The sequence below is a fragment of the Aquarana catesbeiana genome, linkage group LG02 (assembly GCF_042186555.1).
Source record: "Aquarana catesbeiana isolate 2022-GZ linkage group LG02, ASM4218655v1, whole genome shotgun sequence".
Lineage (NCBI taxonomy): Eukaryota > Metazoa > Chordata > Amphibia > Anura > Ranidae > Aquarana > Aquarana catesbeiana.
In genome coordinates this window covers 163,367,267-163,511,445 of record NC_133325.1, presented here as the reverse complement: position 1 = coordinate 163,511,445, position 144,179 = coordinate 163,367,267, and the positions used below count along the sequence as shown (strand labels likewise).

General features: G+C 42.8%; 2 protein-coding genes across 3 annotated transcripts; one reads left to right on the top strand and one right to left on the bottom strand.

Annotated features, from left to right (window-relative positions):
* Positions 1 to 3,890: 3,890 nt before the first annotated feature.
* TSFM (Ts translation elongation factor, mitochondrial) lies at positions 3,891 to 13,997 on the top strand. Its single transcript, XM_073613729.1, has 6 exons — positions 3,891 to 4,004; positions 4,096 to 4,248; positions 8,710 to 8,838; positions 10,381 to 10,503; positions 13,237 to 13,315; positions 13,473 to 13,997. The coding sequence occupies exons 1-6, from the start codon at positions 3,990 to 3,992 to the stop codon at positions 13,892 to 13,894; spliced, it is 921 nt and encodes a 306-aa protein (XP_073469830.1). The 5' UTR covers positions 3,891 to 3,989; the 3' UTR covers positions 13,895 to 13,997.
* Positions 13,998 to 39,992: 25,995 nt separating this feature from the next.
* On the bottom strand, positions 39,993 to 123,974 carry AVIL (advillin). 2 transcript variants are annotated; one of them, XM_073613728.1, is made up of 20 exons: positions 123,827 to 123,974; positions 82,836 to 82,935; positions 80,802 to 80,876; positions 80,239 to 80,435; positions 73,584 to 73,692; positions 70,418 to 70,528; positions 70,105 to 70,310; positions 67,003 to 67,081; positions 66,781 to 66,879; positions 65,891 to 66,044; positions 65,009 to 65,109; positions 60,749 to 60,886; positions 59,469 to 59,627; positions 53,087 to 53,266; positions 50,985 to 51,130; positions 49,056 to 49,200; positions 48,603 to 48,791; positions 48,013 to 48,081; positions 47,058 to 47,189; positions 39,993 to 40,552 (listed from the first exon to the last, which is right to left on the bottom strand). In XM_073613728.1, the coding sequence occupies exons 2-20, from the start codon at positions 82,899 to 82,901 to the stop codon at positions 40,439 to 40,441; spliced, it is 2,469 nt and encodes an 822-aa protein (XP_073469829.1). In that variant the 5' UTR covers positions 82,902 to 82,935; positions 123,827 to 123,974; the 3' UTR covers positions 39,993 to 40,438. The 2 variants fall into 2 exon arrangements, with proteins under 2 accessions (XP_073469829.1, XP_073469828.1); XM_073613727.1 differs by lacking the exon at positions 123,827 to 123,974 and adding an exon at positions 104,718 to 104,856.
* Positions 123,975 to 144,179: the final 20,205 nt, after the last annotated feature.

The window sequence follows — 144,179 nt, the reverse complement described above, 5'->3', positions numbered from 1 at the left end:
CCCATAGACTTTAATAGGGTTCACTCAAACCTTTTGCCTGTTTGCATGTTCTGGTGCGAACCGAAAAGGGGGGGGTGTTCAGCCCATCCCTACCCATTGGCCAGTATTTTTTATTTTTTTAATTGATATATGTCCCCAAGGGTAGTGTCCAGCTCCCAATGTCCTTTGTTTGAATTTGGGGCGTTCCCTATCAAAAAAACTTGGTACACGCGAGAAAAAGAATATCTGTGCAGTATAGCAATAAAATGAAAACAGATTTAGGGTTTGTTCACACCATATGTGCTTAAAAAAAGTTGAGAAAAAACACACAGAATTGATGTGCATTGAATAAGCGGAAAGGCAGTTCTAAAAACACAACAAAGCACATTGGCCTTGTGAAGTATATAAACATTTTTAATTTTTCAGATGAAAACACAAGCATAAAAGATCAAAGTGATTACTAACTTGATCATCAGGCTTCCTGTTTTATCAGATGTTTCCACAGAAAGTTCGGTCAGATCTCCTTCCAGCCCTCTTAGAATACAAAACCACTGCCTGCTTGTCAGTGGAACACTCTGCAGTGAGATGATAGCTGGTTTAAACTTCTATTGTAATGAATGTTTTTTAATGTGATATGAAACAGTATTCTAAAGTAATAAAACCATTCTGGGCAGCTATATTCCATCTAAGTCATTTGATTACAGTTAAAGCGGAGGTTTGCTGAAAAAAAAATATTAAAAGCCAGCAGCTACAAATACTGCAGCTGCTGAATTTTAATATATGGACACTTACCTGTCCAGCGAGCCCTCGGTGTCAGCAGCTGAAGCCGATCCGTCCTTCGGCTCTCGGCTGCTGCCGCCGCCATCCTCGGTAAGGGAATAAGGAAGTGAAGCCATGCGGCTTCACTTCCTGGTTCCCTACTGTGCATGCGCGAGCCGCGCTGCGCGTCCTCACAGGTCCCTGCTGTATTCTGTGTCTCACAGAATACAGCGGGGGAGGATGGGGTAGGCAGCGGAAGTGGCATAGGTCACCGCAATCACCGCGGTGATCTATGCCAGGAAGTGGGAGCAAATACCTGTATTAGACAGGTATCTGCTCCCTCCTCCCCCCTGAAAGGTGCCAAATGTGACACCGATGGGGGGGAGGATTCCAAAAAGTGGAAGTTCCATTTTTGGGTGGAACTCCACTTTAAGATCTGGCCAGAGACCCGGGAGGTTGCTCTTTTATCCCTGATTCCAGGATCAATTACATCTATTAAAAGGGAAATATTTAGATTTTTGCTTATGGCAAGTAGAGCTTTGATCCCTAGATATTGGAAATCTTCAGCAATACGTGAATGGGTAGCAGATGTGTACTACACCATGCGTATGGAAGAGTTGGTAGCTTCAGCCAAGGAAAATGACTAAGTTCAGGTAGGCTTGGACCCCATGGGTGCAGTTTTTTGAATCCCCTATATTTACACCTTTTATGAGTTAAAATGACACTGGCACCCCCACCCCCCCGCTGGGCCACACACCTTGAGCTACTGGACATTAATGTACATACGCATGTGTATGTATATATGGGGTATGAATGTATGGGTAGGTATATAAGCAGGGATGTGTATATATACATGCATGTATATATGTGTACGTCTCTCCTTTTTTTTTTTTTTTTTTTTTTAAGTTAGACTCCTCCCTTAATATGTTGGAAAAGATGGCCCTGACAGTAAACACTGCATTATCTTACAACTGTTTAATGCTTTGTCGATAGCTGTTGCACGATATGATGAATTTTTAACCCTTGGGGGTTAGTTCTTAGTAAATGATAACAAATAGAATTGTTATTGATGTAGTGCCACATTTTTCAACAATAAAAATATTAATTCAAAAATATTTAAAGCGAATTACTCAAGTCCCTAGCAAAGGCCCCAATTACATGTTTTCTCTGTGGTGTTAGCATTTCACAGCACATTACCAGCATTCTGCAGCAGAAACAGATAAGAAGAGCTTGTTTACTTTTTTGTTTACATTTTTCAGTGCTATGATTGGATATTATTGGAAGGCACTGAGCCACGCTGCTTGGCTCTGTACATTTTGTCTGTGACCCGCACTGCCCAATGACAGGCATGCAAAAGGTGCACTGGTTGCTGATGTGTGTTTTCTATAGAACCACATATAAAAGACGCTGCAGACATCTGTTGGTGTCCCTTGTTAATTTTCCATTCTGTTGTTCAAACTGTCATTTGAAGAAAAACACATAGCCAAGTACTATTCTACACATTTTTTTTTTTTTATTGTGCAGAAAAAACCCAACAGAAATTAAATTAGAGATGCTATCTGCCACCCAAATAAAAATAACTTGACAAAAAAGTGCAAATCAATGCTCACCAAACTTCTACTAACATGAAATTAGCAGAAGGGGCCCAAAGGGTGGCGCTTGAGAAATGAATTTCCTCTTTATACTCTCATAGTACGTCACTATGTTTGTGTTTGTCGAATGACAATTTGCGGATAGTTAGTATGCTAGACAAAATCCTGCACATGCGCTTTTGACAAAAATCAGACGCTCGGTCGTACAACAATCGAACTGTGTGTACGAGGCCTAACACTTAACTGAGTTTAAAGGCATTCAAAAAATATGCTGGATCACTGTAAAAATTGCGTTTTTATACCCCTGTGTGCTTGAGGCCTTAGGCTGAGGACACACAGGCGATTCTGTTGCTAGAGCAAATCACCAGCGGCAGCACCACTAAAAAAGCTGCCCCTGTGAGTCCCCATAGAATCGCTTTCTCTGTAGCCATACTCCGAGAGATGCCACTCTGTCGCTGGACCGAATGCGACTGAACCTTGATGGTGATGGTAGCAACATCCCATCGCTTCAGCTATAGAGGGAGAGATTCCCTAGGGACTAAACAATCTTTCCTGTCACTGCTAATTGTTATCACAAGAGATGTTTATATTCTTTCTGATAGCAATAAAAGTAAACAAAATTGAGACAGTGTAAAAATTAAACAAATAATAACAAAACATTTTTTTTAAGTGCTTCATCCCACCATGCTCGCTTACAAATAATAAAGCACACATCAGTCATGCAGGCATATGTAATTGGCAATTGTACCACACATGTGAGGTATCACTGCAAACGTCAGAGCGAAAACAATAATTCTAGCACCAGACCTCCTGTGTAACTCTAAACTTGTAATCTGTTAAGGCTTTGTTTATAGTGCAAAAAATAAAAACCGCAGAGGTGATCAAATACAACCAAAAGAAAGCTCTATTTGTGGGAATAAAAGGACATCAATTTTGTTTGTATACAGCGTCGCACGACCGCGTAAATTTCAGTTAAACTGACGCAGTGCAGTATTGCAAAAAATGCTCTGGTCATTAAGGGGGGTAAATCCTTCCTGGGCTGAAGTGGTTAAATACCACCAAAAGAAAGCTCTATTTGTGTGAAAAAAAAAAAAACTTCATATGGGTGTAGAATGACTGTGCAATTGTCATTCAAAGTGCGACAGCGCTGAAAGCTGAAAATTGGCCTGGGCAGGAAAGGGGTAAAAGTGTGTAGTAGGCAAATGGTTAACCAGTGGTGGTGAGCAGGCATCGTCACTTGTGTTAGTGCAGCAATAATGAGCGCCCACACCGTAGCTAACAATAGTACAATAATACAACACACAGATGTTCCCTAACTCAGTTAACTGCTTGTCCCATTCTCACCGTATCCTTACTGTGGAGGAGTGCGGGGTGTAGCAAGATGGCGGAGACAAAACGTCACTTCCGTTACACATTCTGACGGGTCGCCTAATCTGACGAAACACCTGCACGACTGGAGTCTGATAATGTCTAGAAAATGTCCTTCATTGTATTACACAGCTGCTGGATGACCTACTACAAACACACAGTAAATTCTCCCAGTGGTCTCCGGAAAAATGGCTGCCGAGATGACCCGGAAATGGATGGCCTTCGTTTGATGCCGCTGTACCGCGTCATCAGTATGCGCCGCTGTCATTCATCGTGGGAAAGGTGTCAGGGATGTTGCGCTGTAGGGTGAGTGATGACATTGTGTGTATGGGGGGGATCGCCGTGTCCTGTGTCTCCGGACATTCTGCTGAGTCACTTTTCTCCTCTTCCATGGCAGCTCCTCTCCTGGCACAAGGCCGCCCTCCTCCATACATGTAGCCGGCTGCTGGCCGCAGACAAGGACCTCCTGCTGAAGCTGAGGAAGAAGACCGGCTACTCGTTCACCAACTGCAAGAAGGCCCTGGACAGGTTCAGCAATGACATCAAGCAGGTGATGACTGTTCTCAGGCTGGGGGTCATCTTACTACAGGGGACCTCCCAACCCAACCCAACCCAACTTTCTTCAGCAGTGATTACATGACATCATCATAGGGTCACCACTAAGGATGAACGCAGGCATGTTCGCAACCCGCACGTGCAGAGTCCGCCAGGAAGTCAGCACCTCACAGCGCTAATCGCAGGCAGTGAAACATTTCTTGATCTCTGCAGCCGCGGTTCTGGAAAATGTCTCACTGACTGCGATTAGCGTTGTGCAGTGCCGACTTCCTGGCGGGCTCTGCACGTGCGGGTTGCGAACACGCCTGAGCTCATCCTTAGTCACCACACACTGGTTTTATAATCTGGCCAATCTATTAATTAATTCAAATTAATCAGGCCGTATAGCTACTTTTTTGGATGCATGCTTCATGTGTTTTTTTTTTTTTTTTTTTTTTTACTTATAGAATTCATCAAGGTTACAAAACATAGAAGACATGTACATAGTAACAGCAGTGCAATGAATTTTCTACAATCTCTCATTACACTACTTAGCTTAGATACTGTATGATCTGTCATGTTCGGACAATAAGATCTATAGGAATATTGTTTTAAAACCAGCTTTAACTACTTCAATACCAGGCACTTTCACCCCCTTCCTGCCCAGGCCAATTTTCAACTCTCAGCGCTGTCGCTCTTTGACAATTGCAGGGTCATGCAACACTGTATTTAAATAAAATTTTTATCATTATGTTCATACACCTAGAGCTTTCTTTAGGTGGTATTTAATAGAGGTGCACCTCTTCACTGGTCTCACAATACGATTAGATTCCAATTATACGGTCAGCGATTTGATTCTGCGATGCATCACGCTTACTGCCCATGGTTTTCATCAAAAAAATTAAGCATCATTCAATGCTGCATCCCCTTCCCTCCCCCAAATCCTCGGCTGTGGTGTAGCAGGCCCAGGTTAGGGCAGAAGGAATGCAGGACCTTGTAGTCCCCACAGTTGCAGTGTGTTAGGCCTTGGTTAGAACAGAGGAGAAATGCTGGGCCTTGGGGTCTCCCTAGTTGTAGTATAGCTATAGTAGGCCCTGTTTAAAGACACAAATGGAAAAGCTGAGCCTTGCAATCCCCCCCAGTTGCAGTGTAGTAGGTCCTGATTCCGAAAGGAGGATTACTGGGACCTGTAATCCCCCCAGTTGTAGTGTAGTGGGCCCTAGTAAGAACAGAAAAGGAATGCTGGGCCTTGTCTCCCCCCCCCCCCCCCCACCTCCCCAGTTGCAGTGTAGTAGGCCCTAGTAACGACAGGACAGAAGATAAATACTGGGACCTGTAGTCCTCCCGGTTGCAGTGTAGAAGGCCTTGGTTAGGACAGAGGGAATGCTGGGCCTTGAAGCCGCCGCGCCCCCCCCCCCCCCCCCCGTTTCAGTGTAGTAGTAAAGTAGTAAAGACAGAAGAGGAATGCTGGGACCTGTAGTCTTCCCAGTTGCAGTGTAGAAGGCCTTGGTAAGGGCACAGGGAATGCTGGGACCTGTAGTTCCCCAGTTGCAGTGTAGTAAGCCCTGGTAAGGACATAAAAGGAATGCTGGGCCTTGTAGTCCCCCAGTTGCAGTGTAACAGGCCCTTGTCAGTTGAGGAGGAATGCTGGGACCTGTAGTCCCCCCAGTTGCAGTTTAGCAAGCCCTTGTCAGGAAAGGAGGAATGCTGGGACCTGCAGTACTCCAGTTGTAGTTTGCCAGGACCTGGTGAGGACAGAGAGGGATGCTGGGCCTTGTAATATGGCAGGGCCAGATTAGGATATATTGAAGGCTGAGTGTTGTAGTCCCCCCAGTTATAGGGTAGCAGGCCCTGGTGAGGACATAGAGGGGGAATGCTGGGTCTTGTAGTCCTTGCAAAAAGAAAGGTTTTTTTTTTTTGGTACTTTAAATGAGGCACATTTAACATGTGACTCCATCCCTATTTATATGAGAAAAAAAGGTGAGTTGGGACTTTATATGAGCGCACTAACAATGGATAAATAAATCAATCAATAGTCCCAACATCAGATTATAAGGCATTGTAATAAATCAAGATGATAATTCATATGATAAAAACATATCCATCACAATAAATGAAAGCATGGCACATAAATCTACAGCTGTAAGACTCAGAGCTGATTGCTTAAAAGATCTTGGTGAATATAAAAAATGGTACATGATAGACAATTTTTCATACAAAAGGCTAACATATGAAAGAAATATTGCATCCTATAATTTTCGACGCATTTCGTGGAATTCGCTCCACTTCTTCAGGAGCAGGTGCAATCAAACATATAAAAACAGCTTTGAGTTGTGCATGTGGTGCTAGGGACCAAAGGATGTCTGAGGGTATGCAAACCGGGAACTGAGCGAGTGCTGTCCGTTAGCACAAGTATGTTCAAGGACTGCAGGAACAGTGTTGGTCTCTATTGTAGGAACCATGGTAGTATATTTAGCAGTCCACAAAAAATTCTTAAAACATGTTGTATATCCAGGATCCAGAGTGTTGTGCCAGTGAGCCATAGAAAAGAGTAAAGTGGTCCTTGTAGCCCCCCCAGTTGTAGTGTGGCAGGACCTGATTAGAACATAGGGAAGGCTGAGCCTTGTAATCCCCCCCCCAGTTATAGTGTAGCAGGTCCTGATGAGGATATAGAGGGGGGTATGCTGGGACCCGTAGCCCCCCCCCCCCCCCAGATGTAGTGTAGCAGGCCCTGGTGAGTTGGAATGCTGGGCCTTGTAGTGCCCTGACTTACCAGGAAGCAGAGCTGCAACCAGTTGTGGATGAAGTAGGGCTCAGACTGGTCCCGACTCCCAGATGATGAGCCCCATGATGTTGGGCGTTTGGAGCTCGGACTCATACCAGATGACATGCACGGTGAAGTACGACTGTGGATCCAACTTTGCCCCGCGACTTGAAGTCCAACATCCATCCGACTTCAATGAACTGGACTCCGCCTTTGATCCTGACAATACCAGGCACTTTGTGTCTGGTATGACTCTTGAGGGGAAACTCCACGCTAAATAAAGACATAAAACAAAAAAAAATGTTGTGGGTCCCCCCCCACCAAAATCCATACCAGACTTTTATCCAAGCACGCAGCCCGGCAGGTCAGGAAAGGGTGTGAGGACGAGCGAGCAACCCCCCCCCCCCCCCCGAACCATACCAGGCCACATGCCCTCAACCTGGGGCAGTGGGTGCTTTGGGACAAGGAGGGCCCTGCGCCCCCCACCCCAAAGTACCTTGTCTCCATGTTGATGAGGACAAAGACCTCTTCTCAACAACCCTGGCTGGTGGTTGTCGGGCTCTGCAGGGGGCTTATCAGAATCTGGAATCCCCCTTTAACAAGGGTGTCCCCAGATCCCAGCCCCCCACCCTATGTGAATGAGTAGGGGTACATTATGCCCCTACCCATTCACCTAAAAAAAAAAAAAAGTGTCAAAAATAAAAACAGTACACAGGTTTTTGACAAAATAATTTATTAAATCGGCTCTGGCGTCTCTTTCTATTTCTTCTCCCCTCTCTGGCGATTCTCCGTCTTCTGGCCATGTCTTCTTCCTCTGCCGGTTCTCCTCTGCTAATGTCTTCTAACCCTCTCCGGTTCTTCTCTGTCCGCTGTCTTCTGCCTCTTCGAGCAGGAGAGAGCGTTGAGTCAACATCGGAGTAAGAATGGAGGGAGAGGAGACCTGGCAGAAGACATCGTACAGAGAAGAACCGTAGAGGGCTAGAAGACATCAGCGGAGAGTGCAGGAGAACCAGCAGAGGAAGAATACGGAGAAGAGCTGGAGAGGGGAGAAGAAATCAGAAGAGACCCTTGTCCTCATCAACACGGGGACAAGGTGCTTTGGGGTGGGGTAAGGTGGGGGCGCTCACTTGTCCCCACCAACTTTCCTGACCTGCCGGGCTGCGTGCTCGGATAAGGGTCTGGTATGGATTTTGGGGGGGGGGGGGGGACCCCACACCATATTATTATTATTTATTTTTTTTTTTTTTTGGCGTGGGGGTTCCCATTAAAATACATACAAGACCGAAGGGCCTGGTATGCTCTTGGAGGGGGAACCCCATGCAGTTTTTTATTTTTTATTGGGCGTGGAGTTTCCCTTCAAGATCCTCCAGAGCACAAGTCGCATGCCAATGTCGGATCAGTTAAAACGATGATCCGACTTTGATCCTACTTCAGCCCATTGAATATCATTGAAGTTGGACCAAAATTGGACCAAAGTAGTGCAGGAACCTTTTTCAAAGTCGGACCGACTTGCGTCACACCAGTTAAGATGGCTCTCGTAGGGAAATATTGATTTCCTACGTCATACGACATGAGCTCCCAATGTCGGAGCGTTTGTTGTACAAGTGTAAACCCGGCCTTAAGGTCAAATTACAATTTATGAAAAATAATTTTGTTACCATTCTGTGTTCAACATTTTGAATGCCTTTTTAATCATTCCCTCGTCTTTCAAAGGCAGAAGCTTGGCTACATGAACAGGCCCAAAAAGAAGGATGGAGTAAAGCCTCGAAATTGCAAGGAAGAAAGACTGCAGAGGGTCTTATAGGACTGTTGCATAAAGGCAACTCTGCAGTGTTAGTGGAAGTGAGTATACACCCTGCTTTATACATGGAGACTAGGAAAGTGGAATGTGGATGTGCTGTATTGGTACCGCTATTTCTAGTGCTGATAAAAATATAAAACCCCAATCTAATTTCAGTGTTGAATTACTTTATGAAAACAGCAGTCCGCTTGATTGCATTTTTTTTGTTCTGAAAACTAAGAGCATAAAAACTGCACAGCTTGTTCTATTTGTATATTAACTAGTTGCTGGCAAATGACACACGATTCACACAACTTTAACCTAGGATTTACACACTTTTCCAATTTGATGAAAACTTTGTTAATAGTGTGCAAAGTAAACTATATATAGTGCATATATTGCCTCCCCTTGTTACCTCCTCCACCCTAATCATCTCTGTTTAAAAAAAACAAAAACATTCTGCTTCTTATCTTTTTGAGTGTTAACAGATGAAAGGACACATCCCCGGGGTCCCTTTAGATGTGCCTGCTTCTCCTTGCTGGCCACTGGATGGTGCAGACTTTAGCTGTGCAGTCTGCTGATTGATTGATTGTTTTTGATCATGCACATCCAAAGAGATGGCCAGGTATGTGTTCTTCCACATAAAGCTCCAGGACAAATCAAGATGGTGGGTGGGGGGGGGGGGGACAAGTATGGATCAGAAAGAAGTGATTGATGAATGACTGATGTCATTCAAACAGAAGGGGTTTAAAGGCTATATGGTGAAAATAAAATTTTGCAGGGAATTGAGAGTAGTTGAGCAGGGAATAGAGAGGAGTGTGGGTGTAAACAGAAGGTTGGAGTTCAGATTATTCCATCTTTATTGTGGAATAAACAAAGAATTTAGGGATTAAAAGTGGAATATCCATAATGGCATAGTGGGAGAAGTGGGGACACAAATTGACACTGTAATCTCCAAGAAACTGGTGAGATTTTAAAGCAGAGTTCCAGCCTCTAAATAAAAAAAATAAAAGTCAGCAGCTACAAGTAATGTAGCTGCTGACTTTTAAAATTAGGACACTTACCTGTCCAGGGATCCAGCAATGTTGGCCCCCTGAAGCCGATACGTCTATCAGCTCGGGTGCAGGTGCCAGCATTGCAACTAAGGGAAACCGGTAGTGAAGCCTTCAGGCTTCAAAGCCGGTTTCCTACTGCGCATGCGCAAGTCAGAGGGTAGGAGAAGGGGCCATTGAAAATGCAGAGATGTGACGTACCTCGCAGCGGCAAGGTAGTACGAAAAGTCCAGCTGGAAAACAGCAAGAAAAGGTACAAAACTGCAAAAAAAAAAAAAAAGAAAAGATATCCAAAAATGAGGAGGGGGCGCTCAATTTTTCTAGAGCTACTTTTGTTTTAGCCTGGAACTCCGCTTTAATTTATCACTGACCATTAAAAAGAGTTGATCTTAAACAGTGTAAAGGAGTTGCCTTTGATAAATATAAGAATATAATTTAATGCGCTTTCTTGATTTGATTGGAAATCATGCAGTCAGGAGAACCATGCTGTTACCAACTTGAAATACCTTTACCAATTAGGAGGGCTACAGGAATCACTATTGATTTTTCCAGGTGAACTGTGAAACAGACTTTGTTGCCAGGAATGTGAAGTTTCAGCAGCTGGTCCAGCAGGTGGCAGTCTCAACACTAAAGCATTGCCATAGTACAGAGAGAAACCAGACCTCCTACCTGAAGGTGAGATATTAGAGACCACACATTAAGATTTCTAGATTAATAGGTAATTTCTTCTAGGTACAGATATGTGGAAACTCTAATTTGCCATCTTATGTTTGATGTAAGCCACTGACCCAGAACAAGTATGACTCTGCAAAGAAAATACTTAACTATCTTCTTCAACTCTGGCAACTGTTTACCTCTTATGGAGCAGAGCAATCTTCACAGTTCAGCAATTTGCCATTACTTTTGTTTATAAGATACTGTAGTGTGTGTGTAATATATATTAAATGTTCTTTGTGTATCTGTTATTACAACACCAAATATATGTAGATGTATTTTTATTATAGTTGGTGACATGGAAATTTATAGATGGGCAACGCCTATCCTCATATTGATTAGTGGTTCCAAGTTAATAATAACTACTGCAGTAGGGAACAGACGCAAAAGATACACTCTGCATATTTCCAAATAACTGTTCTGCTTTATTATGACGCAGTTGAAGGTTTTTATACACATGATTACGTAGGTATCACATTAATATTACAATTTGTATATTTATGGTAACAAGGGGCGTAACATAGGCAGACCAATTTTAATCAGGACTCAAAAGAATCCATAAATGTAATGAAAACATTGTTAGTGCCGTGTGCACAGTGAGGGCAGTGTGCAATACATACAAAATAGAATACAATTATATACAGAACTTACAAATTTCCTTTACAGTTGGCTAAAATATAAAGGTGACCGCAGAGGCCCAGATAATGGATGTTTCACATGTACACTCTAGACCTTTCTATTAAAAATAATTGGATCCTAACTTCTTTCTATTATTCAGACCCCATGGTTCTGTATGTTTCATAAAGGAGATTATAAATCTGGAACTTCTGTCTCTCAGTAAGCACTGGCTTGTTCTTTTTTAGCTGTAAGGGGACCGTCTTCCACTGATCAACAGTGTATGGGGGTTCTTTTCCCACTGATTGTTCATATAAGGGGGTATTTCTCCCACTGGCCACCACTGTAAGGAGAAACTTCTCCACTAATGTAAGGGGGCACTACAATTTTCAGAGATTATTTTGTCTTATAGAAGAGAGGGGTACCGCATACTCTAGGAACACCACATCCTTTATTCTTTTATTTACCATTATACAGATTAAAATCAATAACTTGCAGATTAAAGTATAACATAAAGGCAAAACTTGTTTTAAGTTTTGGATAGAGTGGGGAGGGATTAGAACACCTGTCAGGTTTTTATTGCTGTCTATGCCCCTGTTAGGGAGATTCACACTCTATATTTGTCCTGTTTATCATTGAAAGTGAAAGTAACTTTTGGGTTGTCCCCAGAAAAGTAATAGAGGGGAAATCTTCCAATGGGGACACTGGTTCCGGTGACCTGGGGGTACCCAAGGGATTCCCTTTATTTGCAGGGATTTCTTCTCACTTCCTGTTTAGCTATGGGACAGGTAATGAAGGGAAATCTCAAAAATCCAACATGGGTTATAACCCTTCCATGCCCTATCCAAAACTGGGGGGAAAAAAAAGGTTTTGCCTATAATTCCGCTTTAGGCTAATGTACCATACATTGTAGATGTAATCATTTGTTTCCTGAGACATAAACATTTTTTTTTATGGGTTGCTTTTTAGTTTAAAACAATGAGAGGATACTAGTAAATGCTCCCATCTTCCTTTTTTTTTTTTTTTTTTTTTTTTTTATTATTATTATTATTATTATAGGGGTCTTGCCAATATAGAAAAATCCACTATTTTTCTTGGGGGCCAGTTAGAAATGTATGTTGTAATCTATGCAGAATGTTACATTTGCAGTTATGTTTTGGTTAACTTCTCCTCTGCAAAGATAGATTATAAAAGTGAATGTAGCATGTTCTTTTCTTTTAATTATTGGTTGTATATACAGTATTTTAAGGTTGTATATACAGTATTTTCCTTAAATTTTTGAAGTCTACCTTTTTTGCAATATAATACTTTTTTCTTAAGCGCTGAAGTTTAGTCTGTTTTTTTATTTTGTTGCACTGGTTCCTTCCTCTCACCTCCTTCCGTTTTTTTTTCTATTTTCTTTTCATTCCGTATTTTAGACACCCTGTGACATCATCACCGAGACTCTTTACTTTCTAATGCAGGCAAAACCATGGCTGGTAGGGGTGGTCAGCAGGGTGCTTTACATAGCTTCCTAAAGATATCACACCACCCTGCCTTAGTACTCCTCCCAAAAGCCCTCAGCCATGTTGAAAAGCAGTGGGTTGGCACTTGGGAGGCGTTATGCACATATCAAAATGCATTAATGAGGGGGGGTGTCAGTCTGGAGGAGTTGGCGTTCGTAGGCAGAACATCTGCGTGAAGCTCATAGTATGCATTGAAATCGGAGTAAGCCATTTCAGTACATTTCCTAACAGATTATGAGGGCTGCAATTGCAGACCTCCTAAAAATGCTATTTGCATTGCTGATCCATTGCTTTTACCATTTTCATTAACCTGTGAAAAATATTCAGATTTGGAAAGTCATAAATCTCTGCATACTTGTTCTAGGTTAATGACTCAAACTGTTGAATCAAGAGAGTTGTCATGTCAAGTGATTTCAGAATGAGAAGTCACATCCATGTTTTTCTCCCAATAAAAGCATAAAATCCAACAAAGCACAACACAAAAATGTATTAGAAATAAATGTATATGAGCCTTTTTTCTTAATCCGCTTTATCATGCACACAGTAGTTTTACATTAACTTTTCATTACTATAGGGTTTCCTTGCTGAAGAAGAGTTTTTACAAATGAAGACAGAAGAGTCCCTATTGAAAGATCTTCTTGCAATGACAATTGGTAAAAAAAAAAAAAAAATTATTTTCCTTTATGTGTGTTTGAGTAGTGACATGTGGTCTGATGTTCCACTTCTGAAAGAAAATGGTATGAGTTTGTGCTGCCTTGTCATTTTATTTGTATTTTTTTAACTTTCTTTTATCTGCTTTGTGTTTTGAAGGAAAACTGGGCGAGAACATGACCATGAAGAGAGCTGCTTGGGTCACTGTCCCTTCTAGTATGTTTATTGGTTCATACATGCATAGCACCCTACCTGCAGATACGCCTTCCTTGGCTAACATGGCATTTGGGAAGTATGGAGCCTTGGTTGTTTGCAAGCCAAATGATCACTGCAAAAGCAACATTACTGAACTGGGGCGTAGACTGGGCCAACATGTGGTGGGCATGAGCCCATCGACCCTGGGTTCTCTAGAAGATGAGTCTACTGGGGAGACAGAAACCCGGATGCTGGCCCAGCCTTTCCTACTGGAGCCCAACCTAACTGTAGGACAGTATCTTCAGCCACATGATGTTGAAGTGCTGGATTTTGTACGCTTTGAGTGTGGGGAGGAAACACAGACCACACAGTCCAACCAATCCTAGTGCGTCATAACATTCTCCTTCTGGGAAATATGAACAATGAAACGTGTATATATATATTTTTTTTTTTCCCCTAGTGAAAAATAAATTATACCTTTCACTATTATGTGCCCTTCTAATTTTGTCAAGTTAAAGCAGTAAGTAGTTATAAATTATACATAGGATTTAAAAAAACAACCGCTATTGATAAGATTATTCAATTTGAATCTCTTTACATGTCTAGACAGGTATAGCTTGCCTGCAATTTGCAATTCTGATGCCTCTTCACAACCACAGCTTCCCTGGTGTGCGCACCTTATCCAGAAAACAGCAGTAGCACAGTCTGCTCCATTGAATGCTCAAAGTTTATGCATGCAAAATGAAAAAAATAAACACTTGGGTGTTTAACCACTTTAGCCCCGGACCATTATGCTGCCTGAGGACTTTTTCCAATTTGGCACTGCGTCGCTTTAACTGCTAATTGCGCGGTTATGCAATGCTGTACCCAAACGAAATTTGCGTCCTTTTCTTCCCACAAATAGAGCTTTCTTTTGATGGTATTTGATCACCTCTGCCGTTTTTATTTTTTGTGCTATAAACGGAAAAAGACCGAAAATTTTGAAAAAAATGATATTTTCTACTTTTTGTTATAAAAAAAATCCAATAAACTCAATTTTAGTCATACATTTAGGCCAAAATGTATTCGGCCACATGTCTTTGGTATAAAAAATGTCAATAAGCGTATATTTATTGGTTTGCGCAAAAGTTATAGCGTCTACAAACTAGGGTACATTTTCTGGAATTTACACAGCTTTTAGTTTATGACTGCCTATGTCATTTCTTGAGGTGCTATAATGGCAGGGTAGTACAACCCCCCCCCCCCCCCCCCCCCCCCCCCGAAATGACCCCATTTTGGAAAGTAGACACCCCATGGAAATTGCTGAGAGGCATGTTGAACCCATTGAATATTTTTTTTTTTTGTCCCAAGTGATTGAATAATGACAAAAAAAAAAAAAACTTACAAAAAGTTGTCACTAAATGATATATTGCTCACACAGGCCATGGGCATATGTGGAATTGCACCCCAAAATACATTCAGCTGCTTCTCCTGAGTACGGGGATACCACATGTGTGGGACTTTTTGGGAGCCTAGCCGCATACAGGGTCCCGAAAACCAAGCACTTTCATGATTTCTAAGGGCGTAAATTTTTTATTTCACTCCTCACTACCTATCACAGTTTTGAAGGCCATAAAATGCCAAGATGGCACAAAACCCCCCAAATGACCCCATTTTGGAAAGTAGACACCCCAAGCTATTTGCTGAGAGGCATGTTGAGTTCATGGAATATTTTATATTTTGACACAAGTTGCAGGAAAGTGACAATTTTTTTTTTTTTTTTTTATGCACAAAGTTGTCACTAAATGATATATTGCTCAAACATGCCATGGGCATATGTGGAATTACACCCCAAAATATATTCTGCTGCTTCTCCTGAGTACGGGGATACCACATGTGTGGGACTTTTTGGGAGCCTAGCTTCATACGGGGCCCCGAAATCCAATCACCGCCTTCAGGATTTCTAAGGGCGTAAATTTTTGATTTCACTCCTCACTACCTATCACAGTTTCGAAGGCCATAAAATGCCAAGATAGCACAAAACTCCCCAAAATGACCCCATTTTGGAAAGTAGACACCCCAAGCTATTTGCTGAGAGGCATGGTGAGTATTTTGCAGCTCTCATTTTGTTTTTGAAAATGAAGAAAGACAAGAAAAATGTATTTTTTTTTTTTTCTTTTTTCAATTTTCAAAAGTTTGTGACAAAAAGTGAGGTCTGCAAAATACTCACTATACCTCTCAGCAAATAGCTTGGGGTGTCTATTTTCCAAAATAGGGTCATTTGGGGGGGGGGGGGGTTGTGCCATCTGGGCTTTCCATGGCCTCCGAAACTGTGATAGGCAGTGAAGAGTGAAATCAAAAATTTACGCCCTTAGAAAGCCTGAAGGCAGTGCTTGGTTTTCGGGGTCCCGTACGCGGCTAGGCTCCCAAAAAGTCTCACATGTGGTATCCCCGCACTCAGGAGAAGCAACAGAATTTATTTTGGGGTGTAATTTCACATATCCCCATGGCATGTTTGAGCAATATATCAATTAGTGACAACTTTGTGCATAAAAAAAAAAAAAAAAAATTTTGTCTTTTTCCCACAACTTGTGTCACAATATAAAATATTCCATGGACTCGACATGCCACTCAGCAAATAGCTTGGGGTGTCTACTTTCCAAAATGGGGTCATTTGGGGGGGGGGTTTGAACTGTCCTGGCATTTTATGCACAACATTTAGAAGATAATGTCACACATCACCCACTCTTCTAACCACTTGAAGACAAAGCCCTTTCTGACACTTTTTGTTTACATGAAAAAATAATTTTTTTTTGCAAGAAAATTACTTTGAACCCCCAAACATTATATATTTTTTTAACGCAAATGCCCTACAGATTAAAATGGTGGGTGTTTCATTTTTTTTTTTCACACAGTAATTGCGCAGCGATTTTTCAAACGCATTTTTTGGGGAAAAACACACTTTTTAAAATTTTAATGCACTAAAACACACTATATTACCCAAATGTTTGATGAAATAAAAAAGATGATCTTAGGCCGAGTACATGGATACCAAACATGACATGCTTTAACCGGTTCAATACCGGGCATTTTCACCCCCTTCCTTCCCAGACCAATTTTTAGTTTTCAGCGCTGTCGCACTTTAAACGACAATTGCGCGGTCGTGCGACATTGTACCCAAACAAAATTGACGTCCTTTTTTCCCCCACAAATAGAGCTTTCTTTTGGTGGTATTTGATCACCTCTGCGGTTTTTATTTTTTGCGCTATAAACAAAAGAAGAGCGACAATTTTGAAAAAAACACAATATTTTTTACTTTTTGCTATAACGAATATCCCAATTTTTTTTTTTTTTTTTAAAAACATAATTTTTTCCTCAGTTTCGGCCGATACGTATTCTTCTACATATTTTTGGTAAAAAGAAAATCGCAATAAGCGTATATTGATTGGTTTGCGCAAAAGTTATAGCGTCTATAAAATACGGGATAGATTTATGGCATTTTTTAAAAAAAATAATTTTTTTTTTTTTACTAGTAATAGCGGCGATCGCAATTTTTTTTTCGTGACTGCCACATTATGGCGGACACATCGGACACTTTTGACACATTTTTGGGACCATTCACATTTATACAGCGATCAATGCTATAAAATTGCATTGATTACTGTGTAAATGTGACAGGCAGTGAAGGGGTTAACCGCTAGGGGGCGGGGAGGGGTTAAATGTGTTTCCTAGGGAATGCTTCTAACTGTAGGGGGAGGGGACGCACAAGGGGAGGAGACCGATCAGTGTTCCTCCGTTCTGGGAACACAGATCGCTCTCCTCTGAGCTGACAGGAAGTGGATCTCTGTGTTTACACACAGAGATACACGGTCCGGCCCGGTTAACGGGCAATCGCGGGTGCCCGGCGGACATCGTGGCCGCCGGGCACACGCACCGGGTCACGAGCAATGCGGCGGGCGCGCGCGTGCGCCCCCTAGGCGGCCGGGAACCCGAGGCCGTCATATGACGTCCACCCAGGATGGGAGATCTCATCTGTGGACGTCATATTACTATGGCTGGGTAGGGAAGTGGTTAAAATTGCGCACAAACGTGCAGTGGCGACAAACTAAATACATTTTTAAAAGCCTTTACAGGTTACCACTTTAGATTTACAGAGGAGGTCTACTGCTAAAATTACTGCCCTCGCTCTGACCTTCGCGGTGATACCTCACATGCATGGTGCAATTGCTGTTTACATTTGACGCCAGACGCTTGCGTTCGCCTTTGCGCGAGAGCAGGGAGGGACAGGGGTGCTTTTTTTTTTTTTTTTTTTTTTTTTTTATCTTATTTTTAAACTGTTCCTTTCATTTTTATGTTTTTTAATCATTTTTATTGTTATCTCAGGGAATGTAAATATCCCCTATGATAGCAATAGGTAGTGACAGGTACTCTTTTTAAAAAAAATTGGGGTCTATTAGACCCTAGATCTCTCCTCTGCCCTCAAAGCATCTGACCACACCAAGATCGGTGTGATAAAATGCTTTCCCAATTTCCCAATGGCGCCGTTTACATCTGGCTAAATCTAAGTCATGAAATGCTTGTAGCTTCTGGTTTCTTAGGCCATAGAGCTGTTTGGAGCCATTCTGGTCTCTGATCAGCTCTATGGTCAGCTGTCTGAATCACCGGCTACATTTTCAGGTTTTGTGTTGGGACAGGAGAGCCAGAGAAAACCATGGAAGATGGTGGGGGGGGGGGGGCATTCCCTCCCACTGCTTGTAAAAGCAGTCTAGAGGCTAATTAGCCGCTAGGATTGCTTTTACATGAAAGCCGACCGCTGGCTGAAAAGAATGATACCAAGATGATACCTGAACCTGCAGGCATCATTCTGGTATAACCACTCAGAGTCCAGCAACATACCAGTACGTTGCTGGTCCTTGTTGGGCATATATTGTAAACTTTTTTTTCATGCAGCCTGTGGGCTGAACGAAAAAAATATATTGATCGGTGGGTATGCCCACCATTAGAATACCTCCCTTCATCCACCCACTTCTAATGATGGGCATACATGCACCATTTATATATGCCGAAGCATGGGGGCATCCTCCCGCAAAAGGCAGGAGCAAATCGCTCCTCCACCCACTGCTGCCCCCATGCTTCGGCATATATGCTGAAGTATGTAACTGTGGTGGTGAAATCACCTCCGACAGTCACGGCTTTATATATCGTGGGAGCAAACGCTGTTGCTGTCAAGATAAATAAATCCGCGCTGCAACTGAATGGCATACCTGCTAAGCAAATGATGGTTAACAATAAAACAAAGTAACATTACAGTATAACAGTAAGACTTACCATACCTGCAAAGCAAATACAAAAAAAAACATAGTAAAAAATAAAACATTTAACGCAACCTGTGCCTAAAATATATATATGCCGAAGCATGGGGGCATCCTCCCACAAAAGGCAGGAGCAAATCGCTCCTCCACCCACTGCTGCCCCCATGCTTCGGCATATATGCTGAAGTATGTAACTGTGGTGGTGAAATCACCTCCGACAGCGCTGGAGTCACGGCTTTATGTATCGTGGAAGCAAACGCTGTTGCTGTCAAGATAAATAAATCCGCTCTGCAGCTGAATGGCGTACCTGAAAACAATAAAATGGTTACCAACAACACACAGTACACAGTAAAGTATAAAAAAAATTGCATATCTGAAAAGCAAACATGGTAAAACATTGCAGAATAGAATACAGTAAAAAAGAGCAGAACAATAGAGAGAGAGAGAACAATAAAACAACAACTATTTTTGGTTTTTTTATTTTATATTTTTTGTGTTTTTATTTTTTTTATTTTTTTATTTATTTTTTTTTTTACACTTTGTTTAGTAACCTTTAACTTTTGTAACTGGTACCAGGTTTGGGTCTCTCAAACTGCAATGGCATCTTGGGAGACCCTGTGAAAGTGTGTCCTAGTCTGTGCAGCGCTGTACCCTATGCTAATACTCAACTAGTGAATGGTAGCGTTCAAAACATTCACCCATGCAAAGACCAGGATTGCCAGGACAGGAGGGACAATAACACCGGGTGTCATGCCTAAATCCACGCTTGCTGCAGACACGACATCTTTCTTGGGGGGCTTTTTGGGTAGGGGTACTCGGGAGGGCATAAGGAAAATGCCTCTCATGCAGCCGATTTACTGCATTTGGTTGGGGATGGTGAGGTGGAGCACCGTCTGGATACAGAAGGGCTCCGACGATCTCTTCCTGGAATTTAAGGAAGGATCCAGTCTGTCCTGAAGCTCTGTATAGCACATAAGCATTCAGCAAAGCCAATTGAAATAAACAGACACTTTTTTTGTACCAGCGTCTGGCCTTACGGGCAACTAGGTATGGCGCCAACAACTGGTCGTTGAGGTCCACCCCTCCCATATTTTGGTTATATTCATGGACACAGGGGTTTCTCCACAACACCAGTCGCCGTAGTAATTTGGGTCGTCGTGTCTGCATGAAGGAAGGTGAGAACGAAAGCATTCTTCTTACCCCTCCACTTCATAGCGAGCAAGTTATTACACTTCAAGCAGGCTCTCTCCCCCAGCCTAAGACTGGAATCTACAAGCCGCTGGGGAAAGCCCCGGCGATTAGGTCGCACGGTGCCACATGCTCCAATCTGCTGATCAAACAAGTGACTAAAAAGTGGCACGCTCGTGTAATAATTGTCCACGTACAAGTGGTACCCCTTTCCAAATAAGGGTGACACCAAGTCCCACACTATCTTGCCAGCGCTTCCTATGTAGTCAGGGCAGTTTGTCGGCTCTACGTGACTATCTTTGCCCTCGTAAACCATAAAACTACATGTATAGCCTGTGGCCCTGTCACAGAGCTTATACATCTTGACCCCATATCTGGCACGCTTGCTGGGAAGGTACTGTTTGAATGACAAGTGGCCAGAAAATTTAATCAGGAACTCATCAACGCAGACAACTTGATGGGGAGAAAACAAGTCTGCAAAACGTTGGTTGAAGTGGTTTATGAGGGGCCGAATTTTGTAGAGCCGATCGTATCCAGGGTCTCCACGAGGACGACAGAGTTCATTGTCATTGAAGTGCATGAACCGCAAAATCTGCTCGTATCGTGCCCTGGTCATGGAGGCAGAGAACAAGGGCATATGGTAAATTGGGTCAGTGGACCAATATGGCCGCAACTTACTCTTTTTATTCAAGCCCATGTTGAGGGAAAGGCCCAGAAAGATCTTAAATTCGGAGACCGTAATTGGTCTCCAATCTCTGGCAAGGGAGGACTGGGGATTAGCGGCGATGTGTTGACCAGCGTATAAATTGCTTTGGTCCACAATAGATCTATAGAGATCTTCGGTGAAAAACAGTGAATAAAAATCCAGTGGCGTAAAATCAACTGTTTCCACCTGAATTCCGGGTTGGCCAGTGAATGGGGGAAGTACAGGTGCTGCAGAAGTGGTGGGTTCCCAATTCGGATTGGCGAATGCAGCAGGAAGGGCACTATGGGCATGACGGGCCTGTCTTTGTCTTCTTGGTGGCAGCGGGGCACTACTTGTGCTTGCCACCTCGCCAGCTTGAACTGCACTTATGGGACTCGCCACGTCACCAAGTTACTGCAGTGCTGGATGTAAGACCAGGGTGTACTAGGCCGCTGGTGCTTGCCAGTTCACCAGAAGGAATAGCAGCGCTAGTACTTCTCTGCTCCATACGAGAGCCCTGCGGTTCTTGTACTTTAAGGACAGAAGAAGAAGTTCGGGGTCTGGTACGCCTGACCTTAGCAGGGACCACAACTCCGTCGTCAGAGCTATCTGTCATGGAGCCGCTGTCCTCTACAGGATCGTATTCTGAGCCTGAATCTGACAGATGAGTGACTTCCTCTTCACTATCTGTCATGCTCAGAAACATGTAGCCCTCTTCACTAGTGTACCTTCGATTTGCCATTTTGGGCTCTAAATTTAGGGGTACACTAGTGAGACTCACAGGCAAAAAAGCTCCTGACTGTCAGCGACTGTATCAAAACGCTACCAAAAAACTGTTAGCGACCACAGGGATCAGGCCTGACTCTGCGAATGCTGCAGTTATGTGTGCTTAGTGTTTTGTAAGTGTCAGTGATCGATCGATACTGCACTTGGGTGGGCTGGGCAGGGCTGGGCCGAGGGGCAAAACGCAGGTGCTAGCAGGTATCTGGGCTGATCCCGCTAACACTGTGTTTATGGGAACCCTAAACTGCTGGGGACGCTAGTATAGATCTGATTGGATCAGATACTATAGCACTAAGGGAGGTGTATGCTGCATGCGTGGGTGTTAGCGGTACTGGCGCTAACCTGACGCCTGGGGTGACGCAGACCTTATCTGACCCTAAAAACGTAACTTATATCACCGCAGGGCAATTAGGGGGTTAAACCTTTATAAGGTAATAAACGGCGGGTGCCCTAAAACTATAAAAAACAAACTAACTAACCAGCGTCACCCGTAACACTTATACGGTGATCGCTGGTGAAAGGGTTAACTAGGGGGCAATCGGGAGGTTAAAACCTTTATTAGGTAGTATATGGGGGTCCCTGTCGCTATAAAACACTGACAGCGAACCTATATACTTACCTCCCTAACTAGCGTCACCTGTGTCACTAATACAGCGATCAGAAAAACGATCGCTTAGCGACACTGGCAACGGGGGGGTGATCAAGGGGTTAACCTTTATTAAGGGGGGTTAGGGGGGTACCCTGGACCTAAAGGGGGCTAACCTAACTGCCCTAACACTTATAACTGTCACAAACTGACACCAATGCAAAAAAAAAAAAAACTGCTATTGGTGTCAGTGTGACAGGGGGTACAGGGGGGTGATGGGGGGTGAAAAGTGTGCCTGGCGTGTTCTACCGAACGTGTTGTGTTGGTGCACTTACTTGGATGTCTTCTCTCCTCGGCGCCGGATCGAAAAGACCAGCTCGAGGAGGGATGACATCACTTCCTCTCCCTCTGTTTACATTACAGAGGGAAAGGAAGCTTTTCATTTGCCGGGAGCGATCGGGAGGGGGTGGCCACGAATGGATGGCTTCCCCCTCACCTCTCAGCGCCCGGGAAGAAATGGCGACCGCCTCGGGCACCGGGGGGGGGGGGGCTCCGATCGGACCCCCCACCCGCGGAAGGCAGATCACGTATATGTACGTGATTCTGCCTGTCCGTGCCACCTTGCCGACGTATATCGGCGTGAGGCGGTCGTCAAGTGGTTAAGGCCCCTTTCACACTTGTGCGAATTGTCCTGTGACTTGGGACCATAAAGTCGCATGAGAAGTCGTTCCCCATGATTTCCAATAATAACCATTCATATATGTGCGACTTCAAGTTGTGCGGAGTTCAAAGTAGTCCCTGTACTACTTTGGTCTGACTTTTATACGAGTTGAGGTCCATAGACCTCAAGTTTACACAAGCATTCCCTGAAATCGCAGTGAAATCGTGCGATTTTTAAATCGCGGCAGTGTGAAAGGGGCCTAAAACTCCCATCCTTTGTACAAACCTATTGGAGACCAAACTCAGTAGTCACATACACTAAATATGTTAGTATCACAATTGATAAACTATTGCACTTTGTATGCTTTGCTGGTTACAATCGATTTAAATTGATCTCTTGTCTGAAGAGTTGAACAATAGCGACATCTAGTGCTTCAACATGGTAATGATCCTTTGGTTAGGAGCTGGAGTCTTGCCCATTGAAGCTATTAAACAAACATGGTGATAAGATGCTGTCCAGTGAGGAAAGTAATTTACTAATACAGAAATACAACAGCCAACAGATAAAATGTAATCTCTGGTTTGTGGTAATAGGAAAGAGTCTGAATTTTGAAGTATCTGACTCAGGACCAAATGATTTTGTTACTGTATAGTTTTTTTTGTTTTTTTTTTTAATTGCTTTTCAAAAAAGAAACAAAGAAAAAGAGAACATACAGTTAAAACATACATTGGTCTTATGTGTCAATGTGATCCTTGCAAAGATCTCTATTACATTATCAATCATAGATATTAAGCATGAAGTTTACATTATGACAATAGTTACAGTAGCACGGCTTACTGGGTCACAATTTACAATTGTATAGGATGTGGTAACACATTATGGACTCATTGTGCACATTCGGGACCCACTCGGGAGTTATTTTATGATTAGGTTCTGTTTAGGAGGTTTCAGAAGCGGTTGAAGGATCTGCCAGCCATTTAGACCAGACCTTGTCGTATTTGTTGGGGCAACGTCTGTTGGCATATGTGTGTTTATATAGAGGCAAGCTATTGTTGATTAGTTGTTTCCACAAGGAAAGAGGAGGGGGGGTAGAAGATTTGTGCCAACTAAGGGCTATGGCTTTGCGGGCATAGAACAGGAGCAACCCCACCAGCATGCGTCCCGCCACTATAGGTATCAGTTGTTCTATTAGGCCTAGCATGCAGATTGACATTGACGGTTGTAGTGGCACAGAGGTGATTTGCGTGATATAGTCTACTATCTCCTTCCGGTATCCGACAATAGCCAGCAGGTCCAAAAGATGTGGGTGAAGTCCCCAGGAATCCCACCACTTCGCCAACACCCGGGGGGGGGGAGTCGGGGTTCATTTTGTGCAGTCTATGAGGAGTGAAATATGCCCGGTGGACTATCTTGAATTGGATCAGTCGATCTCTCGGAGAGACCAGGGAGCTAAATGGGAAGTCCCATATATCATCCCAGTCATCCTTGTGAAAGTCCGGGATGTCATGGGACCATTTGGATCTTAGCTTCTCCAGAGTCAGAAGGGAAGTGATAATCAAGTGTGAATATAATTGAGAAGTTAGTATTTTTGCACAATCTGACCTAAGGAGGTCCTCTAGCTCTGATTGGATCAGCTGAGGGGGAGAATCAGAGAATTGGCAGCTGAAGGCATGGGAAAGTTGAAGGAAACGAAAGAAGTAGGAATGGTGTACGTTAAAATCAGAATTTGGAAAGCGGGACCAGGGATTGGCTGAAGACAATTTGTGTCACTGTTTTGATGTTAAATTTGGTCCAGGCATAGGGCTCGGGCAATTTATAGATGTGCTCCAGGGTTGGGTTTAGCCAAAAGGGGACATTGGGTGAGATTGCCTGCCGAGGGTATTTTTCTATTTTGAGACCTGACCCCCATGCACGCAGCGTGGTGCGCATGGAGGGTGTCAGTGGATAGGGGGCCTCGAAAGAGCAAGAATTTAAGCACCTCTAGGGATCCCAGCACCGCCGCCTCGACCTGGATAGCTGGGTTGGGGATGTCCGGATTGAGCCACCAAGCAGCCGTAACTAGCTGGGTGGCTAGATAGTACTTAGTACCAGTGTGGTCCAGCTGTGTCTGGGGGATTGAGAGCCCCATATGAAAGAGGCAAGGAGGCGATGTAGACGCATGAAAAAAGAATTTGGGATCCACTGTGGAGAGTGGCGAAATAGGTAGGTGAATTTGGGTAATATTTTCATTTTCAACAAATTTATACGTCCCAACAGTGAAAGAGGCAGTGATTCCCATGCCTTCAGCCATTGCCGAACCTCCCGAACTACTGGAGACAGGTTTAGGGGTAAGTAGTCAGAAGCCTGCCTGGAGACCACCACCCTGAGGTATTTAAAGTTCTTGACCCACTGTAGGGGGATGTCTGTAGGAGCTGTGACACAGGCCGCAGGGTCCACGGGAAACAGAAGAGATTTTGTCCAGTTGACCCTGAGGCTCGCGACAGAGGAAAAGAAGTTAAGGACCTGTAGGGCTCCCTCGAGTGATGGGCCCGCGTCACTGAGGAAAAGTAGGAGGTCGTCCGCGTACAGGGAGACCCTCTCCTCCAGCCAGCCAATTCGCAGCCCCCTAACGTGAGGAGAGGTGCGAAGGGCCTCCACAAGTGGCTCCATCGCGATGGCAAATAAGGCTGGAGAGAGAGGGCAGCCCTGCCGCGTGCCCCTGGAAGGACCGTGACAGGCCCCCTCCCAGCTTAATGGCCGAGGTGGGGTCATGGTAAAGAAACTTTATCCACTTAATGAAAACCAGGGGGGAACCCCATCCTCCGGAGGACCTCCCATAGAAAAGGCCACTTGACCGTGTTGAAGGCCTTTTCAATATCCAGGGAGGCCACCACCCTTGATCCCTCATTGAGATGTTGCGCGTGTATGTTAGTGAACAGGCATCTCATATTTTACAAGTAAAACAAAAAAACCACCGCGCTATCAAAAAAATACCCAAAAAGTAGCTGCAGTTCAACTGTGGATATAGTACAACAAAGAAAAACAAAAAGAAAGAACCGCGCTATACGTGAAATAGCAAAAAAAGACTTCTGTGCAATGAATTAATATGCACAGTAAACCCACAAACTCTATCTAAACCACATTCAATCGTAATAATAGTGATATAAAGTCCATAAGTGCAAGAAAGATGAGAGAAATCCTCTGGTAGTTATCCGTGAGGGTCAGGAAAAAGAGAGGAATGACAAACACACCCTGTGAGATGATCCTCCACCACCAAACATATGTGCTTACCAGATGGAAGGCACAATAAGGCACATCTCTGAATAATACCCAGGTCAGGGGTGCGAATCTTTACTAGATGATGCTACGGATGTAGAGCCTGTAAACATGGATCCTGATAACCAGCATACGATCTCCCTCCGTAAGCGTAGCTCCAATTACACCATACCCCGAATTAGCCACATAAGGGTAGAAGAGAGGCAGCCATAGTGTAAATCCGAAAAGATGTTTTATTTAAAATAAGGTAAAAAAAACTTACAAAGCTGCAGTTAAAAAGAGCATTCGCCAAGCCAACAAGCGAGCGCCCGTTCAGCAATGAGTGCGATGATGTCAGAGCGTCAACCTCCCGACGTACGTTTCGTCCTGTCACTGATGTCGTCTGGGGAACCTAAAAGCCTTCAGTACCTCCTCTGGGGTAATCAGTCTCACTAGGGATTCTCTTTCCTCATCCGACAACCAGCCAAGTGCCAAGGAGTCCAGCCAGGGTGCAAGGTCCCGTGGCTGGAAGTCCAAGGGCAGAACTGAGGTATAGAGGGAGCTATAGTATTGGCAGAAGGCCTCCAGTATATCTGGGAGGGAAAAGACCGATTCCCCCAAAGGGGACACCACACTAGGGATCATCGTCAAGAGTTTGTCATGTTGTGCCAGCATCGCCAGAAGGTGACCGTTGCGGTCTCCCTGTTCAAAGAACCGTTGTTTGTTTCGGTAAAGGTCAAGTCTGGTAACCTCGGTGAGGTGGAGGTGTAGCTCGCGTTTCGCTGCATTGAGGGAGTCAAAGTGTGTGTCAGTGGGGTCTGCAGCATAGATGTCTGATTGTGATTGCGCAGCGGTCTGTAGGGCAGTTGTGGTAGCAGCTTGCTTTCTCCGGATCCCAGCAATAGAGGAGATGTATTGCCCTCTGGTAAAAGCCTTGAAGGCGTCCCAGGTCACCGCTGTGGAGGAGGACCCCGTGTTAAGATCTGAGTATTCCGCTAGGCGTGGTGGGATGATATTTGTCAGGTTGGCATGGGAGAGCCAATGGGTCCCCAGGCGCCAAAGGGCCGAGGAACGAGAGGACAGAGAGCGAATGTTGAGGAGTAGGGGGCAGTGATCTGAGAGTCCAATGGGCAAGTATCAGGCGTCCAATACATCTGTCAGCATGGTCGGGTTGGCAAAGGAGAGATCAATGCGGGAGGAGGTTTTATTGGAAAAACAGGAGTATGCTCTGGTTGTGGGATGCTTCCATCTCCATATCTCAGATACACCCAGTGTCTCTGCCCAGGTGATCAAGTCATTAGAAAATTGGGGGCGGGGGGCTGGGGGGGGTAGGTCTGGGGCCAGAATGGCATTGAAATCGCCCATGAGTAACAGTCTGGCAGGGCAGTATGGAGTGATTTTCTCTATAATGGTGTATAAGGTGGAGGAGGGAAAAGGGGGGGGGGGGGCTGTATACCCCTACCACAATATATCGGACACCTCAGACAGTTGACACTATTAGCGCTTATTTACCTTGGGGTTCAGTGTGAACCTGTTCCATCACACATGGAAAAGATTTACTGATTAAGATTGTGACCCCTCTAGGATACGTGGAATATGAGGCATGGAAGGCTCTCTGGATCCATTGCTTTTTCAGTGCCAGTAGTTTGCTGCCCATAAGATGTGTTTCTTGTAGAATTACCATATGTGGGAAGTGTAATTTGAGGTATTTGAAGAGCACCGCTCTCTTGAATTTAGAATTGAGCCCTCGGACATTCCAGGACAGTACACTGAAAGTGGGGATGGTGCGTCCTGTCATCGTGCGGAAGTTTGATGGGGGAGGAAAGGAGGAGCGTAGCAGGTGTGTGTGCATATCTCAGGAGCAGCAAAGACCCAGGGAGCCTGTACCAGGTGGAAGCATGACCAATGGAAGACCAAATAGACAAACGAACATGAATATATACATAACTAATAAACAATACCTGTGATGATGTCAAGGTGTCAGACCTGCCCTTATCTGCTGGCATTCTTAAAACTTGGGAGCGACCAGATTGGGCCTATACCTAAAACTTAAAAACAGTAAACCCTTAAACTTTAGTTAGCAATAGTTCAGTGCTGTATTCCAACACTTGTGGAAGTTCTTAGGTACGCAGGTTCCAAACAATAGCGTGGTACAAACCTGAACTAAGTACCCGGAGGGTATGGGGGGGGGACGCCCACTAGTCGCAAACAGTACCGCTGGTGTCAGCCAGATGAAAATAAACAGAACAATAAACAAAGTACTTCGCTAAACCAAACAGGAGGCAAAAATGGTGGAGCAGGCATGTTGTATGGTGCACTAGCAGGATCATCGAGTGTCCAGCCAAGCTGATGCAGCCTCTGGGGTATCAAAGAAACCTGTACGGTTGCCGTCTGTAATCCTCATCCTGCTGGGGTAAAGGAGACTGAACCGGATGCCTTTTTCTCACAGCCTCTTGAGAACCTCTGTGAAGGATTTGCGCCGTTGTATTTCTTGGGAGTAATCAGGGAAGAAGAGCAGTTTAGTGTCTTCATACTTGATGTCGGGCTTGGCCCGGGCAGCAGCTAGGATGCGGTCCTGGTCCCTGTAATTCAGGAACCCTACCAAGCAGAAAAGGGCGTGGTGGTGCTCCAGGCCTGGGTGGGGTCGGCGGGACTCTGTGGGCGCGCTCAACAACAAATAAAGGTGGCAGGTCAGTTAGGCTGAAAAAGTCAGTAAACAGCTTTTCGGTAAATTCGGTGGGCCTAGAGCCTTCCGCCCGCTCTGGTAGGCCAAGGATGCGGCTGTTATTCTGCCTTAGGCGGTTCTCGGTGTCTATGTCCCGTTCTTGTAAGGCACATACCTGGAGCTGTAGGGCTTTGAGGTCCCTGGAGTCTGATCTGGCCAAATCTTCCACACTGGAGACCCTGTCCTCCACCTCTGAAATCCGGGCCCTAAACTTGTCCAGATCTTGGCGAATGAAGCCAACATCCGTCGCCACATAATCTATCTTGGCCGTCAGGGATGTTTTGCATTCAGCAATAGCAGCTAGGATGGCTGCCATGGAGGAGTGAGCTGTGTCCCCGGCCTCATCTTGAGGCTGTTTAGTGGCAGACATGGCGCTGGCCAGCGCACGTGCAGCTAAGATGGTCACCGGCTGAGAAGAAGGGAGAGCAACGCATCTTTGCTGTGTAGAGCGGGTCCTCAGTGGTCCTATCCAAGCCAAACCGGAGCAATGGCTGTGATCTCTGGGCTGTCAGAAAGCGAATGGTGGGTATTAGAGCGATCTGATTAACAGGATCGGAGCTCTCTCTAAGCACGTCTGCCCTGGTTCACATGCCGGTCATGCCTACTGTATATTCTTTACTTGTCTAAAAAATGTTGAAAATCCCGAACATTCCTTTTTTAAATGTACATGTCGGGGAGTTGCCGAGGGTTAGGCCCCGTTCACATGATAGGACCACCTGTCCGTTTTTCAGACGGACCCAGTCGGGCCACCCATTGTCCTCTATAGGGAGGCGGACGTCAGCGGATATGTGTCCGCTGACCTCCGATTTGACAAAATCTGCTGAAAACAGACATATGGCGATATTGGCCTTGAGAAAGTCACGTGTCAGTGATGTAACGCGTGGGAGGAGCTTAGGACACAGTCTGCTGAATTCATTGTATCAAGCAGCAGCAGCAGCTTGCGCAGCAAGCCTTGTCCTTACAAGCCAGCTGAGATCTGCTTATCTGCATGCCTAAAACAAGTCAGGCACACGTGAGTTTATCACTGTGCTGTTTTGCCTGTGAACTTTTATTGTAACAATATTGCGCAATGTTTTCTCTCTTTGTTTATTTTACATAAAACCACTTGATACTGAGAAAATTACCATTCATTGTGGCTGTGGAAGAAATAGCTCAGAGGGTGAACAGATAAGTGCTGCAGGAGTCCAGATGTCCCAGATTGCTGGGGATTGAGCTGTCGCCTGTTACTTATCCTATCTCATGAATTTAATCATCTATATTTAATCAGATTCTATTGGCACTATTTATCTATTTATACTCATTGTATATGTATTGCACCTTTATAAGCATATCATTTGTTTATTTTTTATTACGGAGGATTCAACACTTATCACAGGGAATGTATCTAATTTGTTTATTTATTGGCACTAATTTGGATTGATTACTATTTGCAAACGCATTTTTAGTATATCTATACACAATTGTTGCTTAGTTTACTTTGGAGATATCGCACCACTTCCAGTGGATTTGCATAACTGGAGGAACACAGTTTTTAAATATTTGCGATTTTTTCATATATTTGCGATTTTATGTATATGCGATTTTTTTAGCGATTTGGTAGCAATTTTTTTCACATTGGTTTTTTAGCACAAAAAAATATTTTCTCACATTGATTGAACTTTGTATCAGAGCGCATCAATCTATGTTATATGTTTTAATTTTTAGGGGATTTTGACCACTATATAATTGATAGCAGCTTGATATCATTGTCAATCTAACAATTTTTATTTAATTAATTGCACGTGCATTCACATACATTTGATTTACACTTATTTGATTGTATATGTCACGCTAGAACATTATTGCGCTTGGAGTTTTTGTTTATTTACTGTATGCTAATTGGGAACATCCTGACAGGATTTTGTTCCTCTTAAGAGGTGTTCTTTTTTTTATATCCCATGGATGAAAAGTTTGTTAAAAAAGGGAGTATGCCAGCTGTAGATGCAGCAGTCTTTTCCTTAAACAAGAACTTAACTTGTCCAGGTAGATAACGCACAGGGCTTGAAAGACCCTGTTGACAAGAAATTGGAGTCATTAAATAAAGGCTTCTGTTTCTTTGGCCAGTTCAGCTATTCAGCCAGCTGTTGCAGCAATTGGTATCTATCAGTCCGTAAAGGATCGGGTCAAACGGCCTGATAGGCCTAACCAGGAGGATGATCTGCCTGAAAATAAGACCGATATTCCTCGAGCGCTGTGTTTTGCTGCTGACACCTTAAAAGGATTCAATACAGCAGGTTTCTTGTTTGGCTCTCTTGTCGGTACATATGCACAGACTTTTGTGGCTTAAGAACTGGTCAGCCGAGCTTCCTTGTGAAAAGTTATTGGCACGTTTCCCTTTTCATGGGGAACGCTTATTGGTGATCATTTGGACGAATATATCCAAAAAGATTTCCAGAGAGAAGAAGAGTTCTCTACCTTCTGTGAAGAAAAGCACCAGGCATCCCTCGTTTAAAAAAACAGGTACTGCTTCCTCAAATGTCTCAGCCGCCGCCAACAGGGCGCTAGGGCCAGGGGAAAGCCGCAAGGCCAGGGCCAGAAAAAGCCCTGGGTCCGAAATTCTTCTAAACCCAGCACCAAGCCCTCTTTTTGAGGAGACGGCCCCACTCTATTGGGTGGGGGGAAGGCTGCTGCACTTTGCGGACATTTGGAGAACAATAATTCAGGACGAGTAGGTCACCTCAATTATATCCCTCGGTTACAAGATGGAGTTGCAGGGGGTTCCCCCTCAGAGGTTTTTAAGATCCAGCGTTCCCTTGGATCCTCCAAAAAGAGACTTATTGCTTCAGACACTACATCATTTAGTGCATCAAGGAGTTTACAGTTTAAAAACCAAACGGGGTCACAGGGCCCAGTTTTGGACCTAAGATCCCTGAACAAGTATCTACTAATCCAGTCCTTTCAGATGGAGTCTGTTCGCTCAGTTGTAGCCTCGCTCCAGATGGAAGACTTTTTAGCCTCCATCGATATAAAGGACGCGTATTTACACGTACCTATCTTTCAGCCTCATCAGAGGTTCCTGCGTTTTGCAGTAGAGGAACGTAATTTTCTGTTTGTGGCTCTACCCTTCGGACTTGCTACAGCTCCCTGGTTGTTCATAAAGGTCCTAGCACCCAGGGCTGGTGCAAGGATTTTTGACACCCTAGGCGAAACCTCATTTTGCTGCTCCACCCCTGACTCCACCCCATTTTCCCTCCCATGTATACTCCACCTTTTTTAATGAAGCGCCCCTCAAATGCAGCCTCACCAGCGCCCCTCAAATGCAGCCTCACCAGCGCCCATTCAAATGCAGCCTCACCAGCGCCCATCAAATGCAGCCTCACCAGCGCCCATCAAATGCAGCCTCACCAGCGCCCATCAAATGCAGCCTCACCAGTGCCCATCAAATGCAGCCTCACCAGTGCCCATCAAATGCAGCCTCACCAGTGCCCATCAAATGCAGCCTCACCAGCGCCCATCAAATGCAGCCTCACCAGCGCCCATCAAATTCAGCCTCACCAGCGCCCATCAAATGTAGCCTCACCAGCGCCCATCAAATGTAGCCTCACCAGTGTCCATCAATGCAGCCTCACCAGCGCCCATCAAATGCAGCCTACCAGTGTCCTTCAATGAATGTTTGCTTGCTTCCATTCATTTGGGAGTCGGGACACAATCCTCTGCCGTTGCTACGCCTCTGACACTATGTGCAAATGGAGTGGCGGCTGCCTGCTGATGCTGAGACTTAGTTGCTTGCTGAAGAGAGTAGGAACACCAGTGGCTGGGCGCCCTAGGCAGCAGGGCACCCTAGGCAGCTGCCTAGTTTGCCTAGTGGTAGCACCGGCCCTGCTAGCACCAGTACTGGGTCTTTTAAGGGCCCAAAGGATCTTGGTGCTCGGGTATCTGGACGACCTCCTGCTCAGAGATCACTCACTACAGGCTCTAGAACAGAGCATAACCTGCACAGTGCGGTATTTGGAAAGCTTAGGCTGGATCATAAAAACTGAAAAGGCAACCTTGAGACCAACTCAGTCTAAAAGTATTTAGGTCTGATCCTAGATACGGTCCAAGCAAGAGTATTCTTGCCACTGGCAAGGATCTGTGCCCCGTAGGATCAGGTGCGTCAGATAAGGGGCACCAGACAACCCTCCATTCGGCTCTGTATGAGTCTTCTAGGGAGGATGGTATCCTCCTTTGAGGCGGTGCCCTATGCCCAGTTCCATTCCAGGCCTCTACAACAGTTGTCTTGCTGGATTATCCAATGTTCTTATCTCCTCGGGCACGCTTAAGCCTAAACTGTCTCTCAGGCTGGGAAGTGACCCTAGAGGGGCTTACAGCTCAAGGGAAATGGTCAAGGACAGAACAGAACCTGCCCATCAACGTCTTGGAATTACGGGCAGTACGACTGGCCCTATGGTCCTGGACGGTGGAGCTTCAGGACTGCCCTATCAGGGTTTAGTCCGACAATGCCACTACAGTGGCCTATATAAACCACCAAGGCGGTACCAGGAGTCGTTCAGCTCTGAAGGAGGTGAACCACATACTATCCTGGGCAGAAGGACAGGTGCCGATTCTATCAGCAGTCGATATCTCGGGAGTAGAGAACTGGAAGGCAGATTATCAGCCGCCAGCATATCTGCCCGGGGGAATGGTCCCTACACCCAGGATTGTTCCAGGAATTTTGCCAACGTTGGGGATGACCAGAGGTCGACCTACTGGCATCCAGGTTCAAAAACAAGCTACAGCAGTTTGAGTCCTGAACAAGAGATCCTCTGGCAATCGGACCAGATGCTCTGGTTTATGTTTTCCCTCCTATCCCTCTCCTTCCACATTTGTTGCGCAGGATTCTGAGTGAGGGAGTTCCAGACATTCTGGTGGCACCAGCCTGGCTCAGAAGGCCCTGGTTCCCGGAGATTGTGAGACTGACAATAGACGGTCCATGAACGCTTCCACGGCACCCCGATCTACTATCTCGAAGTCCTATATTCCACCCCAAATCTAAATTTGACAACATTGCTATTGAAGCCAGGGTGTTAAAGGACCGTGGCATCTCGGGACCAGTGGTGTCTACCCTAGTGATTGCTAGAAAAGCTGTCACTAGGAAGCTCTATCATAAGGTCTGGAAGACTTCTATTGCTTGGTGTGAAACCAAAAAATGGCATCCTCGGAAATATGTGATTGGGAGAATTCTCTCTTTCCTACAGTCAGCTGTGAAAATCAAATTGGCTTTGAGTACAATCAGAGGTCAAGTTTCGGCCCTATCAGTATTCTTCCAAAGGCCTATAGCCTCCCATTCACTGGTCCAAACCTTTTATGCAGGGGGCAACTCGCTTGCTTCTCCCCTTAGGTCACCTATGTGTCCTTGGGACTTGAACTTGGTGCTGTCTGTGTTACAGAAACAACCATTTGAACCCATCAAGGAAATTACATTAGACTTGCTGTCACGCAAGCTAGCCTTCCTGATGGCTATCACCTCGGCTAGAAGGGTGTCGGAGTTGGCGGCCCTTTCATGCAGGGAACCGTACTTGATCCTTCGCCACCACAGGGTCGTGCTACAAACTGTTCCATCCTTTTTGCCAAAAGTGGTGTCGGCCTTTCATTTAAATCAGGACATTATTTTGCCTTCTTTTTTCTCAGCCTCGCAGAAGAGAGACAACTGCACTCCTTGGACGTTGTCTGGGCAGTCAAGGCTTATTTGTCTAGATCTGCGGAGATCCGAGGTTCAGACTCCTTTTTTGTTTCACCAAAAGGACCCAAGAAAGGGCAGACAGCTTCCATTGCCAATTGGGTTCGTCAATTGGTCATTCAGGCCTACGGTCTGAAACGTAAAGCTCCTCCCTTTAGGGTGAGAGCTCCTTCTTCTAGGGGTGTAGGAACCCCCTGGGCTTTTCGCCATCAGGTATCTGTGGCTCAGATTTGTAAGGCTGCCACCTGGTCTTCAGTGCATACGTTCACAAAATGTTATCAAGTGGATGTTCAAGCAGCCGAGGATTCGGCTTTCGGCCGCAGTGTACTGCGGGCTGCTGTTTAAGTTCTGATGGCCATTGTTTGGCAGGGTGTCTTTCTCCCTTCAAGGCTATTAGTCTGGGACGTCCCAGCAGGTAATGTATATTAGCCTGACTCTGTGTCCCATGATGTATGAAAAAGAAAATAGGATTTTTTCGTCATACTTGCCTGTAAAATCCTTTTCTTTGAGTACGTCATGGGACACAGAGATCCCTCCCCTCTTTTTTGAGGATCCAGTGCTTGCTACAAAACTGAAGTGCTTCCTGCATGGGAAGGGTTATATAGGGGAACACTTCCTGTCTAAAGACCTTTGGGCTACCAGTGTCCATTCACCTGAAGCTGAAGTATACCCAGCAGGTAATGAATATTAGCCTGGCTCTGTGTCACATGATGTACTCAAAGAAAATGATTTTACAGGTAAGTATGAGGAAAAAAAATCATATTTTTTAAAACCGTTAAATTGATGGGTTTAGTTCTGCTTTATGATTTACTGCTGTTCAGGGGCTCTGGGCTTTAGCAAAATGGCAGCCTCTGGCAAGAAGAAACCGGAGAAATGCTGGAGGCAATTTACAGCACACACTCATTTTGGGAGCATAATTATTAATGTGGAATGTATGTTCCTTGCTAAAGAACATTATTTTTTATCACGTTGTTATGGGTAAAGTTACGCTTTAAGCTGGCCATACATTGTATAAAAATTTATTTCGGTTTAGCAGGGACCAGCCAAACTTCAATCCGTTTATGGCCACTGTGGTTTAACAGAAGTCAATCTACCGATCGCATCTACTATTCTTTTTTTTTTTTTTTTTTTTCTTTGCTCAATTAGCGCTATAGGTAATAGACTGCAGTGCTGATCAGTGTATTCAGATGGTGGGGGAGTCTCCCTGCTGTCAAAATACAAAGACACAGTGGGGAGAATTACCCCACCCACACATTCAAGTCAGTTTTTTCAACTTGGTTGCAATAAAAAAACTGACTAATCTATGGCCAGGCACTATTTTTCACTTTCATGGGACCCAGTTGGCTGGAAGTTATTCAGAACTGACACTTGGTCATATAGACATTTAAGGCTGGGTTCACACTAGAACACGCAGCGGCTCACAGCAGGAGTCCGGTGCATCTCCATTCACATTTCAGGTCCGATTTCAGCCCGAATTTTGGACTGAATTTGGAACTGAAACGGACCAAAAGACGCAAAGGAGCTGCTGTAGAGATATGTGAACCGGAGAAACCCGCATCCAATTCACATAGGTGTACACCCAGCCTCATGCTACATTATGAGCAGATTCCTCTTTAGAATGTGCTGTCCCTTAAGTTATATGTAAGGCTGCTTTCACACTGAGGTGCTAAAAATAGCACCTCTCCTCTCACTCTTTGAGGCTCCTACAGCGCCTCTGCCCATTGAAATGCAGAAGCGTTTTGCGGGAGCTTTTAACCCTTGTTCGGCCGTTAGCGGGGGTTAAAAGCACCCCGCTATCGGCTGAAAAGCGCCGCAAAAACTATGGTAAAGCGCCGCTAAAAATAGCGGTGTTTTACTGCCGATGCCCATCCCAGTGTGAAAGTGCTCTAGAGTCAATTGCCACTAATGCCGCGTACACACGAGCGGACTTTACGGCAGACTTTGCCCGGCGGACTGGATTTCGTCAGACAATTCGATCATGTGTGGGCTCCAGCGGACTTTATTTTCTCAAAAGTTGGACTGACTTAGATTTGAAACATGTTTTAAATTAATCAGTCGAAATCGAGTCCGGTCGAAAAGTCCGCTCGTCTGTAGTTCGATGGACAAAAAGCCACGCTAGGGCAGCTATTGGCTACTGGCTATGAACTTCCTTGTTTTAGGCCGGTCGTACGTCATCACGTACGAATTCGACAGACTTTGGTGGACTGTGTGTAGGCAAGTCCGTTCATTCAGAAAGTCAGTCGTAAAGTACGTCAAAGTCCGCCGGGCAAAGTCTGCCGTAAAGTCCGACCGTGTGTACGCGGCATAAGTGAAATTTCAGTTTTCTTGCCCCCCCAGAGCTTGGAAAAAAAAATTGTTAGCTTTTGAGCAGATAATAAGCTTTAGGGGTTACAATATTTTGACTAGGAAAATAGCTCGGGGAGGTTCAGGAGGCGATGGGTTGTTTCCAGGGTGGGAAATCCCCGATGCAGATGGATTCCCAATGGAATTTTACTCTCAATTTGTTGAACTGCTGGCTCCTAAACTTACCTCCCTCATTGCAGAATTCACCTCCCTAGACTAACTCTCTGTGTCTATGGAGCAAGCTATTATTGTGTTGGTTCCCAGGACCAGCTAGAATGTGCCTCCTACAGGCCAATTTCCTTTGTTGAATGTTGGTACCAAAATTTTCACAAAAATTCTAGCCAGTCACCTCTCTATGGTAATTGAGGACTTGATGCATGTGGAGCAAACGGGCTTCATGCCGGGGAAGGGAACCGATCTTAATATAAGACTCCTTTTCCTTAAAGTGGTGTTCCGGCCGAAATGATACTTTTTAAATAAAAATACCCCTTTAATACAGAAGCTTAATGTATTCTAGTAAAGTTAGTCTGTAAACTAAGGTCTGTTTTGTTAGTTTATAGCAGTAGTTTGTTATTTTATAAACTTACAGCAGGCTGTGGCCATCTTAAGTGTGGGCATCTGAAGCCAGACTGTATTTCTTCCTGGATCTCATCCTTGCAGATCTTGCACATGTTCAGTGCAGCACAAGCAGTGTAATAGGTTTCAGGTCAGTTTCCATAGCAACGGCAGTATCAGAGGAAGTTGCTTCCCCTTCCCAGAAGGCACTGCGAACAGGAAATTATGTGATGGGCCGCGGCCAGGGAGGAGGAAGTTAAAAATGAATACAGCAGATATACAGTAAGTGCTGAGAAAAAAAATTAAAAAATATCCAATTTGTTTACAGTGCACAGTTTAGTGAGGGATGCTGAAGAGTTGTAAAAGTGGGTGGAACTCCACTTTAATATAACCCTTGCGCGCTGTAATCCTGGTACTAGGGTGATCGCTTCCTCCTAAATTTAACCACTTGCGTACTAGCCTGGAATACCACTTTATAACCGGGCTATTTATATATTTATTATACTTTGACAACTATACAGTCATTCCACACTGTACCCAAATTACTTTTATATCATTTTTTTAAGACAGATAGAGCTTTCCTTTGGTGGTATTTACTAATACTGGGAAGGAGATGAGGGGATCATTGTGCAGGATAAAAGGAGGTGAAAGTGTTATTATACTGGATGAAAATAAGATGTACAGCTTACACTTAAAGAGGAGTGGGGGTTGAAAGACCTATAAACAAAAGATCCCATACTCAAATGAATTACCCCCCCCCCCCCCCCCACCTTGAATCTGCTGCTGCCTATGATCCCTTGATTGATTTATTGATTAGCTCCTCTTTCCTCTGTTATGAAAGGATAGAGGGGGGCTCTCAAATGTAAACAGTAGTAGTGTTTACCTTTGTGATTGCTGTGATTGTCATTTACAAGGCACAGAATCACTATGGTCTGTGCATTTTGCCTGTGAGCTGTGCCAGCTGACAGTGTGGTCACAGGCAGATGCAATCAGAAGTAATAAACAGAGCGCATTCACCAACCCACCATTTTTAAAACTAATGATGGTAGTCAAGTGGTTAAAGTGTAACTATAGACATTTTTTTTTAGATTTGATGAATGGTTAAAACCAATGTCAGTATTTTTGTTATCGCTGTCTGTTAGGTAGGTTAATTCTCTGATTGTTCTGGTCAGCAGGAATAAATGTGAGGGTAAGAGCCCATTCACACAGGGGCAACTTTGGATCCGACTTCAAGTCACCCCTAGTCGCCTCAAGTCGCGCTACATGAAAAAATCAATGTAAGTGAATGGATCCGTCTTAGGCTCGGTTCACACTGGGGCGACTTGGGATCCGACTTGTACGTCCTCAAGTCGCCCCAAGTCGCTCCAGAAATAGTTTCAATGGGAGTTAACGCTAGCGTCTTAATAGACACTACTGAAGTCGCTCCGACTTCAGAGCGTACTCCCTGTACTACTTTGATCCGACTTTGATCCGACTTCAGCCTATTGACTATCATTGAAGTCGGATCGCCGTCTCGCATGATCCGACTTCGGCATGCGACTTGTGCTCAAATGATCTTGAGGGGAACTCCGCGCCAAATTTTAAATAAAAATCCGGCATGGGTTCCCCCTCCAGGGGCATACCAGGCCCTTGGGTCTGGTATGGACCTTGAGGAGAACCCCCTACGCCGAAAAAACGGCGTGGGGGGTCCCCCCCAATCCATACCAGACCCTTATCCGCAGACCCCGACAACCAACGGCCAGGGTTGTCGGGAAGAGGCCCTTGTCCTCATCAACATGGGGACAAGGTGCTTTGGGGTGGGGGGGCCGCAGCGCGCCCCCCTCCCCCAAGGCACCAACCCCCCCATGTTGAGGGCATGCGGCCTGGTACGGTTCAGGGGGGGGGGGGGGGGCGCTCGCTCGTCCCCACCCCCATTCATGTCCGGCCGGGCTGCGTGCTCGGATAAGGGTCTGGTATGGATTGGGGGGACCCCCCACGCCGTCCTTTCGGCGTAGGGGGGTTCCCCTCAAGATTCATACCGGACCCAAGGGCCTGGTATGCCCCTGGGGGGGGAACCCATACCGGATTTTTATTTAAAATTTGGCGCGGAGTTCCTATTAAAGATTCATACCAAACACAGTGGCGGGGATCCAAGTCGGATCCCCGTTCATTGAAAGTCGGATCCACAAGTCGGGTTGAAGTCGCGTTGCAAAGTCGCGTTGAAGTCGTGTTGCCCCTGTGTGAATCGAGCCTTAGTCCACACATTGTTCAAGGTACCACCAGAACAGGAATACAGGGGAAATTTTGAAATGGGGACATTTGTTTCTTGACAACTTTCTAAGGATTTCCCTCACATTGAAAGAGTCTACAGGACAGGAAGTAAAGACACAAATATCAAAAAGAAATCTTTTCAACCATTCCATACTCTATCCTAAATTATAAATATGTTCATAAAATAAATGTAAATTTAATCTTCACGCGTGATCTAAGGTTTTATAAAGTGTATGGCAGTTAACAAATATGTAAACCCAACATTTCATATTCCTGATATGTGCCTACTGTTCCATGTACTTTTATGAAAATGTATCCTGTTCCTTTTTTCTATTGCTTTCTTTGTGTGAAATCCCTGGTGTTTCTACCAGTCCTTCTGCTTTCCTATTAAAAAAGCTGACCACACTAAGCAAGAGAACACACCGTGGTCAGTAAATACATTGGCAATATTTACAAATTATTATTTCAATTCTTTGGCTCCAACAAAAAGGCATAGCAAGTAAACTTTATTTATCATTGCACCTTAAAATATACCAGGCTATAAAACTAAAACAAAAAAATCCTGTATATTACACAGAGTAAGGCAGGAGAGAATGCCCTTAGTGTGTGCCTAGCTCGCAGGTAGTGCTTGTAGAGCATTGCGAGAACCTTAGAGGGCAAGAGATTTCCCGATTTTGGTCAAGCAGCAGATCAGAGCTGAGACATTGCAGTAAAGGTGAGAATTGTACATGGCGCTTTGTATATGACAAGCAGTATTGCCGCAGCTCATAAGAGGTATGTATTAAGTATAGCATCCTGTCATATATAACTTTATATTGGTGTTTAGGTTCACGCTTAGTTCAGTGCTGCCTGATAGCAGTTTGTGAAATAATAAAATTCTGCTTGTCAATAATGCCCATGGCTTCAAGATTGTATGATGTGCATGGCATTCTTAGAAAAGTCCAATTCCTTTTTTCAAGCTTAGTTGTTTCCATGCAGGTAAAGCTGAAAATTCTCCCCTGGTCATCCCAAATGCATCAACAAAGTCATGGTCAGAAAGGTAGTTCTGGAATGTAAAGACAGATAATTACAAATGAGAGAAATAAAAGTGTCACTAATTTATTTAGGTTTTGTTACTAGCCACAGACAGCATTCAGATCATCTAAACCTTTTCAGCAGCCTTCCAAACATCTCTCTATGGTGATATAAGGATAGGATTCACACACCGACAGCTTTTCTCCACAGAAAAGGCCATGACAGGAACTTACAGTGCCTTGGAAAAGTATTCATATCCCTTGAAATTTTCCACATTTATCATATTATAACCAAAAACGTAAATGTATTTTATTGGGATTTTATGAGATAGGCCAACACAAAGTGGCACATAATTGTTAAGTGGAAGGAAAATGATAAATGGTTTACATTTTTTTTACAAATATCTGAAAAGTGTGTGATGTGCATTTGTATTCAGCCCCCTTTACTCTGATATCCCTAACTAAAATCTAGTGGAACTAATTGTCTTCAGAAGTCACCTAATTTAGTAAATAGAGTCCACCTGTGTGTAATTCAATCTCAGTATAAATTCAGATGTTCTGTGAAGCCCTCAGAGGTTTGTTAAAGAACCTTAGTGAAAAAACAGCATCACGAAGGCCAAGGAACACACCAAAGCTTGGGATATATATATATTTTTTTTATCCCTGAGCTGTCTGAACATCTCACGGAGCACTGTTTAATCCATCATCCAAAAATTGAAAGAGTATGGCACAACTGCAAACCTACCAAGACATGGCCGTCCACCTAAACTGACAGGCCAGGCAAGGAAAGCATTAATCAGAGAAGTATCCAAGAGGCCCATGGTGGAGGAGCTGCAGAGATTCACAACTCAGGTGGGAGACTCTGTCTACAGGAACAACACATATAGTCCAGCGCCCCGGATATTGAAAAGTAAAATGCAACAGGCATATAAAATTAAATGTTTTAATAGACCAGTGGTAAACCAGTCATAAGAATAACCTAGGGTAACAGTAGTAACTACTAGTGAAACCAGGTTAAAAAGCACTGTTGTATAAAAAAAACATAAATGCAAAACCACACAATAACACAGTATTAAAACATAACAATCAAATTCTCACAGTTGTAGAAATAGTGAATATACATATATTGCACTTAACATCAGCATGTGCTAGAATAGGAGGACAGTCAGCTACGAACAGCAGGAGACTAACACTGGAGATCCATCCAATTGTGACCCACAGGAAACACTGGGTAAATGATAAAACACAGGCTCCAAACGGATGACAGTAGGTAAAATGAAGGGGATGAAAAAAAGTTTCACAAACAGAAGGAAGGCTCAAATCTACCTCGTTCCTTGGGGAGGTCAGCGTCATGTGGGGGGGCTCACTTGCATAGTCAGATGGTGGGATGACCGCGGTGTGGAGATGTGCGGCTCCGCCGTGCGGGAAGTGGCTTCGCTTGCTCGTACAGCTGGTAGAAAGACCACGGCATAGAGGTGTGTAACACCGCCATGCGGGGAGCAGCCTGGCCTGAGCTCCGTGTCTGGGACGGATGACGTCAGTGCCATGAAGCCGCTGGTGCGTCAGTGGAAGTAAACATGCCGCTGGTCTGCCGGAAGGTGTCTCCACAGGGCTGAAACCTCTAGAATGAGGTGTGGTGACACTGCGATGGAGTTGTAACTCAATCTGGAGAGCCAGGAAAAGGGAAATTGGTGCTGGCAACGGACTGATGGAGCTCACATCTGCCTGACCAGCCTTTGAAGTGGCCAAAAACCATATGGACAATGGATAATGGGAAAAAAATTATTGAATAAAAATAAGAAAAAATAAATAAAAATTAGTCCAGAAAGCACCAAAACCAAATAAGATGGTGAAGATGATGGGGCTGAGAAAAATAAAAACCAATGCTGGTAAAATGGCGACTTCACAGAAAAGGTGGATGCATGGGTGAAAGCTCACAGTGAAAGGCTCTAGCTGGGGCCTCAGTCCTCTGGTTGCCTTGACGACGCGTTTCGCGCATGAGCGCTTTGTCATAGTCAAGGGTACAGGCAACTCACAGGGTTTAAATAGATAAATGTGGATTAAAGGAGGGGACAGGGTGGGCAGAAGGGAGGGGGAAAAAAAAGGCAAAAATTTTTCTTCCTTCTTTTTTTTTTTTTTTTTTTTTTTTTTTCTTTTTTCCCCTTTTTCTTTTTTTTTTTTCTTTTTCTTTCTTTCTTTTCTTTTTCCTTTTTTAACCCATTGAGGGGATGGGTAGGAAAAAAACGTGGACTCCAATGTTAATCTCCTGTCGTCCACATCCCCAACTATAGATAAACATACCATATTATACATATATATATATATATATATATATATATATATATATATATATATATATATATATATATATATATATAAACATATAAAATACAAGTCCGGGGAACACATAATATGCACTTTAGCGTAAAATTATCAAAAAAATTTTTTTCAAAAATTGTCACTTCACACTTTCAAAAAATATCTAAAACTCTCTTAAAAATCTTATATACAAACCTCTTAAAATTTCTCAAGATACATTTAAGTTAAAAAAATTACCATTGTTTTAGAATCATATCTTCCTTATTATTTAAAAAAATGTGATAAACATAATAACCATAGTTAAAAATCTTCATTATTATTCTAAAGGAAATACCACCTCTCATTAGATTTATACAAAACTGCATGTTTCTAGTTCTTCATTCAACCCCTTAGGGGCAAGCGAGTCAAACATCCAAAAGACCTCACGCTTGCACAACAAAGAGAATCTTTCATTATTTGTTAGCGTACACTTGGGGATCGTTTCAATAACAAAGACCTCCCCAGAAGTCTAATGTCTCTGTCATGGAAACGTAAAAAATGCCAGGGTACACTGTGTTCATCGCACCCCTTGGAGATGAGTCTACGGTGATCACCCACTCTGGCCCGTAAAGCCTGAATGGTCCGGCCAACATAGATCAGCCCACAAGGGCAACGCAAAACATATACAACAAAATCAGTAGAACAGGTGATAAATTGTCTAATCTCATATTGCTTGGCTGTGTTGGTTGTAATAGTCTTGGTGCCGTGGGCAATAAATTGGCACGTAAGACACCCCCTCTTTTTACACTGGAATATGCCCTTTCTATCGTGAAAATAAGATCTAATATCAAGAGGAGATTTCGAAGATTTATTTATTATTTTACTAGGTGCTAGCAGATTTTTTATAGTGCGTGCTTTTCGGAACGTCACCTGTGGGACCTCAGGTAATACCGGAGCGAGACGTTGGTCCAGACAGAGAATACCAAAATGTTTTCTAACTATTTTGGTAATCGATTTATAATTCTCATTGAAAGTCGAGATAAATCTGACTGTCTGGTTCGTTCTCGATTCGTCTAGCGGATACCTGTCTCTTGAAGGGGGGTTTAGGTGAGACAGAAAGGTATCATTAACGAGATCGGATGGATACCCCTTCTCCTGGAATTTCTTTTTCATTACTGTTCCCTGTTCCACATAGTCCTCCAATCTTGTACAGTTGCGTCTGAGTCTGTAAAATTGACCCCCAGGAATGTTGCGTTTCCATAAAGGGTGATGGCAGCTTCCAAAATGGAGGTAGGAATTGCCACTAGTTGGCTTAACATGGTTTCTAGTGAGAATCCTGTGTTGATCATGGAACAGCACCAAATCCAGGAACACAAGTTCCTGAGGGTCTATAACATGGGTAAATGCCAAACCAAGAGCATTGGAATTACAATGGGCTACGAAAGAGGGAAACAACTCGGGGCCCCCGCTCCATATGATCACAATGTCGTCAATGTATCGCCCAAAAAAGACAATGTGCTGTCCTGTGACTCTGTCTACAGGACAACTATTAGTCGTGCACTCCACAAATCTGGCCTTTATGGAAGTGGCAAGAAGAAAGTAATTGTTGAAAGAAGGCCATAAGAAGTCCTATTTGCAAATTGCGAGAAGCCATATGGGGGACACAGAAAACATGTAGAAGAATGGAAGAAGGTGTTCTGGTCAGATAAGACCAAAATTGAACTTTTTGGCCTAAAAGCAAAACGCTATGTGTGGCAGAAAACTAACACTGCACATCACCCTGAACACAGCATCCCCCCTGTGAAACATGGTGGTGGCAGCATCATGTTGTGGGGATGCTTTTCTTCAGCAGGGACAGGGAAGCTGGTCAGAGTTGATGGCAAGATGGATGGAGCCAAATACAGGGCAATCTTAGAAGAAAACCTGTTATGCCGCGTACACACGACCGGTTTTTCCATCGGAATGAACTCTGAAGGTTTTTCTGACGGAGTTCCAACAGAGCTCCGCTGAAACATACTTGCCTACACACGATCACACCAAAGTCCGATCCTTTAGAACGCGATGATGTACGACGGGACTAGAAAAAGGAAGTTCAATAGCCAGTAGCCAATAGCTGCCCTTGCGTCGTTTTTTGGTACGTCGGAATTGCATACAGACGAAGGGTTTTCCCGATAGGAATTGATTCCGTCGGAAAGATTTAAACATGTTCTATTTCTAGGTCCATCAGAATTTTTGAAAGGTAAAGTCCGATGAAGCCCACACACGATCTGAATATCCGATGGAATCATTCCTTCTGACCTTTTCTGCCGGAAAGTCCGGTCGTGTGTACGCGGCATTAGAGTCTGCAAAAATACTTGAGACTGGGGCATAGGTTCACCTTCCAGCAGGACAACATACAGCCAGAGCTACAATAGAATGGTTTAGATCAAAGTATATTCATGTGTTAGAATGGCCCGGTCAAAGTCCAGACCTAAATCCAATTGAGAATATGTGGCAAGGCTTGAAAAATGCTGTTCACAGATGCTCTCCAACCAATCTGACAGAGCTTGAGCTATTTTGCAAACAAGAATGAGAAAAATTTTACTCTAGATGTGCAAATCCGGTAGAGGCATCCCCAAAAAGACTTGGAGCTGTAATTGCAGCGAAAGGTGTTTCTACAAAGTATTATTCAGAAGGGCTGAATACAAATGTACGATACACTTTTCACATATTTATTTGTAAAAAAAAAATTGAAAAGCATTTATCATTTTCCTTTCACTTAACAATTATGTGCCACTTTGTGTTGCTCTATCAAATAAAATACATTTACGTTTTTGGTTGTAACATGACAAAATGTGGAAAATTTCAAGGGGTATGAATACTTTTTCAAGGCACTGTACTTGTACAAAGATGTTTCAATATTCTAACAAGCATTTCTATCGCTCTTAAAGTGATACTAAACACACACAGTTTAATTTACAATGTCCCGTCTATTTCTGTATATGGGAAACATAAGCAGGAGGAGCTTCTAGAATCCTCTGCTGCTAGTCATATGTTCAAAAAAAAAAAACAGCCTTTCGGATACAGAGTAAAAATAAATATTTTATATCGATAAACTGTTTTGAATTGCCATACAAATATATATTAAATTTAAATCTTTATAATTTTTTGCATTAACATGGTATGGGTGGATTTCTGCCCAGTCACAGGCTGTATCATGCCCCCTCCAGCCTGTGTCTTAAGAGGGAGGTGAAGCCTCCATCAATCTACATGTAATATCCCACCCCATTCTGTTTAGCTGGTTAGTTAGTATGGAGGAGGAGGGCTGTCATTTACCACTGTGTAAACGCCCCGATTGTGACTCAGTAGTCACATGGGCTGCTCAGATGTGATAGGGAGGAAATGCTCAGCATAGAAACTCACTAAAAATTGAGCATGTGCAGAGCTGCCAACACTGCTCTGCAAAATCCCTAGCTGAATTTGGGACTTGGACAGAAGATGAAGAGAGAGAGCAGCAGGATCAACCAGGTTTTATGCAGGATACAGAAAACGAATCTCATAGTGGCCGAGTGAGTATGAACAACATGTAATACAGCATTATTAATAGTTTTTTTATGATGTGGGTTTAGTGACACCTTAGGCTTGTTTTATTTTTTCCCTTAACACCCAATTGAACCTACAAGACTTATGTTTGTGCACTGTTACGCAGTAATGTTGGAACAGGAAGGGGTCATCCCCAAACTGTTCCCACAAAGTTGGGAGCATGAAATTATCCAAAATGTCTTTGCTGAAGCCTTAAGAGTTCCCTTCACTGGAACTAAGGGGCCAAGCCCAACCCCTGAAAAAAAACCCCACACCATAATCCCCCCTCCACCAAATGATTTGGACCAGTGCACAAAGCAAGGTCCATAAAGACATGGATGAGCAAGTTTGGGGTGGAGTCCTGACCTCAACCCGATAGAACATCTTTGGGATAAATTAGAGCGGAGACTGTGAGCCAGGCCTTCTTGTCCAACATCAGTGTCTGACTTCACAAATGCGCTTCTGGAAGAATGGTCAAACATTCCCATAGACACTCCTAAACCTTGTGGACAGCCTTCCCAGAAGAGTTGAAGCTGTTACTGTATAGCTGAAAAGTGTAGGACAACTAAATATTGAGATGCCATTAAAGTTCATGTGCGTGTAAAGGCAAGTGTCCCAATACTTTTGACAATATAGTGTATATCACGTTATCACATTTCATTCATCTCCTGACCTCACCTCTTTCTTTGTGGGATCCACACCTTCTGGCAGCTCATGTTTTTGTTTCCCTTTTAAAGCGTCAATGGGAAAACACTGATAGACACTGTTCGGACTTGGGGAGCTGGGGGACAGCACAACTCCATTTGCTTCCTATAAGATACAAAGCATAGTAGTTTTTTACAGTACTGTTCACATTGACTGCCTGTAGTGGATGCAACATTTTCATTTACATTTACCCCTTCCAAACTACACACTGCATATATAGTATACATATTTCATATACATATCAGTATACATATTTAATAATCATTTATTGATATGAGCTATTTTGCTGAACTATAGATTAAGAAGTCACTGCACATGTTCTACCTGATGTGCGCCCTACTTTCAGCAAATTTTTAATGATCTATTGTGGCAAATATGTACTATGTGGTCCTGGTTTACTAGAATGTGAAACGAAGAGAATATCATGTAGAGTAACTGGAGGTTTTAAGTTAACACAATTATCTCCTCTTCACAAAATCTGTGCTGACCTACACAATCTGTCAGTTCTAACCTGGCTGTCATGCAGATTCAGTGGCTTCAAATGAGTCAATGCCCTGGAACAGGTATTCAACAGGCAATGTCATAGTTTGTGATCTACTCATTCTGTTTCAGTATAAAGTACTGAATCAGCACAACAGCCAGGAAAGTAGCATGTTTAGGAGAGCTTAGCAGTGGTGGCTTTTTTCCCCTCTCAGTACAGGTGTTGTTTTAATTAACTTTAATTCACACTTTAGTAAATCAGACCATGTGATTGGGATAACCCGACAAAGGTATTAACCAGGGATGTAGATACATCAGTTTGCCATTTTGGCCAATACAAATCACTGTCACATGGGAAGGCTAGAATACCAGTGCAAATGGCTCTTTGGGTTTTGTTATAGAAGAAGAATTGGAACAGAATTAGAATATGAACATGTTAGAACATTACCCTTGAAATCCTCTCTATGGCTCCAGTATCGCCTAGTTCTTTCTTCAGCTCTTCATAGGATTTTCCACTCTACAGGAAAGAAGGCAATGGCAAAAAGTGTCTTTATTTAAAATATTTAATTTAATATTCTAAAATGTGATGTAAACAGACAATTGGAATGCAATTTTTTAATCTGAGTTAGTTACTGCATGTCCACATTTTACAAACACGGGCCAGTCACGTACCATAACCTAAAATGTCCAAGTACTGCTTGTTCTCCTGCATGTATCCATTCTACCCAATTTTACTGTTACAGTATTGGTTTAAATGCTTGACTTTTTACTCTACTTTTCACTCTACATTAACCAATGCATCATCCATAAGCTCACACGCTTACCTGCACTTCATTACGCTCACAACAAACTCCCCTTCAAGAAAGTTGTTGACCCGTTAGTTCCCTGTTGGCATTATACATTTCTAGTATAGCTATTTTCTCTTATTTTCTTGGTACTTCAGAAATTATGCAAATTTTTTTTATAAAACACTTGTCTCTGCATTGTTTTATAAATTCCATAATGAGGAGAAAATCTTTAGGATGTACTAGATCTTACACTCCATTTGAGTGGATCCCAGGCCAAAAACCACCCTCTGAAGTTGGGTGGCTCAAATCCCTGTTTGATGATTAGAATGGGTGTTTCTGAGTCTCTGCCACTGGGATGAGTGTTCAGATATTCCAGAGCTGTCACTGGTGCCTCCTTCTTCTCAACTTCATTGGCCTCTGAACCAATCCACAGAAATATCTGAAGGGAAACAAGTATACTGTCAAATCACTATCCCATTTTTGACTATGTTTAGTCTTTAGTATGTGAAAAAAGTGGCCAGTCCTTGGATCAATACTGTAAGTTCACATATTCAACATAATTGATTAGGACAGGTAGATAATTACACTTATATAATAAATGAACTCTGTTCTAATTGTAGTATACTCTCAAACTAAATTGACTTTGCATGAACATTGTCTGTTTTGTACCGGCCTTGACAAGTCATTAGCAGTCTTCTCTAACCTGATCCCATGTGTCCAGGAGCATGACATCAGATGGCTCAAGATCATCTTGGTTAAAGTCTGTGATTTCAGTGACAATAAAGCGTCCAGTCTTGTTGGAGCATTCAAAGAGCCGTGGTTGGACATCTTCTTTTACCTGCTGAAGCCTGGTGGAAAAACGTAGACGTTGAATAGAAATACAACATTCTGTTGATGGCATGGTAAAAATCAGTAAAATGTGTTGTTCTTTTGCACCTTAAAAGGCCCAGAATATTTCTAACTTGTATTTGTATCTAAATAATGTTCTGAACTATGATGGGATGTGGTGTTATGACCCATCTATCAGTCTATAGTGTGTTTAAGGAGTTATTTTAAATATTACATCAGACATTGGCCTTATTTGCACAGGCATACAGATCTATACACCCATGCAAAGGGACATCTTCAGCCGTGCAGAATGCAAAGGTCTTCCTTGCAGCCCATTGAAATCAATGATAGGCGGCCAGCTGCATGGACCTGCACAAATCTCCGAGAGCAGGAGTGGCCAGTCCATAAGGGGCGCTGCCCCCCTAGTTTGCATGCGGTTTGCCGGACTTACAGGTTTCTATAAGTTTTTGTTTTTTTTTCAAGCCACATGATTAGAGCCCGGGGCTCTAATTGGCCTGAAAAAGGTTGGGCTCTGGGCACAGTGCTCTGAGCCCCGAACCCACCCACTTGTGACACTAGCGAATCAACATTTGCTATTCTCTTCTGGCTTCTCCTCCCGGCCAATAAGGACAGGAGGCGAATCAGGTTGGCCGGGAGGAGAAGCCGAGGAAGCCGCGGAGGGGCTGAGCGTGGGGGGGACCGTGGAGAGCTGAGTGTGGGGGGGACCATGGAGAGGTGAGTGCTGGGGGGGGGTTTGTTTGCTGCTGCCGCCCCCCTCAAAAAAAAAGTTTAGCACCAGCCGCCACTGTCCCAGAGTGTACTTTCATGCAGGTCCGATGCACTGATCAGAACACAGCCTATCTGCATTCTGGTTTGTGAATCAGACTTGCACTGCTGTACAGTCATGTACATCTTCATGGGTGAAGATAGCCCTTTGAATGGGTGTATGGATCAGTATGCACATGTGAATTCTCTACATTTCCTTGCTCTCAGTCATCACCTTCATTTACTTGGTTCTTGTTCAAAGAAAACACTCACTGGAATTTATAATGATTGGCGGAAGCAGAATTCATGAAAGTGTCTTTAACCACTTGCCGACCAGTGCCGTCATTATACTGCGGTAGGTTGGCAAGATCCATGCCATTGACATTTATATAGTAATCAGTGCATTTTTATAGCACTCGCTGTATAATTATCAATGACCTGGCACTGGTCATTGAGCAGCCAATTCTTCTGGGGCTGAAGTGGTAATGCATTCTAAAAGTGGTGAAAAATGTGCCAAATTCATATACCTGTCTAGAACTTGTACTTAAATTTGGCTCCTGATGTGCCACTTTCAGGATGCACTTGAGACACTTTCACAAAATCCGTCTGAACCAGTTTTTCTCTCTGTACACCAACAGAGAGTTGGTCCTAATTAGCTTGACTTTTACATTTGGCGCATTCAAAGCAAGTGGTGTATCCAATGCTACAGAATTTAAAAGTGGTGCATTTTAGAACTACCTGAATTTGGTGCGCTGTCAGAAGCAAAAGTGTTACAAATGCTTTATGAATTTAGTGTAACGCATTAACAAGAAGGATTAACCCCAGAAAAGTGGGGCAGCAGCTTTATTGAATTCCCCCCAGTGTGTTCCACATTACAAGCACCGCACTAGAATCATGACTAAAGCACATCTGCCTTCTCTCCTAATTTGTATTTTCACAAACTTGTTGAGCTTGAGCAAAACTTTGTGGATGTGGCTATAAGACTGAGGGCAGAAATCTGAGTTTGTTAAATGTGAGCAACCAAAACAAGAATGTGTACCTTTTGTCACTGGCATATGGGGCTTTGCCACCCAGAGTTTCCCAAAACTGTACAGTCTCTTGTCCCTCTGCCAGAGTCTCCTCAGAACCAGCAGATAAAATGGCTGCCAGTTGCTTGGCCATTTCTCTTTCATCTCCACTTGACCCCTGTGAAATAATTCAGAATGCACAGATATGTCATTAACAATATTTAGATGTGCAGACATCCCAACCTGCAAAAACTAATTTCAGGCAGGTGACGCTTTGTGCCGCCCCCCCCCCCCCCCCTCCCAAATGCAGCCTTATCACTGCCGATTAAATGCAGCCTGACCAGTGCCGATTAAATGCAGCTATACCAGTGCCCATGAAATGCAGCCTGATCACACAGCTGCTGGAGCCTGGGGTCTGGCTGCTAGGGCCAAGGGTCTGGCTTTTGGAGCTGGGCTGTTGGTCCTGGGGTCTGGCTGCTGGGGCCAATGGTCTGGTTGCTGGGGCCTAGGGTCTGGTTGCTGGAGCTGGGCTGTTGGTCCTGGGGTCTGGCTGCTGGGGCCAAGGGTCTGGTTGCTGGGGCCAAGGGTCTGGTTGCTGGGGCCAAGGGTCTGGTTGCTGGAGCCAAGGGTCTGGTTGCTGGAGCCAAGGGTCTGGTTGCTGGAGCCAAGGGTCTGGCTGCTGGAGCCAAGGGTCTGGCTGCTGGGGCCAGGGGCCTGCCTGCTTGAGCTGGGCTGCTGGTCCTGGGGTCTGGCTGTTGGTCCTGGGGTCCGGCTGCTGGTGCTGGGGTCCGGAAGCTGGTGCTGGGGTCCGGCTGCTGGTGCTGGGGTCCGGCTGCTGATCCTGGGGTCTGGCTGCTGGGGTCTGGCTGCTGGTCCTGGGGTCTGTATACTGATTCTGGGGTCTGGCTGCTGGTGCTGGGGAGCCATTCCAGTCAGAGAATTCCCCAGCAGGAGGGGAGTGGGCAGAGGCAGAGAGAAAACTGGGCGCCGTGATCTGTAGGCTGTAGCAATTAAAAGAGTCAAGCGGACTCTTTCCCCACTTTCGGGTGCCACTGTGCAGTGATCTCCTGTGCAACAAGTACATGACAGTCCCGGTCTGCCCGGAGGATTGATATAGAAGAGAACTGTCATGTACTTGTCGCACAGAAGATCACTGCGCAACGGCACCCAAAACTTTTAATTGCTACAGCCTGCAGATCACGGGTGGCACACAGTCTTCTCTGTGCCTCCGCCCACCCCCCTCCTACCCTTCCCTGCTGTATTGGCCAGACCGACCCAACCTGAAAAAAAAAGTACCCATGCAGTAGTATGGGCTGTCCCCCCTCTGCCTCGGCTCGCAGCCTAAATCTGCCTGTCACTCAGCCACAGACAGAGCAGCAGTACTCCATTTGGCCACTCGGGCTGCTCTGTCTGTCTGTGGCTGAGTGACAGGTCCAGCCGGGAGATTGCCCTGCACTCGCGGGTGTCCGGAAAACCACAGCCAAATGCTGGAGATTCGAGATGTCTGGATGTGTCTAAGAACTTTGTCACAAACACAACATAGGGACATAGTCAAAATGTTTATTTGTAATGGTTTTCTAAATGTTTTAGAGTAGTCTTAAAGCTAAACTCCAGGCAGATATAAAAACATAATTTAATGCAATGTTATATTCATTTAAGCATAATGAAATGCATATTTAAATGTAACCAATGTAAGTACCTAAACCTGACTTGATATAAGGCCCCAGTGTTACCTTCTATAGCAGCTCTAGTGGCCAATCAGACATGTGGTTTACATATGCACTGACAATGAACATGCGGACAGGAGGATAGAAGAGTGTGACCAGAGGGGTGAACTGCTCTTGTTCTGTCACTGTCCAACTACAAGCTTGGTGCAGAGAAGTGACCTAACGTTACAGTTTTTTTGTACAGTTTGGAATTACTGTGTTTATCTTAGGCTGGAATGGATGGAGAGAAATACAAATCCCTTGGTAGGCAAAAAATCTCCCAAATACGTATTTTTGGTCTGTATTTAGCTGGTTGTCTCCTGATCATCTTTAAATTATTTATTTCGCTACTGTTAAAACCTAAAAAAAAAAAGCTTTGTAAATAGTGCTAGTGGAGTTGTTCTTCGTTCCATTACACTCAAGCTCACCTTTCCATACCACAAGTAGTGATCAGTCTGGGTTTTCAGCAGGAAAACATCATTGGAGTTAAGAGAAGATGCATATGCAGGAACCTCTATAGCTTTGGTATTGGAAGGTTCTGTGCCGTGAATCTGAAACAGTCTGACAGGTGGCTCGGGATCCTCATTTCCCTTGCGTGATGTGCCCCCCTATACAATAAAGGATAACACAAGGGTTAAGAAAAGCAATAGATAAAAGCTTCAAGTTTCATTTGGCCACTGACCAAATTAATTTATTAATGTGTAAGCCCCTCTAGAGTATGTCTCAGGATTTTTTTTTTTGTCTTTTATCTGGTTCCGTAGCCTTTGGGATACGTTCATACTTGCGAACCTACCTGACTACAATTAGATGTGAAAATTCCAGTAGGGGTTCCTGGAAATTAGCTGTAGGAGGCATTCAAAGCAATGGAAGGCTTCTAGCTCCCACAGCTAATTGTAGCTGTTTGCATGTGACACTTATGCAGCAATCGCCCACAAGTAATTTGCCAGACAGCCTGCATTCAGGGCCAATCACTTGCAGGTGATCTCTGCATGAGTAACCACATGTAAGCGACTACAATTAGTTGCAGTAGCTCCCCGCAGCTTATCGCCGGGAACCCCATCTGGGGTTCTTGTATCTTGTATCTAATCGTGTGAATGCCCCCTTATTACTCCCTGTGACATTATCACCAGGTTTGTAAAATTCTTGCGGGGGGGCTACTGAAAGGTAAGATCCAACTGATATAGACGCACCCCAAGAACTACGTGCCCAAGAGCCATTTCCCTAAATACAGCGTGTGGGCAGGCTCTTGGGAGTCAAGGCAGCACCATTGCTTTGCTAAAAAAAGAAAACAATGCTCCTGTTTTATAAATTATATTTCAGAAATGCTAAAATTGCCAAAGGATCGTGGACTTATGCCGCAGAATCATTACATCGGACATTCTGATCGTGTGTGGGCTTCATCTGACTTTTTCTTTCGAAAATTCTGATGGACCTAGAAATAGAACATGTTTCAAATCTTTCCGACAGAATCAGTACCTATCGGGAAAAACGCTCCATTGTATGCTGTTCCGACGGACCAAAAACGACGCATGCTGTAAAGCAGGGATCCTCAAACTACGGCCCTCCAGCAGTTGCAGAACTACACGTCCCAGGAGACATTGGAAAACTCTGACATTCACAGACATGACTAGGCATGATGGGAATTGTAGTTCTTGAACAACTGGAGGGCCGTAGTTTGAAGACCCCTGCTCTAAAGCAAGTACAAGACAGCAACTATTGGCTACTGGCTATTGAACTTCCTTTTTCTAGTCCCGTTATATGTGTTGTACGTCACCGCATTCTAGACGGTCGGACTTTGGTGTGATCATATGTAGGCAAGACAGTTTCAGCAGAACTCCATCAGAACTCCGTCAGAACTCCGTCGGAAAGTCCTTCAGAGTTTATTCTGACAGAAAGACCGGTAGTGTGTACGCGGCATTAGGGGTTCGATTAGGAAAACAGTGGCCAAAGACATGTGTCTGCTTCCTCCACCAGCAAGCAAAATACACTGATTTGCTGAAGCAGCAGTATATAGAGATTGCATACCTGCAATCCAATATAGTGGGTACACAGCAAATAACACTTGACAGTGGTTTTAAGCCTTTAAGGTTTTTCTTTTTTTTAATCCCAACCCTTTTCCCAATCTCCCTAAACATACACAGCCTAGACAGCTACTCCTTCCCCATAAGTGCTTAATTACCTCCACCAGCAATGGTAGCCTCCTCCGGCTAGTAAAAATTTGGTGCCAGACTGCCTGCACCTGTACACTAACATGCATAGACTTGAATGGGACATACCCATACTGCAGGAGCAATGTGCCATCCAAGTATATGGTATGACCAGAAGGCTGGTACTAGATTTTTACCATCAGGCTGCACAAAACTTGGGAAGCTGATGTCGGAACAGGTAAGTAAAAACTTGTGGGGAAAAGGAGGGGGTGTTAATAGTTAGGTTTAATATGTTTAACCACCCGCCGCAGTTATACTACGGCAAGGTGGCTCGGCTGCATGAAACGACGTACTGGATCGTCGTTTCGTGCACTAGCCTGTGTGGGCGTGTGCTGTGCAAGAAGACGGTGTTGTCCCAGTCAGACCGTCCCCCATACAGTTAGTATACACAATTAACCCCTTGATTGTCCCTAATGTTAACCCCTTTCCTGCCAGTGTCATTTATACAGTGATCAGTGCACATTTTTTTTTAGCACTGATCACTGTAATAATGTCACTGGTCCCACAAAAGTGTCCAATCTGTCCGCCGCAATGTCGTAGTCCCGCTAAAAATTGCTGATCACTGCCATTACTAGTAAAAAAATATATAATAATAAAAATGCCATAAATCTATTCTCTATTTTGTACACGCTATAGCTTTTGCGCAAACCAATAAATATACGCTTATTGGGATTTTTTAATGAAAAATATGTAGCAGAATACATATTGGCCTAAACTGATGATGAAATTAGATTTTTTACATTTTTTATTAGGTATGTTTTAGATCAGAAAGTAATAAATAGTTTTGTTTTTGTTTTTTCAAAATTGTCGGTCTTTTTTTGTTTATAGCGCAAAAAAAAAAAGCAGAGTTGATCAAATACCACCAAAAGAAAGCTATTTATGGGGGGAAAAAAGGACATCAATTTTATTTGTATACAGTGTCGCAAGTTCGTGCAATTGTCAGTTAAAGTAATGCAGTGCCGTATCACAAAAAATGGCCTGGTCATTAAGGGGGTAAATCTTTCCGGTCCTTAAAGCGGAGTTCCACTTAAAAAAAAAAATTAAAAGTCAGCAGCTAGAAATACTGCAGCTGCTGACTTTTAATAATCGGACACTTACCTGTCCCAGGGTCCAGCGATGCGGGGGAATGAAGCCCCGCTCAGCGACGCCGGCATTGTAACTGTGGTGCCCGGCTGTGACTTCACAGCCGCGCACCCACTGTGCATGTGCGAACTGCACCGCGCGACGTGACTGGCCGCGCAATCATCTGAGACTTGTCACGTGTCCCAGATGATTGCCAAGAAGGAGGGGGGAGAGCTGATCTCCCTTCCTGCGCTGAGGGAAGTCACGGCGGGAGCCCAGGAACCGAAGGAGGCCGATTACGAGGGACCCCCTAGCAACAGGCATTAAGGAGGTAAGTAAAAAAAAATTTCTCCAAATGTTTTTTTTTTTTTTTTTCATGCACATTAATTATTTTTTTTTTTTTTTTAGGTGGAACTCCACTTTAAGTGGTTAAGGGGCTAGGGAAGGGGGCTGGGAGGTTTTTTAAAAGACATGTAATTTTCCTTTGACAGTTGTTAAACTACACAGGGAACATTTATCATTTTTATCACACAGCACATCAGTGCTATAGCGATGTAGATATAAGACAGATGTATACGCAGCAGGATGAGTACTTGTGCCTGGCAGTACTGGTGTCCCCTGGTTTGAATCCCATTCAGGACACTATCTGCATGGAGTTTCCATGTTCTCCTTGTACTTGTGTGGGTTTTTCTTCAGATACTCCAGTTTTCATCCACGCTCCAAAAACAAGCTAGAAGATTATTTGGCTTCTATCCAAAATTGGCCTTAGTATATGGGTGCATATGTGAGATAGGGAACATAGATTGCAAACTCTTTGAGGGACTGATGTGAATGTACGGTATGTAAAGCTCTGTGTAATTTGACAGCTCTATATAAAAATTAGCTTCTGTAAAGTAGTACTGTGAATGAATAAAACTTGCCCTGACCACTTTATATAACTCTGGTTAGGCCTCATCTGGAGTTTTACGTCCAGTTCTGGTCACCAGTCCTCCGAAGGGATGTGGTGGAACTGGGGAGAGTCCAAAGAAAGGCAACAAAACTAATAAGTGGACTGGATGAATTTCGAGGAACGTTTGCAAACACTAAATTCTTTCTCGCTGGAGATGAGACGCTTGAGAGGAGACATGATAGCGATCTACAAATATGTCAATGGGGTTCCCAGTATAGGAATTAAACTATTCAGTCCTAGGGAGTGTATAAGGACACGGGGGTGCACAATGAGACTGGAGGAGAAGCGATTTAACCTTAAACTGTGTAGGGGGTTCTTCACTGCTAGGGCTATAAGGATGTGGAACTCTCTCCCACAATTGTTGATGACTGCAGGAAGTATGGATACTTTTAAAAGATTCTTAGACATACATCTAAAAAGGACACAACATACAGGGATGTGAGAAATCATTATAGACACTGATACACATGCACCTACACAGGTTGAATTGGATGGACTATTATCTTTTTTTTTCAGCCTTATCAACTATGTAACTATGCAACTTCTTAACTGTCCATCTGTATTTCGTGAAAATCTGTTTCATCTCCAGTGGTAAATATGTCACAGACCTGTGCAAATTTTTAGCAGCTGACTGCCCCTAATTATAAATATAGGGATTCAAGGGGATGTAGGTGTAGCACTTACACCCGAAGGAGCGGCTGATTTTATTTGGGTCTTTGCCTGCATCCCCTTACCTGTATTTCCACCAGACACGGGACTTAGAGTCTGTATTAGGCCATACGCCCACCAATGTATGCACCACTCACTTCATTATGTTTCCAATAATAATAAAGAGGTAGAAAGGGAGTTGCAGGAGGGTTCAGATACCTTATGCAGATCACTGAGGAATTTGAGATCCTGAAGAGAAATACACCTTCAGTCAACAGATCTTTGCCCACCCGGATAGGCCTCTCTCACTGACCTAGCAGCTGGAATGACGCACGGACGAAAAGTCTCTGCCACAGACTTGTGAAGAACAAAATGGTTGTACGATCCTCTGCCACAGGATTTAGTATTTAGATGAACAGCAAAACACAGTACCAGAACCTTTAAGCCGACCCAGCAGTACTGTGCTGTAGGTTGGTTAAGTATAGGTGCATCCTCCAAGTAAGTTACCAGGTCCTCCCGAGAGACCAGCCTTCATCCTGGCTCTCTCCAGCAAGGGTCCTCCCCTGGATCTCCTCAGCTTGGCTCGGCTTCTTCCTAACAGGCAAGACAGCCTAAGGACCACCGCTGCGGTAGTAGGCCCCAGACAGGCTTGGAGGCAGGAGAAAAGTCACCACATACCTTAGGCCAGGAGGGCCAGGAGGTAAGAGAGAAACAAAAATGGCGTCTTCCCCTTAAGTACCCTCTCCCAGAACGCACAGCGGTGGACTACCCCCACTGGGTTACTTCTGAGAAAGAAGAGCACTCAATACACTTCAGCCTGTTGCTCTTCCAACACTGGCCTGTGGTGACAACGACACCTACAGACAACAGTGTGGAACTACATGCAACACAGCCAATCAACGGGAGCAGGGCGCAACATAGGGAAAAATGTCATTTAAGATTGCTCACGGCTGTAATGTATTGCCAGATCTGGGCAATATACATAAAAAAAATCATTTAAAAAAAACAGCGTGGGTTTCCCCTCCCCCAGTCCATACCAGGCCCTTCGGGTCTGGTATGGATATTAAGGTGAACTCCATGCCAGTTTTTTTTTTTTTTAAATATATATATATTAAATATACTGCCTGTACTGACTGAATATATGAAATACACTGCCTGTACTGACTGAATATAGAGTTTACACAGTATATATAGGCTATGCTAAATGCAGTGGGGCATGGACTTAGTTCCCCTGAGCCATGATTGGCCAAAGGCACCCTGCCCGTGGCCAATTATGGCTCTCGCTGAGGAGCATGCTGTGATTGGCCAAAGCATGCAGGTCAGGTGTATGCTTTGGCCAATCATCATACAGTAATGCACTGCAGTCTTGCAGTGCATTATGGGGCGCTTGAATTTGCAGCGAACGTCCCATAAAATTCACTGTTCGGCAAACGGGCAACCACCCGATGTTCGAGACGAACTTACATTCAACTCAAACTCGAAGCTCATCCCTACTCACAGTGCTTCAGCACACTAAGGCCGGGTTCACATATGTGTGGCCGCGGTTCCCAGCACGGGGTTCGGTGCGTCCCTGTTCACTGGTTCAGATGCGATTCAGGTCCGAATTTTTGCCTGAATTCGCACCTGAACCAGACCTAAAAACGCACAGGACTCTTTGAGAATGCAGACAGCGGCCCTGTGTGAACTGGCTCCATTGCAAGCCGGGCACACTCACATGTCATGTGAATTGGATGCAGGGAAACCCACGTCCAATTTGCATATATGTGAACCTGGCCTAAATGTCATCCACATTAGGTTTAGATCTACTATAAGTCAATGGTGGGAAGAAACATGATAGGGAACGTTTTTGTTTTTTTTTTCCTAGGTAATGGCTGCTTTTACGCTGTGTTAAAAAAACAGTACACTTTAAACTTTAAAAATACACTCATACAGTATAAATCCTACCTCAAATATAACCATCTTTCCTTTAAAGATGGCCATGAAGTGTCGAGGCTCCTTTCCCATGCACACTCGCACCTGTACCGGCTCTCCTTTAAAATCTTGATCGACTTGAACAGCCAAGAAGGCAGAAGCCGCTAACTCATCTTGTGATGCATGGCGACCCTACCATGAAGAGAGCAGCATAAGAAATAGGAGAGAAAAACTTTGTGAGCCTTCCCAAACACAATAATTTCAACTAAATAAAATAACTCAAATAGTATCAGGATTCCTAGACAACTCTTATGTCGTTTTTAAAGTACACCTATTAACAAAGGTTAACAAATGTACATTCAGTATAACACAGGAGATAGATGTCCAGTCTAGATGCCAGGAGGTATGTACAGATAGCCGGGAACATGTCCTTCCACTGATGGCAACAGAAAATGCTCAGAATAAGATATTTTTTAGGTACATTGGCTAACTAATTCTAGAATTTGTCCAGCTATTTATGTCACTATTACCAATAACTCAGGTTCTGTTTTTAGTAATAGAAGCCAATGAAGCATGCAGTTGGTAAGAAGAGGAGTATGCTAGCAAGACTGCCATTTGTAATGTTAAACTTTGGACATTTTTAATACATAAGAAAAAAATGTGTCAGTTCTTGCTTGGCATTGGTTTTATAGCTGATTAGTCACTCTGACTAAACATATACTTGACTGATCCTGACAATTGAGGGGTATTTTAATCAACAAATAGGAAATTAAAATTTTGAGAGTATCAGGTTAGAAAGAATTTGTCAAGCCACACCAAAGTGACCATCACCAGTTCAGGATGTTTCTGCCAGAGCTCAACAACAACCATCTCAAGCAGTCAGAAGACACTTATTATCATACATAGGAAGTGAACTCAGTTGTTTGCTCTGCTTTAAGGAAAAGACCTCACAGGTTCTGCTATCACCATTAGGTGAAGATTGATTCAGGTCTCAGCACTATGCAAACAATTCAAGGCTGGGCAGCTGTCTATATGATTTTGACTACAAACAGGTGATATATGTCAATTTGTGGCCAAGATGTTTAGATTACAGAACTCCTGTGTTTCAATCTCATTTTACCAACAGTAGTGTATATAATGACATGATACCATTGGAGTACCATACCATATTTCTCTTGTTATGGCTTCTGCTGGTGGCTAAAACTCCTTTAAAAATACACATACTTGTAGGAAAGGGTTTTCTGACTGACTTACTGTTCTACATGTGCTACCTCAGATCACACTCACTGTAGATGATTTCAGTTTAGGCTTACCTGCCATATGTAGAGAATATAGTGTGGTTTCTTGTTCAACTGGTAAGTGTAGAGCACCAGGTAACAGTCACCTCCATAGAAAAAGCCATACCACTGAGGATCCACTGGAACCATCTCCAAGTTCTCTATTCTCCACACCTAGGAAAAGCATATTTTTAGAGTAATGTGAAAACTCCATGCCACAATAGTGATCAGCTTCCATATTGAATGTACGATCTCTATGCCTGAAGACTTTTATTGTAAACCTACTAATGTAATTGGTTGACTAATGAATGATGTAAGTGAAGCACGTTCCTTGGTTAAAAGGCGAGTACATCAGGAAAATTGTGAATAGGAAGAGGGTATCTGTGCAGTCTCTTGGGCAACTAGAAGAACAGGCCCGTGAACAGGAGCAATTATATGTTAGCGCCCCGAACCCAAATAATTATACCTCCTGGCAACATACCCTTAGGGAACTATCGTTGCTAAAAGTGGACCTTACTAAAAAGTCCATGTTGGCTTGTGCCCAAAGGGTGTTCGAGTACGGTGACAAAAATGGCAGGCTCCTGGCCTGGTTGGCAAAGGGACAGTTTAAAACGACACATGTAGGTAGGTTGCGGGATACGGCAGGTGCACTCCTAACCACCCCCGGAGCGATTAGTAATAGATTCCTACAGTTCTACCAATGACTATACTCCACTAGGACGGACTACACGGCAACCGACCTCTCTGACTATTTAGACCTTATACCATTACCTGCACTGGATTTAGATCAAAGTAAGGCCCTAGAGGAGGACATAACCCTGGAGGAGGTTCAAATAGCCATGAGATGCATGCAGGCGGGAAAAGCCCCTGGCCCAGATGGTATCCCCATAGAGTTTTACTCACAGCAGCAGGAGCTATTGGCCCCTAAACTGACCTCCCTTCTCCTGCAGTTCTATACCCTTGGCTCCCTTCCAGAATCCATGTCTGAGGTGGTGGTGGTACTGGTGCCCAAACCCGGTAAGGACCCTGAGGAATGTGCTTCCTATAGGCCCATATCTCTTATAAATGCAGATGCCAAATTGCTGGCCAAGATTCTGGCTCTTAGATTAGCTACAGTGATTGAAGATCTGATTCATCAAGACCAGACGGGGTTCATGCCGGGGAAGGGCACCGATATCAATATACGCAGACTTTTTCTTAATCTTGATACGGCACATGACAATGTAGGCACTAGAGTCATTGCCTCCCTAGACGCGGAGAAAGCCTTTGACTCCGTGGAATGGGGGTATTTATGGGAGGTATTAAAAAGATTCGGCTTTGGTCCTAAATTTCTTAATTGGATAGGCTTGCTATATAAATCGCCCAAAGCCAGGATTCGCGTAAACGATACCCTCTCTGACTATTTTCTCCTCCAGAGGGGCACGAGGCAGGGTTGCCCGCTATTGCCTAGCCTTTTTGCCTTGGCTCTTGAACCGTTAGCTGTCCTGATACGAGAGGCGGATGCTGTACGGGGATTTAAAATTGGCCCTCTGGAGGAGAAAATCTCATTATATGCAGATGATGCATTACTGTATTTAAACGACGCAGGACCATCGTTAAAAGCAGCATTGGAGATCTTTAATAGGTTCGGAGGTTCTCCAGGATTAAAATAAACTGGTCCTAATCGGTCATTTTCCCAATAGACTCCCGAGCCCGTGTCGAAAAACCATCGACTCTGCTAATGTGGGTGGGGGAATTTAAGTACCTAGGGATCATAGTATCCAAGGACCTTCAGGCCTTCCGTCGTCTTAATATCCAGCCCATTATCACAAGACTAAAGGAGCATTGTTCTAAATGGAGGGAATTACCACTTAACCTATTAGGACGCAGTAATATACTGAAAATGCTATACCTACCCAGACTTAACTATGTATTTCGGAATTGCCTTGTGGGGCTTCCTAGCTCCCTGTTTAAGGACCTGGATGGATGCATTGGTTCCTTTCTATGGAAGGGATCCTCCCCCAGATTGGCTAGATCAACTCTGCAGCTCCCGGTCCACTGTGGGGGTCTTGCACTACCTAACCTTCTACTTTACTACTGGGCAGCAGTACTAGTTACGGTGTGATGGTGGTTTGAACAATCCAGATGAGATGCTGCTACATGCCTGGAGGCTGCTATCATAGGCTCATTTACGGAACTGAGTAACATAGTTTATAGGGGTCCCTCGGCTTACTCCTTGCTCCCAGGACCCACCAAAGCAACCCTTAAAGTATGGGCTATGGCCAGGAAGAGATTCTTGCGCCCTGACCAATACTCCCCCTTCTGTCCACTTTGGGGGAACCCCTCCCTCTCCCACTTCAAAACCATACCGGATCCTCAATTGTGGGCCAGATATGGGATTAAGGTCCTTCAAGACGTTATCCACTCAGGGACATTGCTCTCGTTTCAGGAATTAGTAGAGAAATGTGGGTTTCCCAGTAGCATGATATTCAGATACTATCAGTTGAGGCATGCGGCTAGGGCTCAATTCCCCAACCTTATAAGCCTAAAACCAGACCCCATTGAAGACATGCTGGCTCAGGAAACTCTTAAGAAGACCCTCTCCACTTTGTATCTTACTCTATTGGAAACCGACTCACCCAAGATGCACTCATTATGGGCCAAGTGGCAGGCTGATATTCCCAATTTGGACAGAGAGACTTGGGAAGAATGCTTTGAAGAGGGGGCTAAATTACTTATCTCATCTAGAGACAGGTTGCTGCATACTAAGTTTATGCACCGGGTATATTACACCCCACAGAGACTGCACCAGATCTACCCTAACAGATCACCAAACTGTAATAGATGTCAATCTCCAGACAGCACGTACTTGCATATGTTCTGGACCTGCCCCCCCATAGCGCAGTTCTGGACAGCAATTTTTGAAAGTATTAATATCAGCCTACAATTAACGCTGCCGATATCGCCTGAGATGGCTCTCTTGGGCATCCGTGAGGATGATCAGAGGCCTAGATATACGAAAATATTACTTTCGTTATTACTGTTCTATGCCAAGAAGGAAATTCTTAAGAAGTGGGCGTCTCCGTCCTCCCCTAGGGTGGAGGCGTGGGACTCCACTGTGAATGCCGTGTTGCCCCTGTATAAGATGACCTACACCAATAGGGGCTGTCCGCGGAAGTTTGATCACATATGGCTGCCCTGGACTGAACAATTTTAATACTCCATACTGTACTAAGTGAGATATATGTAGTTATTATGGCTTTAGCATGCGGTGGCATAGTGTCCCCCCCCACCGGGCAGGTAATACCTTGTAACCTGACAAACTAGAACCTAAGCACAAGGAAAGCTATATATGGGTTGAATATACTGACTAACACAGACTTTCCTTCTTTTATCTGAATCCGCACTTTATTTTGTTCATAATGTATACTTTTGTATTTTGGTTTCTTTATTTTTGGATTGTATATGAAAGCTCAGTTGTAGATGTTAACTGTTAAATGATGTCTTCTCCAATAAAGATCAACCTTGTTAAAAGTGAAGCACGTTCCTATATGTGCAATCTTTTTAAATTGAAATGCTATTTGTTGCTGAGCATTGTTGAATTTTGGAAGTATTAATCACCTTGCTTCGGGATTATTCCCTTTACTGTGACCCATGAAGAACAATAGAACAGTAATCTGCAAATAGAGTGACTTTCTGCCACAGATGTTGATGTTTTGTCCTTTCCACAAAAACCAAACCTGGCTCTTTTCTGTAGCATACAACATAGTGCAGAAATACCTTGTACTCTAATGCCCCGTACACACGATCAGGCTTTCCGACAACAAAACCTCGGATTTTTGTTCGAAGGATGTTGGCTCCAACTTGTCTTGCATACACACGGTCACACAAATGTTGGCCAACAATTACGAATGTAGTGACGTACAAGACGTACGTGATGTCTCCATTACGAATGCTAGTTTTACAAGACCGAGCGCTTCTGGCTTCTAGTTGATTCCGAGCATGCGTGAACTTTTGTGCGACGGACTTGTGTACACACGATCGGAAGGTCTGACAACAAAGTTTTGTTGGCAGAAAATTTGAGAACCTGATAGCCAACATTTGTTGGCGGACTTACTTAAGTCCGCCAACAAATTTTCTATGGAGCATACACACGGTCGGACTTTCAGCCAACAAGCTCACATCCAAAATTTGTTGTCGGAAAATCTGATCGTGTGTACGGGGCATTATAGTTATATTAAACAGGTATAGAATCTGGATATAGAAAGTAAATACTAATTATATGGCGATTCTCATGATAAAAATCAACCCTCTTACCTCAACACTTCCACTTCCATCATCTACCATGCGCTCCTGAGCGGCCATTGCTGGCTTTGCATGAAGTAGGGAAGCATCAAACTTCTCTTGGCTGACCTTGGCTGAAATACACATTGATTTATGATTTAATGGTGAGGCCACATAAAAATGTTATGTTGGTGTTTTAATGAAGGATGATGAGCCAAATCATATCTTGACTCTTTTATTTAATCTTGGGGAACCAAGCGACAGTATCTCATCCAGGAGTTACTTATGAGTCAACATTATACCTAGGAGTTTAACATCTTCCTGTTACATTCTGTTTAGTAATAAAAAATAGTTTTCTACTTCTTGCTCACATAATTATTTTGTATTGACATTCTTGAACAAAATGCCATTAACACACTAAAATGTATGTTGTTATCACAATAGTGGCATTCTGAGAGGCAGCATTATTGAATCTATGATGTACATGGTACAGCTATAGGTTACGAGTCTCTAGAAACGTTTGAGGGCCACAGATATCCATATTCAAAAAGTAACCCTTTCTGAAAAGGAAGAATTGAAGCTGAAAGCTGATGTCCCATTATGCAGTTGTTGGCTTTCAAATTAACTATGACATTTATTCCACTGGAAACCACTTATTTGTATTTTCAGCTGTACAGTAAATGAATAATTGAAGTCCCTGAAAGAAATGACACCCTGATATTCTGAGCTCTAAATATAGCTGTTTGCCAATAGAGATTGTATTGTATTCCAATCATTCCAATTCGTTCAGCTTCATGCTTAATGATGGTAAATTATTAAGTATCAAAATGACAGCTGCCTGTTTGGTATAGCAACATATTTTTTTTCCTTTGCTCAAGTTTTTATAATAGTAAGTTTGCTACGGACTCTACTCACCAATCTTACTGCCACTGAAAGTCTTCCCCAAACCCACCGATTGGTCTTTCACTGTCCACTTCTGGAAAAGCTGTTTGAACATAGCAGATTCAGCTCCATCATTAACCATCTCTACGTTGGTACTGTGCGGATATGATTTCATTTTAATGAATTCCTGTTCAGATCAATAAAGGAAAAATTACCACTGAAGGAAAAATTACCACTGTGGTGATCTCAGATCTCATGATCTCAGATATGCAATTACTAATGCTCTATTTCCAGTAATACATTGCCCAGCGTAAGTGTCTGTGGTAGGATTTAGAAGCATTTTATGTTTCAGAAGTAATGTTAAATAGAACATTAAGATTAATCAGATTCATTACTTATTTTCTGGAATTACGATAGGCAGAATCTAGAGAAAAAAGGAAAGGCGCATACTGTTGTGTACAGTCTCTTGAAGGCTCATACGCAAATACCACCACAAAAAAGAGTAGTTTGCTCCCCCCCTCTCCCTTCCCGAAATGACACACTGACCTCAACAAGGACACTAGAGCTGGTGAGCTTTCTAGCTTACCAATTCAGCAGTTCATTACCTTGATCAAAGTGTGATTACAAGTCCTCAAAAGTTAGATGGATTAGCATCAACACATCATCCACATCAAATATTACAGTATGCCTAGAAATGGACATATATGTCTTGCCATGATATGAGAAACTTTAATTACATTAAAATAGGTGGATATTTATGAAGTTAAAACAAGCTTCTCATCTTCAAGTATTTAATGTCATAGGCACTCTAGGAAGACTTGCCCACAATTTATGGTAAATAATTCCTACATATGACCCATCTAAATGAAAATCCTGTTATTTCATAATATAATGCTGAATATGGGTATATTTTATATAGTTACCAAAGCTTTGGACATTGCAGTCTGCTTTTCAGCCTTTGTTGCACCTTTCCCCTTCCAAACATATATTTTGATTCCACCTTGATCTAAGATGTAACAATCCTAGAAGGACAAATGAGATTTCAACGAGGAGAAGTAACAGATATGACTCTAGTTTATCACACAGCTATTATTCATGTACTCCTGCTAATTGATCCTGTAGGTCTTCCCTAGGTCTTCACTTACCTGGTGATTTAACATGTCTTGAACTAATGGTCGTTTTGCTATCTCTGTCACCTCCATTTGCCCACTAGCATCTGAAACACTGATACAAAAGTGCAATTTAATTATAGATTTCCAGAAAACTCTATGGCTATGTTTCAAGTGGTAAAGCTTATATCCTGTGGAAAAGAACAGTTTGGTGTTTATAAAAAAAAAAAAAAAAACTATTCTGTACAGAATGTGCAAATATAATACATGGCAGTTAATGAAAATGATAAAACTACAGAAATTCATGATTGATTATCAGCTCTGAATGTGTTGATTAGAGCTACCCCCATTCAGTCCTAAAGAGTGGACTTAAAGTGTAACTAAACCCAGGACCCTGCATTCATTATATCTGGTCTCCCACAGCACATAGAACATGGAAATTTAGTAAATTTAAACTGCTAAATACCTTTTCTCATTATCAATATATAGCAGTCTTGTGACTTTTATCAGTGTCTGGTTAAAGCTTGTAGGAGGTGTTTTCATTCTCCTCTGACTGTCCTATGAGGCTGCAGGACCTCTGACCTTCTGTCTGGACAGTGCTGATTGGCCCTGTGCTGATCACCCTCCCAAGAAAAAAAACTCTCTAGCAATACACACCAAACTGAGCATGTGCAGAGTGATTCCAAAGTCTCTGTCTTATTAGGAGATTGGATTGGAGACAGTGGAAGAAGGGGGGGGTGATCAGAGAATACAGGATCAAACAGCCTTTTTACACAATGGAGATAATTAACCACTTAGGTTCCACAGTGAGTACACCAAGCATGCTTTACTGCATATACAGGCTGATTTCACTGTTGTGGGTTTAGTAACACTTTAATTAAAGATCAAATGGAGAAAAGTGACATGTAAAGTGTATTATACAGCATTTTTGCTGATACCCCATCCTATCCTCAATAAGACTGGGTGCCATCTTCTCTGACTCTCCTTGTGCTACAGATTTCCCATAGAGTTTTGCAGGGCGGACACTGCAGGTGCTTAGAAATGTAAGTGAACACTTGCCTGCTTTGGCTAATTTAGGTTGGCTTGGACAGTTACCATAATATCTATATGGTATAGTAGATATTAAGCAAGCTAATTTTTTTTCTAGGTGATTTTTATTATCTTTCCTCCAAGATTAAAGCGGGGGTCCACCTATCTATCATTTTTTTTTTTTGAGTTCATTCACAAACTTTTCTTCTCAGCATTACATACTCACATATTGTGTGTAATATGTCCGCCTGTGTCAGATTTTGTCGGAAAGAATAACTTATATTATTCACTGCAGGCGGTTTCCATCTTCATTGTGGGCATTTGAAGCCCACAAGCATTTATTTCCTGGATGCGGTGAATGCTGTGCTCCCAGCATTCACCGCTCGTTCCCGCACATGCTCAGTGGCATCCTGGGAAGCCTGAGACTAGCTCTCAGGAGTCTGGGAGAGGCTAGAAACACGCCTACTCCCATGGGAGGAGAACCAGGAAGTGCAAAGAAGAATAGAAAAATAAAAGGTAATTACGGTGATTTAAATTTTTTTAAACGGCATGTCAGCATCTAGGCAAGGAAGAGAATACATACAGATATTGTTCAAAATTTGGGTGGAACCCCGCTGTAATCACCATTCTTACATACCCAGATTGGCTGGCTGTATCATCTTGAATGACTCTTCATTATTGTTTTTTTAAGAACACCATATCATTTGGCAAGTTGTTCAGTGCTACTAGCATTATATGCTGTACTGCCCATTTGTTTACAGGGCTCCAAAGTACACCATTATCCATAACATGCAAATTTTATATAATTATTAGCAGCCATTGTGCTCTTGTTGGGCTTTTAATGTGCCCCTGTGCCTTTAAGGAAAAATGGGTTGCCTCCAGGCATACCTCCCTTTAATGTATCCATTGTTATACACTGTATATGCGCAATATGGAGACTCTCAAATATGAGTATGGACCACAGTATACAATGGGGCCTTGACAAGATTCTTCAGCTACCACATATATTTGCAAATATGTGCAAATAAAGCCTTTTTTAACGAGAATTTTGCTATTTTGATTTTTTTGCAGGCTTACTGCCTGATGTCCCAAGTGTGCTGGGAAAACTTTTGTTTGTTTGTGGTATATACAATTATTACACTAAAATATGGATGGACTGGTGTTACATAGTTACATTGTTAATCAGGTTGAAAAAACACACAAGGCCATCTAGTTCAACCAAAATAAAAATACAATCCCATATACACAATCCTTCACACACAGTTGATCCAGGGGAAGGCAAAAAACCCCAGCAAAGCATGCTCCAATTTGCTACAGCAGGAGAAAAAAATTCCTTCCTGATCCCTGAGAGGCAATTGGATTTTCCCTGGATCAACTTTATCTATAAATGTCAATACCCAGTTATATTATGTACATTTAGGAAAGAATCCAAACCTTTTTTAAAGCAATCTACTGAGCTGGCCAGAACCACCTCTGGAGGAGTCTATTCCACGTTTTTCACAGCTCTTACTGTGAAGAAACCTTTCCGTATTTGGAGATGAAATCTTTTTTCCTCTAGACATAAAGAGTGCCCCCTTGTCCTGTGTGATGATCATAAAGTGAATAACTCAACACCAAGTTCACTATACAGACCACTTATGTTGATCATATCCCCCCTTAATCTCCTCTTCTCAAGAGGGAATAAATTCAGTTCCTCTAATCTTTCCTCATAGCTGAGCTCCTCCATGCCTCTTATCAGTTTGGTTGCCCTTCTCTGCACTTTCCCCAGTTCCCCGATATCATTTTTGAGAACTGGTGCCCAAAACTGAATGGCATAATCCAGATAAGGTCTTACTAATGATTTGTACAGGGGAAAAATGATATCTCTCTCTCTGGAGTCCATACCTCTCTTAATACAAGAAAGGACTTTGCTCGCTTTGGAATCCAGCAGCCTGACATTGCATGCTATTATTGATCTTATGATCTACCAAAACACCCATATGTATATGGTGTCTTTTTTCAACCTCACCAACTATGTAACTATGTAAAAATATAGCTATATCCTTTGCTAGCCTTTAACTAGGAACACATAACACAACTATAGATCGGATGTACACACTCACTACTTACTGGTATAGCATGATGTTAGCTTTCTGTGTCTGGTCAGCAATTTCATCAGCGGTCCCTGGTCCGATAGTTTGGGTCCTGTCTCCAAGTGAGTTGTATAGAAGTTTTAGTAACTCAGACGATGCTTGCTCATTATCTCCTTCGATCACCCCAATCTCCATCCGGCCTCCTCTTTCCCGATCACGTATGTCCTTAGCCAACAGCATACCCTAGCAAAAAAAAAAAAAAAAAAGCATAAGACTGACCATACCAGGACTCACTGAATTTTTGTTTATAATAGTATGTAAAAGACAATGGTTCTGGAAGCAGCAGCTACCTTCATTCTCTCTGCCTTATTGCTGTCAGGTCCATTCCACTGTACAATCACTCTCCCCAGATCCAGTAAAAACACATCACCAAGGTTAAAACTGTTCCAGTTCAGCTCCACCTGTAAATAATATAGAATGTCATATAAAACAACAACTCAGAAATACATAAATTAGATAAATTATATAATACCATTTAAAACACTATCAAATAATTCTATGGGTGCGCTTCCGTTTGTCTTCCATACAATCAATTTCATAAAAATACACATTAGTGTGCTAAGGAAAAAGCCTACATATTAGGAGCAAATCAGTAGATTGAATCTTTTTTTTTTTTTTAATATTATGTCACTTTCAGGCAACTGCACAGGAGGATGTTTGTACATTGTAGATAAAAGAGTTAAAAATTATGTGGCATGTCTTTTTCTTTGGGGATATTTTCATGTGTTGGCAGCCAATGTTTTGAATGGGCTGCCTTAATACAAGTGCGTTAACATACGTACAGTAAAGTGTAAAAAATTTTTAAATATAAACATGTTATACTCACCTGCTCTGTGCACTGGTTTTGCACAGAGCAGCATGAACCTCCTCTTTTAGGGTCCCCCACTGGCGCTTAGGCTCCTCCTCACTTCTGAGTGCAAGCTGCTTGCTATGGGAGCGCTCATGTGGGCTCAATCCTGAGTCAGGTTGTGTATGTCTATTGGTCTTGGCCCCAGCCCCACTCCCTCCTCACTGGATTTTATTGACAGGCACCCGCTGCAGCTTCCATGTCCAGTGAGGAGAGAGAGAGCAGCACTGAGGAACAGGGCTGGATTGAGTTTAGGCCTCAGGTAAGTATTTAGGGAGGGGCTCTGAGCAATGAAGGTTTTTTTAACTTGAGAATGCATTAAGAGAAAACCAGAGATTGCATTAAGGTACCAAAAACTTTATCCTTTACAACCACTTTAATGTTTTACACAAAAGTAAATGGTTCCTTATTCTTGCCACTATACTGTGCATGATTTATGAAATATACAGCAACATTTTTGATTACTGAGGGCTGTTGCAGTCATATTTTAAATAATATGAATACATGTAAAATACTACAGTGTTGTCTTCAGATCACATACTCACCTGCCCAGTGATTACAGCATGTCCAGCTGCAATCCACTGCTCCCCTGCCACGGGCCAGGTTCCACACTGCCATCTTCATCTGTCATTGGGAGCCCAGCTGTCTCTGCTGGGTTCAGGCAGCCGGTCCCCAATGACACATGCAGCTCCACCCTACAGCCGCTCTGTATTGTAACGTCTAGTGATTGTAATGTGAAGTGATTGTAACAGCTAATTTGTTTTTTTATTAAATATCAAAATGTTATACTAAACTGCTCTGTGCAATAGTTTTGCACAGAGCAGATCCAAATCTCCTCTTCATGGGGTTCCCCGCCAGCTCTTTGAGCTTCACATCAATTCCATCCAAGTTATGAGAAAAAACAATAATGTATAAATAATAAAAAATCAAACATTTTTGTGTCAAGCAAGTTCACAGTGAAATAATTCATTAATATCAAAGTATCGTCAAATATCAAAAAAATCTCAATTTTCAGCAAGTCCAGAGTGAAAAAAGGTATATATTGAAATAATATATATTGAAAAAAAAAATATATATAATAATGTCCCATAAGGTGACTCTTGTGATAATGATCCAGGTAATAAGATCAGTGACTTCACACACGTGCTCCCCCCCGTGTGACTGTGCTCACCTCAAGACATGTGACTGCACAATCAAGTTTGGTCTACAAAAGCAGCTGAACCACCTCTGGGCTCTAAGTATAGCGGGCTTTGCAGGATCCCCCAGGTATAATCCAGAGATGTTGTCCTCAATTTAAAGTAAGAAAAAGGCTGGAGAGTGCATTATCGTTTGAGTATACATGTATTATAGGTAAAAAAACATCAGGGTACTCACATTTCACAGGTGCTTCCAGCGCACCAAACTATAGAAAACATTCAGTATACAAATCCTCTCCAAACGGCCTGCAAACTTGTGTGTATCAGCAGCTTGCTCAGAGAGCATGTTACTGTCTCCTCCACCGTCCTGGCCCCTCCCCTACACGTGATGACACAGGGCTAATCACGTGTCTTCCTCAGGGGGATCTTCTTTTTTCACAGATTATGGGAGTGTGATTAATGCTACGCTGTGGTGTATTGGTTCTTTATCCACATTTATAATTTTTATTTATTTATTTTATTTTTCAATACTACACCTGATGGTAGTTTTGTATGTAATTTAGGCTGGTCGTCTCTAATGGTAGCTTGCAAGATTTCTATTTATCTATATTGGGCTTCACATCCCTGTCACGTGTCCCCTTAGCAAGCTGCTTACTATGGGGGCACTTGTGCATGCTCTTAAGACACACAGAGTGGGGCTCAGCCTCAGTGATGGAGCTCAGAGCCAGTGATGAGGGAGCCACCCCCGGCTTCCTCATCACTGGCTCTGAATGATAGCAGCGAGAGCCAATGGCTCCTGGTGCTGTATCTGAACCAATGAGGAGCAAGAGAGCTGAGAGAGCCTTGGCTCTCGTACACATCGTTGGATCTAGATCGGGGTCATATATTTAGGGGGCTGGGGGTGAGCTGCATGCAGAAGGTTGTTTACCTTACTGCTTAGAATGCATTTACAACCACTTTAAGGAGGCTGTGGGAGCAGGGACACATCAGGGACACATCATTCTCACCAAGACAAGAACATCGTGGGAGGCAAGGCCGGCTGAAAAAAAATGGTATTTTAAACTTGTGGATTGGGGAGGGTTGAATAGAGGAAAGGACACATTTTTCAGAGAAGGTCCAATTTGAGTTAACTGATAGTTGGTACATTTCCATTACTGTCCCAAATTACTTCTCCAAATTGCTTCTCTGCCTGTAAAACTGGAGCACTTCACAAGTGAGGTGCCTACGACAGTTCTGTCAAAGCAGCGGCAGATTCATATACATCTTACTGACATGTACATGAATCTATCACAAATTCTGGCATTCGTCGCACTAATACAAGACAGGTTTCTAACCGGTATCCACAATAGTCTTTATGACTTTCAGAGTCTATGTCCAGTTTTCACAATTTTATGCAAGGCAATCATGCCACAGACATAGCCAAAATGGACAGCTAATGGATTGCTGAATACAGCTGTAGGTGCAGAGAATTACCTCGGTAGCTGTGACATTCCGTTTTCCCTTAACATGAAGAAGCCTCTTCACATCATATGTGTTCGTATCCACGTGTTTCATACCAGATGCCACACCACCTTTCTTGTAACTGAAATAGTAAAGAACAACTCTAGATCCAGAAATTGTCTACGAATGGTCAGATCACAAAGAATCACAGTGTACAGAACATTTTATAATTAAAATCTGCACAGTGTGTTAGAAGCCCTCTTTAATCTAATATCTGATTATTAACAATACTAATATGTATGATTGTGTGGACCTTAGGATCAATTGAATTATTATATTTTTATTTGTTCAATATTAAGGAAAGTAAAACTGACTTTAGAGAAGTCTATGTGAAAATACATACATTTTTGCTTTTCTAATGCCGCATACACACGGGCGGACTTTTCGACCGGACTACTCCGACAGACTTTTCAGCGGACTTTAGACGGACTTTTGACAGACTTCCGATGGACTTTCTAACGAACGGACTTGCCTACACACGATCAGACCAAAGTCCGACGGATTCGTACGTGATGACGTACACCGGACTAAAATAAGGAAATTGATAGCCAATAGCCAATAGCTGCCCTAGCGTCAGTTTTTGTCTGTTGGACTAGCATACAGACGAGCGGATTTCTGGGTCTGGCGGAATTACGACGTAAAGATTTGAAGCCTGTTCCAAATCTAAAGTCCGTCAGATTTGCGTCTGGAAAAGTCCGCTGAAGGTCCAGTGAAGCCCACACATGATCGGATTGTCCGCCGGATTTGGTCCGTCGGCGTCCAGTCGAAAAGTCTGACCGTGTGTACGCCCCATAAGAGCTTTAACCAGGTCTTTTCAGATGTATTCATTGGGCATTCGTTCGTACAACCCCTTCCTATTCAGAATTCAAACTTGAGAAAATTGTTCCCTATGCAATATTCCTGGTAAGATTTAAAGAGTCCATAAAGTATATGTTCTTTCCACTGTAATATTTCTTGGTAAAGATATTAACATAGGATTGAACATTACATTAGGTAAACATATATTGGTATATAAACTTTTTGGAAACCATATACAGTATATAACTATATTTGTTACATTCCCTCTTCCACAAGCTATTGGTCATTAGATTGGAGGAGGGCTCTCTTTACACATACACTTTTTGTAAGTTGCCAGCGAGGCATTATAATGGAAGGGAAGAGGCCAGCAGCCTTTGTTGAAAGTTGAATTTCAACAGCAATACATTCTTTTACCGAGAAGCCAACTGATGCCTCACCATATGGGGAACTATAAGTAACACGTCAGGTCAAGGTGGATGATGGGGGCTTGTAATGTCCTCTGTGAGCTCCTGAACCTCTCCTTTTCCCCATCACTTCCCTTTGTTTGGAATGAGCAAGGCACATTAGTTGCAGTCTTGTGCACTGCTCTATGCACACTAAAAATTGCATAGACCATCTCAGGGGACAGCAGGAGCATGTGGCTACATTACTACATACACTGTCTAACAGGAAACCAGATCACAGCAGCAAAAAAGAAAAAAAAAAGGAATTTGAAAGAGGTTACATAGTTACATAGTAGGCAAGGTTGAAAAAAGACACAAGTCCATCAAGTCCAACCTATGTGTGTGATTATGTGTCAGTATTACATTGTATATCCCTGTATGTTGCGTTCATTTAGGTGCTTATCTAATAGTTTCTTGAAACTATCGATGCTCCCCGCTGAGACCACCGCCTGTGGAAGGGAATTCCACATCCTTGCCGCTCTTACAGTAAAGAACCCTCTACGTAGTTTAAGGTTAAACCTCTTTTCTTCTAATTTTAATGAGTGGCCACGAGTCTTGTTAAACTCTCTTCTGCGAAAAAGTTTTATTTCTATTGTAGGGTCACCAGTACAGTATTTGTATATTGAAATCATATCCCCTCTCAAGCGTCTCTTCTCCAGAGAGAATAAGTTCAGTGCTCGCAACCTTTCCTCATAACTAAGATCCTCCACACCCTTTATTAGCTTTGTTGCCCTTCTTTGTACTCGCTCCATTTCCAGTACATCCTTCATGAGGACTGGTGCCCAGAACTGGACAGCATAGGGGCGGCGGGACCAGAGTCTTGTAGAGTGGGAGAATTATCGTTTTATCTCTGGACTAGATACCCTTTTTAATGCATGCCAATATTCTGTTTGCTTTGTTAGCAGCAGATTGACATTGCATGCCATTGCTGAGCCTATCATCTACTAGGACCCCCAGGTCCTTTTCCATCCTAGATTCCCCCAGAGGTTCTCCCCCCAGTGTATAGATTGCATTCATATTTTTGCCACCCAAATGCATTATTTTACATTTTTCTACATTGAACCTTATCTGCCATGTAGTTGCCCACCCCATTAATTTGTTCAGATCTTTTTGCAAGGTTTCCACATCCTGCGGAGAAGTTATTGCCCTGCTTAGCTTAGTATCGTCTGCAAATACAGAGATTGAACTGTTTATCCCATCCTCCAGGTCGGTTATGAACAAATTAAATAGGATTGGTCCCAGCACAGAACCCTGGGGAACCCCACTACCTACCCCTGACCATTCTGAGTACTCCCCATTTATCACCACCCTCTGAACTCGCGCTTGTAGCCAGTTTTCAATCCATGTACTCACCCTATGGTCCATGCCAACGGACCTTATTTTGTACAGTAAACGTTTATGGGGAACTGTGTCAAATGCTTTTGCAAAATCCAGATACACCACGTCTACGGGCCTTCCTTTATCTAGATGGCAACTCACCTCCTCATAGAAGGTTAGTAGATTGGTTTGGCAAGAACGATTCTTCATGAATCCATGCTGATTACTGCTAATGATACCGTTCTCATTACTAAAATCTTGTATATAGTCCCTTATCATCCCCTCCAAGAGTTTACATACTATTGATGTTAGGCTAACTGGTCTGTAATTCCCAGGGATGTATTTTAGGCCCTTTTTAAATATTGGTGCTACATTGGCTTTTTTCCAATCAGCTGGTACCATTCCAGTCAGTAGACTGTCTGTAAAAATTAGGAACAACGGTCTGGCAATCACTTGACCGAGTTCCCTAAGTACCCTTGGATGCAAGCCATCAGGTCCCGGTGATTTATTAATGTTAAGTTTCTCAAGTCTAATTTTAATTCTGTCCTCTGTTAACCATGGAGGTGCTTCCTGTGTTGTGTCATGAGGATAAACACTGCAGTTTTGGTTACTGAAGCCCCCCCCATTCACTCGTGAAGACTGAGGAGAAGAATAAATTCAATACCTTCGCCATCTCCCCATCCTTTGTAACCAGATGTCCTTCCTCATTCTTTATGGGGCCAATATGGTCAGTTCTCCCTTTTTTACTGTTTACATACTTAAAGAATTTCTTGGGATTTTTTTTGCTCTCCTCCACTATGTGTCTTTCATGTTCTATCTTAGCCGTCCTAATTGCACCCTTACATTTCTTGTTGCATTCTTTATAAAGTCTGAATGCTGAGGATGATCCCTCAACCTTGTATTTTTTGAAGGCCTTCTCCTTTGCTTTTATATGCATTTTTACATTGGAGTTAAGCCATCCAGGACTTTTGTTCGCCCTTTCAAATTTATTACCCAATGGGATACATTGGCTAATGCCCTTATTTAATATACTCTTAAAGCAAACCCATTTCTCCTCCGTATTCTTTGTTCCTAATATTTTATCCCAATTTATGCCTTTTAGCAAGGTTTGTAGTTTAGGGAAGTTGGCTCTTTTGGATTCCACCTCCTCCCTAGCTCCCTCAGTGATGTCATCTCTCACATTCACTTGTACATTATTCTTGATATATAGGCATACCCCTCCCCCTTTTTTGCCCTCTCTATCCTTGCGGTAAAAGGTATACCCTTGAATGTTTGCCAGCCAATCATGAGAGCTGTTGAACCAGGTCTCTGAAATTCCCACAAAATCCAAATCCTCCTCGTACAACAGTATCTCTAGTTCACCCATCTTGTCCGCCATGCTCCTGGCATTGGTGAACATGCCACATAGATTTGACTGGTCGTATATTGTCCTCTTATTGGGTGTTTCGAGATTGCAACTAGGACTTGCTACTATACTTACCTTGTGTTTTTGTGCTTTGGTCAACCTACCACTAATGCCCCCAATACTACCCTCTGGAAGATCTTCCGCACTGACTATCTCTACCTCTGGACCCTCCCCCCCATTGCCTAGTTTAAAAACCCCTCTAACTTTTGGCCATCTTCCTTCCCAGCAGATCTGCACCCTCCTCATTTAGGTGCAGTCCGTCCCTTCTATAGTACCGGTTATCGACTGAGAACCCAAACCCCTCCTTACTACACCAGCTCTTCAGCCACTTGTTTACTTCCCTAATCTCCCTCTGCCTTTCTGGTGTGGCTCGATGTACCGGTAGTATTCCTGAGAATACTACCTTGGAGGTCCTTTTCCTCAATTTAGCTCCTAAGTCCCTAAAATCGTTCTTTAGGACACTCCATCTGCCTCTGACTTTGTCATCGGTGCCAACGTGCACCATGACAGCTGGGTCTTCCCCAGCCCCTCCCTGTAATCTGTCTACAAGATCCGTGATGTGCCGAAAGGTCTGAGAGCAATAGTAGGTACTAATATTGGTACTAAGGTACTGTTTTGATTAACAATACATACCTGAATATAATTATTCTTCAAACCAGAGTTTATTGTCACTTTAATTCAAAACCATAACTGTGTAAATTGTGATATTATCCTATGTTTATTGTGTACACTGGTGGCCGCCATATAAAATTATATACTGTATCTCTCTATGGCTGAGTCTTGTATATAGTTATAACCAGGTCTTTACAGATGGTATTCATTAGGCATTCATTCGTTCGTTTGGCCATAGTTTCCTATGCAATATTCCTAGTGAGATTTAGAGTCCATAAAGTATATATTATCTCTACTGTAATATTTCTTGGTAAAGATATTAACATTATTATCTCTCTATGGCTGAGTCTTGTATATAGCTGAGAGTATGAGGTCTTACACAAACTTATTGTGATTTGTTTTTGGAGACACAGCTAAAACTGTTGATATGCTTACAGTACATGTATATGCTATCTGCAGTTTCTCACGTGTAAACACATGGCATGAATGTATCCCAAAATGCAAAAAAATACATAACTATGCATTCCTGTAAATGTTGAGATCTGACCCACACCATAAGTACACTGCAACCTTCTTATTCTATAGCATCCATCAGCAGCTCTGGTACCCTACAAGCTAATGCATCTGGCAGAAACACAGCAAAATGCACATTTTTTTCTTTGTATGAAAGTGTCATCCCTCTATTAATAGCCTTTATTGCTATTATTATGTCCATTTTTTAATCAAAAATCTTTTTATCTGCACCTCAAATGCTTTCTTTATGCTTTTTTTTTTTTTTTAATAGATACAATCTTAGAGTTAACACAGTCAAAAATTAATAGTATTTTGATAGATCAAAGCCTCTGTGGTAATGTATTCCAAAAATCAAAGCTTTTTCTTCCTTTGTTTTATGACTAAATATAGAATGTCAGCTTAGTTTTTTTTTTGTGTTTTTTCGCTGTTTGTGTCTCATTATGAGAGATTTTTCTTCACGCCTTGTTTGGGGGACACAACAGAGAGAAAGTTTCTCCAAAGTGATAGGAAATCCCCTCCCCCAAAACAGAAAGCTTTATCTTTACCTCCTATTCTGGCGACAACAGTAAAATGTTGGAATTTATATTGCTGTCTCAATGACAATGGTCACCAAGACAAATTGAGATGGTAAATGGGTAAAACACAGTAAGTAAAACCTGTAGAAAAATAACTGCCACTCCAAATGGTGTGTCTTAAATCTCTTTTTGTTTTAGCCCCAAAAGACTTCAATAGAAACTTCTGAAAAGTATGAAAAATGCACACTTTTTTCACCCTTGTAACTAGCATTCCATTGGATAAAAATGCGTTATAAAAAAAAGACTGTGAGAACGAGCAAAGATTCTGAGCTTGAGTGTGAATGCAGCCTAAAATACATTACATGCACATATAGGGCTCATTCAAATGGGCGATTAAACCCCTCCTCTGTAAAGTGCCGCTGGCAGATGCCACCTCAGAGCGCCGGCACAGGCACAGTCGCATGCCAAAGTTTTATATGTGGGCAGGAGTGGGCGCATAGATCTGAACACAGAGGCTCTGCATTAGACCAAGGCAATTTAAAATCCCTGTCAGGTTTTTGTGCTTTTACCTGCAATTTTTTATGTTGGTGACACGGTCTTTATAACACTTCCACATACTATACATAACTATACATTTTTTTGGCTTTAAACAGTTGTCAATGTTATTGATAGTTTTCAAGTTAATTTCACAGTGTAAATGGGTCTGCTGTCAATTTGCCCTTTCAAAAATGTATGCCTTCATCAGCTGTTTATGTATGGCGGAAGAGTTAAAAGGTAACTTCAGTGACAAAAGAATGCGATAGGAGGTAAGTGAAAGTGCGAACTATGCTCATCTAAAGATCCAATCAATTTTCAGACTCTGTTGACTCCCTGATTATGGAATTCCCCCCCACCCCTCCTGATACTCCTTTTTTACCTAGATGTGGAGAAGAAAAGTTGAGCTTGAGCAGAGAGTGCTAAATTCTTTATACTGCACTTAAAAATATTTATTCAGTCCACCAAGGCTGGATGCCGATTGTACTTACATGATGCCCTGTTTGAAGTACCCTTTAAAGGATTCTGATTCATATCCCTGGACCTCCCGATGCTGCACAGGACCTCCTCCCAGGTAGTCATCCAGCTGAATGGTGTATATGGCTGCTGACCCCTGCTCATCTTGGGAAGAGTCATTACCAATCCAGTAGTGGATATCATAAAGCAGGCTGTTGCCAGAATTTTTTGTCTATAAATGCAAGAAATCCAAAATCAATGAATGTTTCCATTTCTTATGTTGAAAGGCAAATTATTCATTTTTAAAATGAAATTGGGAAATATTGCCAGAAAACAAATGGCCTGCAGTTGCTTTAGGACAACATTCAGTTTTAGCCTTGCTCTTTCCCAGGGTTGCGATTGCTGGCTAAGTGCTTTGTTGGCACTTAATAGTATTTGCTTACCTTAAGCCTTGCCTATTGTTTATATTGACTTCCTGTTCATTCGTGTATATAAAGATTATCATGCTTTTACTTTTCATCCTTCTCAGCACACTCCATTAAAAAACAAGCCAAGGACAGTTCTGAATACAATTTGTGCTTAGCCTACAAACACTTACATACAGTAAGAGGTAGCAGTCTCCCTCAAAGAAGTTCCCATGGGCCTTCGGTGGCACCAGCACAAGGTCCATTTTCTAAAAAAATGTGATACAAAGAAAAATGTTTACTTTGTCAGGATCTCTACATGTCTAAGTCTTTAGTGCTACCATGATTTAAAGTGTGTGTTAGGCCAAAACATGTTTTCAGTTTTTAAATAGAATAAGGAAGGTTTAAAAGAGAAGCGTGGGTTTACAAATAGAAAACCCTTATAGTCACCTAGGTGGATGCAGCATTGATTGTGGATCTGTCCCCTGCTGCCTCTGCACTGAGAATTGATCGATTAAACACCACTGATCACTCAGTTCTCCCCTCTTCTCTGAGCAGAGAGCTAGTACCTGTCAGTCACGGCTCTCTGCTCTGTCCCTCCAGCACTCAATGGAGCCCTGGCCTGGGGAGGGAAGGGAGTGTGTAGACCAGTCTATCAGCAGGACAGCTGAGAGGCTGAGCCAGCTGCTGGTCCAGGCATCTGGGTAGATCCAGACTGTAAAGTTGGGATCTTTCCCCAGCCTTGACCGGCTGAGTGACGTCAGCCGATAGCGACTATAAACAGGTCACAGGAGAGCAGAATGAACTTCACTCCTGTGATTCATAGGAGCAGTATAGCCAAAAAAAAGATTTGGTCAAGACTCACCTTTTAAAACCCCCAGAAGGGTTTTTTTTTGCTGTCTGTTTCACAACAGGGTGATTCTCCTTCACTTCCTGTCTTGGAAACACAACAGGAAATGCTGGGCAATCCCTCCAAAGTAAACAAAATTCCAGTCCTAGAGACTATTCACTGGAAATAGTGTACCCAATCGGGGGTTTACTTTATCTCTTCTGGCAACTCAAAGTTTGGATTTAACTTTCTTGGTGACTATGGCCACCATGAGAAATAGAGAGAGTAAATATCCCCAGCAGAATACAGACAGCAATAGAAACCGACAAAGGGTCTAACCCTTTCCTGCTCTACAAAATTTTTAAAAACAGTAAGTTGATGTTAAATACACTTTGATGTTTGACTGATCGGGCTGAGAGAGAATCTAAGGAAGCACGTAAGAGTTCAGGGTTTTGGCACAGGGACATAAAGTAAAGTCATTACAAGTAAGAATACAGTAGCCATGCAGCATGTGGAATACTAGAGAGGGGCTACGGCTTTTTGACGGTTGTTAATTTTAACTTGTTAAAAGGGCTTACTTATGATATCATTCTAATATCAGTTTGCATGCCTTGTATTATTGCAGGGGAATTTATAAGGGATCCCCAAAGAAGGTGTATTCCTCCCAAAGCAACAATATTGTGATGATCACCAGGCTCCTCTGCCCCTCTGGTGCCTAAGGGGTGGTCCTGAGAGGCATGGGGACATATATACACATAACCCATATGCTCACTGGTATGCCAGCCTGCATGCTACCGGGTATTCTGTACTGATATAAATAAAGGGGTTGGAGCATGTCCATTTTATGCACTTCTTTTTAAAATGAAACACTAAATGGAAGCAATAATCTTTGGAGAATCAAACCTGTTTCCAGTTTCAGCACTATGGAGAGCTCCATAGGCACATTTATTGGGCTAAACATTCACCAGTAGTACATTACCTGCACTGAAAAAGCATCAGATAAATGTCAGCAGAAATTAGGAGATTCCAGCAATAGTACCTAAATTTACCAGTAGATTTATAAATGTGTACACAATACCGCATTATATATAAATGTTGCTTTGAAGGACTAAGAAGCAATTCCAACACTGTTTAGCATATACCGTACTATGGGCCCAGTATCAAGTTTATTTGTGCTGGTTTCTCTGGTGTCTCAATACAGACACCCCTTTTCCTCGAGCCCTTCTGCATCCAGCAGCAAAGTCACAAGATTACTGTTGCTAAATTTGCATATGCATGTCCACAATTGTTATTGAAAAGTAATGCAACTGTGTTTAATTGGGAAGTTTTCAAAAAGAAGTCTAAAAGAACAATTTCATTGAATTTTCATAATGTAAACACTTCTACCTCTTCTTCTTACCTCAATTCTCCAAATAATTAGCCCCGGGGCTTTAGTGACTGCCTTAAATGCACCACTGAGTGCCATGATTGTAAGCAATTATTGCATGCAATGATTAGACCTAAAAAAATGTAAAACACAACAAGAATAAGTTATTTGCAATCAGGAAAAAAAATATTAAAATAAACAAGAAATCTAAGTTTGATGGTGTGTAAATAAAGTAGTATTAAATCCTTGGTGTTTTTTTTTTTAATTTAACACATTAGGTACAGCAAAATAAACATTTCATGGTATACTATTTTTTAAAATTCTTAGCAAAGCATTTGCACTTTATAACTTTTAAGTAAAAGAAAAAAGTGCTGCGCTATTTTCTAGTGATAAATATTTGCCTGTGTGTTTTTACACATATATAGACACTCTAGACTATATCTGTAACAAACCACATACATAAATTATTATAGTGGCACCACTAATTAAAAAATGAATGTCACTCTGTGCTCCAATCTAGTGCAGCATGTGAACTGTTAATTAATTAGTCCCTCTGCCTTTCCATGTATACACACTCTAAAATTACCTATAGAAGATCACATACATAAAGTGCTATTAGAGACACAACTTATTGTCAGATAAAGTGACTCTGTGCAACAATATAATGCAATAAGTACAGTAATACTAAAATATCATCATCTGTCATAAAATGAAAATCCAATATATATGTTCTCAAATTATATTCACAAACATGTTCCCATGCACTACATGGGAAAGTGCTATGATGCTTGATTCACAAAATGACATGCATTATATATAAAGTCCATTCACAGTTCAAAATCCAAAGCAGCTGGTGATAGCAAACGTGTACTTGTGTCCACTCAGGTGCTCCCCCCTTCAGTATGTGCGCTCACCTTAGAGCGTGTGACCCTGCAATTAAGCCTGGTCAGAACACGCATATGAACCACCTCTGGGTTCAGTGATTGTGTTGGAATCCTGGGCTGGTTGCAGGTAATGTTTTCCACATGTATATGATAAAAAACTCGAGTGTGATATCATTTCAACAATATTTTTTTATAAAATTTAGACCCTTCTATGGGGTACTCAGATTTCTTGGGTGCTACAGTGCACCACTCTTTACAAGAACAGAGGTAACGTTGAAGTGATGTGTCCTTTCCTTTGCTGAGAGAGCTCCGCTGCTTTGACGGTGCAGGAGGCAGCGGAGCATTCTCAGGGGCAAGGGATGTTGCAGGGGATGCCTGAAATCTGACTTGTATCTTAGGCAGACTTCTGGGAAAATTGGTGATCCAATCACATAAGCAGGAAATAATGTTTCTTGGGAGTGGTCAGTACACACTCTGTGTACAGAAAACTCCAGGTAGCCATATTGCAATGTATTCTCAGAAAATGACTTTGCAGATTGGAAAGGAAAGGTAATTTTTAATAACATTCAATTACAAAATGATTAGTGTCGCAATTATATGCGCTATATTATTTTTTCTTTATTTGCTATTTTTTTCCCCACGAAAGTGGAGTTACACTTTACCTGAACTGAATTAACAGTCTAGACATGGGCATAGTTTTCGTTGATAACAATGAAATATCCATTAACAGTTAAAAGCTTAAATAAGTGAAAGACCGATTTGCAAAATGTTCCCTACAATACGTTGCCACAATAGAATGCCAATGTGGTCATTACTATTTTGTTCTGCCACTTTTAAGCAGCACTAGGTCTTGTGCGAAATATACAATAAGGGATTTTTTCAAACCATAGTTCCAGTGTCTATTCTTGCCCACTCCAGAGAAACTGAAAAGCTTTTATTGAAGTACTGCAAACAGTCTTTGGAAAGAATCTTAAGACTGGAGGAGCATCACTGGGTACAAGTCCTTGATGCTGCTAAATTGAGTTTTCTCTTGTTGGTCTGAAGCAGTAGCAGATAATTGAGTATTAAGATGTTAAGTTATCATCAAATGCCCTTTGGCAGAAATCTAAGGAAGACATATTGTAGAGTAAAAGTATTGATGGGCTTTACTATGATAAAAAGCCACCTGCCAATATTTTCTATATAGTAAAAAAATATGTAATTCAAAGTTATGGGTATAGCCTTATTATTCCATTATCAACCTCCAAATCCTATTAGTAAAAGCTGATCACACAAAAGGGATAGATTTCCATTATTCAGCCAGTACGCATTTGATAGCTCTACAATATAGCATTGCCAACTTATTATTTTATTTGCCTAGTGAAGACATTAGTTTATTGTAGAACTTCTTCTACGGTTTAGGCTTCATACTACAACACAGAGAAAATAATGTCAAAACATAGCATCCAAAATTGGTGTGGTGAAGGCAAAGTCCATCAGCGGTGTTAATGGTCAGCTATGTGACTTTGTCAGTGGTGTCATTTTTCTTAGGCACACGGGGTGGAGTAACTTTATTTTTGTAAGACTTTTCCCTCACTGTAATATTTTGAAAATGGTAGCCATGTGCTGAAAGAAAGTTTCAAACATCTTGAATCAAACAGGTCTGATAAGGTTTTGCCATTTCAGCTTTTAAAGCAATAACTATGTCAAACATCAAATTTTTAGTAAAAGAAGACACAGAAGAGGAATTTATCAAAATTGATGCGGACACAATCAGGAGCAGGTGTGCATGGCAACCCATCAGCTTGATAAGTTAAAGCTGAATTCCAGAAAATCTTAAAATTCTCCTTTGCAGAGGGTCTGTACTTGCACTGCAAGAGTTAACTGTTTTTAAAAGTCTAGGGGGCATGAAAAAGTAGAATTACTTACCTGATCTTCCGCACCTCTGTCTTGCTAGACCAGTCCCTGCAGCCTCTTTTCACCTATGCTCCAGTGGTCTAAGGTCCTGATGTCGTCACTGATGCAGGATCCATAACTTTGTGTAGTTCTTACCCCCACAGGATCTGCTGTTGATGATGGGTTCTCTGTTCTGCCATGACTCTTAAAGCTTCCCAGTCCCCACTAAAACACCTGGTTATAGGTTGAAGGCTATTTACACCTGTTTAACCTAAGAGTTACATAATTACATAGTAGGTGAGGTTGAAAAAAGACACAAGTCCAACAAGTCGATCCTATGTGTGTGATTATATGTCAGTATTACATTGTATATCCCTGTATGTTGTGGTCGTTCAGGTGCTTATTTAATAGCTTTTTTGAAACTATCGATGCTCCCCGCTGAAACCACCACCTGTGGAAGGGAATTCCACATCCTTACTACTCTTATGCTGCGTACACACGAGCGGAATGTCCGACAGAAAAAGTCAGATGGAAGCTTTTTATCGTCTATTCCGATCGTGTGTATGCCTCATCGAACTTTTTTTTTTTTTAAATTCTGAAGAACCTATAAATGCTCTAAATATTTCTGACGGAACCAATTCCGTCGGGAAACCCGCTCGTCTGTATGCTGTTCCGACGGACCAAAAACGACGCATGCTCTGAAGCAAGTACGAGACAGAAGCTATTGGCTACTGGTTATTGCACTTTCTTTTTCTAGTCCCATCGTACGTGTTGTACGTCACCGCGTTCTGGACTGTTGGACTTTGGTGTGACCGCGTGTAGGCAAGAGCGGAGTTCCGTCGGAAACCTTCGGAGTTTATTCCGACGTCAAAACAGGTCGTGTGTACAGGGCATTACAGTAAAGAACCCTCTACGCAGTTTAAGTTTAAACCTCTTTTCTTCTAATTTTAATGAGTGGCCACATGTCTTATTAAACTCCCTTCTGTGGAAAAGTTTTATCCCTATTGTGGGGTCACCAGTATGGTATTTGTAAATTGAAACCATATCCCCTCTCAAGTGTCTCTTCTCCAAGAGAATAAGTTCAGTGCTTGTAACCTTTCTTCAACTTCAACTAATGTCCTCCAGTCCCTTTATTAGTTGTGTTGCCCTTCTCTATACTCACTCCATTTCCAGTACATCCTTCCTGAGGACTAGTGCCCAGAACTGGAGAGCATTATTGCTTTATCTCTTGAGTTAATCCCCTTTATAATGCATGCCAATATTCCGTTTGCTTTGTTAACAGCAGCTTGGCATTGCCTGCCAATGCGGAGCCTATCATCTACTAGGACCCCCAGGTCCCTTTCCATCCTTGATTCCCCCAAAGGTCCTCCCCCCAGTGAGTAGATTGCATTCATATTTTAGCCACGCAAACGCAGTATTTAAAAATTTTCAACAATAAACCTCATTTGCCATGTAGTTGCCCACCCCATTAATTTGTTCAGATCTACTTGCAAGGTTTCCACATCCTGCGGAGAAGTTATTGCCCTACGTAGCTTAGTATCATCCGCAAATACAGAGATTGAACTGTTTACCCCATCCTCCAAGTCGTTTATGAGCAAATTAAATAGAATTGGTCCCAGGACAGAACCTCGGGGGGACCCCACTTTCCACCCCTGACCATTCCGAGTACTCCCCATTTATCACCACCCTCTGAACTCGCCCTTGTAGACAGTTTTCAATCCATGTACTCACCTTACGGTCCATGCCCACGGACCTTACTTTGTACAGTAAACTTTTATGGGGAACTGTGTCAAATGCTTTTGCAAAATCCAGATACATCATGTCTTCCTTTATCTAGATGGCAGCTCACCTTCTCATAGAAGGTTAATAGATTAGTTTGGCAAGAACGATTCTTCATAAATCCATGCCGATTACTGCTAATGATACCGTTTTCATTATTAAAATCTTGTATATACAGAAGTCCCTTATCATCCCCTCCAAGAGCTTGCATACTATTTGTGATAGGCTAACTGGTCTGTAATTCCCAGGGATGTATTTTGGCCCTTTTTTAAATATTGGTGCTACATTGGCTTTTCTCCAATCAGCTGGTACCATTCCAGTCAGTAGACTGTCAGTAAAATTTAGGAACAATGGTTTGGCAATTACTTGACTGAGTTCCCTAAAGACCCTCAGGTGCAAGCCATCTGGTTCTGGTGACTTATTAATGTTGTTTTTCAAGTCTATTTCTAATTCTGCCCTCTGTTAGCCATGAGGGTGCTTCCTGTGATGTTTCATGGGGATAAACTCTGCAATTTTGGTTACTGAAGCACCCTGATTCCCTCGTGAAGACTGAGGAGAAGAATAAATTCAATACCTTCGCCATCTCACCATCCTCTGTAACCAGATTCCCTTCCTCATTCTTTATGGGGCCAATATGGTCTGTTCTCCCTCTTTTACTGTTTCTATACTTAAAGAATTTCTTGGGATTTTTTTTTGCTCTTCTCCACTATGTGTCTTTCGTATTCTATCTTAGCCGCCCTAATTGCACCCTTACATTTCCTGTTGCATTCTTTGTAAAGTTGGAATGCTGATGATGATTCCTCAGCCTTGTATTTTTTGAAGGCCTATACCTTTGCTTTTATAAGCATTTTTACATTGGAGTTAAGCCACCCAGGACTTTTGTTCACTCTTTTAAATTTATTTCCCAATGGGATGCACTGGCTACTGCCCTTATTCAATATGCTCCTAAAGCAAACCCATTTCTCCTCTGTGTTCTTTGTTCCTAATCCCAATTAATATCTTCTAGCAAGTTTTGTCATTTAGGGAAGTTGGCTCTTTTAAAATTCAGTGTCTTTGTATTCCCATTATGTTTCCAATTTGATAATATTCTACCACTCTATGATAGTACACAGAAACCATGAGCAGTTTGAGAATTAATCACCTACAGCCATTAACTTAAGCCACAATAATGCTAAGCCCCATTACATTAGTCCACACAGTATCACACAGTATACAAGAACATATACACGCACAGGGAGTGCCGTCTGCGAAAGGAATGGAGGATCGAGTAAGTTAAATCACTTTTATGTTCCCCTAAACTAAATGAGCACACTTTCAGTCCCTGTCCCTATTACCAAAATACACACACTGCAGACATTCTGCATAATTCCTTTATTGAGGAATTATATTCTTTAGAGAATGAGAAAATATGGTGTAACAGAGATAACAGATAGGTACTTTGTATCCACCACTTTCTGCTTTAGAAAACAACACATATTGTACAGTATTCAATGGACTCGTGTTGATGGGCAAGTGCAGCTTACTTTCAGGTGCATTCAGGATCAGGGCCGTCTTTAATATTGATTGGACCCTGGGCAAACATTTTCTTGAGATCTCCCAAATCCACTTGTCAACTATTTTCAGGCAGTGTAGGCTCAAGGGGCAGCTGCGTTGGGCCCCACAACAATGACTGGGCCAAGGGCAGCTGTCCCTTTTGCCCTGCCTTAACGACGGCCCTGTCTAGGATCATTCTTTTGATCATTCAGAGTTCATTGATGGATGCATTTTACCTGCAGTTTACCTCCTTCTAAGCTGCTTTTGTATAACGTTTTTGACGTGTATAAGGAGACAAAAGCTTTGACACAAACAAAAACCCGTCAACACAAGCCCTTAATAAATCAGCAACTGACATTTCTGACTTTCGTAATGTTTCTTGTCATTCGTCATTATACCAACCGAATATGAAAATGAAACAAGGCAGCACCAGTGACCATATTATTATAGTTAGTATTATACTTGCTTCTGTTTTACTTTTAGTCTTTAGTCTTTAGTCTTTTAGGTTAGCACTTAAAATAAATGCTGCTTAGCCAGAGTCAAACCGTTTTCCACTTTCTTCAGCTAATAAACTTACAGCACAATGACAGATGCATTTCCTGCTCTTGTCTGCTTCTGTAAAGATTGTCTTAATCTGGTATTGCTCTTCATAATCACCTGAATTAGTCTATTACAGTCTTGTTAATGTCTCCGTATGTGATTTAAATGACATTTTATCATGAAGAGATGCATGGTCTCATTTCATGTCTACAAAGCATGTATTTTATATATGTTTCTGCACTTAAGTCAGTTCAAATAAAATTTTAAGCTAAAACTAGTTTAATTAGATTATCTGGATTGCCTAGGATACACTTATGTGCATGAAGCAATAAATCAGATGGATATTTCCTGTATCATATTATAATCAGTTAATGTTGTTAAATGAACTCAAGACAACATAAAAAGATGTAAAGCAGCACTGCAGAAAGTTAGCAACACAGATGCACCACAATTTATAATATAGATGTAGTGGTCTTGCATAGTTGCAAAAAAAATGTGGGACCCTTATTTGGCTGTAGGCGGAGCCGCATAATAATTAGGGGGCTGGGCATGCGTTTGTAGGTGTGGCTTTCGCACGCCGCTGCAAAAATGGGCATGATGTATGCAAAATAGTGGGCATGGCTTAAATGGGCATGGCTCAAAGGGGGTGTGGTTAGAGTCTGAGATGAATAAGGGATGGAGAGGGAAAGGAGGAGAGAGGAATGAACAGCAGCCCCAGATCCTACACAACAATAGAAATATGTGTATTCTAGAAAGTTTAACAATCAGCAGATAAAGATACGCCAAATACCTGGTGTTAGTGCTTCAATCATCCCGGCACCATGACTGTTATGGTGTCAGGGTGATTAAAGCGCATTATTTCTACTATTACTATTGTAATATAAAATGAAATCATTCAACTCACCATAATGCCGAATCAGTGGGATCCCTGAGCGTGTCACTAGCCACATCGCCTGCCACCAGCAGAGTCCTTCCTTGCATCAGGTGCCCCCAGCAGAGTCTGTCCTTGCATCAAGTGTCCCCAGCAGAGTCTGTCCTTGCAACAGGTGTCCTCAGCAGAGTCCGTCCTTGCATCAGGTGCCCCCAGCAGAGTCTGTCCTCGTATCAGGTGCCCCCGGCAGAGTCCCTCCTTGCATCAGGTGCCCCCAGCAGAGTCCGTCCTTGCATCAGGTGCCCCCAGCAGAGTCCCTCCTTGCATCAGGTGCCCCCAGCACAGTCTTTACACCAGTGTTCCCAGCCTCAGTCCTTAAATCAGTGTCCCAGGCAGAGCCATAGTTACCCCCCCTCTACATAGTTACCCCCCCCCCCTGTACATAGTTTCCCCTCTCGCCCTAGTTACCCCCTGTACATAATTACCCCCCTGTGCATAGTTACCCCCCTGTACATAGTATCCCCCCTGTACATAGTATCCCCCCTGTACATAGTAACCCCTTCTGTACATAGTAACCCCCCTCCTGTAAATAGTTAACCCCCTCCTGTAAATAGTTAACCCCCTCCTGTAAATAGTTAACCCCCTCCTGTATATAGTTAACCCTCCCCTCTCCTGTACATAGTTAACCCTCCCCCCTCCTGCATATAGATAACCTCCCTCCTGTATATAGTTAACCCTCCCCCTCCTGTATATAGTTAATCCCACTCCTCCTGTATATAGCTAACCCCCCTCCTCCTGTATATAGCTAACCCCCCTCCTGTATATACGTAACCCCCCCCTCCTGTATATAGTTACCCCCCTGTACATTAAAGTTAAATTGCTGCAGAGACAAGAGCCAGTGGCGTCACTACAGCTGGTGTCACCCGGTGTGGAAAAAATTGGTGTCCCCCCCCTCCACCAACTATGGTCCCCTTCAGTACAGACACCCCTCCCTCAGTAAAGACCCCCCCACTAAGTACAGACCGCCCCTCCAGCAGTATAGATCCTCCTCCCTCAGTACAGACCCCCCCACTAAGTACAGACCCCCTCCATCAGTTTAGACCCCCCTCAGTATAGACCCCCATCATCAGTATAGACCCACTCAGTACAGACCCCTCTCCCTCAATACAGACCCCCTCAGTGCGGTCCCCCATCTATCAGTATAGACCCCCTCATTTCAGACCCCCCTTCATCAGTGCAGACCCCCTCAGTTCAGACCCCCCCTCTATCAGTGCCAGTGCAGACCCTCCCCTCCCATAACGCCCCCCAGCACATGTCCATTAGAGCAGAATGGAGCACTATGTGATAATGCAGCGGGAATGACTGGCAGCACTACGGCCCCTGGGAGGAACTTGTACATTTTCTTTTGTTGCCGTGCTGCAGATACTCGCTCTGCCCGTCCACCTCCATGGCAGCATTTCCTCTCTCTTGACGGGCTGTTCGGGAGCCGTCATTGTGTTTGTGGCTGTGTGCTGTATCTGCCCGCCGGCGCCGTGTATTCAGTGTATTCAGCGCCGATCCGTGCAGCTAAAGAAGCTGATTCATTGGCTGCATGGATGGAGCCCCCTTCCTCTCTCCACTGAACACTAGGGGGAAGATCTAGCGGCGGCCATTTTGCTGGAGCCAGCTGCTCAGAAAATAAAATAAAAAACAAACATTCCCGATTTTCCCGAAAATCCCGATTCGGGACAGCCTCCAATTGGGACGAGGGTCCCAAAATCGAGATTGTCCCGGGAAAATCGGGACTGTTGGCAACTATGGTCTTGTGACTTTTAGATAGGATGTTTATAAAGTCATAGAACATGTAGCACCTAGGGACATTACTTTAGAGGGAAGTCAATAAGTTTGAATGTTTTCCCCAGGAGATAAAAACATCTATTGTATGCCCACTATTTTATGTTATTATTTTAGAATGGCATGGTTCTCAGCAATGTACCTGACTTCAATATGGGGACTGGAAAGTCAGGCACTATAGAGTGCTTGTTTTGGTGAACTCCCATGTATGGTTGCACACTAGATTTAAAGATATAAGAAGTCAAGGAAATATGTTTTTCTGACGTGAATCAAGTTCTAATGGCTTACACAGTGCCAGGAATTACCATAGCATTCTCTGACTACTGGGGAAAATAACAACTCAACATTTTTAACAATACTTTTCATTTTAAACAAACTGAAACAGTTCCAGCTCAGTCTTGCGAAGCATAAATACTACAAGGGAAACAATGCTATATACACATCTAATGGATAATGGGGACTTGGCCAATCAGCACCATGAGCTGTGAAATCGAAGGCCTGCATAATTATTTCTTTAAAGTCTAAGCTACATGGAACACATGTGTACACATTTTTGATGTGTGAAAGCACAAAATAACCATGCTTTCAATCAGTTGCTATCAAGTCCCATTGACCTCTTTTTGTTAGTACCAATAGTCATTCACTATGTTTGATATCAGATGATGGTTACATTGAGCAATCTGAACAAGAAGAGGGTTTGTGAGACTGATTTCCACAGTCTGTGTCCAATAAAGTTGTTTTTTTTTTTTATTTCCTTTTCACAGATCATATAACCAAAAACTGAACAGAACCAGCCCATGTCATTTTGGCTTTATGGCAATCACATATGCAAACTGTAAATAATACCAACTTAATAAAAATAGGTGGTTGGACTATAGCCAGGGGATAATTCAGACAGATCTGCCAATCCCTAGTAAGCATAAAACATAGAAAAGAGAGAGAAGAGGAGAACCTCTTTCTCCAAAACAAACGGGATTTTGCAGGAAAATACTATGTCCATCAGTAGTAGGTAAAGATCAATCAAGTTGATAAAAATATACAAATTTTTATTTAGACATAATTAAAATATATGACAAAAAATGACATTTAAGAAAATATGACCATCCAGTAGTGCATTTCAGAATTCATACGTGACTGTCAGCCAACATGTTTTGCAAAGAACTTTTCGCTTCATCAGGGCTAGACACGATATCACTGATTCATATTAACTGTATAAACAACAATCTATAATTAAATAGTGGTCATATGTGCTATCAAATCATAATGAACCAATTCCAAAGAAAAATATTCATTACAAAAATTGTCACCTACTACTACAAGTCAAAAGAACAGGGCAATCACCACCATTCGCCAGGCGTCATCTCTTGAACCAACTGGTGCAGATTATCCCTGGGTGCCAGATCCCAATAGGACAATACCAATAGGAGGACTGGACCACACAATTAAGGGCAGAAATCTGATAAACCCGTACTGAAGGAAGACAGGAAACCAAAATACCAATAATTATAAGTAATACTTCTAAATAGCAATGATATTAGATCATTCATATCTATTAGTACTGACCGGTCACTCAAGTGGGTCTATTGGGTATGGGATCTGATCCCTGGGTTAGCATAGGGGAGCATATTAATGGCTAAAGGGGCTAGAGTGCTAAGAAAACCCCACTAAGGGGGGGGGGGGGGGGAGGAGAGGGGAGAGATCCTCGCAAATGGCAGATAAGGAATATACAAAATGGGATATATAAATAACCAAACATTAGTACACTTATCCAAATACTGATATCCTAATGGGGTGGTAAGACCCCCAAAGTCCCCTAGGGCAATGTAGCGGCCATACTCACAAGTAGTTAAATACAAGGACACTGTTGCTAAATCTCCCCTAACCACCAAACGACCCCCCCCCCCCCCACAAGTACGTAATAAAAACAAATAGCCAGTGACTTACCCCTAGTGGAAAAGAGGGGGGGGAAGAAGAATAAGCGCAGCTCCTAGCCGGGAGAGTATATTTTTGCCCATCGCGATGGATAGCTGCAGGATGCGTCTGACAGACAGCACCGGCGCTTCCATCTTTTAAATCGTGTGGTCCCACCGGAAGCAAAAAGGTCAGGGATCCCACCTTCAAGGAAGAATGGGAACAGAACCTTAATAGATGCTCCGCAAACCTGATTACAATGCTAAAAACCAAATATAACAAGGAATTAAGTGATCTGGACAAAGAAATTGAGTCACTCAAGATAAATGGGCATCAACTTGCTACAAGCACGGATTTCAAAAGGAGAGAAAATGATCTGTTACAATATTTAGAAAACTATAACAAAAATATTGTTACAAAGAAAGACAGTAAATTCTATAAAGACAAACTTGCCTTCTCGGGAGGTTATGCATACCGATGGCCTAGAGGCCAGAATAGCAAACGAGGGAGATATCCTCGGACAAACAAGAACACAGAAACACCATATAAATCTGATTCCGAGGTTTCTGTGTCATCATCATTTCAGTGACCGGTCAGTACTAATTGATATGAATGATCTAATATCATTGCTATTTAGAAGTATTACTTATAATTATTGGTATGTAGGAACTTATTGGTTTCCTGTCTTCTTTCAGTACGGGTTTATCAGATTTCTGCCCTTAATTGTGTGGTCCAGTCCTCCTATTGGTATTGTCCTATTGGGATCTGGCACCCAGGGATAATCTGCACCAGTTGGTTCAACAGATGACGCCTGGCGAATGGTGGTGATTGCCCTGTTCTTTTGACTTGTAGTAGTAGGTGAGAATTTTTGTAATGAATATTTTTCTTTGGAATTGGTTCATTATGATTTGATAGCACATATGATCACTATTTAATTATAGATTGTCTGTTGTTTATACAGTTAATATGAATCAGTGATATCGTGTCTAGCCCTGATGAAGCGAAAAGTTCTTTGCGAAACATGTTGGCTGACAGTCACGTATGAATTCTGAAATGCACTACTGGATGGTCATATTTTCTTAAATGTCATTTTTTGTCATATATTTTAATTATGTCTAAATAAAAATTTGTATATTTTTATCAACTTGATTGATCTTTACCTACTACTGATGGACATAGTATTTTCCTGCAAAATCCCGTTTGTTTTGGAGAAAGAGGTTCTCCTCCTCTCTCTCTTTTCTATGTAAATAATACCATTATATTTTAGTGCAATACATTGTATATGACCTATAATTCTGATTCCGGATTTTACTTTTAGGAATTTGCTAGTTTCCTGGCTACAATGTTCAACTTGTGACTTCATTGCTTGGTAAGACCCCTTTCACACTGGGGCGTTTTGCAGGCGCTACAGCGCTAAAAATAGCTCCTGCAAAGCGCCCTGAAAGAGCCGATGCTGTGTCTCCAATGTGAAAGCCCCGAGGGGGGCTGGCGGGGAGTAAAATTGCCCCGCTAGCAGCCGAATAGCGCTGCGATATTGGCGGTAAAGTGCCGCTACAAATAGCGGCGTTTTACCGCCGACACACCCACCGCCCCAGTGTAAAAGGGGTCTAAGTTATTGACCCAGTAGTAGGCAAGTTGAGAGGCATCACTACATACTGTATTATATACACTCACCGGCCATTTTATTAGGTACACCTTGCTAGTACTGGGTTGGACCCTCTTTTGCCCTCAGAACTACCTTAATTCTTCATGGCACAGATGGAACAAGGTGTTCCTCAGAGATTTGGTCCATGTTGATATGATAGCATTACGCAGTTGCTGCAGATTTGTTGGCTGCACATCCATGATGCGTATCTCCCATTGCACCATATCCCAAAGGTGCTCTATTGGATTGAGATCTGGTGACTGTGGAGGCCATTGGAGTACAGTGAACTTATTGTCATGTTCAAGAAACCAGTGGTGAGATGATTAAAGCTTTGAGCTTTGTGACATGGTGCATTAAAATTCTGCAAGTAGCCATCAGAAGATGGGTACACTGTAGTCATAAAGGGATGGACATGGTCAACAACAATACTCAGGTAGGCCGTGGCGTTTAAACGATGCTCAATTGAAACTAAGGTGTCCAAAGTGTGCCAAGAAAAAAATCCCCACACCATTACACCACCACCACCAGCCTGAACCGTTGATACAAGGCAGGATGGATCCATGCTTTCATGTTGTTTACCTCAAATTATGGCCATATCATCTGAATGTCACAGCTGAAATTGAGACTCAGACCTGGCAACATTTTTCCAATCTTCTATTGTCCAATTTTGGTGAACCTGTGTGAATAGTAGACTCAGTTTCCCGTTCTTAGCTGACAAGAGTAGCACGCAGTGTGGTCTTCTGCTGCTGTGGCCCATATGCTTCGAGGTTCGATGTGTTGTGCATTCAAGTATGGAATTCTGCATACTTTGGTTTTTATACAACTGCCGCTCACTGGATATTTTCTCTTTTTCTGACCATTCTCTGTAAACCCTAGAGATGGTTGAAAAGCCCTGTAGATAAACAGTTTTTGAAATAGTCAAACCAGCCGCCTGGCACCAACAACCATGCCACATTCAAAGTCACCTAAATCCCATTTCTTCCCCATTCTGATGCTCCGTTTGAACTTCAGCAAGTCATCTTCACCACATCTACATGCCTAAATGCATTGAATTGCTGCCATGTGATTGGCTGATTAGCAATTTGCTATACTAAGCAATTGAACAGGTGTACCTAATAAAGTGGCCAGTGAGTGTATATTATATATGTTATAATAACATAAATATTCAAACAAATATTAAACCTGTCTTTAAGAAACTCTCAAAATCCATATTATTTGAAAAATATGCCCCTCAAATGGAGATAATTATAAAAAGGATTTCTAATATAACTCTAGTACAGATAATCATATAAGTGCATAAATATACAGTATCTACATTTTATTTAATTCTACCCAAAACTACAATGTGTCAACATGAAAACATTCACACTTATAAAATCATCCAAAATCTTTCCCCCGTAGAGCATGCATGTATGACTCCTAACTTTAATATCACCAAATCTTCAGATGACATACTGTATATCTCTGCCCAATCCATAGATGCTCCAATGTAGAATAATACTGTCTTTTAGCACTACCCTATAGCCGTGTTAACAACACATAAACTTAAGGAGCCATACATGCATGCTTTGGAGGTGTAACATTTAGGATGATTTTAAAGTGGTTGTAAAACCGTACATATACCCGTACATATACCCAATGAAATTATCCTCAGGTGATACACAGAGATGAAACAAATCCTCGTACATAAGTTGCACCTGTCTATCTGCAGTTTTCTCTTCTCTACACCTGTTCAAAGTCCAAAATATAAAAGCTTGTCTGAGGGTTCAAAAAAAAGGGGGTGGAGAACTGAAGTTACACTCTGCAGAGATCAGTGAGGAGAGCTCTGAGAGCGGATTGGAGGGAAGGGACACACTCCCTCCACACTGCTCAGAGAAACAGAGCTGAGGCTGTCAATCAGTTGGAGCTTCCTCCACGTCACCATTTTTCTCTTGTCAGGAAATATTGTCAGAAGAGATTCATGCTGATAGCACAGGAAGGAAGCAGCAGACAGAAATGACACATAGTGCTTTTAATTGAGACAAGTACACACTATAGAGGGATATGCTTTATTCATATTTCATGTCCGAGGTTTACAACCACTTTAAATGTGTGTATTTTTTGATGTTGATGCATTAAATCTCGTAGTTGTAGATAAAATGAAATAAATTGTAGGTATACTATAAGTATGCAATGACATGATTATCTACATTAGAGTTGTATCTGAAATTCTGTTCATAATGATCTCCATTTGAGGGGCTTATTTTTCAAATTTTTGTGACAGTATATTAATAATTGCTATATTTTCTTTCACATATTAATTAAAACAAAAACCAGTTAATTTTGAAATCTACAAGATTATCACTTTACTTTCTTTTCTCAATCAGAATGGTTTTCTGTATTTTTTTCCAACAGTGAATGTTTTGAGTGTCAAGATTGGGGTAGCGTAACAGTTATGTTATTAGATTTGTGCCTATGGCACTTCCCATGAATGCTTTTTGCATTACCGGAATAGACGGTTCAAAGCCCAGTGAGACAATGGCATGGATTTATCCAACAACCCGCCAAGAAGATTGGCCATTAAAGAGTTACATTTGAATCCAAGCTATGAAAGTCGCAAGTTCCACCCTCTCACCACACAGCAATAATCATGGGAATAAATATTTCCAGCCTGTCTGAAGAACATTATTGTTATCAGAAATTTCAGCCCACAAACTGCAGAAAGCTTTTAAACGCTTTCCTCACATTCCTTGGCCTAAATGTTGCAATGGATGCTGGGAGCATAGGGTTTTAATAATGCAGCTGTTCAGATTAATGCTAATAGAATGCAGTATAATCTTTGTGACTGCTTCTAGGCCCAGCACTGTATAGGGCTCAGCATATAGAAAAAAAATATGTCACAGAAGACTGGATTCTCTGGTTCTACAATGCTGGGGTGAACTATCACAGGTACAAGCTGTGTATCTGCTTTGGTCTCACAGGGCTACATGGGTGCCAGCTGGAGCACCCCACATATCTGTAAAAGGGAACTAAGCCGGGTACACGCTATTTGTTTTTTTTTTTGTTCAACGATGAGGGTTGAACGAAAAATCCTGCCAGCTCCAGTTGGAGCTGCTGTACTAACCACGAGAGTTCAGCGATTTCCCCTGCTGAGCTGTTGGTTCTGACAGGGGGACGCCCCCCACACCAGGACACTCCGATCAGTGCTCTCTGCCATTGGCTGAGAACGCTGATCGGGAGTTGGTCGGATGCTGGTTTTCCAGCATGCACATCGGACAGACCAACATATACACAAGCCAAATGTTGACTGGTTTTTTTTTTTGAACCGGCCGTTGTCTCCTGACATTCGCCCTGTGTGTACGGGCCCTTAGGGACATGTGCATTTTTCAATGACCTCCTTCCACGTAAACACACTGATTTAGATAAGAAATACTACCAGTGCCAGAGTACACAAAAGGTTATTATATATCTTTTAAATTGTAAGCAGGGTGTTCTATCAGAAAGCTGCTACCCATCAGAAAATGCAACCTTAGTGACATTCCGTTGCGGCCATCTTGGTACACCCGCACTCGTCCGCACTAAGCCTACAGTCAGAAGGCGGTAAGCGGACATCTTTTTACAACTACCGGAGTCTGGCATTTCACACGTATTTTTACCAGTAAACTCAGCTTATATAGTGAAATACAGTATTTAGAAATCCATCCGTTGTGATGTTGAATCTTAAAATCAGCGGTGTTCTGTCAGATGAGCAAACCTGTGAGATTAGCATGCTAATTTGTAGTCCTGTGAGCCTCCAGGTAATTGACCAAATCTGGTCTCCAAAATAGTATATCTTTGCAAATGATCAGCTGCTAACGTTACGCATGTCTCATAACCATGCAAAATAGTTAAACCAAATTGTACACACGCTGCGCTTATCAAAATAAAAAAATAAGACATTTCCACTAAAATATTAATAAAGTGATATTGTGCTTAACATATACAAAATCTATTAATACTATACTATACGTTAATGTGCAATAAATTTCAATAAATGAATAAATAGGTAAAAGTGCTCCAATAAGCCTGTGTATTGCAAATATTCCACAAAGCTTGTGCAATTTTCAAACATGAATAGATAATTCAACACAAACATCCATGCGATTTAGTGTTGCATCCAAGCATATCAGTACTGCATCTATGCAATATGGTGTTAGTGCAATGTTCGAACAATAAAAAGTTAAAAAATACAAAAAAAAAAGCATCCCTGCGATTTGGTGCTACATCCATGTGATTCTATGCAGTTCAGTGCTGTGTTGCTGTGCAATGATCAAATTAACAGTCCGATTTAGTGTTGCATCCATGCATTTCAGTGCTGCATCTATGCAATATGGTGTTAGTGCAATGTTCAAACAATAAAAAGTTAAAAAATAAAAAAAAGCATCCATGCGATTTGGTGTTGCATCCATGTGATTCTATGCAATTCAGTGCTGTGTTGCTGTGCAATGATCAAATTAACAGTCCACAGATCTTCCACAATCCATTCATGTGTTATGGTGAACACAAACTAAAGTGCTATGTGCTCATACAAGTGCTCCCCCCCAGGTGATAGCCCCTCACCTTAGGGCGTGTGACTTGCAATTAAGCTTGGTCAGAATGCGCCTTAGAACCTCTATGGGTTCGATGTTATATGCAGGGTCCTGGATAGATTTGCACTGGTGCCTCTGTTCCTCACAGCAGTCCCGTTTGTACCTCAATATATCAACATAAAAAGGACTTCATGGTGCAGTATGTACTAAATTTATTAAAATCATAAACAAATCCCACAATGGGTACTCACAGTAACAAGGCGCTTAAGGGTGCCACACTAAACAGCAGAGACGAACGGGCAACAGCGGCCGGTATGGGGTGGCGTGCTAATCTGTCCCAACAGGTTGTATGTATAACGTTCCGTCCTGTCCCCTTCCCCTACACGTGTTCGATACAAGGGGTATTTCGTATCTTCATCAGGAGGTGATTTCAAAGGGGAAGGGGACAAGACCCTGCAAGTACAGAGAGATACCTGATGATCTTCCAGAAATGTGCTCATCTCCTAAGTCCTGTTGTGGGCTGACAACACAGCTGTTTTGTAGACTAGAGTGTTGATACTCAGCTTTCTTCTTGTGTTGCTGCTTTATTGGTTGTTGTGGGTTTATGTGAACCCTAACAAGTAACTTATTTGCTTCCCTTGCTCTGGTAATATACAGCACAATCCGCCAATCAGGTGTGTTGCAGTGTGTGACAGACCTAGCCGGGAAAGAGACTTTTGGAGGGGACTGTATGCTAGCCTCTTGCCGATCGATCGGGGGCCCTTGCATTTGGGGGAACGGTGCTCTTTGTGAGCTGTATGTCGGGGGACCCTGGATTTGCCATATTGGAATAGTGGCTGATTCATAATGCTGGGACAGATACTGTTAGGAGATGCTGATCTAAATTCCAACACCTGTCTGTCTATTGTCTGCTAAAATGTGTATTGTAAATAAGTCTACTATGGGATCTAAGAGTCATTAGATCCCCATTGTTATTTGTGTTAATTAACTCTGCTATTGTGTGAAAAAGAGTCTATGTTGATTGTGATAATGTTGATTGGACTTTCTGAACTACAAGAAAGCCAGTCTGGCCTAACAGTCATGTCTGAGTCATCTAGGCTGTCTAAAGGGATTAGTTAATTAGCTCATGTTAATTAGGTTAATTAGGTTACAGCTGTATTGTTAGAGTAATATGAGCAGGAGGTCTGCACCTCCACTTTGAGTGTATAAAAACCTGTATTTTGTCAATAAAGAGAGATTCCTGTTTGAACTTACATACAGCCTGCCTGGTGTTTGTTCTGAGCTATCACAACTGGACTAGAACGGCAAAGATCTGTGGTTCTAGTCCCGGACCATTGGATGACCCAACCATCAGACATTGCAATCTGATTCAATAGCTGCAGAGGAGTGTCGGGAGAGTGGAACCGAGCGAGCAAGGGGCTCGTTACACAGTGCAAGGAGCATTCTGATAGAATGAGAGATAGAATGTGTTCCAGGGGCGGAGTCTGGGACATCCTCAACCTGGATAGGAAGTGATGTCCTACAGCTTGGTATAGTGTAAAGCTGATATCTTGGATTCTTAAAGGGGCAAGTTGTATATATTTTTAGATTTTAGTGCACTATAAAAATGTTAGTGCTTTTATGTTTTTTTTTTAAACTTCTCCTTACTGAAGTATAAAAAGGTGAATAACAAAACAATGCCTATTGGGCATTCCCAGGCCCGAGAAATACAATAGCAAACAAACAAAGACACTAAGACAGGTATATGGTACTAATAGTAATAGACAGTAAAACAACTCCTCACTCGTGGTAATCATGGCAAAAGAGAAGTGTGCTAGAGGCATATTACAAATTCACAGAGGTCCCTGCAAAGCAGGTAAATACCCAGTATAATGCATGGCTCATGCAGATCATAATATAGTGAAGGACTAGACAGAGCCAAGATAAGGATGCACAGTGCAACAGGGTAATACACCAATAAAAAGAGAAATAAAACAACCCTACGGAGAATTATGTCCCAGCAGAAAAGTGGTGTCCTCAGAATTAACCCAGAGATCCCACACATTTTTTCAGTCAACCCCAAGATAGGTATAAAAGGATCACTGAATTAAAGAAAAATCTCCAAAAATATATAAATAGCACCACAGATAATTTCCACTTCAGAATAATGGCCTTCCTTGCATAGAACAAAAGAAGGTTCAATAAGGTTCTGGTTGCTCTTGCATGGGCCAGAGAATCTACAAGACACAATTGGCAGACTTTAGGTTGCAAAGACACAGGGTTGGTGGTAAGGTAAGCAATAATTTGGACTACTGCATTTCAGTATTGGCTCAACTGAAGACAGGCCCAAAGCATATGTATATAATCAGCCGACTCGCTCCCACATCTCCAGCAGGTAGAGGAAATACTAATATTGTATGAAGCCTCAAAGACGTAAAATAGAATCTATGTAAAACCATAAACTGTATTAGTCTGCCACTTGCTGACACTAATTGTAGGAAGGTGTATTTCCCAACCTTTTTCCCAGTCCTCATCATCCAGGTCCAACACCTCCTCCCACCATTTGGATTGTAGGCGCTCCACACCCTTATGCACGGAAGGTTGGAGGGCCTTGGTAGATGTTTGAAAGTAATTTGGGAAGGTTAGGGGCTCTCAGTAGTGTCTCCATTTCAGAGGAAAAAAGGGTCAGTGGAGAAACCCCAAGCTGTGAGAAATAGGCACGGAGGACCAAAGGCACCTGAACAGATAAGAGTTGGGAAGGTTAAACTGTAACTTAAGGTGCTCAAAGGCTTTCAGAGTGGCCCCTTCACTGATGTGCCCTAAAGTTTCAATCCCCTTAACAGTCCAGATAGAGGAATCCAGGGTGGTCAAAGATTAGGGAGTAACAGGGGACCATTGTGCGACACCTGCCACCTGTTTGGGATTAGCTAGAAGCCATGCTCTAACCACCGCCTTCATGGTGTGGGTGAGAGAGTGAGGAGAGGGCCTCTATAAGGAAGATGTTGCAGGGCACCGTAGGAACTAAGGGAAGTCGCTTCCAGTACCATTGACACATTGGAATTGTCCGACGTTGCTTTTATGGTATTTTAAATAAAAGTTGTTGCTTTTGAATGGTAAAGCACTATGATGGCCTTTCTATAATATTTTTGAGCCAAATGTGCATATTGAAGAGCGGAGATCTCAGAGGTGTATTACCTTCTGCGTTGGAGTGCTGGAGGATCTAGAAAATATTAAGCCATGGGATAAGACCCCAGTAAAGTGAAGGCGCATTTTGACCTGTTGATAGGTCCAAGTGTAAAGTGAGAGTGTAAACTGACTGGTGGCAGATCGTGTAGTGTTCTTTGAGTCAGGATTCACTGCGGATATATGCAATATTGGACATTTATGTTGAACTATCTATTCATTATATTTGTCTTGATTACAGCATCACGTTGGCAACGTTTTTGAGCCAAGGGGTTCCCACCATTATTGCACTATAATTTTTTTTGTATAATTTTTTTATTGTGTAAGTTTTGCGTTTGAGAGGTCCCCGCCACTATTGTCACTGTATCACTGATTTATACATATCAAGGTTTTGAGTATTATTTTGCACACTGTATTGGTTTAATATTTATTGTAATGCTGACTATATGAAGCACTACTATTTGTTTTTCAACTATTGTAACTTTGAACTTATTACACACTGAGGGGTTCCACCACTATTTATGAATCATTATTTTGAGAGGTAGCGTCGCACTTTTTTGTTTTTGTTTCTGTTTAGTGTGGGAACACACAGCAGTGCGTAGCTGCAAGCCTTCACCCATCCACTTAGATATTTTAATTTACCAGTATTCCCTGCTATATAGATAGTAGCGCGGTGTGATAATCTTTATTAAATGCCTTAGGATAGTCCTTAACAGCATGATCCTCAACTGAGAGCCTGACTGGGAGTAAAATCAATCTGTTTAATCTTTCAGTTTAACAAAAGATGCATGAAATAAACTTTATTCTATTTATGAACCTGCTATGCCATCTTATACGAGCTGGCCATAGTTACTGAATGGAGGTCAGACACACCACCATAATTAATCAATAGGCAATCTTGTTTGAGTTTATTTGCGAACAAACTTGAGTTGCACATGCAGGCATGCACAAAGTGCCAGTCCTACCCTGTTAGGACAGTAACTACCAACCAGAATAAAATACATTTTTTCTAGAGATTGAGAAGACGGGTCCATACTGAGGTCTCAAGGTGTTCATAGACATCAAAATCATTATCCAATCCTATCAAAATCATTGGGGTTGATTGATAATCATCAAATCTATTGCTACCAAATGAATGATTCCATTGAGATTCCATTGACAATGCATTACAATACAACCACCACTTCAATCCTTACATCCCAGACTAAAGCTAATGATAGAAATCTAGCTCTGTATGTAATATGCTTGCAATACTATAAAATAGACACACACATTTATAAGAAATGCAATTGATACAATAGTTATTGAACATGTAGAAGTGAGGTTCATACTTACTGGAAGAGGCTGAGCAGAGACAAATAAGCAGCAGCTTTCCCTGTTAGAATCCAGTCTGATATCTATTGTACATCACAATCTTAACAATGCCAGCAGAGGCGTGGAGCTGGCACCATGCTCTGCCCATTATGGGTCACACCCTAAGCCACGTGGAAAACGTTAAGTAGAAAGACTTCAGTGATGGAATATAGTGATGTACCATATACTACAGCGTCTAGTATCTCCACCTTGCATCTTTGTATCAAAGCAAACACAAGCCATATGACTGCTATCGCTGTATTCACCAACCAATCCCCATAGAATATTGTGTAGATAAATATACATTTTAAAACCCATTAACAAGAAAACCTATTGATTTATTTAAGTGAATCTGTGAAGATAGAAGGACTCTGGAAGCTGCCATTGCTGACTTATTTTTAAAGTTGAGGCCCTGGGACTGTCATTCTGATCCTAGCTTTGATTAAATAGTAAGTTACTGAACTAAGGATGCCTACCTGACAGCTTCCTTGAAAATATCAAAACGATATTTTCACTAAAAATACATGAGAATCATTATTAGTGGACACCAACATAACATCACTTACAAAATTCCTGTTAAATCTAAAAGATAAAACTGCATTGATTTAAGAAATAAAGTTATGTGTGCAAAAATGAGGTCTTGCGGCTCATTCACATAGGTGTTGTGGCCTGTACAGTGTGAATCAGTGTTTTTTTTTTTAAATGTGGTTACTGCTGCATGCAGGCAGCCCATGTTATGCTATGAGGGCGTAGCAGCTGTGGGAACAAAGCCACAGGTCCTAATCTGACAGGTGTGGATGCATGTGTACAGCCCTGAACACAGTGTGCATTTGGGGCCACTCACCCGTACCTGTACGCTTATCAAATTAGGATGTGCAGCTGTGTTCATATAAAATAACAGGCGGTTACAGCTGCACAAACAAATCGCTTATTCACACTTTATTTGCCAGAGAAAATAAGTCCTTAATTTAAAAAAAAAATTAAAAAATTTAATTTTAGAATTTATTTTTTACATTTTCTAAATTGTTCGTTACTATATATTTTTTTACAACGCTGTTTTGGGGTGGGGGTGAAATACCAGGGGTCTAAACCTCTGAAATCTCTCCTTTGAGACAGAGAAAGGTCCTGCTGCACCGATTCCCCTGCTGTCCGAGCCCCATGTGCCTGGGCCCCCTACAGGAGGCCCAAGGGTACCCCCCTGTTGGTGGCCCTGCACTGAACTGAAACAAGCATGCAACCAGTGTTGTCTGTTAACCATAATTTATTCCAGGTCAGCGATACACTGGACCAGGATGACAGCTTCAGAGCCTGAACCTTGAAAAATAGGTCAATAATGGCAATTCCCTGTACGTTTGTTCTCATGGGTTCCATTTCATGGCTGGTCATACATAAATAGTTTGTTTCTCAACAATCAGATCACTGGAAGATCCTTTGGATTTCACTGTTATGTTCTGCCTGTCCAGGATTTGTCAGTCTCATGGAGATTACATAAAGGCACTGGATGATTTCTGCACTAGCACCATAGAAGACCCGGAATCTGCCAAATATTTCCAATTCATTTGCTTTAGCTGACATACTGTACATAAAACTATAGAATTGTTTCCAGATGATCATAAGCTCTATAGATGCTATAATCACCTACCATGCATATCCACTATATAGTAGGCGAGGTTGAAAAAGAAAACACAAGTCCCTCAAGTCCACTATATAGCACAGGAAAGCATTACTCCTTTAAAGTGGAGTTAAAAAAAATGAAGAAAACAAAAATGTAACGCAGTATGGACATTAAAGGGGAACTGCGGTCTGCTCACATAATTTGTAATAAAACATTTTTGCCATTCTGAAGCTTCTCTCCAACCACTTTGCATATTATTTTATATATACTGTGATTCTGTACTTGTCAAATATGTTGCAGAAATCTCCCTCTACCAAGTCTGCTTGCATCCATTTTAACTGTGGGCAGCTGAAGCTGCTGCCTGTTCACTTCCTGGATTTATACAGATACACAGAGGCACACCTCCAGCTCTGCAGCTCTTATTGGCCCTCTTATGGCTCATCCCCCCTCCCTTCCTGGAGAGAGAGCTGTGCAATGTCATGAGCCTAGGTTAATGACCAGACAAGAAACAGTAAGTGGGCTATATAAGGTATTTACTGGCATAAAAAAAAATGTTTTACTATGCAAAGTTAAAACAAAAGGGCAGAAGATTTAATAGATGGAAAGATGAAAAAATTACTGAAGGTCCGCTTTAAGGCCCATTGGTACTTGAGCACCTGCTCTTTACACCTGCTTCCTCTAGTGCCCCTAGCCCAGGGTCAGCCTTAGAGGTGCCCTTAATGTAAAGAGGTGCAAGGTGTGATGTGCTGAGTGTAAATGAGTGCATACTACAGTGTCCTAAATGTAAAGGGGTGCAAGGTTTGATGTGCTCAGTGTAAAGGGGTGCATACTGCAGTATCCTGAATGTAAAGGGGTGCAAAGTGTGATGTACAGAGTGTAAAGGGGAACATATTGCAGTATCCTGAATGTAAAGTGTGATGCACAGAGTGTAAAGGGGAGCATACTGCAGTGTCTAGAATTTAAAGGGGTGCAAAGTGTGATGCACTGTGTATTTAAGGTGGTTGGCAGGGAGCGTTAAGTGATGGGGAGCAGTAATCGATAGTATTGTATGCTGATTGTATTTACGGTGCCTTCTGCAAAGCGCTACATGTAAAGAGGGTCACTCTGTGGTACATTGGTGGTGGTAGTGGTGGTGGGAGGGAGGAGTGCAAGCTCTGTTGTGATGTTGCTTACCGAGTACCCAATAGTAAACTCTTTCTCTTTTTCATGTATTCGTTTGTATTATTGCATTTTTTTGTTTTTTGATCACTTGTATCTGAAGAATTCTATGGACAGCTCCATGTCAGCCACCTCCGGGAAATAACTAGATACAAGGGTGGGATGCTGTTATATCAGTTTAATTATGGCCGCCGGCCACAGAAATGATAGTTTTGCCAAACTCCACTGTAGTCAACATTGACGGGTAAACACGGTAGTGAGAGACAAACGTGTGCATGGACGACCAGGTTGCCGCCTTGCATATGATTTCTGCGATATCCCACATGCGGCTGCACATGATGTTGAAATGCTCCCCGTGGAGTGAGCTGTTGTTCTCTCTGGAGGTGCCAACCCCTTATCCTTGTATGTGATGGCAATTGTCTTTACCAGCTAGGTGGCGATAATTCTGCAGGAGGCTTTGTATCCCTTGCATACTCCGTCGGAAATTTTGAACAGGAAGTCCGAGACCCTGACGCCAGAGGTTACCTCCATGTACCTTTTTAGTGTTCTTCCCATGTCCAGTGGGCTGACTTCTTGTCTGTCTTCCTGGAAACAGGTCGGCAGCACTATATCCTGACTTAGATGGAACTTGGTGGCCACTTTAGGGATGAAGTCTGGCATCAGCCTTAGAATGACCCTCTCCGCCCCAAAGGATGTGTGGGTCTCTTTAACCCCCAGAGCCGCCAATTCTGAGACTCTCCTGGCCAAAGTAATTGTGACCAGGAAAGATGTTTTCAGCATCAAGTCCCTTAGCAATGGCCCTTGGCCAAACCTGGGGAGGCCAGAAAGTTCAAAACTAGCAGCAGGTCCCACTTGGAGAGTATCCAGTGGGCTGACTTCTTGTCTGTCTTCCTGGAAACAGGTCGGCAGCACTATATCCTGACTTAGATGGAACTTGGTGGCCACTTTAGGGATGAAGTCTGGCATCAGCCTTAGAATGACCCTCTCCGCCCCAAAGGATGTGTGGGTCTCTTTAACCCCCAGAGCCGCCAATTCTGAGACTCTCCTGGCCAAAGTAATTGTGACCAGGAAAGATGTTTTCAGCATCAAGTCCCTTAGCAATGGCCCTTGGCCAAACCTGGGGAGGCCAGAAAGTTCAAAACTAGCAGCAGGTCCCACTTGGAGAGTATCCAGTGGGCTGACTTCTTGTCTGTCTTCCTGGAAACAGGTCGGCAGCACTATATCCTGACTTAGATGGAACTTGGTGGCCACTTTAGGGATGAAGTCTGGCATCAGCCTTAGAATGACCCTCTCCGCCCCAAAGGATGTGTGGGTCTCTTTAACCCCCAGAGCCGCCAATTCTGAGACTCTCCTGGCCAAAGTAATTGTGACCAGGAAAGATGTTTTCAGCATCAAGTCCCTTAGCAATGGCCCTTGGCCAAACCTGGGGAGGCCAGAAAGTTCAAAACTAGCGGCAGGTCCCACTTGGAGAGTACGGGCACTCTGGGGGGCCTTCGTTTCACTACGGCCTTGAAGAACTGGATCATCACGTCATTAGAAGCCCACTTAATCCCCATGAACGTGGAGATGGCAGAGACTTGGCCCTTGAGTGTAGTTGCGCTTAATCCCATTTCCAGGCCCTTCTGCAGGTATCCAAGAATGTGACAGGCTTTGAGTTCTTCCAACTTGAGTCCTACCGATGCTGCGCACTCCTGGAACTTTTGCCAGCTTCTGTTGTAGACACTGTTTGTGATCCTCTTGCAAGCTCTTATAAGGGTCTGCACAACTTCCGCGGAGCACCCCTGATTTATGATCCTCCGTCTTTCAATATCCAGGCTGCTAAGCTGAGTCTCCTGGTGCTGGGTGCAACACTTGGCCCTGGCCCAGGAGATCTGGCCTCGCCGGTAACATATGAGGCGCCCTGGCACTCAAGTGTAGGAGCAGGGGATAACACGGACGTTTGGGCCAGTCTGGAATTACTGCCAGCACCGCGACATCTTCCCTCCTCAGTCTGTTCAGAAAAGGCAGTATCAGGGGTACAGGGGGGCAAAGGCATAGGCTGTCCGAAATTCCCACTTCGTGGTCAGTATATTCACAAGGGTTGCCCGAGGGTGAACCCTTTTCGTGCAAAATCTGGGGAGCTTTTCATTGACCTTAGATGTGAAGAGGTCCACTTCGGGGAGAAAGGACCCGCCTACCAGTTCCCTGAACACTGGTGTCAGCAGGGACCACTCGTCGTTGTCCATTGCGGTCCTGGACAAGTAGTCCGCCTGGAGGTTGACATGCCCAGATAAGTATACCGCCATGAGGTGAAGCAGATTTTCCTGGGCCCAGTTCATTATGGGTTCTACCTCCTCCAGGAGGGACTGACTCTGTGTCCCTCCCTGCTTCTTGACATAGGCTACAGCTGTTACATTGTCCGTATTCAGGAGGACTGAACCACCACGGATTATCTGGGCAAAGGCCAGTGAAGCTTGATATGCTGCCTTTAATTCCAACCTGTTGGAAACAATGTTCTCCGGAGGGTGAGGCCATCTGCCTTGAGCCCACTGGTCTCCGCAAACAGCACCCCATCCTGCCTTGCTGGCATCCGAGGTGATCACTATCCAGGATGTTGGGAGAAGGGAGTAGCACTGCAGCAGATTCCTCTTCTCTTCCCACTAGGCCAGATAGGGCTGTGTCAGTGATATGTTCTGATGAAGATTCTGGGAGTCCCATTGCTGGAGGAATCATTAATGGAATGGATGAGAGTGCCACTGGGCCCATTTTACCATGGGCGTCACCGATGTCATCGTGCCCAGCAACTGGAGACAGGTCTTGGCGGGGAGCCAGTTGGCCTACCTTGCGGCCTTTGCGCGCTCTAGGATAAGGGGAATCTTCCTTTCTGGCAGGGATACCGTGTTTCTTTGCGTGTTCAGCTCTGTGCCCAGGTAGACCAGCAACTGACATGAGTTTAACTGGCTCTTTCCCCAGTTTATGAGCCATCCGAGCTGTTGAAGGGTTGAGATGACTTTGTCGCGGTGAGTCAGCAACTGATTCCTGTCTTGATCTAGCAACAGGATGTCATCTAGGTAGAGATAAATGCGAATTCTGCATTTTTTCAACTGTGCCACTACTGCCAGCAGAATCTTGGTAAAGACCCTGGGTGAGGTCATCAACCAGAAGGGCAGGCGGACCTGATAGTAAAGACCGACTGTAAACCTTAGGAACCTCTGGCAGCACTGGGCGACCGGCACGTTAAAATAGGCGTCCTTCAGGTCCACCGAGAGGAGCGAATCACCTTCAGGATGGTTTGTAATGATTCCATTTTGAAGTATTTCTTCTTCACGTGATTGTTTAACTATCTGAGGTCGATCACTGGCCTCCAGTCTCCCGACTTTTTTTGTACCAAAAATATTGGTGAGTAGACTCCTAAGAAGCGCTCCCTCTGGGGCACTGGCTCTATTGCTTCCTGAGTGCGTTTACGTACTGCAAAAGAATCTCCCTTTTCAGGGGGCATGAGGGGAAAGTGGTCGGTACAAATTTTTCCCTCAGTTTTCTGAGAAATTCCCAGGAGTACCCCATCTTTATGGTGGAGAGCAACCAACAATCTTGAACGTTCTCTATCCATACTCGCCAGAAACTGCGTAGCCTGGCTCCCACCGGACGAGCATGGATGGGTATACCGTCAAAACGACTTCCGGGGCTCTGGGCCCACAGGGGTGACTGCCTTCTTCTGTTTTGGCCCCATGGGAGTATTCCAAGGCCTGCGAAACTCTCTCCCTGGCCTATAGGATCTCTCTTCTCTCCCTCTAGTTCTAGCTTGCTAACCAAAGACCGGATTCTTCTGGTGGAGTAGTCTCCTGTTCTGGGGAATAAAGCAAGACTTTTCCCATGTCGCCCTGGCGACTGCAGTATTGAGCTTGTCCCCAAATAGCGACCCTCCCTCGAAGGGGGATCTTGCACCAGCCTTGTTTAGAGGAGGGCTCGGCCACCCGAGGTCTGAGCCACAAGGCGCATCTTGCTGTGACTGCGTAATGCATCAGGCATGCCAGGGCTTTGATTATATCAATAGCGCCTTTTGCCATGAACCCTGCTGTCAGCCTTAGGTTGTGGAGCGAGAACATGATCTCGGTCTTATCCCGATCATAGGTAATGGCTGCTTCCGAGTTGTCTATCCAGACTTCCATGGCCCTGAAAATCGCTGCTAGGGGTAGCGATGGCTTGCAAGCCCCTCCTGCGACTGTGTAGGCCGTTTTCAGGTCTAATTCTACTCTCCTGTCAAGGATGTCCCTGAAGGAGACTGCGTCATCTAGTGGCAGCGTAACATGTCTGGCTAAACGCATCAGGACTACGTCGAATACAGGTGGGTCTCCCAGATGTTTAACATCCTTCTTTTTGAAGGGATGCAATTTGGCCAGGCGACTCCAAAAAAACGTGTTTTTCTCTGGTTGCCTCCACTAGTCCTCTATTATACTCTTATTTTCATCCATGAAGGGAAAGGTGAGACTCTCTCTTCCTGTTTTTAAAGGAGCAGCACTGTTTTTTCAGCGGCTCCTTCATTGCACCCTCCCATTGTAAGGCTTCCCTGACATCCTTAAAGAAGGGCTGCACCAGGTTGAAGTCGAACCCTTTGTAACTCGTGTCCACTTCTTCCCCAGAAGAGTCTTCGGACGCTGACCCAGGTAGCGCATGGGCCCCTTCAACCCCAGTCCCTAGCTCAGGTGTAGTCACGTGGGACACCGAAGGGGCTTGCTGATGTGCTGGCTGTAGCTGCTCAGCAAATGACTTAAGAGTGTCTTTGAATGCTTCCTTCTTAAGGGACACCATTTCCTCTTTCCCTGCCTCTATATCTTTGCCTGCATCCTTAAGGCAGGTTTCGCAAACCGTTTTACCAGGAAGAGCCTCCTTTGGGCAGGCCCAGAACATCTGGGGCTCGGTCTGAGGTTGGTGGGAGGGGCTTCGGGTCCTCACAGGGGAGCTACGACATCTGGATCTTGATCAAGTGTGTCCCTTGATCCCTTAAACTTTCACTGTGCTGGCTACCCCTGGATCTAGAACGGTACTCTTGTGAGCGGGGAAATGAACAGTGTCTTGATGAACTGGCAAGGAGAGGATTTAACAGTAAGTGTCAAACCGGGAACCATAAAAATCCCATGTGGCGGTGGGGGACCCTCCTACGGTCTTGGCATACGCTGGTCTTTTGGGGTTGGCATTGTCTCATATGCAGCAATGGCAAATACAGATAAGGTTATATTTATTTTAGTCATGTGGCAATCATTTTAAAATATAATTGGACTCAGCTATAAATAGCAGCAACCTTCAACAAAATAAGAATCGTTATTCTGGTGTGCTATATTTTCCTAACCTGTTAGGTATCTCCCTACCTGAATTGAGGAACTCTACAATCAAAGCTAAAGCTCGGCTGAGCAAGAGAACTCCAAAGATTCCCTCATTTATGAATGTAGCACCCTGCCCTAGGATGGATAGATTTCATTTTTGGCTCGGCTGTGCCCAGTTGAGCAGCAGTTACTTTTTTGGGTCTTTTTTAGGTCTATCCCTAAACCTAGGGGGAGTTGATTGCTCCTGCCTGCCTCTGGAGGAAGCTTCCAGAAATTGAGTAGAAGGATCAATCTCTGGGCTATGAATATTTTTCTGAGCTCAGCCAGTCCCTGGTAGGTGTGGCTGGGGAGAAGATAATGTTTGGGAGGGCCTGTACAGAGCTCTCTCTCTTCTGGGCTTCTGCCCCTTAGAGGCAGCCTGTGTTACTGAAGAGCTGTTGTTAATAGAAGGTTTGCCTAGAGCAGTGGTTCTCAACCTGGGGGTCGGGACCCCCTTAGGGGTCGAATGGTGATTTGCCAGGGGTCACCGAATCCTGGGTTGTTCCTGAAGCCCGCACCACTCTCCCAGTCTTTTTGCGGCCACCCAGCAGGGCTGTCCCTGAAGCCTGTGGCCACCTAGCTGGGCTGATCCTTGAGCTCGCGGCTGCCCACTTAGCCTCTTCACAGCCGCCCAATCAGTTCAAGGCATGGCTGGGGGGGGCAGAGACTAGAGGTCAGCTGACTGGTGAGGAATGTTAAGTGGGAGGGGCTGGAGGAGACTCTATCTCTTGATTTTGGCGTAGGTGTCACTGCTACGAGACATCACAAAGTCGGAGCCACAGTGAATCCGGAGACACAGTGAGTAACACTACCTGTGATTATAAATCAGGTAGTAAAAGTCCCCACTACAGTTCTCATATCAGCAGATGACCTTGATCAAGAGCAACTAAGCTGGCTGATCCTAACTCCCCGCAGCATTGCCACTCATCCCATTCCCCCCACCCCCACCAAGGAGTAAGAGAAGGACAAAAAATAGAGAATACACGGAAGGGAGAGGAAAAGAGCATGAGGAACAAAGAAAAAGGGAGAGAAAGAACAAGAAAAAACGGCTAGAGAGAGGGATGGGGGGAAAAAAACAAAAAACAAGAAATTTAGGATAGAAACAGATAAAAGGGAAAGAAAGGAGAACAAAGAGAGAGAGTGGCACATCCTAAAATGTACCATAAGGGGGTTTTAATACTGTACGAGTGGAAGGTACTCAGGGAGCGCTAAATGTCCATGGGTGAGGGGTACAAATTACATGTCTTGCCTTGGGTGCTGACAACCCAGGCTACGAAAATAATTTACTGTTAGGGGTCCCTACAACTTGGGAAATTTTATCAAGGGGTCACAGCACTAGAAAGGTTGAGAACCACTGGCCTAGAGCTTGGCAGCCTCCGACCAAGAGAGACCTATCTATTTCCAGCACCCCCCTCTGAGGGTTAGCGCTGCACATTAAACCACTTCCAGACCAGCCTTTTCTGGCACTTTTTGTTTACACCTAACAATCAGTATTTTTTGCTAGAAAATTACTTAGAACCCCAAAACATTATATATATTTTTTAAAACAGAGGACCTATATAAATTGTTGGGTGTTGTAATTTTTTATGTCACATGGTATTTGTGCAATGGGTTTTCAAATTCAATTTTTGGGGAAAAATATACTTTTTGGGATTTTAATGCAAAAAAAAACACAATATATAGCCCAACTTTTTTGTAAAATATAAAAGATGATGTTATGCTGAGTAAATAGAGACCAAACATGTCACACTTTAAAATTGTGCAAGCCCGTGCAGCTGTGACAAACGACATAAATTTTTTTATCCATAGGCGACGCTTTAAAAGCCTATAATAAAATATATTTAATAAAAAATAATATAATAAATAAAATAATAAAAAATATATAAACCACTATAAGTTTACAGAGGAAGTCTGATGCTAGAATTACTGCCTATGATCTGACATGCGTGGTAATAGCTCACATATGTGGGATGATCGCTATTTGCACTGTTATTTATTTTTTTACACTGTTGCTTTAAAAAAAAAAATGATTTGATCACTTTGATAAATGTCACAAGGAATGCAAACATCATTGTGACAGCAATAGGCATGTGACAGGTACTCTTTATGGAGAGATCTGGGGTCTAGAAGACCCCAAAATTCCTCCTCTGCCCTTAAAAGATCAGTGTTTTCAGATTCCTTTTGATTCTTTAAAGATGGCACCGTTGACATCCGGGTAAACCAGAAGTGATGTCATGTCATCACTTCCAGGTTACTATAGCGAACAGCCAATCAAAGCCAATCCTGGCTTGGGTCTCTCGGTGGGACAGGAGAGCCTGAGCAAGCGAGGGGGGAGGGATCAGGCATCATCCCAGTATAACCACCGAAAGTCCAGCGACATACAGGTACGTTGTTGATAAGAAAGTGGTTACACAATGTAGATGGACAAATTTTCCCTGCCAGCTATTGTAATTTGACAGCTGGTTCCCGTGGCTTTTAGAATATTGGAACAGTGACTGCAGCTGATTACCTGCAGTCACTGTTCGGCCAACTTTTTTCTGACAAGCATTTTCGATTTCTCAATTGGAATTTGTCAAGCCGAGTAGGCGTCAGCAGGACCAGCTTTAAGTACACAGAAAGCCCTTATACCCCATATGCCCAACTACATGGCCTGCAGTAATTTGTGTTCAACCTTATAAAATGTTAACACAGTGCCTTAACCTTTCAATGGACTAAAATATACTGTGCAAAATGTAAATGTCAGAAATATATAAACATTTTATAGATTAATGAAAGTACGTTATAAACTTGTGCAGTACATCTCTCCAATAAATGCACATTTCCTCATTTTTTTTTTTACAAGTAATGACCCTACAAGTACAAACAAATGCCTGTTGATCTGCCAGAAATGCACTCAGCTCCTAAGCCCTGTTGCATGCTAACAACACACAGCATTTTTGTGGACCGAGTGGTATCAGCCTTGCCTAATGTTCTTTAGCTACTTCAATACTGGGCACGTTCACCCCCTTCCTGCCCAGGCCAATTTTCAGCTTTCAGCGCTGTCGTTCTTTGAATGACAATTGCGCGGTCATGCAAGGCTGTATCCAAGTGAAATTTTTATCATTTTTTTGAGACAGATAGAGCTTTCTTTTGGTGGTATTTAATTACCACTGGGTTTTCTTATTTTTAGCTAAAAAACAAAAACAGACCGAAAATTTGGAAAAAAAAAAGTTTTTCTTTGTTTCTGTTAGAAAATTTTGTAAATAAGTGATTTTTCTCCTTCACTGATGTACACTGATGATGCGGCACTAATGGGCACTGATGAGGCGGCACTAATGGGCACTGATGTGGTAGCACTGATGAGGAGGCACGAATATGCATCACTGATAAGCGACACTGATATGCAGCACTGATGAGCACTGATAAGTAGCACTGATAAGTGGCATTAATGGGCACCGATAGGTGGCACTGATGGGCACTAATAGGTGGCACTGATGGACATTGATAGCTGGCAGTTATGGGCACTAATAGGCGGCACTTATGGGCACTGATAGGCAGCACTGTTGGGCACTGATTGGCGGCATCGATGGGCACTGATGGGCAGCACTGATGAGCAGGCACTGAAAGGCAGCACTGACAGGCATCACTGATGGGCACTCATTGGCATCACTGCTGGGAACTGTTTGGGCTGCACTGATCATCAAGGCACTGATGATCAGTGCTCTGATTATCTATGCAGATCTCCCCTGTAAAGGTAATCACGCTGATTGGCTCTCCTCACTCCTCAGTGTGAGGAGAGAAAAGCCGATAAGGGCGTTTCCTTGTTTACATATGATAGGCTGTGATTGGACACAGCTGATCACATGGGTAAGAGCCTCGTCATCGGCTCTTTACCAAGATCAAGGATGCGCCCTGTCCCAGGGACACAGCGCACTGCAGATTGCCGCGCTGCACGCCTTCGAGGGCGCTGCGAGACTGGGACGACGTCATGTGAGGTCGTCCCAGAACAAGAGAACCACCTTGCTGCCGCCATTACACAATACGGCAGGCAGGAGGTAGTTAAACCACTTAACCACTCCTTAACCAGACCTCCACTAGATAAAGGCTAATTATCCTGTAGTCCAAGATAAGAACTATGATTGCCCATTGAATTTCGGACAATATCAACAGGTTTCTTTTTTTGCACTTAAGAGATATAATACAATGCTTTTAATGGTATATTTAACAGACCAAAGTGGAGCAAAAAAGCTAAGTTCATTGTTAGGGGTTAAATACACTTTCAATAAGAACCCGAGAACTCCAAGTGCTTTGCTTTTCCCTGGCTGAGCGTAATTGGTCTGTATTTGCAGCAACTCACTTTGGATTATTGCTGAATCAGAAGGCTGGGAGCTATTTGTCAGGGTTGTATTAAAATAATATGCAGATACACTCCACAGTTTAAAGTGATTGTAAAGGATCGTTTTTTATTTTTTTTAAATAACAACATATCATACTTACCTCCACTGTGCAGCTCGTTTTGCACACAGTGGCCCCAAACATCCTCTTCTGGGGTCCCCCAGCGGCTCTCGTAGCTCCCCCCAGCAGCAGATAACCCCCTAGGAAAAATGCTCTCCTGAGGGGGTTACCTTGCAGGTGCGCTCCGGAGCCCAGCATTTGCATCCACAGACACGAATGCCGGACTCAGCACACGTCATTGGATTTGATTGACAGCAGCGGGAGCCAATGGCTGCGCTGCTATCAATCTATCCAATCAAGAGCCAGGACCTTGTGGAGAGAGGGACAGCGCTTCTCCACCGAGGAGATGAAGGGGCTCAGGTAAGTAAAACGGGGGGCTGGGAGGGCGGTGACTGCCAGGTGTTTTTTCACCTTTCATGCATATGATGCATGAAAGGTGAAAAAACACGAGGGTTTACAACCCCTTTAAGGAGCGCATGATGGATGAGCTTAAAAACCTATTCTTTTTTCTTTATTGTTCTGTAAAGCATAGGGGGGCATTCTTGGTGACAGGTGGTTCTGAGCACATGGAGCAAAGAACGCTAAGTTCACCTTTTCCAGAAATTTGCCTATGCAGTCAAATTGCCCCCAGTAGGTATTAATCTGTGAAGCTTTGTAAAATGTAAAATGTTCTTCTATTTCATTGTCATACCTGTAGGCCATTTACCTAACAACAAGGCAGGACGTGGGAGTTGCTAACTGGGAGTTATTAATCCAGGCTTCTGGGGGGGGGGGGCATAATTGCCTATAGGTATGACAATAAAACTATTGAACATTTTACAAAGCTGCACATACTGAGGCCCCTTGACTGCATGGTCTATTTTTTGGTAAAGGTTAATTTAGCCTGAAATTTGTAACTTAAAGCAATAACATTTGGTGATATGCTGTAACTATATGTATTTTTCCCCTTTCAGTTTCAACCAGTGTACAGGACACCCAACTCTGAAGGGGGGATAGTGCACACCAGAAAAATGATGTGACAAGGGGAAGAATACTAATGGACATACAACTTATGAATCTTCTCTTCTTGGAAAACAATCTTAAATAGGCTCCATACACTGTACCATTGGAAAGAATTTTTGACACACTGGAGGTGACTGGCAATCTCACCTGCTAAGCTTAGGATAAGATAGGTTCTCTCCAGTCCATCTGGCCTTGTGGAGCAGTGACTGCCATAGACTATATCATAAATAGTAGTGGTATGCTTTCTCTACTGTTCTAGTAATGTTCTAGTAAAGTGCCTTATGTTTAGCCTTCACAAGGGGTAGCTAACCTCTTGTTTTTTGCACTACTTGCGAATACTATGCAAAACCAGTATACTGAAAATGACAGAAGACCACCTTATGGTATTTGCAGTCACCAGCCAAAGCTTCCTCATTACCTGATGCTCAGGATAAGATATCCACCCCAATCACCCACCAAACATGTTCTAGTAAATGCACCCATCACCATTACAATTCTATAGCCTTCACACCAAGTAATGTAGAAACAAAACAATAAAGATTAACGGAATAATAGCAATAGTTTAAGCAGGCCCTGCAGCGGCTATGGGGGCCCACAAGCATGAGCAGATGGATTCTGCAAATTAAAGCATAATAAAATAAAAATAAAATATAAAACAACCAGCAATTAAAAGAATATTAAATAACCAGTCACGTTACATTCATTTAGGCATCTTGTTAGGTAAAGACATTGGGCCCTTCGTCAGGTCAACATACAACATATTTGGAGTACCAAAATAAAGGCAAAGCTCACCTGCTGAAAACCTACCTCTTAAAATTTTATTTCACCATATAACAGAGCTCATGCACATGGCCATTAAATAAAATGTGGGATAACTGCAAGAACAGTTATATGGTACTGTCACTGACACATTAAATAACAAACACATTTTTGGTCACCCAGTAAAATTGTAGTTTAGAGAAAGTAGATGTGCTATTTGTGTGTTTATTGAATGTGATTAATTGTGTAAAGCCATGACCGGCAGAGTATGAAGTTTAAAAGTTTCCAAACCAGTCCCTGCACAACACCTTCATATGCTCTACTGATGAACTCAAAGAATAACTCAAGGTAAAACTTTTTATTTTCAATTTGGATAGAGTAAGGGGGGTTAACCCATGTCATTTATTTATTTATTTTTTGCCAACTATGCCACATTGGTGAAATCTTCTTACACTTTCTGTGCCAGGAGAGGAGAGGAAATCCCTCCAAAGCGAGATAATCTCTCAGGATAGGTAGTCACCAGGATCACCAGAACTAGCGTCCCTGTTGGAAGATTGCCCCTCTATTCCTATTCTCGTGACAAGCCAAATTTTGGGGTTTTCTTTCACTATCACTTTCAGGGATAATGGTAAACAGGATGAAAAATAGGGTTAATCACCTTAATGGAGGCACAGACAGCAATAAAAACCTGACAGGTGTTCTAGTCCCTCTCCACTCTGTCCAAAACTAACAAAAATTTGCCTGTCTGTTATACTTTAAAAGGCTTGAAGTGACCGGCTCTTGGTCATGATTTTTTTTTTAAAAGATAAAAAAAGATATAAAAAAAAAAAAAAAAAAGGCTTGGAGTGACTAGACCAAGTTGCCATTCCAGAATGTCTTAACGTGGCCATTTACTACACAATCTGATTGTACACTCTCTGTACAATTTCCTTTAGATTTATCAAAACAATATAATAGAAGGACACACCTAATCTAGCCAATCAAGCTTTATTCATACAGGCAGGCCCTTGCACTACATAGTTGATGGTAGAGCTAAAGGAGATTGTACATTCAGATTATATAGTGTATGGTGAGCTTAAAACAAAAGGTGATTTTTATTTTATACTAAATAAATACCCATTTACTTTATACTCAGTCTTACTGATTTTATTCTACTGTATTTTAACTTATGTATTCTGCTGTATATTCTGTGTAAGGTAAAGTCTACAGGCTTGGAAATATCAGTTTGTAAATGGATAGAAAACTGGCTAAAAGACAGAATTCAGAGAGTAGTGGTTAATGATTCTTACTCTGAATGGTCTAAGGTTATCAGTGGTGTACCCCAAGGTTCAGTGCTGGGACCCTTACTTTTTAATATCTTTATAAATGATATAGGGACTGGGATCAAAAGTAACATTTCTGTATTTGCAGATGACACCAAGCTATGCAGTGGAATAACGTCCTTACAGGATGTCTCCAATTTACAAGCCGACCTCTGATTGGGTGACTATGTGGCAGATGAGGTTTAATGTTGATAAATGTAAAGTTATGCACTTGGGGGCTAAGAATATGCATGCATCATACATACTAGGGGGAGTACAACTGGGGGAATCCATGGTGGAGAAGGATCTGGGGGTTTTGGTAGATCATAAGCTCAATAATAGCATGCAATGCCAAGCTGCGGTTTCCAAAGCGAGCAAAGTCCTTTCTTGTATTAAGAGAGGTATGGACTCTAGAGAGAGAGATATAATTTTGCCCCTCTACAAATCATTAGTAAGACCTCATCTGGAATATGCAGTTCAGTTTTGGGCACCAGTTTTTAAAGAGGATATAGGGGAACTGGAGAAAGTGCAGAGAAGGGCAACCAAACTGATAAGAGGCATGGAGGAGCTCAGCTATGAGGAAAGATTAGAGGAACTGAATTTATTCACTCTTGAGAAGAGGAGAATAAGGGGGGATATGATCAACATGTTCAAGTATATAAGGGGTCCATATAGTGATCTTGGTGTTGAGTTATTCTCTTTACGGTCAACCCAGAGGACACGGGGGCACTCTTTACGTCTAGAGGAAAAGAGATTTCATCTCCAATTACGCAAAGTTTCTTCACAGTAAGAGCTGTGAAAATGTGGAATAGACTCCCGACAGAGGTGGTTCTGGCCAGCTCAGTAGATTGCTTTAAGAAAGGCCTGGATACTTTCCTAAATGTACAGAATATAACTGGGTACTAACATTTATAAGTAAAGTTGATCCAGGGAAATTCCGATTGCCTCTTGGGGGATCAGGAAGGAATTTTTTCCCCTGCTGTAGCAAATTGGAGCATGCTCTGCTGGGGTTTTTTGCCTTCCTCTGGATCAACTGTGGGTATACAATTGGGTATATTGGATTGTACGATATTTTTTATTTTATTTATTGTTTTTAAGGTTGAACTGGATGGACTGGTGTCTTTTTTTTCAACCTGACTAACTATGTAACTATGTATAAGGCCGGCCACACACAGTTTGAATAGTTCAAACTGTTAATGGGCAGGCTGAATGTACCAAGTTGATCGATCGATCAACTTGGGTACAACCAGCCTGCCAGATCCTCTTACAATTATCACTGTCTTCTGGTGGGGACAGCTTCCCCTGCCGGGAGAAGACAATTGCCGATTCCTCTGTCCTGCATCCCGTAGTTTTAGGAAAGATTTGCACCGTCTTTGGCCAGCCTAACTCTAGATTGTCAGGCAATGATCCTCAATAAATATTTCACTGACAAAAAAAAAAAACAAAAGGTGATAACTAATCTAACTGAACATTTCCTGAAAACTTCAGTGAGAAGTTTCTGAATGTTAGTGTTTGTTTAAAATGTTATGTGTGCAATAAAACAATCCCTGTGTCCTCAGGAAATGTTTGTGATCTTGGCTTGCTAAGGAAGATGTTAAGTTCAGTTTTGCAAAACATACTGTACCTAGTGTACAATTTACAGTGAAATAATATTTAGTGAGGAAAGGAAGGTTCGTCACCAGCTTACAGCAACACACATATTTACATTCTTTCAGCAGTAATAGTAGAAATTACACTAAATTAAACAAAAAAATATTGGACAGCACTGTATAATTACAGTTATGAAAACTGTTAGCACTCTTGCTTACAGCTCTGGGTCATGGTTCACAAATCCCAACAAAGATGCCAGCTGCATGGAGTTTGCATTTCCTTATCTCTGGATTACCCTGTTCTCTCCACAATCCAGTAGTATATTGGTTGGTAAAATAGCCCTATATATAGCATCTATGTATGTGGTAGGTAAATTAGGTTGCCATTGTCTTTGGGGGGCAGAGACTGGCTTGATAAACTGTAAAAATCGCATATGTTATATACAACATAATATATATACATAACATAATATATATGTTAGCAATATAAAAATACTGGACATTATTACATGTCTATAAACAACATTTACTGTCTTACACCAGTCAATTGTTTAATTATACATTCATTTAATTTAAAATTAAAAATGAAGTGATAAAGGCTCTGATGATGTAACATTAGGTAAAATATTATGACTTAAACTGTATCTAAACCCAAAACCAATAATATTCATTACTAGTCCTTCATGTGGTGGCCGCGTTTGTTTTATTTTTTAATTTAGTTTTGCTTTGTATTCACTTAGTAATTCTGCAAATAAACTAGTTCCTGCTGCATTGTTCCTCCACTGCATCTTTGGAGGGAGCCATGGTTGTCCTGGCTACATTGTTCCCCCACTGCATCGTTGTAGAGAGCTATGGTTGTCCTGTTCTACATTGTTCCCCCACTGCGTCATTGTAGAGAGCTATGGTTGTCCTGGCTACATTGTTCCCCCACTACATCGTTGTAGAGAGCTATGGTTGTCCTGGCTACATTGTTCCCCCACTGCATCGTTGTAGAGAGCTATGGTTGTCCTGGCTACATTGTTCCCCCACTGCACCTTTGGAGGGAGCTATGGTTGTCCTGGCTACATTGTTCCCCCACTGCATCGTTGTAGAGAGCGAGGGTTGTCCTGGCTACATTGTTCCCCCACTACATCGTTGTAGAGAGCTATGGTTGTCCTGGCTACATTGTTCCCCCACTGCATCGTTGTAGAGAGCTATGGTTGTCCTGGCTACATTGCTCCTCCACTGCACCTTTGGAGGGAGCTATGGTTGCCCTGGCTACATTGTTCCCCCACTGCATCGTTGTAAAGAGCTATGGTTGTCTTGGCTAAATTGTTCCCCCACTGCATCGTTGTAGAGAGCTATGGTTGTCTTGGCTACATTGTTCCCCCACTGCATCGTTGTAGAGAGGTATGGCTGTCCTGGCTACATTGTTCCCCCACTGCATCATTGTAGAGAGCTATGGTTGTCCTGGCTACATTGCTCCTCCACTGCATCTTTGGAGGGAGCCTTGGTTCTCACCCTTAGCTGCTCTCCTGATATGGATTACAAACATGTCCCATATCTCTTCATCTTCATTACATGGGGGCAGGGCTATTAGTAATTTACAGAAGATAGCTATGAAGGAAGATATTCTTCATTGCTGCTCACAGGAATGGGCACGGACACTGCTTTTCTGGCAAGCTCAATATGTATTTGTACTTGCTGAAAATGTTCTTAGCTTGAAAAAAATAGAAATACAATGCAGCCATCACATCTAAGGACTGTAAGCTGCAATAATATTGCAGTTTTGCTCTTGGCTTTGGTTATCCTTTAAGGTTAGGTTTGACCAGTTGGTATAGGTATTGCATGACTACTATATGTTGTAACAGATCTTTGCAGCATACTATTAAATTAACCTAGTAGCACTTCTCACCTTTGAAGCTGAACGTCAAGGGTGCAGAGAGAGCGATTCCTCTGTTCACCGCACAAATACGAATCTCTTCATCAGGGAGTTAAAGAGGGAAGTACCGGGTGCCTCTGTCAACAAGAAAGTGTTTCGATCTGCTAGCACAGGAGATTTGCTTATGTTTGCATTGTCATATCTCTTTCAAAATCTCTAGCCAATCATAGTTCAGCAGGTCACCTGCTTAAGATACTCAAATTGGATGAAAATCATCTATTTGTCCATATTCAAACCAGCAGCACAGAGAGTTGCAGTGTCCTCTCACGTTTCTTTGCCGCCAATAGGCAGCCCAACATCCCACTGAGATTGATTTTTCAGAAAGTGCCCATTTTAAACAATCAATAATTCATAATGTTAAATAATAGCGGAAGTCACTGCAAGGCTGTCTAGAGAAGAGCTGAAGCATATTTATGTCTATGATATCTTAGAAGTAAACAGATTAGGATCACAAGAATACAGAGTTTTATCTTGATGTTTTCTGGAAGACTGGTAAAGTAAAGAGAGCACCAGAAATCTAGCAGTAAATATCATTCAGGGTAGGGAATGTACAAGGCCATATCAGTGTTCACTGTACTGTAGGGGTAATGGTTACTATTGGGATTGTGACCCCTGGGAGTCCAGCTCGGAATATAATTCAAGTATGTTTGTCAAGAATGTTTCCTCTCATTGGTTTTATAAAAGCATCACCATGATGAATTTATTAGCTACAAACTCATCATGCCATCAAGGTTGTTATCTTGTGGGGCATTTGTCTGGGTGACATAATTAAAGGAAAACTATATACATTTTAATATATTTTATTTTAATTGTTTAGGCTGAAATGTTCTATCTTCAGTTCTGTTATATTTGTATATTGCCTATTATACAAATGTCATTAATACAGAGTGCTCCCATGCTTCAAAATGAGCAGTGCATGCATGGGTTAGGTTACTTGGTTCGTCTAATGGGAAAGCCAAGCATTTTGCTCCTGCAGGCTGAAGACAGGATAAGATACAGTGGCGGCTGGTGCTCCATCAGTTGGGGGGGCGGCAGACAGACCTGACCACAGACCCCCCCATTGGTCCAGCCCACTGCCCCCACACTAACCTCCCCCTCGTTGCTCGAGCCCGCCATCGCACACCATTGACAACACCGCCGGTTGCCCTCTTGCTTGCCAGGCCCCCGTCAGCCCTGTGCAGGTCACGACTGCGGCTTCCCCCCTCCGTCTCCTCTTTGTCCCAGCCGTCGCTTCTCCTCCTGGCTAATCAGGTCTTCGGACTCCTGGCCAATGGGGTCTCAGGACCCACTTCCTGATTGGCCGGGAGGAGAAACAGGAAGACATTATCAAATATTAATTTGCTAATGTCACACAACAGGGTGGACTTAGGGCACAGTGCTCTGTGCCCTGAGCCCACTCTTTTTGAAGCCAATTAGAGCCTCAGGATCTAATTATGTGCTTCTAAAAAAAAATCCATAGAAATCTATACGTCCAGTGCCCTGCATGTAGATTAGGGGACCGGGCACATGGATGGGGGGAGGCGCCAGTGTGCCCCTAATGAGCGCCCGCCACTGATAAGATAACTTAACCCAAGACAAAAATGTAATATATTGCAGCATATCTGCCCTTAGATGTGGTGGCTGTATTAGTTCTCTTTTTTTAAGGCTAACAATATTTTCAGTAAGTACAGAAAATACCCATTGATTTTTACAGTAATGCAGTGCCCTTGTAACTGAGCTAAACAGAAAGAAAAAACTATGTTCGCTTCCTTCTGTAAACCTCTAAATCTAATACCCACCATGTAATGGAGATGAACAAAGGTGGACATGTTTAACCACTTCAGCCCCGGAAGGATTTACCCCCTTCCTGACCAGAGCGTTTTTTGCGATTCGGCACTGCGTCGCTTTAATAGACAGTTGCGCGGTCGTGCGATGTGGCTCCAAAACAAAATTGACATCCTTTTTTCCCACAAATAGAGCTTTCTTTTGGTGGTATTTGATCATCTCTGCAATTTTTATTTTTTGCGCCATAAACAAAATAAGAGCGAAATTTTGAAAAAAACGCATTATTTTTTACATTTTGCTATAATAATTATCCCCAAAAAATATATAAAAAACATTTTTTTTCCTCAGCTTAGGCTGATACATATTCTTCTACATATTTTTGGTAAAAAAAAATCGCAATAAGCGTTTATTGATTTGTTTGCGCAAAAGTTATAGCGTTTACAAAATAGTAATAGTTTTATGGCATTTTTATTAATAAATTTTCTTTTACTAGTAATGGTGGCGATCAGCGATTTTTATTGTGACTGCGATGTTATGGCGGACATGTCGGACATTTTTTACACATTTTTGGGACCATTGTCATTTATACAGCAATCAGTGCTATAAAAATGCATTGATTCCTGTATAAATGACACTGGCAGTGAAGGGGTTAACCACTAGGTGGCAGTGTAGGGGTTAAGTGTGTCCTAGGGGAGTGATTTCTAACTGTCGGGGGGATGGGCTGTGTGTGTGACGTCACTGATCTCTGCTCCGATGACAGGGAGCAGAGATCGAGTGACACTTGTCACTAGGCAGAACGGGGAGATGCTGTTTACAACGGCATCTCCCCGTTCGTCCTCTCCGTGAGGCGATCGCGGGTATGCCCGCGGCGATCGAGTCCGCGGGACCCACGACCCGACTCACGGAGATCGCGGCAGGCGCACACGGCGGCAAATTCAAAGTAACGTACGTTACTTTGCGCAGCCGTGCCATTCTGCCGACGTAAAAGTACAGGAGTCGGTCGGGAACCGGTTAAAGTCCAATCAGGATTTCCTCCATATATACATTGGAGGAGTGAGCATAGCCACCCTAGAACAGGAAATGTGTATATTGTTAGGATTACCAGGTAAAAATAAGACAGGTAAACTGCATTTCATTCATTTTTTCATATTTCTTGTGGGTTTAGATGTGCTTTAGAGAGTGATTCCAGGTAACATTTTTATTCTCCCACAAAGAGGAATCCACCCGGTGCTTTTTTTTAACCCCATCTTACTTTTTTGCAAGGTTATTGTCAGGTCACCTGGGACCAGGTGACAGATGCACTCTGTAGTAGTCGGAAGTGCACCGCTAAGGTAGTGGACCCTAGGACAGACTGCTGTGGATTGAACCCTGGAAGGTTCAGGAAGCAGGTCTACAGAATAGCTAACATGGATCCCAGTGGGAGCTAGAGCATAGATTCCCCAGGGCGTGGAGTCTAAGAGCCAGCGGGTGTTCACCAGAGCCTCTAGTGGTGAGGATGGACTGCGCTGCAGTCTGGCTCCAGGTCGCTGCCCCCAGGGTCTCACAGCTCACGCTCACCGTAGACTACAGGAGAAGAAGAAGGAGGCAGCAGGCTGGAACGACATGGAAGTAAGGGGTAAGCCAAAGGTCAGGGCGACTAGCAGACAAGGATAAACATAACACGCCAAAGGTCAGGGTAACAAGCAGACAGGGAGAGTTGAGAACAGGCCAAAGTCGGTAACAGGAATCAGACGTAGGAAACACAGCAAGTACACACGGAGGCTAACACACAATGGTTGATCAGCACTGCTGGCTTGCAGTGCACAGGTTAATATAGGGTTCCCTGATAGGGCCTGGGGTGGGGCCATGCTTAGAGGAGAGGTTATAAAACCAGTCAGGCGAGAGGCAGCTGGTCTTTAGAGATGAACACATGGAGACAGTTAAGCTGACAGAGAAACTCTATTGCATAACCATGACAGTTATACTCAACAAGAATACTCATGGGCCGAGCACATCCACTACTCCGCTGCCGCATGCCGGATCTTGTACTACCACCTTCCTTTTTTTACGTCATCAAGGGATACTTGTCTTTCTTGGGTTCTTGCTCCTTGAAGAGGTGGGCCAGGTCTTCCTCCAGCTACTGTGTGACCTGCTCCTGCAGCCTTCTGGGATATGTGATGTGCATACCCCAGGAGAATGCAGGAACAGGGTACTTGTCATTCTCATCAGGCAAGAATGGAGACAATGGACGGGCCAGACTAAAACATAAATAAATAAATAAACATACCAAAACTGTGATATATCAGTCAACTGAAAATAATGGTGGAAATCTTCTCAGCCCTCTTCCATGAAAGCATACCATTTCACAAAGCTGCAAGTGCACTGAATATATACATTAAAGCTGGCCATACACTTATAAAATGCACTTTTTTTATCACAAAATGTACATAAAGAGATATCAACATTAAGTGCACAAGAGAATATAAATAAAATTTGGGTGGAATGTAAACCATTTTACAATCATCTGGAATATCAATAGTAATATAGTAGATAGTAATATACTAGATATACTAGATATATATTATACTAGAACAAATCTCTGGATTGATAGTAAATTGTAGTATGAAACCACCTCCTTGGTGGGTGCACCATAATGTTCGTTCGATTTTCTAATCGTTAGTGGGGTCGAATTGATGCTCATTTTCAACTGCAGTGACGAGAAAATTCTAAGGAGCAGGATGGAATTTTTTTTTCGCATGAATACATTTCTAACAGTGTACATGGTTTTCATTTGGAAAAGTATATTCATTACAAAATCGAATGTTAAAAGCAAAAGATACTTACTTTTGGTGGTATTTGATCACCTCTGCGGTTTTTATTTTTTGCGCTATAAACAAAAAAAGACTGACAATTTGGAAAAAAAAAAACACAATATTTTTTACTTTTTGCTATAATAAATATCCCAAATTAAAAAAAAAACAAAAAAAAAAACTATTTTTTTCCTCAGTTTAGGCCGATCTGTATTCTTCTACATACAATGTATTTTTGGTAAAAAAATTGCAATAAGTGTATATTGATTGGTATGCGCAAAAGTTATAGCGCCTACAAAATAGGTTATTGATTTATGGCATTTTTATTATTATTATTTCTTACTAGTAATGGCGGTGATCTGTAATTTTTATCGTGACTGTGACATTGCGGCAGACAGATCGGACACTTTGGCACTATTTTGGAACCATTGACATATATACAGCGATCAGTGCTCTAAATATGCACTGAATACTGTATAAATGTCACTGGCAGTGAAGGAGTTAACACTAGGGGGCGATCAAGGGATTAAATGTGTTACCTAGGGAGTGATTCTAACTGTGGGGGGATGGGACTGACTGGGGAGGAGACCCAGGAACACACAGTCTGTCTCCTCTCCCCTGACAGGACGTGGATCTGTGTGTTTACACACACAGATCCACATTCCTGCTCTGTCACGACCGATCACGGGCAGCGGCGGACATCGCGGCCACCGGGCAAGCGCATCGGCCCCTCGGTGACGCGCCCGGTGCGCGTGCCCCCTATACCGCCGGGAAGCCAAGGACGTCATATGACGCCCACCCAGAATGTGAGATCCCATCTGCGGATGACAAGTTACTATAGGCAGGTATTGAGGTGGTTAAATGTAGTTGCCCACTGCTATCAGATTCCAGGGCCCAACAAATTTGGTGATTTGTTCTTGTGTATATCGTTCTTAGGTTATCACTCACCTGCAGAATGCTATCCTTTCCTATACAGTGGATATAAAAAGTCTACACACCCCTGTTAAAATGTCAGGTTTCTGTGATGTAAAACAATGAGACAAAGATAAATAATTTCAGAACTTTTTCCACCTTTAATGTGACCTATGAATTGTACAACTCAATTGAAAAACAATGTGAAATCTTTTAGGGGGGGGAGTAAAAATAAAAAAATTAAGTAATATGGTTGTATAAGTGTGCACACCCTCTTTTATAACTGCGGATGTAGCTGTGTTCAGAATTAAGCAATCACATTCAAACCTCATGTTAAATAGGTGTCAGTACACACCTGCCATCATTTAAAGTGCCTTTGATTACCCCAAATAAAGTTCAGCTATTCTAGTAGGTCTTTCCTGACATTTTCTTAGTCGCATCCTACAGCAAACGCCATGGTCTGCAGAGAGCTTACAAAGCATCAGAGGGATCCCATTGTTAAAAGGTATCAGTCAGGAGAAGGGTACAAAAGAATTTCCAAGGCATTAGATATACCATGGTACACAGTGAAGACAGTACTCATCAAGTGGAGAAAATATGACACAACAGTGACATTACTAAGAACTGGATGTCCCTCCAAAATTGATGAAAAGATGAGAAGAAAACTGGCCAGGGAGGCTGCCAAGAGGCCTACAGCAACATTAAAGGAGCTGCAGGAATATCTGGCAAGTACTGGCTGTGTGGTACATGTGACAACAATCTCCCGTATTCTTCATATGTCTGGACTATGGGGTAGAATGGCAAGAAGGAAGCCTTTTCTTATGAAGAAAAACATCCAAGCCCGGCTAAATTTTGCAAAAACACATCTTAAGTCTCCCAAAAGCATATGGGAAAATGTATTATGGTCTGATGAAACCAAGGTTGAACTTTTTGACCATAATTCCAAAAGATACGTTTGGCAAAAAAAACACACTTCAGGTCACCAAAAGAACAGCATACCCACTGTGAAGCATGGTGGTTGCAGCATCATGCTTTGGAGCTGTTTTTCTTCAGCTGGAACATGGGTCTTAGTCAAGGTAGAGGGAATTATGAACAGTTTCAAATACCAGTCAATATTGGCACAAAACCTTCAGGCTTCTGCTAGAAAGCTGAGAGAGGAACTTCATCTTTCAGCATGACGACGACCCAAGCATACATCCAAATCAACAAAGGAATGGCTTCACCAGAAGAAGATTCAAGTTGTGGAATGGCCCAGCCAGATCCCAGACCTGAATCCGATTGAAAATCTGGGGGGTGATCTGAAGAGGGCTGTGCACAGGAGATGCTCTCGCAATCTGATAGATTTGGAGTGTTTTGCAAAGAAGAGTGGGCAAATATTGCCAAGTCAAGATGTGCCATGCTGATACCCAAAAAGACTGAGTGTTGTAATAAAATCAAAAGGTGCTTCAACAAAGTATTAGTTTAAGGGTGTGCACACTTCTGCAACCATATAATTTTATTTTTTTTATTTTTACTTCCCTCCACCTAAAAGATATCAGTTTGTTGTTCAACTGAGTTGTACAGTTTATAGGTCAAATTAAAGGTGGAAAAAGTTCTGAAATTATTTATCTTTGTCTCATTTTTTTTACATCACAGAAACCTGACATTTCAACAGGGGTGTGTAGACTTTTTATATCCACTGTATGTTCAAAGCCTATATATTGTGTATTTGTATTTTTTTGTGAATAATTCCAACCAACACCAAATATTCTAAAGTGAAACAAAATTTAAGAGTGTCAATCACATTGATGGTAGGAGAGGTAGAAGAAGCTTTAGCTGGCCAACTCTATCCTTGCCACACATGCCACTAAGACTTTTCTGAATGTAAAGTAATCAATCGTTCTAAAGGCAATTCAGGGAGTAAGGTTGTGGCGACCACTTCTGAGCCTGAATCAGAGAAAGATTTGAGTAGCAGCAATAGAGAAGATGGGTTTGGCTTTAGCATGTTGTACATCCACCCTAAAAACAAGTTAAATGTCAAAAGAGAGATCTGTAACTTTAGTGAATTGTTACCTTTGATCGCACAAGTGTTTCTGATCATGCTTAGCTACAATAAAAGTGTGTAAAAATGGGTCAAGGCATTTCTTTTTTTTTTATGGTACCCAGTGGGGAATTTGACCCTTTGTAGAGATTTTTTTTGCTGTCTGTGTTCCCATTGGGGAGATTCACACCTCTATTTGTCTTAGTGATCATAGTCACACAGACCGTAACAGGTGTTCCCAAAAGCAGGAGGTGAAGGGAAATCTTCCAACAGGGACAAACGATCTGGAGACAAGTGTCTGAGATGGGAATTCCCCTCACATTGGGAAGATTTCCTATTACTTCCTGTTGCATATTCAGGACAGGAAGTTATGGGAAATCACTCTAGCAGGACACAGGCAGCAAAAAATAACCTGCTAGGGGTTAAAAAAATGTTTTAGCTATACATGCTTTTTAACCTTTGACAATAATCTCAATGTGTAGCACATCTTAATTGGGCTGTCATTAAATAATAACTCCAGTTATAGTTGAAGAAGTCACTGAACATCATACATTGTAAAAACTTTATTTTTGGGTATGATAATTCAGTTATGTTTCAGAAAAATTAAAAGAATTACCATGCTAATGTTAGGACAAAGCTGCAAACACTACAATTGCCAAATATTGTGTAAAGCTTATAAAAAATATAAAAGTGCAGCGCTAAAATAAGCATATACGTGATAATCAGAATAAATCACATATGCCTGATGTGAATCAGTGAACGTGGATTAAGATAATACACTTAAGTACTACCAACTGGTAAAATCAAAAGGAAAAAAAAAAGTGTCCATAACATGATAGTCCATATGATGCCACTTCAAGTGTGTCCATATAGTTTCAAAGTGCATCAAGAGTGCTTAAATTGGTGATCCTTGAATAGTGGTAACCACAAGAGTGATAATCCCGCCACTTTATATAAATGAGGGTACACTTACCATAAATTGTGGACCCAAATACCGTAGGGCAATGAGTCACACAGGCAGAAGTAAGTGGACATTCAACAGGGAAGCTAGATCTCCCAGGTGACTCTGAAGGACGGATCGCTCAAATCCCCACTGTTCTGGTGCAGACAAACTCCAAGCTGGACTCACCATCACTCTCAGAATGGATGTACATGTGAAAATACATGTGAAAATACACCAAGTAGTCGCACATCCTGTAAAACCATCTTTAACAAATTTATTTTAAAAGTGCAAACAACTTACATGGATGAAGGATAAACAGCTTTTTGTTGTAATAATGCAATGACCCGGGCAAATAGCTGGAAGCTATTCTCCACACTCGCCAGGCATCATACCTACCAATTTAATGAGGATTGGGATTATACCCTGTCCAAATTACCTAACAACTAGCTTCCTGACACTACTACTCAACTCACAGGTACTCAACTGTCAGAAACCATGAATCAGACTGAGACAGAAGTACAGTTAAATCACACTTGTTTATTAATAATAATAATAAAAAAAAAGGTAAACAGAGTAAACGTAGTCAAAACATAGCCAGAGTTCAGAAATCAGAACAGATAGTCAGACAAGCCAAAACGTCAGGGAGCCAGAAATGAGCGTAATAGAACAGCAAGCAGGTCTGGAGTCAGAAGGAATGTCAGGCAAGCAAGTCTTTAACAGGAACACAGGAGAGCATCTCTAGAGATGTGACCAAGGCGAAGGCAGAAATCATCTGGGCTGGACGGCTTAAGTAGGCAGGACTGACGAGCAGGATATCATCAACAGGTGAGTCACTGTGGAGAGAAAGGAGCTGGCAATTAGCCGACAGCTGAGCGGCCAGCTTAGAGAAGGAAGGGCTGAGCCCAGCCCTAACACTCAACAAGACAATACACAGGTACTTGCAGACAACGTGCACTCGCAGACAAAGTGAGCTCACAGACAAAGTGCACTTGCAGCCTATGTGCACTCGCAGACAACATGTACTCGCAGCCTACGTGCACTCACAATACACAGGTACACACCATACACAAGTATACACAATACAGAGGTACTAACGATCCACACACTATTCAGACAACACTCAAATGCTCACACTACACAGGTTTTTTTAACCCTGTTATAACCTCCTGTTTTCAACTCTGGTTTTTAACTCACCACTTAGTCCAGTTCCACTTGGTCTAAGTTCCAGCAGACTCAAAGATGAGCAGGCTCAAAATTAGTTCTACAGAAAGCTATATAGGCCTCAAGCACCTGTGACAAATAAACCACTCCCCTTAATTAGTAGGCTGAAGGAAGAAAAAGGAAAAAAAAGTCTGTTTAAAAACTGACAGAGAGGGTGTTTAAAAAAATACAAGGAAAATAAAAATATCTAATACTTCTGGATATGGGAAGCATGTGACTCCCCTATCTTCCTACCAACGATGCTGCTGGTGCTTGATGATTGGCTGCTCAAGCACCCAGCACGATCACATTGAGCTTAAAGCGTAAGCTTAAAGTGTAAACTCAAAACCAAAAGTTTAATATATTGCAGCTTACTAATCCTTGGTGTGGTAGTATTGGTTCTCTTTTTTTAAGCTTTGTTTGTTATATTCACTTGGTAATCCTGCAGATAACACACTTTCCCTATGTGGCTATGTCACCCAGTTGGTACATACCTCAATGGTATGTATGGAGGGAGCCATAGTTTTTACCCTAGGCTTCTCTGCTGATATGGACTACAAACAAATAATTATCTCTTCATCTCCATTACATGGGGGGCAGGGCATTTTTGTAGTTTACCGAAGATGGCTATGAAGAAAGATATTCTTCGATGCAGCTCACAGGAAGCGCCAAGGACTTTGCTTTTCTGGCAGGATCAACATACATTTTCTGTATTTGCTGAAAATGTTATTACTTTGAAAAAGAGAAGCCGTCACATCTAAGGACTGTAAGGTGCAATATCATGCATTTTTTTTCTTGGGTTTTGTTCTCCTTTAGCCCAGTTTCACACATGTGCGGTGTGAATTGAAGCTTAGGTTTCACTGGGAAGATAAAAATCTGTTGTTCAAAGGCTTCTCTGCGTTCTAGCTGCGTATCAGTGAGCAGGGAGAGGGGGAGGGAGGGGGGGGGAGAGGGGGAGGTGTAGTGAGGAGAAGGAGAAAATCCTTGTTCAGAACGCAATGCCTGTTTTTTGTGCAATGCGCAGTGCGAATGCAACGCACATATGCGAACCAGATACATTCAAATGAATGTATTTTAAAATGTCCTGCGAATTGGATGCGGTGTAAGCCGCATCTAATTCGCATAGGTGTGAACCCGGGCTTAAACATGGCTTCCTGACTTCATTGATTGAGGCTGAACAGAAAGGCTGCAGTGTGGCCACCATTAAACAGATGCCATAACAGATTGGCGCCACTCCAAGTTTGCAGTATTAGTCTCCCAGGTTTACACTCTGTATTCAGGTGCTGGCACGAATAGAGCACATCTCACTCCAAAATATAATATGGTATTAAGGTGCCAATGTAAGGTAAATGGTAAATAAAAGACTGGCTTCAGTTCAGATCCCAGACCATTGAGCACGCCCCTCTGACACCATTAAACTGAACCTGATGTCTGGCCCTACATGGGCAAAGCACAGGTTTACTTTACACTGTGGCCATATATAGACAAGCATAGTATGGTAAACATTACATTACTGGAAAAGCACATTACACATAAAATTTGCATTTAGTCACAGCTTCATATTACGTCTAGTGTTATTCCCATAAATGGCTTTGTGCTTATACATTATATTTGGAGCAAATGTAGTCACATTGTTATTTATGACACATAGCCGGATATAAAACTAAATTTTCCTAAAATATTATTTTTCTTTGTTTGCTCGCAGTAAACAGAAAGTAAATACATTAATTTAAAGACATAAACTTTTTACATATAGTTTGCAAGTAAGCAAATCAAGTTATATGGCAGTACATGACAAACGTACTGCAAAAGTGATGGGTTCTTAATCAAGAAATCTGCAGAAATATAATACAGTACGACAGTGTTTTTTGTTACTGAAATTCAGGAAACAAAAGGTTATTGTTTGTTATTGTTTAGTAGCATATGACTAAACTATTCTTCACAATCACTTCAGGCACAACCCACGCCAAAGGACAAGGTATAATATATTGTAAATACACTTCGGCCGCACTGCAGCCTGTGTACTACTTGCTCCTGAGCTGACCCCTGCACCCTGTGCATTACTTAAAGGGGTTGTAAAGCACTCTGTGCATTAAAGCATTAAAGAGTTCCACCCAAAAATGGAACTTCCGCTGTCCGGATTCCTCCCCCCCTCTGGTGACACATTTGGCACCTTTCAGGGAGGAGCAGATACCTCTCTAATACAGGTATTTGCTCCCACTTCTGGCAAAAGATCGCCGCAGTATACGCACCGATCTACACCATGTCCGGCCTCTCCTCCGTTCCCCTGCTGTCTTCGGGAAGACGCACAGGTCCCAGAAGACAGCAGGGACCACTCAGAATGTGCAGCGCGACTTGCGCATGAGCAGTAGGGAACGAGGCTGTGAAGCCGCAAGGCTTCACTTCCTGATTCCCTTACTAGCAATGCCGGCGCCTTCACTCGGAGCTGAGGGATGGATCGGCTTTGGGTGAGGACATCGCGGGCACCCTGGTGTATTTTAAAAGTGTCCTTATTTTAAAAGTCAGCAGCTGCAGTATTTGTAGCTGCTGACTTTAATTTTTTTTTTTTTAGGCGGAACTCCGCTTTAAGACAAATCACCTGGGGACAGGGACCCCATCTCTCTTTGGGAAAGGGACCCCTACTCTCCTGGTGACAGGGACCCCTTCTCACATGGGGACAAGGCCCCCATCTCCTCTAGGGACAGGGACCCCATCTCCCCTGGGGATAGGGACCCCTTCTTACCTGAGGACAGGGACCCTTTCTCACCTGAGGATGGGGACCCCATCTCCCCTAGGGATGGGGACCTTTATCTCCCCTGGGGACAGGGACCCCATCTCACCTGGGGGCAGGGACTCCATCTCACCTCTCCCCCACCTCCCCTAAGAACAAGAAACCCATCTACAGACTATGCTGGTTGGCAGGGCTGGCGTCAGCAACCCTAGGGTGCCAGGATGAGGGAGGGGGCAGAACACACAGAGGAAATCCGAATACCCAGCCACTTGGGGATTTGAGGGCTGTACCAACATGAGTCATTGGACACCGGGGGGTGGTAAAGCAGTACCAGTGTGGGAAGGCTGTAGGATCGACAGGGGTTTATCATTATCAGTGTGGGGTGGCTGGAGGATGAGGGGGGTACAGCAGTACCAGCGTGGGGTCACTGGAGATGGGGGTGGGTACAGCAGTACCAACAAGGTGTGCTCCCCAGCCCCTGTGAGCTCTTTCCCGGACCCCCCCTCAACGGCTCTGCCAGGTTCCCCCATCCCCTCTCCTGCTGGCTGCTGCTGGGGATCTGTGAGGATGGAGAATTGAATTGAGAGTCAGTGATCTGTACCGATCACGGATTCTGCCCACTCATAACTGTGGCATAGTAAACTGCGTTTACTGTGCTTCAGCTTATGAATGGACAGGAAGCTCTGTACAGAGCTATTCCTGTCCATTCATTCTGTGGCTGAAGTCTTCCTCTGTCTCAAAGGGGAAACATCATAGGTCTGTTTAGACCCCTGATATTTCAACAAAGCCCCCCAACGGGGCTCCTAAAAAATTGTAAAAAAATAAAAAAATATTGTAAAATATAAAATAAAAAAAAAACGACTGATACCAGTGGTGGAACTACAGGGCTCACAAAGGTCATACTTGCGACTGGGCCCTGGAGTTCTACCAGCGGACTCAGAGGGAAGGACCCCGGCTGGGGTTCAGGGGGGCCCTGTGTGGTTTCTTGCACCGGGGCCCTGAAGGTTCTAGTTACGCCTCTGATTGCTAGTAAAGGATTCTCAACAATATATTAAAAATGAACATTTTATTTATAATTATATTCAATGGGGGGAGGGCTGTGTATAAAAATGGTTGCAGTTCCTAAACTTTGTACTTGATATTTATGTTCACCCCCTTGATTTAAAGCTAGAAGTCTGCACTTCAAATTCATTTGGATTGTTTTGTTTTAATTTTATTCTGGTGGCAAACAGAGCCAAAAGTAGGAAAATTGTGCCTGTGTCCAAAAATATATGGACCTAACTGTATAAGCCCCTTAACTTTGAGGGGCTGTCTCTCTTTTGGAACCTATTTCATCTGTCCCTTTTTCTGTCTCAGTTGTACCTCTTTTTGGTCCAATGCACCTCTAGAAAAGAAAAATTATCATTAAAGGCTCATGCACACTTGGGGTTTAGTCCAGATGCATGGGGCTCCAGCGTTTAGGTGCGGGCAGAAGGGCTAAGTGCACAGTCCTGCCCCTCTGCCGGCATCCTGTTAAAGTCTATGAGAGGCTGACAGCTGTTGCGGCTGGACGGGGCACCGAGTGGTACTAGGGTTTAAGGTAGCATTACCCATTGATAAATGCCTGGAATACATGGAATTTGTCCCTGGGCACAAACTGCCCTAAAAACCCTAGTACCGCTTGGTGCCTTGTCCAGTCACAACAGCTGTAGATTTTAACAGACTGCCGGCAGCAGGGCTGGAAAATGCCTTCCACATGCACCTAAATACCGGGATCTCATGCATCGGGGCTCAATGCCTCCTGTGGTTAGGGCCTTAACTACAAAAACTGTTATACTACATTCAACTTCAAAATGATTGCAATTGTTATATTGTGAGTAAAATAAAAGTTGTGGTGAAAAAAGCACTTGTAGAGTGCAAATCAATCTTTCTAAATGAATTATCTATTTATGGATAATGGGGGGACATGCTGGAGGTTTGTACATGCTTTCTGCTAAAAGGTGTGTCCTCATCTCAGAAAGTCAGGAGGGGTATGTGTTGTAGGGACATTAGACAGTAAACTTGTGACTCATATGGATGTGCTTGCTAGAATATACACAAGTATACCAATTCAAGTATCTGCTGTTTTTACATGAATGGCTAACCCTCATAAAGATGTGAAAGAAAGCTTTGATCGATATTTTTATGCTTTGCATGTATTTGCATTATTCAAATCTCTCAGCAGCGTGCTGTTTCTTTGTAATGAATTTGTAAATTAGCTAGTGTCATAGAACCTACAGATGTTAGAAGTCTATTAAAAGATGAAATTATGTTGGACTGGCTGGTGCTTTTATAGTTCTGAATAAAGTGGATAGTGTGTAGATGTCATGAAGGTTGATGTATATGAGTTATTGCTCTATTCTTCAGTTCTGTAGTTTTTGCATTACATGGCATATATAGGAATTGATAATCTAATGCTCTGAGAATAAAAAAAGTCATGTTTTTCACTTATCTTTTATGTCCTTATGAACACTGGGCATAAAAAATGCTGCTTATACAAGCGTTTGGCGTTTTTTTATTCAACCCGTAGAAGCAACTCCATGTTAGCCTACGTTTCCATGCACATTTGGGTGTTCACAGGCATATTTGAAGAGGAACGTTTACAGGCTGAAAAAAAACACAGACATCGACTCCCTGTTGCATAAATGTGAATGAGTAAGGGTAAAAGATGGTTTCAGCTCCTGTTCTCCACCTGTAGAGAACTCCTCAGACGCGTTTCGCTCTTTTCGGGACCTGATTGTCTCTTTTACCCATCTCATTCACATTTTTTGTAACAGGGAGTCAGTGTCTGTGTGCAGTCACCCACCATTTTGTTGGAGTCTACTGGAGCCTGACAAGCAAATTCTGTCTGTCTTGCACCAGCCTTTTTCACATGCTGATCCAATTGAAACAGGTTTGGGGGGCATTCGTGCATTACTGTTTTCACTGTTTTGGGCTACATGTGAAAAAGAAAAAAAAAAAATCACAAGTGCGTTTTTGAGAGGAGCTTCCGAGCAAAAAAAACGCCTAGTGTGCATAGACCCTATCTGTGTTTTTATGGGACAGCTTTCTGCATTTATTATGTTGTTAAAAGCAGGTGGGATTTTGCAGCAGTACAAGTCTAACAATCCACATTTTAACCACTTCCATTCCGGGCCTATTCTGGAACTCCACTCCTACATGTAAAAATCATAATTTTTTTGCTAGAAAATTACTCAGAACCCCCAAACATTATATGTGTTTTTTTAGCAGAGACCCTAGGGAATAAAATGGCTGTCAGTGCAACTTTTTACGCCACACTGTAGTTGCGCAGCAATTTTTCAAACGTGTTTTTTTGGGGAAAAAAACTGTTTAATTAAAAAAAGAAACATAAGGTTAGCCCATTTTTTTGTATAATGTGAAAGATGATGTTGTGCCGAGTAAATAGATATCTAACATGTCACGCTTTAAAATTGCGCACACTTGTGGAATGGCACCAAACTTTGGTACTTAAAAATCTCCATAGGCAACACTTTAACCAGTTTAGAGTTACAGAGAAGGTCCTGGGTGAAAATTGTTGCTCTTGCTCTAATGCTTTGCAGCGATACCTCACATGTGTGATTTGAACGCAGTTTACATATGTGGGCGCGACTTACATATGCGCTTGCTTCTGTGCGTGGGGACGGGGGCACTTTACTTTTTTTTACTTTACTTTTATTGGGATTTTTTTGTGATAGACCAACACAAAGTGGCACATAATTGTGAAGTGGAAGGAAAATGATAAATGCTTTTCAACATTTCTTACAAATAAATATGTGAAAAGTGTGGCGTGCATTTGTATTCAGCCGCCCTGAGTCATTACTTTATAGAACCACCTTTTGTTGCAATTACAGCTGCAAGTCTTTTTGGGGATGTCTCTATCAGCTTTGCACATCTAGAGAGTGACATTTTTGGCCATTCTTCTTTGCAAACTATCTCATGCTCTGTCAGACTGGATGGAGAGCATCTGTAAACAGCAATTTTCAAGTCTTGCCACAGATTGTCAACTGGATTTAGGTCTGGACTTTGACCGGGCCATTCTAACACATGAATATGCTTTGATCTAAACCATTCCTTTGTAGCTTTGGCTGTATGTTTAGGGTTGTTGTCCTGCTGGAAGGTGAACCTCTGCCCCAGCCTCAAGTCTTTTGCAGACTCTAACAGGTTTTCTTCTAAGATTGTATTTGGCTACATCCATCTTCCCATCAACTCTGACCAGCTTCCCTGTCCCTGCTGAAGAAAAGCATACCCACAACATGATGCTGCCACCACCATGTTTCATGATGTGGATGGTGTGTTCAGGGTGATGTGCAGTGTTAGTTTTCCGCCACACATAGCGTTATGCTTTTAGGCCAAAAAATTATTTTTTGGTCGCATCTGACCAGAGCGCCTTCTTCCACATGTTTGCTGTGTCCCCCACATGGCTTCTCGCAAACTGCAAATGGGATTTCTTATGGCTCTCTTTCAACAATGGCTGTCTTCTTGCCACTCTTCCATAAAGACCAGATTTGTGAAGTGTCTGACTAATAGCTGTCCTGTGGACAGATTCTCCCACCTGAGCTGTGGATCTTGTGTAGCTCCTCTAGAGTTACCATGGGCCTCTTGGCTGCTTCTCTGATTAATGCTCTCTTTGCCCGACCTGTCAGTTTAGGTGAACGGCCATGTCTTGGTAGGTTTGCAGTTCTGCAAATAATGACATACTCTTTCCAGTTTTGGATGATGGATTGAACAGTGCTCTGTGAGTTGTTCAAATCTTGGAATATTTTTTATAACCTACCCTTGCCTTAAACTTCTCCACAACTTTATCCCTGACCTGTCTGGTGTGTTCCTTGGCCTTCATGATGCTGTTTGTTCACTAAGGTTCTCTAACAAACCTCTGAGGGCGTCACAGAACAGCTGTATTTATACTGAGATTAAATGATACACAGGTGGACTCTATTTACTAATTAGGTGACTTCTGAAGGCAATTGGTTTCACTGGATTTTATTTAGGGGTATCAGAATAAAGGGGACTGAATACAAATGTACGCCACACTTTTCACATATTTTTTCACATATTTATTTGTAAAAAATATTAAAGTGAGAGCTCTGAGTCTGCTGGGGCTGCTGATATCTCATCCAAGATGGCAGTGTCAGAAACCATGAATCAGACCGAGACAGAAGTGCAGTTAAAAATCACACTTGTTTAATAATACTAATAGTAAAAGGTAAACAGAGCAACGTAGTCAAATCATAGCCAGAGTTCGGTAACCGGAATGGATAGTCAGACAACCCAGGACATCAGGGAGCCAGAGATCAGCGTACTTCAGGACAGGCCAGGAAATCAGAAAACCGGAGAATCAGCGTAGTGGAACAGCAAGCAGGATCAGGAACCAGAAGGGACATCAGCCAAGCAAGTCTTTAACAGGTACACAGGAGAGAGGCTCTGGATGTTTTGACCAAAGCGAAGGTAGAGAGGGACTGAACTGAACAGATTAAGTAACCAGCAGGATTGACGAACAGGATATCATCATCAGGTGAGTGAGTCACTGTGGAAAAGATTGGAACTGGCAATTAACCAACAGCTGAGCAGCCTGCTCTGAGAAGGAAGGGCTGAGCCCAGCCCTGACAGGCAGCACCCAGCAGCAGTCTCAGGGCTTTTGAATGTCTACACAGGGGAGTTTACAGGTAAACAACATGCATAAATTATGTTAAATACACAAATATTCTTATTGAAAGAGTGTTGTTAAAATGTTGGTGACAGAGTCACTTTAAAGTGCCATCAGTGAGGTATAAATGGAACATGTTTACAATAGGTAAAGGTTGGCAGTGCTGCACCACAGGGATCTGTTTAGGCCCAGTTTTTCTTGCTCCATTTTTTTTTTATCATTATTTTTAATACAGATGCAAACAGGGGAAGAGATCCCTGAAATGGTCCATCCTGAGATGGGTGTATACAATAAGGTAAATCATAAATAAATGCCATTATCGAACGTGTTACAGTTACAGACATCTTTCATATATTATGAAAGGTGTTATATAAATAACTTAGGAATGCACAGTACTGAATGTGAAACAAGAATTCTAAGTTATAGCAAATAAGGGAAGGGTAACAAGAGGGGGAGGGGGGGTGGTAACCCCCATGGGTCACCTACATGTTCATTTAGCTCAAAAGTGTAACGCCCTTTGGTCTGGTTGAAATTAGGAAATCTATGGGGACCATGCCTTCAGGAATTTTCATGGGTATCAGATGGGATAGCTGGCAAATAACTTCAGAGAAAGGTAACACAGGGGTTTTAGGCCCAATTTTTTCAATAATTTTATGAAAGGCCTGACAGATTGAAAAAGAATATGGCACATTATTATGTAAAATTATGTTAGTAGCATATTAAAGTGGAACTCCACCCAAAAGGGGAAGTTCTGCTTTAAGTCCTCCTCTCCCGCTGCTGTGCCATTTTTGACATATCATTTTGGGGGGGGTGAGTGAGTACCTAGTTTTGACAGTTACCCACTTCCGCTCAGACCGCCTAGGCTCTTCCCCTCCCCTCCCTCCCCACAGTCTTACAGGACACATCATAGGTCCCAGAAGACTGCGGGACCATTCACAAAGCACCAGCGTAGTGGGCAGCTGGCTGTGGAGCCGAAAACCGCATAGCCAACCGCTCACAGTTAGGATGCCAGTGCCGGGAACCTGAAGGCTAATGAAAAACTAGCCCGGGTGAGTATGGCGCTGGGACCCATGGACAGGTAAGTGTCTTTTATTAAAAGTCAGCAGCTACAGGATTTGTAGCTGCTGACATTTATTATTTTTTTATCCTGAGTGAACAACCGATTTAACAGGCTATAACTATTTGTGATGGACCCATTACAGACCCCTCTTATTTCTCTAATCTCCATCTCCAAAGCAATTCCTCTAGAGATAGCGACTTTGAATGCAAATAAAATGTTGGGATGTATAAGAAGAGAGATAGATGAGATAAGAGATATAAAATGAGTTAAAAACAGGGAGCAAGTGTTGTTTTGCTTTGTATAGAGCACATGTAAGGCTTTTTCAATAGAAAAAAATGAATTTATGTAATCAGTACTGGTGGGGGTTTTTGTGAAGCAATACCCTGCCATATGTAGTGGGGAAGGCAAAATCAGTAACTGCTGTGGTGTTTGACAGGTTGAAACTGATGTCAGTAACCCAGAGTGGAAGATTGCCTACAAAACCTATGAGTTTCCAATCAAATTATTGAGCTGTAATTGCTGAAATGTTTTTAAAGCCGAACTTCAAGCTCCCTTCTTCCCCAAGAGGCCCGCACCAGCAGTATTTTATGCTTTTCTTATACTTTTTCACCTTTTTTGGACATCTTCAGGTTAGTCACGGGACATGTCCAGTCCTCTTTTTTTTTTTGCCTCTTCTCTGGCCGTAGGCAGTCCTTAGTATTCCAGGTTAAATTACACGGGGCAAGTCTGTGGCTATCTAGTGGCCACAGTTAATTACTGCAGGGAACAGAGATGGAGATGAGATGAGTATTGTGATAAGAGCTGCTTTTTGTATTTTCAAATCACCCTTGAAAACCATTCAAAAAAAATAATAGGGGGGGGCGTGGCTTGATGGTGGAGTGAGTGGCCGCATAGTCACACCGCTCCGGCTCTCAACTGCCATCCTACAGTAATCCTGTGTCCTATCTCCTCACCGAAGGGCTTAAAGCGTTCTCCACAGTGGTGGGCACACAGCAGGCTGGCCGAAATGGTGAAATACGGGCTGGCCTGGCCCCCATCCACATGGCACCAGGACACATGCACATCAGGCAGACACGCTGCAGGCATCCTCCACTGCTGACTGGAGTTCTGCTAATGGGAACTCCAGTTATCTTCCACACACAAATAGAACCCAGCTGTTACAAGAATCCCAGCCATCACAGGGCTCCCACCAGCTTGCTGAGAATGGCCAGGAAGAGGTCTCTCCCCCTAATGAACCTACACTGG

What these genes read in the sequence shown, in the direction of transcription:
- TSFM (XM_073613729.1), top strand. An exon ending in ACCAGACCTCCTACCTGAAG is followed by an intron (nt 10,504 to 13,236) that starts GTGAGATATTAG and finishes TCATTACTATAG; the next exon opens with GGTTTCCTTGCTGAAGAAGA. An exon ending in TCTTCTTGCAATGACAATTG is followed by an intron (nt 13,316 to 13,472) that starts GTAAAAAAAAAA and finishes TGTGTTTTGAAG; the next exon opens with GAAAACTGGGCGAGAACATG.
- AVIL (XM_073613728.1), bottom strand. Translation starts at nt 82,901, where the DNA reads ATGGCACTCAGTGGTGCATTTAAGGCAGTCACTAAAGCCCCGGGGCTA. An exon ending in TACTTCAAACAGGGCATCAT is followed by an intron (nt 73,693 to 80,238) that starts GTAAGTACAATC and finishes TTACTATTTCAG; the next exon opens with TTACAAGAAAGGTGGTGTGG. An exon ending in GGAATGTCACAGCTACCGAG is followed by an intron (nt 70,529 to 73,583) that starts GTAATTCTCTGC and finishes TATTATTTACAG; the next exon opens with GTGGAGCTGAACTGGAACAG.